Genomic DNA, 121,736 nt, shown 5'->3' with positions numbered 1-121,736 from the left:
TTCCTGGGCGTGCAAAAACCTCCCTGGACATTCACGTGCCGACCAAATAATTGAAGATAGGTTTAATTCATTTAGATATAGGTTCAATTCAATTTGAGATAGGTTCAATTCAATTTGAGATAGGTACAATTCAATTAAAGGTAGGTACAATTCTATTAAAGACATGTTTAAATAAGACTAATTGAACCTATCTTCAATTGATTTGAACCTATCTCTAATTGAATTGAACCTATCTTCAATTGAATTGAACCTATCTCTAATTCAGAATTGTACCTATCTCTAATTGACTTGAACCTATCTCTAATTGAATTGAACCTATCTCTAATTGACTTGAACCTATCTCTAATTGACTTGAACCTATCTTTAATTACGAACAAATAGGGAAAAGGGACCGCTCCCATTGGTCTGCCAATGATTTAAAGATAGGTCCAATTGAATTAAAGATAGGTCCAATTGAATTGAAGATAGGTTTAATTTAATTAAGGATATGTTGTATTTGAAGATAGGTTTATTAAATTAAAGATAGGTTCAATTTAATTGTACCTATCTTTAAATAATGAAAGATAGGTAAAAATAATTGGACCTATCTCCAATTGAATTGAACCTATCTTCAATTAATTCAAGATGTTCAGCCGGAATACAGGGCAACTTCATCGTAACTTTGTAAGATTTAATGGTAAAATTTAGTATTATGTACTCGTCCGATTGAAATGAAATTTTGCATGGTGTTAGATAAATGTATACTCTGTATGTTACAGAAAAAAATAATCATAAAATATAAATCAACGACTTCCTTGGCGTGTAAAATACGCCCGGGACACTCAAATGCACGCTGCACTGCAACTTCAGTAGTGCATTTCCGTATTATAAAATCATTTGATCGAAGTGAAATTTTGCATGGTGTTAGATAATGATGTCATTAATATGTTACAGAAAGAATATCAAAAAATATTCATTAACAAATTTCTGGGCGTGCAAAATGTCCCTCGACACCCGAGTGCACGCTGCACTGCAACTTCAGAGGTGCATTTCCGTATTATACAATAATTCGATCGAAGTGAAATTTTGCATGGTGTTAGATAATGGTCTCATAAGTATGTTACAGAAAAGATTATCAAAAAATCTTCATTAACGAATTCCTGGGCGTGAAAAATGTCCCTGGACACTCCCTGGCAGTCACCGCCACGCCTACAGTACAGTACCCCCTGTGGACTAACCCCCAGTCTCCCCTACGGACATAAGTTTTCCCATAGGAAAGCATTAAGAAATTTCCTTTAATAAATTTGTATGCCTTAAATCCAAAAGTTTTTTCATATGAACATTTAAACTTACTCTAAGAATTGTTCTAATGCAAAGGAATATATACTGTACAGTACAGTAATGATGAAACTAGCGGGCCACATCGGATAGATCTACAAGCAATGTGAAGATGATTAGAGTTACCCCCCTTGTATCGGATTTTTCATTGTCGCTGTCTGCCAAGCAAACGAAAGCAGATTGCCAGTCACTGAGACAGCTATTGTGCTGGCAGTAACCATGTCTTTGAGTCATCAGTAGGATCCATCGTTCATGTGAATGTAAATTCGGATAAAGTGTTCAATTACGGACATCAAATAGCGACAGAATCGGAGAAAAAGGTGAGACCACTTTACACTTTTGAAGGATATTATAAGCATTTGTAGCCCTGATCGTGAGGAACGCAAGCTCGCTGAATCATTCTCAGCATCACACAAGACCCCACAAGAGGTGCTGTCTTTGTGTTAGGGGAATGGTTCGAACAGCTGACTGTGAAATTTCGTTCGTTTAGCAGATTGCATTTGCTGTCTTCGACACTTAACTGTCGAAATGTCAGACAAGATAGATTTGTTTACATTGTCTACTGTGCAATGGTTGTTTACACAACAAGACGTTTTCAGATTCACTTTCAATCGATACCTTATTTGTTTTTGAGTAATTTTAAGACCAATATCCATATGTACAAACACTAATGCAGACAAACGACAATGATTGACTCTAGCTAGAGCTAGGAGACACTGGTAGGCCTGCATTGTTTACTAAACATAAAGAATCTAGGCCTATGAGCCTGAAGGTCCTGACATTGACAACGGATCTATAAATCAGACCGATCTATATATATAATAGGTCTATTGACAGAAAAGTTCACATTTCCTTCCAGTAGATACAACATATTTACTCTTATTAAGATAGTGTTGTAAAGTTTTATTTAAACCAATCTTTATAATTACATGATCAATAATTTTAACAGCAAAATATAACCTATTTCACAATTCTAATATTGTAAACATTTGATTTCTACAATTGAATAGATTATTATACATGTTCCTGAATTAAGCATTCCGTCTTTATAATATAAAGAAAATTAATGTCCATATTGTTGTGTAAGTAAAAAAAGGGCTGTTCTAGAAGTGTAGACAAGCAGTACTGGGTACTATACACAAACACTGACCTATACCTATTAACACATTACAAGCTGGGACATTGATATAATACACCCAAATAATTTTCTGTCTTCCACACGCTAACACTTAAAAATCACTTGACTTTACGTAAATGCTTTGTCATCTAGGCTTACATTATATATTTTGAATTGCCATCAAAACTTATCAAGAATTGTTTTATTTCCTTGTATGTACAGTAATATAAATGCATAGTAAACTGTCCAGGATCAAGGTGTCATTGTGATATGAGTAATTTACAGAAAATTTCATGTGATATCATATTGTTGCAGGATCACTGATGAGCTCTTCTTTTTTCAGGATAGTGATAAAGAACACTTTGAAATGTATTCCTTTTCACTATATATACATGTAGCTAGTTACTACCCCCCCCCCCCCCCCCCCCCCCCCCCCCACCCCACCCCACCCCCCACCCCCTTCCTCTACCTCTAAGGGGTCTTATACTGTTTAGAGTTTTAAAGGTTCATCAATACTTCTGTTAATCAGACCATATGTGATGGTATTGATGCATCGTTTGCTGATTATTTTAATGAAATGTACTACAGCTCATATAGCCATGTGTTTTAAAATATACCACATCTTTTTAGCATGTAATTACAGATGATACACTGAATATAGGTTTGTGATAAAAATAACTAGGAGTAAGAGATGTCAATGTTGTTACCTTAATTGTTAAAGGAACTTATGGATTGTGTTTATTCTAGATCTGTGCTTCATACAGGTAACATACAGGTATATACAACAGACATCCTGATCTTATACCAGTTTAACATACAGGTACATACAGACATCCTGATCTTATACCAGTTTAACATACAGGTACATACAACAGACATCCTGACCATATATCAGTTTATAACATACAGGTACATACAGACATTCTGATCATATATCAGTTGATAACATACAGGTACATACAACAGACATCCTGATCTTATACCAGTTTATAACTTACAGGTACATACAGACATCCTGATCATATATAATATATATCAGTTTAACATACAGGTACATTATAAAAGACATCCTGATCATATATCAGTTTAATATACAGGTACATACAGACATCCTGATCATATACCAGTTTAACATACAGGTACATACAGACATCCTGATCTTATACCAGTTTAACATACAGGTACATACAACAGACATCCTGATCATATACCAGTTTAACATACAGGTACATACAACAGACATCCTGATCATATACCAGTTTAACATACAGGTACATACAGACATCCTGATCATATATCAGTTTAACATACAGGTACATACAACAGACATCCTGATCATATATCAGTTTAACATACAGGTACATACAGACATCCTGATCATATATCAGTTTAACATACAGGTACATACAACAGACATCCTGATCATATATCAGTTTAACATACAGGTACATACAGACATCCTGATCATATATCAGTTTAACATACATGTACATACAACAGACATCCTGATCATATATCAGTTTAACATACAGGTACATACAACAGACATCCTGATCATGATCATATACCAGTTTAACATACAGGTACATACAGACATCCTGATCATATATCAGTTTAACATACAGGTACATACAACAGACATCCTGATCATATACCAGTTTAACATACAGGTACATACAGACATCCTGATCATATATCAGTTTAACATACAGGTACATACAACAGACATCCTGATCATATATCAGTTTAACATACAGGTACATACAGACATCCTGATCATATATCAGTTTAACATACAGGTACATACAACAGACATCCTGATCATATATCAGTTTAACATACAGGTACATACAGACATCCTGATCATATATCAGTTTAACATACATGTACATACAACAGACATCCTGATCATATATCAGTTTAACATACAGGTACATACAACAGACATCCTGATCATGATCATATACCAGTTTAACATACAGGTACATACAATAGACATCCTGATCATATACCAGTTTAACATACAAGTACATACAACAGACATCCTGATCATATATCAGTTTAACATACAGGTACATACAGATATCCTGATATATACCAGTTTAACATACAGGTACATACAGATATCCTGATATATACCAGTTTAACATACAGGTACATACAACAGACATCCTGATTATATACCAGTTTAACATACAGGTACATACAACAAAAATACTGATCATATACCAGTTTAACATACAGGTACATACAACAGACATCCTGATCATATACCAGTTTAACATACAGGTACATACAGATATCCTGATATATACCAGTTTAACATACAGGTACATACATACAGACATCCTGATCATATACCAGTTTAACATACAGGTACATACAACAGACATCCTGATCTTATACCAGTTTAACATACAGGTACATACAGACATCCTGATCATATACCAGTTTAACATACAGGTACATACAACAGACATCCTGATCATATATCTATACCAGTTTAACATACAGGTACATACATACAGACATCCTGATCATATACCAGTTTAACATACAGGTACATACAACAGACATCCTGATCATATATCTATACCAGTTTAACATACAGGTACATACAGATATCCCTTGATCATATAGGGGTTTGAACCTGCACTTGTTGCCTCTAGTAATGCAGCTTAAAAGGAAGTTCTGATATGGTATTTAGCAGTGAAGTATGAATTGAAGATAAAACCGATGTCAAGTGGCTTAGCCTGTATAATTCCCTATACTTGGAAGTTTTAGATGAAATGACAATAGGCCCTATTAGTCATGGGTTTCCGTGATAAAGCCACTTTTATTATATAGAGCACCCAAGAAGGCACTGGTACCAGTATTATAGTAATTAGCTGTAGTATAGAACACCGAGTTGGAATTGTAGACAATATACTGAAAATATGAATTGTGTACATGTATGGGTTTGAAATCTTTACTTGTCTTCTGGAAAAGGAATACTGGGCCTGTATCACAATATGTCATAAGAGATGCTGATTCTATGGCTGTACACATACACTGTATATACATATATATATATGTAATGCACTATACAGGATTGTAAGACTCTTTCATATAGGATAGGGATATTCCACCTGAGGAGTCACAGAATGTGGGGAAACCCAAATCTTGCTGAGGATTTTACAATATTTTGTGGTCCCAAGGGTAAAATATCCCTATCTTTGATGCATACATAATAAAATACTTATTTTAAAAGATCATGCCCATTTTTGGTAAACTCAAAGTTTGCACACTAATTTCATTCCTTTTATTGTTCAATGATGAATTTAAGTATAGCTCGCCGATAAAAATTGCCACAACTTTTGACGTGTCTGTCATAAAATGTCAACATGCGAGAAAAAGAAGTTCTATCAACAATACTTTGTATGTTTGATAATTTCATTTGCACTTCCACATATTTTATCATTTTACAAAATATACCATACTTTTTATTGTTCAGTCACTTTTTATATATATATGTAATAATGTATAACTTAGCAACACAAATGACGAAGGAAGACAACTTTTTGACTCGTGCCCTGACCGGGCCTCAAACTCACAATCTATACGGCACCCAATCGCCTAGCCAGGAATACCCGCAGCTTATACCGATATGTAATAATGGATAGATTAAGTCAAAAGAATTAATAAGCTGTAGTTTTTTCAGAAATGTGAAAAATTTAGATACTTGTTAATTCAATACATGCACATTATATAGATTCTTGAACAAATTCACATTTACACTGGATAGAATGTTGATTGACATTAAATGAAGAATAGATAATAATTCATGTGGTACAGTCCTTTCCCCCCTTGCTGTGTCATTTTCATACCAATTAAGGTTCAATTAAACCTATTTCCTATTTAATAATCATTGATTTATCCTTTTCCTCGTACGTGTTTCTTTTATCCAAGAAAGGAAAACATACAGTTATCATGTTTGTTAAAAACCATCCCTAAGGTCAGAATTAAGGCCACATTTATTAACTTCAGTTATCGTGTACATGTTCACAAGGTCCAACAATAATAGAATTACTAAAAGGGAATAACTAAAAATTACCAGGTACTATGACTAGTATGTTATTTATAACCTGTTAGTCCAGAATTCAAACTCATTGAAGATCTCATTGATACAATTCATATTAACTGAAGTCATTGTGTTCACCAGAATAATAAACAGATGATGCAGCAAGGTCACTTGCACCTATAAAAAATATGAGTTGGCCCCATGGTGACAAGGTCACTCACACCTATAAAAAATATGAGTTGGCCCCATGGTGACAATATCACTCACACCTATAAAAAATATGAGTTGGCCCCATGGTGACAATATCACTCACACCTATAAAAAATATGAGTTGGCCCCATGGTGACAATATCACTCACACCTATAAAAAATATGAGTTGGCCCCATGGTGACAAGGTCACTCACACCTATAAAAAGTATAAATTGGCCCCATGGTGACAATATCACTCACACCTATAAAAAGTATGAGTTGGCCCCATGGTGACAATATCACTCACACCTATAAAAAATATGAGTTGGCCCCATGGTGACAAGGTCACTCACACCTATAAAAAGTATAAATTGGCCCCATGGTGACAATATCACTCACACCTATAAAAAGTATGAGTTGGCCCCATGGTGACAAGGTCACTCACAACTATAAAAAGTATAAATTGGCCCCATGGTGACAAGGTCACTCACACCTATGAAAAGTATTAGTTGATTCCATTGGTCTCAGGTGATCTAAATAGCATGCAAACACACACAATCCCCAGTCAATGATAGGATGTTGAATTTAAGCCATAACTTAATGCTTTTTAACAAAATGTCAAACACCTGAAGCCGTCTTTGCGTTCTGCATGGTCCATCAGTGACAAGTCAGCTCTGCATCTTTACATGCTTTGTTTTTATTCTGTCAGTATTTGTTGTGTAATTATATTCTCTTAGTGTCGACGTCTATTCCAGGAAATGTGATGTCTCATATCTGTCAATATACACATGTACAACAATTAGGATTTAAGCGATGTGTAAGTCATTGTTGTGTAATGGATGACCATTATTGTATTAAACAGCATACAAGATATACATTGTCTACATAAAGAATTTGAATGACTTGTATATAACTTTGAGAGGAAATCACATAATTAACTGGTAACAATGACAGAAAAAATAATTCTTCCCTGACCCAGCCTTGTTGTATTTATATAGTTATGGTATCCATAGGAATTTGATGATGTATATATGGATGTATTAATCCAATGTTGTCATGGTGTAGTGGTGAAACACTGAGGAGTATATGGATGTATTCATCTAGTGTTGTCATGGTGTAGTGGTGAAACATCCAGTGTTGTCATGGTGTAGTGGTGAAACATCCAGTGTTGTTATGGTGTAGTGGTGAAACATCTCGTGTTGTCATGGTGTAGTGGTGAAACACTGAGGAGTATATGGATGAATTTATCCAGTGTTGTCATGGTGTAGTGGTGAAACATCCAGTGTTGTCATGGTGTAGTGGTGAAACATCCAGTGTTGTCATGGTGTAGTGGTGAAACATCCAGTGTTGTCATGGTGTAGTGGTGAAACATCTCGTGTTGTCATGGTGTAGTGGTGAAACACTGAGGAGTATATGGATGAATTTATCCAGTGTTGTCATGGTGTAGTGGTGAAACATCCAGTGTTGTCATGGTGTAGTGGTGAAACATCCAGTGTTGTCATGGTGTAGTGGTGAAACATCCAGTGTTGTCATGGTGTAGTGGTGAAACACTGAGGAGTATATGGATGTATTCATCTAGTGTTGTCATGGTGTAGTGGTGAAACATCCAGTGTTGTCATGGTGTAGTGGTGAAACATCCAGTGTTGTCATGGTGTAGTGGTGAAACATCCAGTGTTGTTATGGTGTAGTGGTGAAACACTGAGGAGTATATGGATGTATTCATCTAGTGTTGTCATGGTGTAGTGGTGAAACATCCAGTGTTGTCATGGTGTAGTGGTGAAACATCCAGTGTTGTCATGGTGTAGTGGTGAAACATCCAGTGTTGTCATGGTGTAGTGGTGAAACACTGAGGAGTATATGGATGTATTCATCTAGTGTTGTCATGGTGTAGTGGTGAAACATCTAGTGTTGTCATGGTGTAGTGGTGAAACATCCAGTGTTGTCATGGTGTAGTGGTGAAACATCTAGTGTTGTCATGGTGTAGTGGTGAAACATCCAGTGTTGTCATGGTGTAGTGGTGAAACATCCAGTGTTGTCATGGTGTAGTGGTGAAACATCCAGTGTTGTCATGGTGTAGTGGTGAAACATCCAGTGTTGTCATGGTGTAGTGGTGAAACACTGAGGAGTATATGAGGCCAGACACATGGCACTACTAAGCCAAATGTCTTCCTTATACATGTATCACTTACAGTGGCTGGGATATAACTGGTTTAAACCTCTAAGGTTGACATATGGGACTCTCTGTGTTATCTACTGGTTGATTGCCTGGCCCACACAGCAAAACTATTATAGGCATCTGTTAGTCAGCCAAAGGCATTCAGGTGTCAAACAAAAACTATTATTTCACAATTTACTGATTTTTTGATATTGTTTATTATTTCCACTAATTAATAATTTTGCCATACATACTATATGCTACTTTCCCATACACTATGAGGTAAACAATTTTTTTTAGTGTTACTTAGTTGATAATGGCATTTATAATTGTAATAAATCCTTATTGAAAAAAAAATATATCAATTCAAGATTCCATCCAAATACATTTCTTATGTAAGTGAATCTTTTTTACCTAGCTGCTCTTGGTAAGGGAAGACTGACATCAATTGACATTCATTCAAATAACAAGAGTTTTCTATGAAAGATGTAATTGTGATATGCATTATAATGATATGTTGGCATGCTCTGCTTCTTTTGAGATTGTATTTTTAGCCAGGGGCTGTTTTGAAAAAAAGAACAATTGTTGCCATAGGAATAAATTTTTTTATCTCCTGATTTAATGAGGCCAGTTGTCTTTGATGCTGTGACAGTGTTATTGGTAACTATTGTAGCGTGACAATCACCATTACATGTAATATTGTTCTCCACAGCCTCACACCACACCACATGGGTATATACAAAGTTTAGTAGATTCTCATAGCTGTATAACAAAATATATGAATCATCAGTTTTTCCCAGATATCATCTCTGCATGTTCACCTCATAGCTGTGGTATTGGTTCACACCAGGGGAACTGCTACGGATTAACAGAGCAAGATCCATGTTGTCATATTTATCAGTGAATCACTCCATAGGAGAGGACAGACACACATAAACACTGTCATGATCAATTAGATTAAGTTCCACATGGTCTCAAGTTTAGTCAAATCCATATCACTCATATTACTTATACAAAGGGGACTGTAACATACAAGGGATCAAATAGTGAGGGAATTCAGAGGTAATGCTAACAGTGACGCTTTGTTAGGATGATGTGAGGGAATTCAGAGGTAATGCTAACAGTGATGCTTTGATTGTTTAGCATTAGGATAATATGAGGAGTTATAATAATGAGGATAATTAATTCAGATGGTGACACTGTGGTTAAATATGAATGTTAACTAGGGGAGATATTAACACAATGAAAGTTCACTAGGGGAGATAAACAATGAAAGTTCACCAGGGGAGATAAACAAACAATGAAAGTTCACTAGGGGAGATAAACAAACAATGAAAGTTCACAAGGGGAGATAAACAAACAATGAAAGTTCACAAGGAGAGATAATAACACCAGGAAAGTTCACTAGGGGAGATAAACAAACAATGAAAGTTCACTAGGGGAGATAAACACATAATGAAAGTTCACTAGGGGAGATAAACACATAATGAAAGTTCACTAGGGGAGATAAACACATAATGAAAGTTCACTAGGGGAGATAAACACATAATGAAAGTTCACTAGGGGAGATAAACAAACAATGAAAGTTTACTAGGGGAGATAAACAAACAATGAAAGTTCACTAGGGGAGATAAACAAACAATGAAAGTTCACTAGGGGAGATAAACAAACAATGAAAGTTCACCAGGGGAGATAATAACACAAGGAAATTTCACAAGGAGAGATAAGCACACAATGAAAGTTCACTAAGGGAGATAAGCACACAATAAAAGTTCACTAAGGGAGATAAGCACACAATGACTGAATTCAAGGTCACAGGGGTCAAGTTTGTTAAAGTCATCCAAGAAGTGAATACCATTTGAGTGATACAGGCCCATTGGGCCTCTTATTTGATATGGTATATATATATATATATATTGGTATATATTTATAATGGGACCAATTATTCTTAAAATTTTGATAGATTCAAACTCTGTTATTATAAACTGTTGATTGTTGATTAAATATTACACATATTCATAGAGAACTCCTCATTGGAGGTAATATAAGATATAAATCACAACGTAAAAAACCTTTTGACTTAAATTAATACTCGAATTATAATATAGACCTGTCTTTAATATTTGTTATAAATCAATTTATAGAGCTATATTTTACCTATCATAAGTTTATAACATACATGTATTAAATTCAATTTCTGATACAATTGAGACAAGTTTAGAATTAAAATCCAATCTGGAAATAAATAGTATACTACAACAGGCTGGCTGTGACCCAGACCATGTAAAAGTTGATGACTTACAGTAAGCCTCACATGATATATATTCCATGATTAATGTCTCATTCTGTAGGGCATAACTAGCATGAAATATTGATGGTCACTGTCCCTTACAGAATTTGTATTTATCACTTGATTTCAACCGAACAATAATTATCTCTGCAGGTAGTGCATCAGAATTGTACATGCGAATCCCATTTGCATGCTTGATAGAGAAGGAAGTAAATTTAGGATCTTCATCTATAAATTTCCCCTTCTAAATCTAATATCTTTTTTGACAATGCCTCACTTTTGACCCTTAAAGCTGAGCAGTGACAATGATCATGATGAAAGTTTTGGGTTCTATCCCCATGGCTGTGACAGTCATATGGCATAGGTAGTTGATGCCCCATGATCGCCCATGACTGATAAACAATGAAATATCAGTGGTCCATCCCAATGTCACTTTATAAATATACAATGTTCCATAATCCTAGTAGAATAGAAGCCATATCGTGGCAATGTGCCTGTGGCATGACATTTCAGTATAATGGACTGAGAGATATTGTGGCATGACATTTCAGTATAATGGACTGAGAGATATTGTGGCAATGCGCCTGTGGCATGACATTTCAGTATAATGGACTGAGAGATATTGTGGCATGACATTTCAGTATAATGGACTGAGAGATATTGTGGCAATGTTCCTGTGGCATGACATTTCAGTATAATGGACTGAGAGATATTGTGGCAATGTGCCTGTGGCATGACATTTCAGTATAATGGACTGAGAGATATTGTGGCAATGTTCCTGTGACATGATATTTCAGTATAATGGACTGAGATATCGTGGCAATGTTCCTGTGGCATGACATTTCAGTATAATGGACTGAGAGATATTGTGGCAATGTTCCTGTGACATGATATTTCAGTATAATGGACTGAGATATCGTGGCAATGTTCCTGTGGCATGACATTTCAGTATAATGGACTGAGAGATATCGTGGCAATGTTCCTGTGACATGATATTTCAGTATAATGGACTGAGAGATATTGTGGCAATGTTCCTGTGGCATGACATTTTGGTAAAATGGACTGAGAGATTCATGGCAATGTGCATATGTACTGAGAGATTTGTGGCAATGTGCCTGTGACATGACATTCCAGTATAATTCTATAAATTTTTCCTTAAATTAAGAAATCTGTATTTCACCTGAATGTGATGAGGGCATTAAACATTAAAAACCCAGCAGCCCAACAATATAGATAGGGAATTTCAGGTATGTTTATTGTGCAAGTTTAAAAGAGCCAGATTAGGCCTTAATTGTTGAAAAAGGAAGTTAAAAATGAACTGCCTATCAGTTTGATTTGTGTCACTGTGTTTACATGATTATGATATCTAGACATGTTAGATATCTAGTGGTGTTTAATGGTGTTAGGTCTGCTGACAGCTTGAATATGAGATAATTCATCGACTGTAAGGAACTTAAAACCATGTTTTATTTATTATTTTCAGAACGGATTAATCATGTGTGAGATATTTGTTTAACACGGTTGGCCTTCAAGGGAGATAACTCTTCATTGGTGGGGAATGACCCACCATGATGACATCATGTCATCCAACAAAGAAAAAGGAAGACAAACAAAGTCCCGTTACTACAACATGACATATCACTGTGAGTATGAACTAGCAGGTTTGGTAATGCTGGTGGATTTACCAGCTGTTGATACAGTGTGATCCATTATAGTACATAATAATATCACTTATCTTTTGATATTATTACTATTTCATATTTCAGTGTAAATCTTGTCTCGGGACTATTGTGTTGCAGGGTATTTAGATTGCTCCATTACAATAAATTTATAGTCATAGCTGGAATATAGTACATTCTAAAAACAGAAAACTTTGTTATAATGATGTCACTCAGCAGAGGCAGTATCTAAGATGTACAGGATGTAAGATTACAGACAGGTAAGTAAGTGTTGACATTATAAATGTATAATGTCATGTATTGTAAATGATTTTATAGATTTCATTATGTATATTGATATACAAAAGTGTAGTATAAGATTTCCATTTGCTGTGTGGGAAATATTGTTGAAGAGGGAGAGTATATGCAACTTCTAGAAAATCAATAAAATGGATAACCAGTTCAATATCAGTTACAAGTCTATTGATGTTCGTGAACATTATGAAAGTATTTATTTTTAAAACATGTGATCTCACCACCTGAATAGATATTAGGGTTGAATTGGAGAGATTTGCTTTTCAACGTCAGGATGCCTTTGGCACCTGCCGTTTTAGTCGTGGTGGGTAAATTTTGTTAGTCACACTTTTGTTTCCGGCTAACAACTTCTGTTTTCTGTAATACAAATGATATACATCCGCAGCCTAATATAGTTCCTATTTTGACAGCAATTATTGACACGATTTAACTGATGGTTCCGTGTTTACTGCAATTATTTAAAATGAAATATGAATGTTTGATGTTGTAGACTATTTTGAATTATAAATATAAACCTTTTCCTCACCAGTATATGCAATTTTGTTGGCGTAGGATTACATGGTTCTGTCTCAATCCTGCGTTGAAAACGAAAGTAAAAAATTTGATCGTCGTGGAAACACTGATGGAAATTTACATGCGTCCACTGAGAAACTATCCACATGTCTTAGACTCATATGTTCATCCTGAGTTCATATGCAGGAATATTTCATATACGCCTAAAACCAACTGTGTTTATATGTATACGTAGTCAAATGTTTACAATTCTATAAATAGCTTTGCAGCCAAACATTCCACGGGATAACTTCAGATCAGCTGTCACGTGACTAATCACGTGATTATCACTAATCGGCCAAAATGGTGATTATGTCTAATGTAACTAAACACCGACTGTTCAGTTTCATATTTATTTATATGTCGCTAGAATACGCAAGAAATATCAACAGGAATTGAAGGCAAGTTTTAACAAACTACATTGCTGTTTTTCGTGAGGATTTTATCAAATAAGATTATTACTTGTTTATTTGAAAAAAATCTAACGATTATGATCCAAGACTGATGTACTTCGGGCGTCTTGTTTGTCAAAACTGTATGCCTATATATGTTTCGTCAGACAGCGTGGCCAACAGTGCGACTGCAGTTTTCTATCAGAGTTAAAATATTTGCATTTTCGATGTTACTAGGGGTCATAAAATAGATGTTTGCTAGGCTTAATTAACATCTTATAAGTATAAATGAAAAGCTTAGGCTGTGTACATCTTGGATTTTTTCTCTGGTTGCAAATGTAACTGTTAATAGACCGAATTGTCCTTCAGTTGATTTTTTTTTTCATAATTTACAAGCAGCTTTACTAATTCAGAAATGTATCAATAATCTTCCACAAGCATTAAAGAAATAGGGAAAAAACTATACTCAGCTATTGGAAAGTTGTCAGCAGATAAATATGTTATATATCTTTTTTTGAATATTTATAGAATAGGAATAACCAGATTAAGACATATTTCATCTGATACAAATGTAGCTGTCTGACTATAAAATCCAATTTTAAATTTATTATTATATGACCTCAGACCCTGACGTTTCTCAGGGCATTTGGCCCTTTGATTTCAAAAATATTATCAACATTGTTTGTGCCATATATGCTTATTAGATCTCCTGAGACAAAGTATGAAGTGACTTATTCTAAACACGTTCTGTCTGCTGTGTTTCCATAAACATTTTACGTATTGGGTTTAATAACCGAGAGGCCCAGACGTGTAATATTCGACCAATAGCTTGTGGCAATGAAGGGCTGTTCATTGTTGTTCAAATGAATGACCTTGATGGATTTTCAAGGTCACAAACATGAGTTGTGTAAAATCTACTATTAAAAGGAAAACATCATCTATCAGTATAGAACTCAAGTGACTGATAAGGCCATGGGTCTATTTTGTTAATCAGATATGTAAAATAATCAAGAATTTAGGGGACTTCAAGTCAAGAAAACTTTTCACTATTAAAATATTAGAATCACTCCATTCATGTTTGTTAAAGTTGACCATATATTTATATATATATTCTGTAGGAATTTTGTCAGGGTTGGCTTTTCTGGACCTTTTCAAAAAGAAATGCATATATTGCATACAAGAGCAGAAATAGGGCAAATGCCTGGTCTGATTGTAGACTACAGATTTTGTAAGTTTGCTGACGGTAAGGCAAGGGAGAACTATTTTTAGCATGGGCAGTCTACAAGGTCAAGGTCAAGCAAACAATGCTAGTCCTAATATCCCAACGAATGGTCAATTTGACACATTAAATAACTAACTAGATAAACACAGCCTTGTCCAGGTAAGACAGGACTGCATGACTCCACGAATGCCCTCATCCTGTCAGTTCAATGTGTGCAGATGTTGGTATGGGGGGAGGGGGCAACTGACAGGGATCAAGGTCATAGGTTGATGTAAGTACAATTAGATATATCTAGGAGGTTAAACATGTAGACAAGATAAAGCATCCGACCTAAATGTGGATATCAACTCAGGATCTTTGTAAAATAATAAACTCAGGATCTTTGTAAAATATCAACTCAGGATCTTTGTAAAATAATAAACTCAGGATCTTTGTAAAATAATAAACTCAGGATCTTTGTAAAATATCAACTCAGGATCTTTGTAAAATAATCAACTCAGGATCTTTGTAAAATATCAACTCAGGATCTTTGTAAAATATCAACTCAGGATCTTTGTAAAATGATAAACTTGGCCAATATAACAGATGAAATGTGGATATCAGCACTGAAAATTATAAAATGATAAACTTGGCCAATATAACAGATGAAATGTAGATATCAACACTGAAAATTATAAAATGATAAACTTGGCCAATATAACAGATGAAATGTGGATATCAACACTGAAAATTATAAAATGATAAACTTGGCCAATATAACAGATGAAATGTGGATATCAGCACTGAAAATTATAAAATGATAAACTTGGCCAATATAACAGATGAAATGTAGATATCAACACTGAAAATTATAAAATGATAAACTTGGCCAATATAACAGATGAAATGTAGATATCAACACTGAAAATTATAAAATGATAAACTTGGCCAATATAACAAATGAAATGTAGATATCAACACAGAAAATTATAAAATGATAAACTTGGCCAATATAACAGATGAAATGTAGATATCAGCACTGAAAATTATAAAATGATAAACTTGGCCAATATAACAGATGAAATATTAATGTGGATATCAACACTGAAAATCATAAAATGATAAACTTGGCCAATATAACAGATGAAATGTGGATATCAACACAGAAAATTATAAAATGATAAACTTGGCCAATATAACAGATGAAATGTGGATATCAACACTGAAAATTATAAAATGATAAACTTGGCCAATATAACAGATGAAATGTAGATATCAGCACTGTGAAAATTATAAAATGATAAACTTGGCCAATATAACAGATGAAATGTAGATATCAGCACTGTGAACATTATATAATAATAAACTTGGCCAATAGAAGTTTTAAAATAGGTTGCAATGTATACATATTTATATACAACTTTTTATCACGACACCACTAGGGAGCAATGTCCAAGGGTAATTGTTGTATCCTACTAGATACACCAACTCTTTACCATGACACCACTAGGGAGCAATGTCCAAGGGTAATTGTTGTATCCTACTAGATACACCAACTCTTTACCATGACACCACTAGGGAGCAATGTCCAAGGGTAATTGTTGTATCCTACTAGATACACCAACTTTTTATCACGACACCACTAGGGAGCAATGTCCAAGGGTAATTGTTGTATCCTATAGCTACTAGATACACCAACTCTTTACCATGACACCACTAGGGAGCAATGTCCAAGGGTAATTGTTGTATCCTACTAGGTACACCAACTCTTTACCATGACACCACTAGGGAGCAATGTCCAAGGGTAATTGTTGTATCCTACTAGGTACACCAACTCTTTACCATGACACCACTAGGGAGCAATGTCCAAGGGTAATTGTTGTATCCTACTAGATACACCAACTCTTTACCATGACACCACTAGGGAGCAATGTCCAAGGGTAATTGTTGTATAGATACACCAACTCTTTACCATGACACCACTAGGGCACAATGTCAAAGGGTAATTGTTGTATCCTACTAGATACACCAACTCTTTACCATGACACCACTAGGGAGCAATGTCCAAGGGTAATTGTTGTATAGCTTTATAGATACACCAACTCTTTACCATGACACCACTAGGGCACAATGTCAAAGGGTAATTGTTGTATCCTACAAGATACACCAACTCTTTACCATGACACCACTAGGGAGCAATGTCCAAGGGTAATTGTTGTATAGCTTTATAGATACACCAACTCTTTACCATGACACCACTAGGGAGCAATGTCCAAGGGTAATTGTTGTATCCTACTAGATACACCAACTCTTTACCATGACACCACTAGGGAGCAATGTCAAAGGGTAATTGTTGTATCCTACTAGATACACCAACTCTTTACCATGACACCACTAGGGAGCAATGTCCAAGGGTAATTGTTGTATAGCTTTATAGATACACCAACTCTTTACCATGACACCACTAGGGCACAATGTCAAAGGGTAATTGTTGTATCCTACTAGATACACCAACTCTTTACCATGACACCACTAGGGAGCAATGTCCAAGGGTAATTGTTGTATAGCTTTATAGATACACCAACTCTTTACCATGACACCACTAGGGAGCAATGTCAAAGGGTAATTGTTGTATCCTACTAGATATACCAACTCTTTACCATGACACCACTAGGGAGAAATGTCCACAGGTAATTATTGTATAGATACACCAACTCTTTACCATGACACCACTAGGGAGCAATGTCCAAGGGTAATTGTTGTATAGATACACCAACTCTTTACCATGACACCACTAGGGAGCAATGTCCAAGGGTAATTGTTTAAGTCTCAGTCAGTTATATTACTCTATCTATAAGATAGGTTTAGTGAGTTTGGAGTTGAACACAAATGTTGACGCCACCAGAAAAGTAACACATATGTCTTGTCTCTGACTACATCACATGGGAGACAGAACCAAGTTCCTTATGTTATAAAATTAGGATTGTCAGTCATGAAAAAAAAAATGTATAACTTAAGCATGTTTGATGAATTGTGAAGTATAGAGAGTGGAATGAGATGGTATGAGATAATAATCAGAGTCAGAGTGTCATAGTTGTGCCGTAACATCAATCATTGATGTGTGATGTGATCTCTCCACATATAGACCCCCCACACAGCACACTAAATCTTGTAACACCATTGACATAACCTTAAACAAGATTTTAGATATGTCAGAAGTTTTGTAGTACAAGTGACCTTGACTTTGAAAGGCTGGACCCCCTGGCAGCTGTGTGTTACTAATATGTTATTGCTTCTGACAGTAGAGCTGCTAATCCAAGGCCAAGCATATGTAACTGTTAGTTACCAGTGCATGCTGACCTACAAATTGTAACTAGTGAAATAAGGCCATGCATAGTAAATTGTCAAGTGTGCTGAGGGGCATGTCTTGAGGATTTGGCCCAGGGGTGTATAACTTATTCTTCTGAGCTTTGACTGAAATTTTGTCAAGTAATTTTATTCTGACTCTTCTCTATGATTAAACCTTAATGGCAGATCTATGATGCTATGGTCCAGGGGGTCATGAGATATTGTGAACACAAGGTTATCACAGAGATGGACACACTCACAGACATTAACTAAATAAGATACACTCCAAGTCAAAAAGCTTAAGGACATGCATGTTGTAATTGTATAAGTGCAGCAGTAAAAAGTGCCCTTAAATGTCTTTAAAAAAAAGACAATTTGTACTGATTGTTTCAGTCTATGTAACAATATAAATTGGTTCAGTCTACGTAGCAATATAAATTGGTTCAGTCTACGTAGCAATATAAATTGGTTCAGTCTACGTAGCAATATAAATTGGTTCAGTCTACGTAGCAATATAAATTGGTTCAGTATATGTAACAATATAAATTGGTTCAGTCTACGTAGCAATATAAATTGGTTCAGTCTACGTAGCAATATAAATTGGTTCAGTCTACGTAGCAATATAAATTGGTTCAGTATACGTAGCAATATAAATTGGTTCAGTCTACGTAGCAATATAAATTGGTTCAGTATACGTAGCAATATAAATTGTTTCAGTCTATGTAACAATATAAATTGGTTCAGTCTATGTAGCAATATAAATTGGTTCAGTCTATGTAGCAATATACATTGGTTCAGTCTAGTCGTAGCAATATAAATTGGTTCAGTCTACGTAGCAATATAAATTGGTTCAGTCTACGTAGCAATATAAATTGGTTCAGTCTACGTAGCAATATAAATGGTTATTAGGTCATCTGACCCATCATGCTTTGTCCGTCGTCATATGCCGTGCGGTGTGCGTCGTGCGTAAACTTTTCACATTTCAAACTTCTTCTCAAATTCCAATAGTGGGATTGAGCTGAAACTTGCCTGAAATGATGCTAGGATGGTCCTGACCAAGTGTTGTTATTTTTTGGGTCAGTCTGAAATCCAAGATGGCCGCCACAGCCGCCATTTTGAAAACACATTTGAAACTTCTTCTCAAGTTCCACTGGTGAGACTGAGCTGAAACTTGCCTGAAATGATCCTGGGATGATCCTGAGGAAGTGTTGTTATTTTTCAGGTCGGTCAGAAATCCAAGATGACCGCCATGGCAGCCATGTTAGAAACACATTTAAAACTTCTTCTCCAGTTCCACTGGTGCCATTGAGCTGAAAATTGGTGAGGATGTTAAAGAAGGAGAGCCAACAAAGTGTTGTTGTTTTTTGGCCTTGTAAAAACTTTGACATGGCAGTCACAGAGGCCATTTTGTAACATGATTGTGCAATCATGGTTTTCCTGAACAACACCTATTTCAAACTTCTCAAATTCTACGAGTGGGATTCAGCTGTAACTTACCAGGAATGATCTTGAGATAGTCGTGATCAAGTGTTGTTATTTTTCGGGTTGGTCTAAATTCCAAGATGGCCACCATGGCAAACACTGCCACTATATTCGCTACAGAGAATGCATACTACAATGGTATAAGGGTCTTTAATTTGGAGTCAGATGACCGTTAAGGCCCTTGGGCCTCTTGTTTATAATTACCAGCTGCATTCTGGGAAGTGACTTGTCCTAGTAACTGTGAAAGGCCAGCTTCTTGTCAGATGGGACAATTACTTTTCAAACCTCCTCAGCTCTTGTTTGAATGCAATAATAGGCTATTACTACAAAATACTTGTTGTTTGGGAAAAATTAATTTCATGAAAAAAAGAATTAACACTCAACAGGTGTTGAAATAGGTGTATATTAATCAAATAGAAAATACATAACTCAAACTGTTTAGTGTTGACTTTGATTTGATTGTTATATAATTTTTACATCACCTGGGAATTGAAGTTGCCTAGATTGGGATTGCCTTTTGTCCATCATGGTGCTGCCCTTGCATCATACCGTATTTGACCTAATAAGGGCACCTGCCCTAATAAGGGCACCCCTACCTTTTTTTCAAGGAAATGAATCTTTGACTGAGTGTCAAAATAGTGTTCAAAAGTAATAATTCATAATAAATATTTTGCTACTTTATGTGTTCAATTTTCTTCAGCAAATTAAGTAACTGAAACACAAGTTTTCGCCACATTTCGTCTATTCCTACAGATGACATGTCAGTGCAAAGAGCACCCGAAACTAAACACACATACAAATAATAACTTACCATCTTTATTTGAAGATAAAGTAAAAGACTTCATTCTTGTTGATAAATAACATTTGTTCAGAACAGAAAGCTAGTAAAAGACATTGTAAATCAATTATTTGGTCAAAGAAAACGATGTCTGATATGATCTGGGAAATCACCTGTGTCTATAAATAGAACACAAAAGAGTTCCATTTGAACATAAATGGTGGAACACACGTTCTCTAAAGATCAGCTGGCATAGTTTACAAGTTTACAGGAATATTCAAGTGATGTTTATAAGCTTAATATATGATAATGAATAGATATCTTCATCTGGAATATTTTTATGACTGAATATTTTACCGTTTCCACAGCCTTGGGTATTCTGCTATAAGGTATAGTCTGTTTCATCAAACTTCAGAATAATTAATCTTAATAAGGGCGCCCCCACTGTCAATTACCCGCACCCTGCGCCCTTATTAGGTCAAATACGGTACATATATCATGATGATTAGTTCATGAACATTTTACAGTTTTGACTTCTCCTTAGAAAAAACCCTGAACCACTTTCAGTAAAATTTTGCACAAACCTTCTATGGCCAATGGTCAACCAGAATTTTGAAATATGTGGTCCCCACCCCTGTAGGCTGAGTGTTGGGCAAAAAGTGTCAAATTGACTGAAATGTCAAATTTTAGATTTTCTTCTCAAGATCCAGATATGATAGAATCAAATACTCTTCAAAGATGAAGGGCCGTAGGGTGCTTCACCAGCATTGGTTAATTTTATGACCTTAAATGGCTCCCCAGGACTAAAAGGGGTCAAATAGACTTAAATATATTAGAACTCTGACAGGTGACCATTATGACCCATGGGCTTGTTATCTATTTATGTCGAAGAGATATCTTAGCTGACTATATATACACTCTTGATGATGTGTGAGTGTATATATATAATGACTGACCTAATTGGCAGGGAATGAGGAAGTGAGCAAATTGGTTTGATAATGTTCCAGTAGTTTAGGAGTGCAGATTCTCACTAAGGTTTGGCTTGTTGAGTAACACAGACCTATTCTGGGGCAGTTGGGGGGTGTGGGGTGACTTTTCAGAAGGTTTCAGGCAGTTAAATGATTGCAGAAAATGTTGAGCATAACCACAGGATGATAAGATATTTCTGATTAATTCTAGAAGTGTTAGGAAAATTAAACAAAAATAGATACTGACACAGTTTGCCAGGAGTTGTCCCCCTTCGTATGTGGGAGTTATACCTGTTGAGGTCCAGATTGAGGTCCAGGCTGCTGGACGCTGACTTATGACTTACTCCTGTTGAGGTCCAGACTGCTGGACGCTGACCTATTCCTGTGAAAGTGCAGACTGCTGGACGCAGACTTATGACTTATTCCTGTGAAAGTCCAGGCTTCTGGACGCTGACTTATTCCTGTGAAAGTCCAGGCTGCTGGACGCAGACTTATGACTTATTCCTGTGAAAGTCCAGGCTGTTTAAGACGCTGACTTATGACTTACTCCTGTTGAGGTCCAGGCTGCTGGACGCTGACTTATGACTTACTCCTGTGGAAGTCAAGGCTGCTGGACGCTGACTTATTCCTGTGAAAGTCCAGGCTGCTGGACGCTGACTTATGACTTATTCCTGTGAAAGTCCAGACTCCTGGAAACTGACTTATTCCTGTGAAAGTCCAGGCTGCTGGACGCTGACTTATGACATAATTACTCCTATTGAGGTCCAGGCTGCTGGACGCTGACTTATTCCTGTGAAAGTCCAGGCTGCTGGACGCTGACTTATTCCTGTGGAAGTCCAGACTGCTGGACGCTGACTTATGACTTATTCTTGTGAAAGTCCAGGCTGCTGGACGCTGACTTATTCCTGTGAAAGTCCAGGCTGCTGGACGCTGACTTATTCCTGTGAAAGTCCAGGCTGCTGGATGCTGACTTATTCCTGTGAAAGTCCAGGCTACTGGACGCTGACTTATGACTTACTCCTGTGGAAGTCCAGGCTGCTGGACGCTGACTTATGACTTATTCCTGTGAAAGTCCAGGCTGCTGGACGCTGACTTATGACTTACTCCTGTGAAAGTCGAGACTCCTGGAAACTGACTTATTCCTGTGAAAGTCCAGACTCCTGGAAGCTGACTTATTTCTGTGGAAGTCCATGCCAGGCTGCTGTTTATGCAGAGAGACTTGGTTTTTCTCCAGTCTCGTTAGATTATAACTGTTACAGAAGCTTGTCATTAGACATTGTTTGTTATTCGAGATGAAGCTTTCTTACAGTGTCACAAATGTCACTGTCAGGATCAACCTACAGATAAAACAGAAGCTGTTTTTTATTATCAGTTTTTACAACACTTTGATAGATTATCCTCAGGCTGGTTGTTATGATCAGTGTAACTGTGTTCTAAGCTAAGCTTATAATTTCATTATAATGTGGATGTTTGGTATATACATATGTTACAAATAATTCATTTCCTTTTAAGCCCATTATCATCAGATGGTGCCATTCAAATCACCTTGCCTTCATGGTCACTAAAATGTCTGTTATCTGTCGGTAAACAATTCTTGTTTTCACTATTTTTGGGGAAGTAGTACTAGTCTGTAAGGATATTTCTCAAACTTCACTTGTATATCTTTATATGTATCCCTATATCTTTACCCATTCCCTTGGACATTACCTGTACACATTGATTTTTGAGTCCGATCTGGAAAAGAAAATGGTTGTCAAACAGAATGTTTTTTAACAGTTTTGCAATTTTGAAATTTACTGTGAATATTTCTCAGAAGGTACAGGGTGTTTCTTAGACTTTATATGTAGGTTCCTCTTGCTTTCAAATGATTATAATGAATTAAGAAAAAGGTGAAAGAAGGGAGAAGTAGAGAATAGATCAGTCATTTGTAGGACTAAGACGATCATTCATTAGAGGTCAGTCATTTGTAGGACTAAAACAATCATTCATTAGAGGTCAGTCATTTGTAGGACTAAGACAATCATTCATTAGAGGTCAATCATTTGTAGGACTAAGACGATCATTCATTAGAGGTCAGTCATTTGTAGGACTAAGACAATCATTCATTAGAGGTCAGTCATTTGTAGGACTAAGACAATCATTCATTAGAGGTCAGTCATTTGTAGGACTAAGACAATCATTCATTAGAGGTCAATCATTTGTAGGACTAAGACAATCATTCATTAGAGGTCAGTCATTTGTAGGACTAAGACAATCATTCATTAGAGGTCAATCATTTGTAGGACTAAGACAATCATTCATTAGAGGTCAGTCATTTGTAGGACTAAAACAATCATTCATTAGAGGTCAATCATTTGTAGGACTAAGGCAATCATTCATTAGAAGGAGCTAAGATCCTACTGTTAATTTCTGCACATTCAATGCCTTAACAGCAAAGCTCAGTTGAATAAACACCATTCTTTCTTGTTAATTCTTGTTAATTAGATTTCTCCCAAACCAGATTATTGTAAGGTGATCAATTCTGTTAAACTGATGGAACATGCTGGTCTGAATGTTTGTCTCTCTTTGAATGAATGAAATTTGTGGAGTTATGGAAATTTGTAAACAGAATGCACATCTCTTATGTCAGATTATAGCTTTGTTAGGGCATCTTTGATCTGATTCTGCTGATTGGAACGTTCCCTTTTATGTATTTTCCCTAGTAACCCAGTGTTTCCTGCAATTATTATAGGGTTAGGGATAGATGTGATTTGAAGATGAAAGTGATTTGTTATTGTTATTCTGTTCAGGCTGGCCATTCTTGTTAGTTTGGCAATACCTGTCAAGTTGGTAAACCATTAATGTGTCCAGTCTCTTATAACAGGTGATGTGTCACCGTTAATGTGTCCAGTCTCCTATAACAGGTGATGTGTCACCATTAATGTGTCAAGTCTCCTCTAACAGGTGATGTGTCACCATTAATGTGTCCAGTCTCCTCTGACAGGTGATGTGTCACCATTAATGTGTCCAGTCAGTGATGTGTCACCATTAATATGTCCAGTCTCCTATAACAGGTGATGTGTCACCATTACTGTGTCCAGCCTCCTATAACAGGTGATGTGTCACCATTAATGTGTCCAATCTCCTATAACAGGTGATGTGTCACCATGAATGTGTCCAGTCTCCTATAACAGGTGATGTGTCACCATTAATGTGTCCAGTCTCCTATAACAGGTGATGTGTCACCATCAATGTGTCCAGTCTCCTATAACAGGTGATGTGTCACCATTAATGTGTCCAGTCAGTGATGTGTCACCATTAATGTGTCCAGTCTCCTATAACAGGTGATGTGTCACCGTCAATGTGTCCAGTCTCCTATAACAGGTGATGTGTCACCATTAATGTGTCCAGTCAGTGATGTGTCACCATTAATGTGTCCAGTCTCCTATAACAGGTGATGTGTCACCATTACTGTGTCCAGCCTCCTATAACAGGTGATGTGTCACCATTAATGTGTCCAGTCTCCTATAACAGGTGATGTGTCACCATGAATGTGTCCAGTCTCCTATAACAGGTGATGTGTCACCATTAATGTGTCCAGTCTCCTATAACAGGTGATGTGTCACCATCAATGTGTCCAGTCTCCTATAACAGGTGATGTGTCACCATTAATGTGTCCAGTCAGTGATGTGTCACCATTAATGTGTCCAGTCTCCTATAACAGGTGATGTGTCACCATCAATGTGTCCAGTCTCCTATAACAGGTGATGTGTCACCATTAATGTGTCCAGTCTCCTATAACAGGTGATGTGTCACCATCAATGTGTCCAGTCAGTGATGTGTCACCATTAATGTGTCCAGTCTCCTATAACAGGTGATGTGTCACCATTACTGTGTCCAGCCTCCTATAACAGGTGATGTGTCACCATTAATGTGTCCAGTCTCCTATAACAGGTGATGTGTCACCATTAATGTGTCCAGTCTCCTATAACAGGTTATGTGTCACCATTAACGTGTCCAGTCTCCTATAACAGGTGATGTGTCACCATTAATGTGTCCAGTCTCCTATAACAGGTGATGTGTCACCATTAATGTGTCCAGTCTCCTATACAGGTGATGTGTCACCATTAATGTGTCCAGTCTCCTATAACAGGTGATGTGTCACCATTAATGTGTCCAGTCTCCTATACAGGTGATGTGTCACCATTAAGGTGTCCAGTCTCCTATAACAGGTGATGTGTCACCGTTAATGTGTCCAGTCTCCTTTACAGGTGATGTGTCACCATTAATGTGTCCAGTCTCCTCTAACAGGTGATGTGTCACCGTTAATGTGTCCAGTCTCCTATAACAGGTGATGTGTCACCATTAATGTGTCCAATCTCCTATAACAGGTGATGTGTCACCATGAATGTGTCCAGTCTCCTATAACAGGTGATGTGTCACCATTAATGTGTCCAGTCTCCTATAACAGGTGATGTGTCACCATCAATGTGTCCAGTCTCCTATAACAGGTGATGTGTCACCATTAATGTGTCCAGTCAGTGATGTGTCACCATGAATGTGTTCAGTCTCCTATAACAGGTGATGTGTCACCATTACTGTGTCCAGTCAGTGATGTGTCACCATTAACGTGTCCAGTCTCCTATAACAGGTGATGTGTCACCATTAATGTGTCCAGTCTCGTTTACAGGTGATGTGTCACCATTAATGTGTCCAATCTCCTATTACAGGTGATGTGTCACCATTAATGTGTCCAATCTCCTATAACAGGTGATGTGTCACCATGAATGTGTCCAGTCTCCTATAACAGGTGATGTGTCACCATTAATGTGTCCAGTCTCCTATAACAGGTGATGTGTCACCATCAATGTGTCCAGTCTCCTATAACAGGTGATGTGTCACCATTAATGTGTCCAGTCAGTGATGTGTCACCATTAATGTGTCCAGTCTCCTATAACAGGTGATGTGTCACCGTCAATGTGTCCAGTCTCCTATAACAGGTGATGTGTCACCATTAATGTGTCCAGTCAGTGATGTGTCACCATTAATGTGTCCAGTCTCCTATAACAGGTGATGTGTCACCATTACTGTGTCCAGCCTCCTATAACAGGTGATGTGTCACCATTAATGTGTCCAATCTCCTATAACAGGTGATGTGTCACCATGAATGTGTCCAGTCTCCTATAACAGGTGATGTGTCACCATTAATGTGTCCAGTCTCCTATAACAGGTGATGTGTCACCATCAATGTGTCCAGTCTCCTATAACAGGTGATGTGTCACCATTAATGTGTCCAGTCAGTGATGTGTCACCATTAATGTGTCCAGTCTCCTATAACAGGTGATGTGTCACCATCAATGTGTCCAGTCTCCTATAACAGGTGATGTGTCACCATCAATGTGTCCAGTCTCCTATAACAGGTGATGTGTCACCATTAATGTGTCCAGTCAGTGATGTGTCACCATTAATGTGTCCAGTCTCCTATAACAGGTGATGTGTCACCATTACTGTGTCCAGCCTCCTATAACAGGTGATGTGTCACCATTAATGTGTCCAGTCTCCTATAACAGGTGATGTGTCACCATTAATGTGTCCAGTCTCCTATAACAGGTTATGTGTCACCATTAATGTGTCCAGTCTCCTATAACAGGTGATGTGTCACCATTAATGTGTCCAGTCTCCTATACAGGTGATGTGTCACCATTAAGGTGTCCAGTCTCCTATAACAGGTGATGTGTCACCGTTAATGTGTCCAGTCTCCTTTACAGGTGATGTGTCACCATTAATGTGTCCAGTCTCCTCTAACAGGTGATGTGTCACCGTTAATGTGTCCAGTCTCCTATAACAGGTGATCATTGTCACCATGAATGTGTTCAGTCTCCTATAACAGGTGATGTGTCACCATTAATGTGTCCAGTCTCGTTTACAGGTGATGTGTCACCATTAATGTGTCCAATCTCCTATAACAGGTGATGTGTCACCATTAATGTGTCCAATCTCCTATAACAGGTGATGTGTCACCATTAATGTGTCCAGTCTCCTATAACAGGTGATGTGTCACCATTAATATGTCCAGTCTCCTATAACAGGTGATGTGTCACCATTAATGTGTCCAGTCTCCTTTACAGGTGATGTGTCACCGTTAATGTGTCCAGTCTCCTATAACAGGTGATGTGTCACCATTAATGTGTCCAGTCTCCTCTAACAGGTGATGTGTCACCATTAATGTGTCCAGTCTCCTCTGACAGGTGATGTGTCACCATTAATGTGTCCAGTCTCCTATAACAGGTGATGTGTCACCATTAATGTGTCCAGTCTCCTATAACAGGTGATGTGTCACCATGAATGTGTCCAGTCTCCTATAACAGGTGATGTGTCACCATTAATGTGTCCAGTCTCCTATAACAGGTGATGTGTCACCATCAATGTGTCCAGTGTCCTATAGCAGGTGATGTGTCACCATTAATGTGTCCAGTCTCCTATACAGGTGATGTGTCACCATTAAGGTGTCCAGTCTCCTATAACAGGTGATGTGTCACCGTTAATGTGTCCAGTCTCCTATAACAGGTGATGTGTCACCATTAATGTGTCCAGTCTCCTATTATAACAGGTGATGTGTCACCATTAATGTGTCCAGTCTCCTTTACAGGTGATGTGTCACCATTAATGTGTCCAGTCTCCTCTTACAGGTGATGTGTCACCGTTAATGTGTCCAGTCTCCTATAACAGGTGATGTGTCACCATTAATGTGTCCAGTCTCCTATAACAGGTGATGTGTCACCATTAATGTGTCCAGTCTCCTATACAGGTGATGTGTCACCATTAATGTGTCCAGTCTCCTATAACAGGTGATGTGTCACCATTTATGTGTCCAGTCTCCTATAACAGGTGATGTGTCACCATTAATGTGTCCAGTCTCCTATAACAGGTGATGTGTCACCATTAATGTGTCCAGTCTCCTATAACAGGTGATGTGTCACCATCAATGTGTCCAGTCTCCTATAACAGGTGATGTGTCACCATTAATGTGTCCAGTCTCGTTTACAGGTGATGTGTCACCAATAATGTGTCCAGTCTCCTATAACAGGTGATGTGTCACCATTAATATGTCCAGTCTCCTATAACAGGTGATGTGTCACCATTAATGTGTCCAGTCTCCTTTACAGGTGATGTGTCACCATTAATGTGTCCAGTCTCCTATAACAGGTGATGTGTCACCAATGTGTCCAGTCTCCTATAACAGGTGATGTGTCACCATTAATGTGTCCAGTCTCCTATAATAGGTAATGTGTCACCATGAATGTGTCCAGTCTCCTATAGCAGGTGATGTGTCACCATTAATGTGTCCAGTCTCCTATAACAGGTGATGTGTCACCATTAATGTGTCCAGTCTCCTATAACAGGTGATGTGTCACCATTAATGTGTCCAGTCTCCTATAACAGGTGATGTGTCACCATTAATGTGTCCAGTCTCCTCTGACAGGTGATGTGTCACCATGAATGTGTCCAGTCTCCTATAACAGGTGATGTGTCACCATTAATGTGTCCAGTCTCCTCTGACAGGTGATGTGTCACCATTAATGTGTCCAGTCTCCTATAACAGGTGATGTGTCACCATCAATGTGTCCAGTCTCCTATAACAGGTGATGTGTCACCATTAATGTGTCCAGTCTCCTCTGACAGGTGATGTGTCACCATTAATGTGTCCAGTCTCCTATAACAGGTAATGTGTCACCATTAATATGTCCAGTCAGTGATGTGTCACCATTAATGTGTCCAGTCTCCTATACAGGTGATGTGTCACCATTAAGGTGTCCAGTCTCCTATAACAGGTGATGTGTCACCATTAATGTGTCCAGTCAGTGATGTGTCACCATTAATGTGTCCAGTCTCCTATAACAGGTGATGTGTCACCATCAATGTGTCCAGTGTCCTATAGCAGGTGATGTGTCACCATGAATGTGTCCAGTCTCCTATACAGTTGATGTGTCACCATTAATGTGTCCAGTCTCCTATAACAGGTGATGTGTCACCATTAATGTGTCCAGTCTCCTATAACAGGTGATGTGTCACCATTAGTGTGTCCAGTCTCCTATAACAGGTGATGTGTCACCATGAATGCGTCCAGTCAATGATGTGTCACCATTAATGTGTCCAGTCTCCTATAACAGGTGATGTGTCACCATTAATGTGTCCAGTCTCCTATAACAGGTGATGTGTCACCATTAATGTGTCCAGTCTCCTATACAGGTGATGTGTCACCATTAATGTGTCCAGTCTCCTATAACAGGTGATGTGTCACCATTAATGTGTCCAGTCTCCTATAACAGGTGATGTGTCACCATTAATGTGTCCAGTCTCCTATAACAGGCGATGTGTCACCATTAATGTGTCCAGTCTCCTATAACAGATGATGTGTCACCATTAATGTGTCCAGTCTCCTATAACAGGTGATGTGTCACCATGAATGTGTCCAGTCTCCTATAACAGGTGATGTGTCACCATTAATGTGTCCAGTCAGTGATGTGTCACCATTAATGTGTCCATTCTCCTATAACAGGTGATGTGTCACCATCAATGTGTCCAGTGTCCTATAGCAGGTGATGTGTCACCATTAATGTGTCCAGTCTCCTATACAGGTGATGTGTCACCATTAATGTGTCCAGTCTCCTCTAACAGGTGATGTGTCACCATTAATGTGTCCAGTCTCCTATAACAGGTGATGTGTCACCATTAATATGTCCAGTCAGTGATGTGTCACCATTAATGTGTCCAGTCTTCTATAACAGGTGATGTGTCACCATGAATGTGTCCAGTCTCCTATAACAGGTGATGTGTCACCATTAATGTGTCCAGTCAGTGATGTGTCACCATTAATGTGTCCATTCTCCTATAACAGGTGATGTGTCACCATCAATGTGTCCAGTGTCCTATAGCAGGTGATGTGTCACCATTAATGTGTCCAGTCTCCTATACAGGTGATGTGTCACCATTAATGTGTCCAGTCTCCTCTAACAGGTGATGTGTCACCGTTAATGTGTCCAGTCTCCTATAACAGGTGATGTGTCACGATGAATGTGTCCAGTCTCCTATTATAACAGGTGATGTGTCACCATTAATGTGTCCAGTCTCCTTTACAGGTGATGTGTCACCATTAATGTGTCCAGTCTCGTTTACAGGTGATGTGTCACCATTAATGTGTCCAGTCTCCTATAACAGGTGATGTGTCACCATTAATATGTCCAGTCTCCTATAACAGGTGATGTGTCACCATTAATGTGTCCAGTCTCCTTTACAGGTGATGTGTCACCGTTAATGTGTCCAGTCTCCTATAACAGGTGATGTGTCACCATTAATGTGTCCAGTCTCCTATAACAGGTGATGTGTCACCATTAATGTGTCCAGTCTCCTCTGACAGGTGATGTGTCACCATTAATGTGTCCAGTCTCCTATAACAGGTGATGTGTCACCATTAATGTGTCCAGTCTCCTATAACAGGTGATGTGTCACCATGAATGTGTCCAGTCTCCTATAACAGGTGATGTGTCACCATTAATGTGTCCAGTCTCCTCTGACAGGTGATGTGTCACCATTAATGTGTCCAGTCTCCTATAACAGGTGATGTGTCACCATCAATGTGTCCAGTCTCCTATTACAGGTGATGTGTCACCATTAATGTGTCCAGTCTCCTCTGACAGGTGATGTGTCACCATTAATGTGTCCAGTCTCCTATAACAGGTGATGTGTCACCATTAATATGTCCAGTCAGTGATGTGTCACCATTAATGTGTCCAGTCTCCTATACAGGTGATGTGTCACCATCAATGTGTCCAGTGTCCTATAACAGGTGATCATTGTCACCATTAAGGTGTCCAGTCTCCTATAACAGGTGATGTGTCACCATTAATGTGTCCAGTCAGTGATGTGTCACCATTAATGTGTCCAGTCTCCTATAACAGGTGATGTGTCACCATCAATGTGTCCAGTGTCCTATAGCAGGTGATGTGTCACCATGAATGTGTCCAGTCTCCTATACAGGTGATGTGTCACCAGTAATGTGTCCAGTCTCCTATAACAGGTGATGTGTCACCATTAATGTGTCCAGTCTCCTATAACAGGTGATGTGTCACCATTAGTGTGTCCAGTCTCCTATAACAGGTGATGTGTCACCATGAATGCGTCCAGTCAATGATGTGTCACCATTAATGTGTCCAGTCTCCTATAACAGGTGATGTGTCACCATTAATGTGTCCAGTCTCCTATAACAGGTGATGTGTCACCATTAATGTGTCCAGTCTCCTATACAGGTGATGTGTCACCATTAATGTGTCCAGTCTCCTATAACAGGTGATGTGTCACCATTAATGTGTCCAGTCTCCTATAACAGGTGATGTGTCACCATTAATGTGTCCAGTCTCCTCTAACAGGTGATGTGTCACCGTTAATGTGTCCAGTCTCCTATAACAGGTGATGTGTCACGATGAATGTGTCCAGTCTCCTATTATAACAGGTGATGTGTCACCATTAATGTGTCCAGTCTCCTTTACAGGTGATGTGTCACCATTAATGTGTCCAGTCTCGTTTACAGGTGATGTGTCACCATTAATGTGTCCAGTCTCCTATAACAGGTGATGTGTCACCATTAATATGTCCAGTCTCCTATAACAGGTGATGTGTCACCATTAATGTGTCCAGTCTCCTTTACAGGTGATGTGTCACCGTTAATGTGTCCAGTCTCCTATAACAGGTGATGTGTCACCATTAATGTGTCCAGTCTCCTATAACAGGTGATGTGTCACCATTAATGTGTCCAGTCTCCTCTGACAGGTGATGTGTCACCATTAATGTGTCCAGTCTCCTATAACAGGTGATGTGTCACCATTAATGTGTCCAGTCTCCTATAACAGGTGATGTGTCACCATGAATGTGTCCAGTCTCCTATAACAGGTGATGTGTCACCATTAATGTGTCCAGTCTCCTCTGACAGGTGATGTGTCACCATTAATGTGTCCAGTCTCCTATAACAGGTGATGTGTCACCATCAATGTGTCCAGTCTCCTATTACAGGTGATGTGTCACCATTAATGTGTCCAGTCTCCTCTGACAGGTGATGTGTCACCATTAATGTGTCCAGTCTCCTATAACAGGTGATGTGTCACCATTAATATGTCCAGTCAGTGATGTGTCACCATTAATGTGTCCAGTCTCCTATACAGGTGATGTGTCACCATCAATGTGTCCAGTGTCCTATAACAGGTGATCATTGTCACCATTAAGGTGTCCAGTCTCCTATAACAGGTGATGTGTCACCATTAATGTGTCCAGTCAGTGATGTGTCACCATTAATGTGTCCAGTCTCCTATAACAGGTGATGTGTCACCATCAATGTGTCCAGTGTCCTATAGCAGGTGATGTGTCACCATGAATGTGTCCAGTCTCCTATACAGGTGATGTGTCACCAGTAATGTGTCCAGTCTCCTATAACAGGTGATGTGTCACCATTAATGTGTCCAGTCTCCTATAACAGGTGATGTGTCACCATTAGTGTGTCCAGTCTCCTATAACAGGTGATGTGTCACCATGAATGCGTCCAGTCAATGATGTGTCACCATTAATGTGTCCAGTCTCCTATAACAGGTGATGTGTCACCATTAATGTGTCCAGTCTCCTATAACAGGTGATGTGTCACCATTAATGTGTCCAGTCTCCTATAACAGGTGATGTGTCACCATTAATGTGTCCAGTCTCCTATACAGGTGATGTGTCACCATTAATGTGTCCAGTCTCCTATAACAGGTGATGTGTCACCATTAATGTGTCCAGTCTCCTATAACAGGTGATGTGTCACCATTAATGTGTCCAGTCTCCTATAACAGGCGATGTGTCACCATTAATGTGTCCAGTCTCCTATAACAGATGATGTGTCACCATTAATGTGTCCAGTCTCCTATAACAGGTGATGTGTCACCGTTAATGTGTCCAGTCTCCTATAACAGGTGATGTGTCACCATTAATGTGTCCAGTCTCCTATAACAGGTGATGTGTCACCATTAATGTGTCCAGTCTCCTATAACAGGTGATGTGTCACCATTATTACTGTGTTAGTACCACTATACTTCTACAGAGTTATGTATACTACAAAAGTATGAGTCTGTTAAAGTCAGCTGGCCGTTGGAAGTCCATGAGTCTCTTGGTTTTCTTTTTCACTCCATCTTGCTCAGATAATTAGAGTGATACGGCCAACTCCAGCATACATAGTCTACAAATGGCATCGAGTCAAGTGTTAAACTTTTACCAATGTAAAGCGAGGGTCTTATCGGTTGGATTAGAACAATCGATAATGGAGTAAATGAGTGTTTTTGGGTAAATAAATATCTCATTTGTCCATATATTTCATATAGTAGTTCACTCTGGCCCTTCATGTACACAGACATCTACGTAACTGTCAGAATGTCCAAGTCTGGTATCATGGCAGAGGAAACTTGGACAAGGTAAAACACTAATAAATCAAAATGTTTGGGATTGGTGACGTACCTGTCTTAGTAAACTTGATGCTATTGGCTATTTAGTGAAATTGTTTGGAATTACTCAACATGATTTAAGGTGTCACATACAGTATATCTCTGAATATAAACCATTTGTCAGAATTTACCATTGATAATCCTTATACAGTTACAGTAATTTAATTGTGGTGATGAGCTGTTGATGTTTGTTGGCCTTTGTTACAGCATGTCAGCCTGGGAACCAGATCAGATCCACTAGAGGTAAAGTTCTATTATAGCTATCACATAATTTAACTAACTAATGCTTATACAATGCTAACAACATACTCACTCGACTGTCCATAGACACACAGTATTCTTCACTGTAGTCATAGCCCTTCTATAGTATAGAATATAGTCTATAGACACACAGCATTCTCCACTGTAGTCATAGCCCTTCTATAGTATAGAATATAGTCTATAGACACACAGTATTCTTCACTGTAGTCATATAGCCCTTCTATAGTATAGAATATAGTCTATAGACACACAGCATTCTTCACTGTAGTCATAGCCCTTCTATAGTATAGAATATAGTCTATATAGACACACAGCATTCTTCACTGTAGTCATAGCCCTTCTATAGTATAGAATATAGTCTATATAGACACACAGCATTCTCCACTGTAGTCATAGCCCTTCTATAGTATAGAATATAGTCTATATAGACACACAGCATTCTTCACTGTAGTCATAGCCCTTCTATAGTATAGAATATAGTCTATAGACACACAGCATTCTCCACTGTAGTCATAGCCCTTCTATAGTATAGAATATAGTCTATAGACACACAGTATTCTTCACTGTAGTCATATAGCCCTTCTATAGTATAGAATATAGTCTATAGACACACAGCATTCTTCACTGTAGTCATAGCCCTTCTATAGTATAGAATATAGTCTATATAGACACACAGCATTCTTCACTGTAGTCATAGCCCTTCTATAGTATAGAATATAGTCTATATAGACACACAGCATTCTTCACTGTAGTCATAGCCCTTCTATAGTATAGAATATAGTCTATAGACACACAGCATTCTTCACTGTAGTCATAGCCCTTCCATAGTATAGAATATAGTCTATATAGACACACAGCATTCTTCACTGTAGTCATAGCCCTTCTATAGTATAGAATATAGTCTATAGACACACAGCATTCTCCACTGTAGTCATAGCCCTTCTATAGTATAGAATATATTCTCTCATATCTCGCCATGTTGGATAGAGTTTGCCCATGTAAGATAGCTATGTAAGATAAATCTATCTTACATAGCATTTCACGCGCGCGGATTAATCTGCTATCAAGGGGGACAACTCTCACAACGTCGTCTGCTTGTGTTTACATCCGACAGTCCTTATCGTCGGTGTCGGTTTTGAAACGTTGGACTTAACTATAAAAATACATACATTCTTAGATAAATATATATCATATCAGCAGTAAATCAATAGAGCTACACGGTTAAACGATTAGACATTTCATCTGAGCGAACATATAACTCCGTTACTGTAACAAACAGTTAGACTACGCCTACAGGCCTGTTGTAACAGTTACAGTACAATACAGACTTGCCTACCCGACAGATTTGTCATTTGTCATTAAAAACATGTAAACACACACAATCACCTGGCAATGACAGGAAGTAAAATAAAAGTCATACATAAAAAATATAAAAAAGAAAATGTCAAACGTCACAACCTATGAAATGGTTCCGTTTGCGTCAGCAGGGGGCCCTGGAATTTGTTTACTCTACTGTACTGTCAGTAACTGTTAGGCCTACTCAGTAACATGTGTATTTGGAAGTTGGGAATTGGCTCTTAAATGAACGAACATTCGGTAAAAATGACACCCCTCGATGTTCATATAAAATATTTATTTTAATTGTAACTCAGAGTCTATATTTGTGTAGAGTAACCATGAAAACTAACTGCCATCCTAGCCTTTCAATATGATCATCGTTAGCCTATCGACTGACCTACCTTCGTCATTCCATCAAGACAACCGGTTAAACACATATAATCCTATGTCACAGAAAAGATCGAATACTCGTATAGAGTCACTGTTTGCTGGTTCACACACGAAGTTGCCAAAATCACAGTGAATTTAAAATTACCAGCCACGAAACATCGCCGCGTCATGGCGATCGAGATCGCCATCACTCTCAATATCCTTGAACTATGAATGGAATTCCAATGACAGTCGTGACGTCATGCAGTGACGTAGTATTTTATAAAAAAAAAAATTGACTTGACATTTAAAAGTACAGTGTGTTCTGTGAAATGATTAAATATGTCGAGGTGCGAATCAAATTATATGTGAAGTTGGAAAACTCATTTCAGCGTTGGCTTTCAGTATTGTTGATAGAACTTCTTTTTCTCGGATGTTGACAATTTGATCACGGCCACGCAAAAGTCGGTCAAGTTACGGTTATTTTTATCGGCGAATTGTTCATTCGTTAATCACTTAACCACAAAATGAATGAAATTTGTGTGCAAACGTAGTTTGGCAAAATAGGGTATGATCTTTCAGAATATCACAAGTACATTTTGTATATTTAGTAAAAACGTCAAATAAAGAAATTAAAAAATTGAAGAAAATAGATGGCTGAGGGACACTTTCGCCAGAAATTCGGTAATGATATGAGAGAAAAAGACTCTTTCATTATGTGTGTATGTAGGATAGGGATATTCCACCCTCGGGATCACAAAATGTGGTAAAACCCTCGGCAAGCCTCGGGTTTCACCACATTTTGTGACCCCTCGGGTGGAATATCCCTATCCTACATATACACATATGAAAGAGTCTTATAGTCTATATAGACACACAGCATTCTCCACTGTAGTCATAGCCCTTCTATAGTATAGAATATAGTCTATAGACACACAGCATTCTCCACTGTAGTCATAGCCCTTCTATAGTATAGAATATAGTCTATAGACACACAGCATTCTTCACTGTAGTCATAGCCCTTCTATAGTATAGAATATAGTCTATAGACACACAGCATTCTCCACTGTAGTCATAGCCCTTCTATAGTATAGAATATAGTCTATAGACACACAGCATTCTCCACTGTAGTCATAGCCCTTCTATAGTATAGAATATAGTCTATAGACACACAGCATTCTCCACTGTAGTCATAGCCCTTCTATAGTATAGAATATAGTCTATAGACACACAGCATTCTCCACTGTAGTCATAGCCCTTCTATAGTATAGAATATAGTCTATATAGACACACAGCATTCTTCACTGTAGTCATAGCCCTTCTATAGTATAGAATATAGTCTATATAGACACACAGCATTCTTCACTGTAGTCATAGCCCTTCTATAGTATAGAATATAGTCTATAGACACACAGCATTCTCCACTGTAGTCATAGCCCTTCTATAGTATAGAATATAGTCTATATAGACACACAGCATTCTTCACTGTAGTCATAGCCCTTCTATAGTATAGAATATAGTCTATATAGACACACAGCATTCTTCACTGTAGTCATAGCCCTTCTATAGTATAGAATATAGTCTATATAGACACACAGCATTCTTCACTGTAGTCATAGCCCTTCTATAGTATAGAATATAGTCTATAGACACACAGCATTCTCCACTGTAGTCATAGCCCTTCTATAGTATAGAATATAGTCTATAGACACACAGCATTCTTCACTGTAGTCATAGCCCTTCTATAGTATAGAATATAGTCCATAGACACACAGCATTCTTCACTGTAGTCATAGCCCTTCTATAGTATAGAATATAGTCTATAGACACACAGCATTCTCCACTGTAGTCATAGCCCTTCTATAGTATAGAATATAGTCTATAGACACACAGCATTCTCCACTGTAGTCATAGCCCTTCTATAGTATAGAATATAGTCTATAGACACACAGCATTCTTCACTGTAGTCATAGCCCTTCTATAGTATAGAATATAGTCTATATAGACACACAGCATTCTTCACTGTAGTCATAGCCCTTCTATAGTATAGAATATAGTCTATATAGACACACAGCATTTTCCACTGTAGTCATAGCCCTTCTATAGTATAGAATATAGTCTATATAGACACACAGTATTCTCAACTGTAGTCATAGCCCTTCTATAGTATAGAATATAGTCTATAGACACACAGTATTCTCCACTGTAGTCATAGCCCTTCTATAGTATAGAATATAGTCTATAGACACACAGCATTCTCCACTGTAGTCATAGCCCTTCTATAGTATAGAATATAGTCTATAGACACACAGTATTCTCCACTGTAGTCATAGCCCTTCTATAGTATAGAATATAGTCTATAGACACACAGCATTCTCCACTGTAGTCATAGCCCTTCTAGAGTATAGAATATAGTCTATAGACACACAGCATTCTTCACTGTAGTCATAGCCCTTCTATAGTATAGAATATAGTCTATCGACACACAGCATTCTCCACTGTAGTCAAAGCCCTTCTAGAGTATAGAATATAGTCTATAGACACACAGCATTCTTCACTGTAGTCATAGCCCTTCTATAGTATAGAATATAGTCTATCGACACACAGCATTCTCCACTGTAGTCAAAGCCCTTCTATAGTATAGAATATAGTCTATAGACACACAGCATTCTTCACTGTAGTCATAGCCCTTCTATAGTATAGAATATAGTCTATCGACACACAGCATTCTCCACTGTAGTCAAAGCCCTTCTATAGTATAGAATATAGTCTATAGACACACAGCATTCTCCACTGTAGTCATAGCCCTTCTATAGTATAGAATATAGTCTATAGACACACAGCATTCTCCACTGTAGTCATAGCCCTTCTATAGTATAGAATATAGTCTATAGACACACAGCATTCTCCACTGTAGTCATAGCCCTTCTATAGTATAGAATATAGTCTATATAGACACACAGTATTCTTCACTGTAGTCATAGCCCTTCTATAGTATAGAATATAGTCTATATAGACACACAGTATTCTCCACTGTAGTCATAGCCCTTCTATAGTATAGAATATAGTCTATATAGACACACAGTATTCTTCACTGTAGTCATAGCCCTTCTATAGTATAGAATATAGTCTATAGACACACAGCATTCTCCACTGTAGTCATAGCCCTTCTATAGTATAGAATATAGTCTATAGACACACAGCATTCTCCACTGTAGTCATAGCCCTTCTATAGTATAGAATATAGTCTATATAGACACACAGCATTCTTCACTGTAGTCAAAGCCCTTCTATAGTATAGAATATAGTCTATATAGACACACAGTATTCTCCACTGTAGTCATAGCCCTTCTATAGTATAGAATATAGTCTATAGACACACAGCATTCTTCACTGTAGTCATAGCCCTTCTATAGTATAGAATATAGTCTATAGACACACAGCATTCTTCACTGTAGTCATAGCCCTTCTATAGTATAGAATATAGTCTATATAGACACACAGCATTCTTCACTGTAGTCATAGCCCTTCTATAGTATAGAATATAGTCTATAGACACACAGCATTCTCCACTGTAGTCATAGCCCTTCTATAGTATAGAATATAGTCTATAGACACACAGCATTCTCCACTGTAGTCATAGCCCTTCTATAGTATAGAATATAGTCTATATAGACACACAGCATTCTTCACTGTAGTCATAGCCCTTCTATAGTATAGAATATAGTCTATAGACACACAGCATTCTTCACTGTAGTCATAGCCCTTCTATAGTATAGAATATAGTCTATAGACACACAGCATTCTCCACTGTAGTCATAGCCCTTCTAGTTACACACTGGTAGACAAACTTTACCATTTCCTGGTTGTTTTAGTCAGTTATCATTCTTCATATGTCTGATGATACCATATGTATTGTAAACACGTTCCATAAAATATATGTTATCTAGCTGTGGTACATTGCCAACACATAAATGTTGACATATTGGAGCTTGAGGTGTCATTACTTTTGTAAGAGACAATGTAGAAATGAAAAAAGTATTATCTTTTTTACACAATATCAGGATCTTTTGAACCTTTTTCAAATAATCTCATTTTGGTTAGCTCACCATCATTATAGGTATTCAAATGGCCCTTTGTCATTGTAGGTCCATTGTCTGTCTGTAAACAATCCTCCCTATCACTATAGGTTCCCCTTGGTCCCTAATTATTTTGATTTGAAAAAAGATCAGTCTTATTTAGAACCAAGAAATGTTGACACAAAGAGGAGATCTCTTGTGGAAAATGATTCCTTTTTGTGGTTTCAATGTCTGTAGGAATGGCATTATGTCATTTTTGATTGTTTGTATCATAACAACAGTGACACCCAAAAGTACTGAATGACTTTACTTTTACCATGAGGTACACAAATTATAATAATATGGTGGTTTGTATATATGTCCTTCATGGACAAATATCACATATAATTCCCGGGTACTAAGTGTTTGTGATAATTATATATAAGGAAATTCAATGACAAGATAATGTTATCTAACACTTGGTTACGGTGTAGGTCTGAAAGTATGACATGTTTACTATGTATGAACCATGACCTGTTTAATATGTATGAACCATGACATGTTTACTATGTATGAACCATGACCTGTTTAATATGTATGAACCATGACATGTTTACTGTGTATGAACCATGACATGTTTACTATGTATGAACCATGACATGTTTACTATGTATGAACCATGACATGTTTACTATGTATGAACCATGACATGTTTACTGTGTATGAACCATGACATGTTTACTATGTATGAACCATGACATGTTTACTATGTATGAACCTTGACATGTTTACTATGTATGAACCATGACATGTTTACTATGTATGAACCATGACATGTTTACTATGTATGAACCATGACATGTTTACTATGTATGAACCATGACATGTTTACTGTGTATGAACCATGACATGTTTACTATGTATGAACCATGACATGTTTACTATGTATGAACCATGACATGTTTACCATGTATGAACCATGACATGTTTACTATGTATGAACCATGACATGTTTACTGTGTATGAACCATGACATGTTTACTGTGTATGAACCATGACATGTTTACTATGTATAAACCATGACATGTTTATGATGTATGAACCGTGACATGTGTTTACTGTGTATGAACCATGACATGTTTACTGTGTATGAACCATGACATGTTTACTATGTATGAACCATGACATGTTTACTGTGTATGAACCATGACATGTTTACTGTGTATGAACCATGACATGTTTACTATGTATGAACCATGACATGTTTACTATGTATGAACCATGACATGTTTACCATGTATGAACCATGACATGTTTACTATGTATGAACGATGACATGTTTACTATGTATGAACCATGACATATTTACTGTGTATGAACCATGACATGTTTACTATGTATGAACCATGACATGTTTACTATGTATGAACCATGACATGTTTACCATGTATGAACCATGACATGCTTACTGTGTATGAACCATGACATGTTTACTGTGTATGAACCATGACATGTTTACTGTGTATGAACCATGACATGTTTACTGTGTATGAACCATGACATGTTTACTATGTATGAACCATGACATGTGTTTACTATGTATGAACCATGACATGTTTACTGTGTATGAACCATGACATGTTTACTGTGTATGAACCATGACATGTTTACTATGTATGAACCATGACATGTTTACTATGTATGAACCATGACATGTTTACTGTGTATGAACCATGACATGTTTACTGTGTATGAACCATGACATGTTTACTGTGTATGAACCATGACATGTTTACTGTGTATGAACCATGACATGTTTACTGTGTATGAACCATGACATGTGTTTACTGTGTATGAACCATGGCATGTGTTTACTGTGTATGAACCATGACATGTTTACTATGTATGAACCATGACATGTTTACCGTGTATGAACCATGACATGTTTACTATGTATGAACCATGACATGTTTACTATGTATGAACCATGACATGTTTACTGTGTATGAACCATGACATGTTTACTATGTATGAACCATGACATATTTACTATGTATGAACCATGACATGTTTACTGTGTATGAACCATGACATGTTTACGATGTATGAACCATGACATGTGTTTACTGTGTATGAACCATGACATGTTTACTATGTATGAACCATGACATGTTTACTATGTATGAACCATGACATGTTTACTATGTATGAACCATGACATGTTTACTGTGTATGAACCATGACATGTTTACTGTGTATGAACCATGACATGTTTACTGTGTATGAACCATGACATGTTTATTGTGTATGAACCATGACATGTTTACTGTGTATGAACCATTAATCTATTAACCTATTTAACCAACCATTAATATATGCCTTAATCAGTATAAGGTCATATCATTGATATTTATAGATTATACTGGGTTATCAAAATGTACTGAATGACTTAAAAAGATGTAATACATTTAGCCACCTTAATTAGAATAGTTACAGATAGCTACAAACAGACACAAGGTAAGGAGTTCATCATTTCATTGTCGACATTGAGTTAGGTGATAGTCGACTTCCTGTATAACCACAAAAATGTCAGTCATATATATGTACACAGTATCTACCAGACATCAAGGTCAACTTATAGGCTCAAATATCTGTAGTGTACATGCGAGTACCACTGATAATTAACAAGGGAAATCCTACAGTACCACTGATAACAAGGGGAATCCTACAGTACCACTGATAACAAGGGGGAATCCTACAGTACCACTGATAACAAGGGGGAATCCTACAGTACCACTGATAACAAGGGGGAATCCCACAGTACCACTGATAACAAGGGGGAATCCCACAGTACCACTGATAACAAGGGGGAATCCTACAGTACCACTGATAACAAGGGGGAATCCTACAGTACCACTGATAACAAGGGGGAATCCTACAGTACCACTGATAACAAGGGGGAATCCTACAGTACCACTGATAACAAGGGGGAATCCTAACACAGATAACAAGGGGGAATCCTACTGTACCACTGATAACAAGGGGGAATCCTACAGTACCACTGATAACAAGGGGGAATCCTACAGTACCACTGATAACAATGGGGACTCCTACAGTACCACTGATAACAAGGGGGAATCCTACAGTACCACTGATAACAAGGGGGAATCCTACAGTACCACTGATAACAAGGGGGAATCCTACAGTACCACTGATAACAAGGGAGAATCCTACAGTACCACTGATAACAAGGGGGAATCCTACAGTACCACTGATAACAAGGGGGAATCCCACAGTACCACTGATAACAAGGGGGAATCCCACAGTACCACTGATAACAAGGGGGAATCCTACAGTACCACTGATAACAAGGGGGAATCCTACAGTACCACTGATAACAAGGGGAATCCTACAGTACCACTGATAACAAGGGGGAATCCCACAGTACCACTGATAACAAGGGGGAATCCTACAGTACCACTGATAACAAGGGGGAATCCTACAGTACCACAGATAACAAGGGGGAATCCTACAGTACCACAGATAACAAGGGGAATCCTACTGTACCACTGATAACAAGGGGGAATCCTACAGTACCACTGATAACAAGGGGGAATCCTACAGTACCACTGATAACAAGAGGAATCCTACAGTACCACTGATAACAAGGGGAATCCTACAGTACCACTGATAACAAGAGGGAATCCTACAGTACCACAGATAACAAGGGGGAATCCTACAGTACCACTGATAACAAGGGGGAATCCTACAGTACCACTGATAACAAGGGGGAATCCTACAGTACCACTGATAACAAGGGGGAATCCTACAGTACCACTGATAACAAGGGAAATCCTACAGTACCACTGATAACAAGTGGGAATCCTACAGTACCACTGATAACAAGGGGGAATCCTACAGTACCACTGATAACAAGGGGGAATCCTACAGTACCACTGATAACAAGTGGGAATCCTACAGTACCACTGATAACAAGTGGGAATCCTACAGTACCACTGATAACAAGGGGGAATCCTACAGTACCACTGATAACAAGTGGGAATCCTACAGTACCACTGATAACAAGGGGGAATCCTACAGTACCACTGATAACAAGGGGGAATCCTACAGTACCACTGATAACAAGGGGGAATCCTACAGTACCACTGATAACAAGGGGAATCCTACAGTACCATTGATAACAAGGGGGGGGGGGGGTCCTACAGTACCACTTATAACAAGGGGGAGTCCTAAAGTACCACTGATAACAAGGGGGAATCCTACAGTACCACTGATAACAAGGGGAATCCTACAGTACCACTGATAACAAGGGGAATCTTACAGTACCACTGATAACAAGGGGAATCCTACAGTACCACTGATAACAAGGGGAATCCTACAGTACCACTGATAACAAGGGGGAGTCCTACAGTACCACTGATAACAAGGGGAATCCTACAGTACCACTGATAACTTATTTAGGGGGAATCCCACAGTACCACTGATAACAAGGGGGAGTCCTACAGTACCACTGATAACAAGGGGAATCCTACAGTACCACTGATAACAAGGGAGAATCCTACAGTACCACTGATAACAAGGGGAATCCCACAGTACCACTGATAACAAGGGGGAATCCTACAGTACCACTGATAACAAGAGGGAATCCTACAGTACCACTGATAACAAGGGGAATCCTACAGTACCACTGATAACAAGGGGAATCCTACAGTACCACTGATAACAAGGGAAATCCTACAGTACCACTGATAACAAGGGGGAGTCCTACAGCCTATCGCTTTACACTGTGCATAGTCATAGCGACCGCTGCCAGGTCATAGCCCCGGGTGTTCACCTGTGTTACAAAGTAGCTCTGCTTTTATAACGGTACATTGCTTTTCTCTGCGAACTAATTGCTACAGTATTAAAGGATTTGATAGTATATAGACTGGTCTTGCTTTTATCAACTTGACGTACATTATCTATGATAGTTATTTTACATACGGCAACTTTTATAGGAACACATATTGCTATTTCGTTGTTAGCAAGAATTCATGCCGTAACATACAGTACGTTATACGATAATTAATCAATCTCAAATACATGTAATAAATTTATGATCTGTAATTAACATCATTAACACTTGTATTGGGTAAACACGGATATCGGCTTGTAACACTGTTACGTGAAACGACGACTCATTGAAAGATGCATGCAGTTATGAATTACATACACATTTACGTATTAAGCAGTGATCACAAGAACTGGGTTGATTACACACAAATTAGTTAATAGTCGTCTGATACCTCTGATCTACTTAATTAAGCGTCACATTGTTAAGTGAATACGGGTTAAATAATTATCGGACAACTTGCGCAGTTCTCGCTGATGTTGCGTACTTTTAAATAGGTAACTTGGGGTTTCTGGTACAGCAAAGTGAGTTACGATTCACCACATAAATTAATTATTTCAGATTTTTAACTTACGTAAAAATCATAAAAAAAACATGGACTGATGGTAAGTTGTACAGACCGCGGGTCTTTCATTTCAGGTTTCTAATTTACGTAAAAAAACGTACATTGCACATAGCGGGTCTTTCATTTTAGGGTTTTAACTTACGGTAAAAAAAACGCAAAAGCATGGACTGTTGGTAAGTTGTAAAATCCAGGTCTTTTATTTAAGGTATTTAACGTTTGTAATTTCTACTTGTTTGTGAACCTCCGGGACGTGACACATGTGTGTTGTTTGTAGGTCACATATGCCCGCTATAAATAAAACAACTTTCACTTTACATGTTCTTTTAAAAACATGGTTTATTTTTTAGTTTCTACAAAATAAAACAAAACAAGAATCATATCAGAAACATAAGTATATTTATTTTTTAAAAAGACTGGCAAATAGACGTGTTTATTTTTTGACCTGGTAGACAAAATTAGGCAGTCCGGAAAACTTGTAATCCGGACGGTTTGGGCTGGGAACGAAGGTGTTCGGATTACCGAGGGTCCATTGTATTCACCTCACTTGAAACAAGGTTTGGTCACAGGCACCATTTTCTCCTCTCCTGTTACATATATGTATTAATGAAAAGATGTTTACAAATTGTAATTAGAAAAACTCTACTGCTAAAGAAATGACCAACTGTCTATATAAAGAACAATTTATGATGAAGAGATAAACATGAGAATGGCTGAGGATACTGTTGTGTTGTATTGTGACCTGATAGGACCTATGTATACACCTGTACTGGTACACCTGATGATTACACACCTGTACTGGTATACCTGATAATTACCTGGTATCGCTACTGTCACTGTCATGACCTGGTCTCTCTATCATTCTGTCTGCACATCTTGATCTGTGTTGGTCAGAGCCCCTAAGGCTTGGTGGACGGTAATTTACCTAGACTCTGTCAGGTGATAAAGGTCAGACTTATCAAATCACTCAGTAGCTATATATATAGGTTACTTGTAGTTGATTATATAATCATTGAGTCAAGTCCATGGAATTTTTCACTTTACCAGAGCCTACCATGACTTTTTCACCTGTGGGCTGAGTAGCAAAACACCTGGAAAAACTGTTTAAATTTGATCCTAAATTGTCTTTATTTAAAAGATCAATCTACCAACTAGATTGTTTATATTACATATGTTTCACGCATGTATTATCCTCGTTACCGGAAACACCTACAGATGTAAAGTGTATACAAAACTTTAATCTCTCTCTCAGGTACGTGTCCGTACCCTGTAACTGGGCTAGTATAAATACTTGACTTTCTCAACAGGAAGAGGAAGTTGACACATGGACAACAGTCCACAGGGAGTTCTTATAGTGGTGTCTCCTTCCCTGGATCGTGTCTAGATGTTTGTCTAGGTTATATATTACACCATCTTGTCTGGAAGTGTGTTCAAGTAGACCTGTAGTTCATCCAAATCTGCATCAGTTCAGCTTGTCCGGACATAAATTCCTGACATTCTAAAGTGTGATTCAGAGGAATTTGGTTTTCTGTGACCCAGAAGATTGATAGGAATTGTATCTGGTGAAAGCTTGTAACAGTTTGATCTTTATGAAGCTTTGTTTATGAAAAGTGTCTGTGTTACTTCTACCATATATATCACCTGGTCAGGGATATGCACCACATAATTCAGGTCAAGTTTTGTTGTCACCAGCACTGTATAACTTATGTTCACTGAAGCACGTCAAAGGGTAGTAACTGGCTAATCAGTGTTGTGTGTGTTACAAGTGTACCATCATTGTGTGAGGGAAGTGTCACATCGGGACCTCAGGGTCAGTTGTGTAGTCAGTAGACCATATCCTGATCCAGACTTATCTCACTGTTATTGTCTGATAAAGACAACATTGAGGAATAAGTCATAAGGAAGTACTGTTACCACCATTATGAGATCGTGACTTGTTCTGAAAAGAAAGAAATTTGTTTTTATTGCACAAGAATCAGAATCGTGGAGGCGTGTGTGGATGATGTGTTTATATGTACAGGAATGATATAAACTTAGTGAACTTTGTATCTGTTTTCTCAGATCTAAACCCAAACTAATGTAAGCGTTGTCTCGGAAGTGACATAAGGAGGACTGTGGATGTCATGTTCCCACCAACAGATTATACTTGTAGCAGCTGAATGAATACCTGATGTACTTTATTTTCTGTTTGCTTCCCACTCAGAAATAATTTCAAATACTTTCCCCCTCACAACGTTTTGGAAGTTGTGTTGCTGAGGTTATCAAAGTTGTGTTGCTGAGGTTATCAACAGCATGTTTCGTGTGGTAGCACCAGCTGATGACAGTCTACTGGATTCTAAACATGATTATATCACTGTGCTTTCAGATGGTGGGGACAGCCAGCCACTACCTACATGGAAAACCTACTGTAAGTATTGATTTGTCTTTACTTTCACTTTATAATCACATTGTATAGTTGTGGGTTCTATTTTCACTTTGTTTAAACTTTATATTGTGGTAGAGTCAGTTGATTTGACTTTTGTGTGTAAGCTGTTTATACAAAAGTTACCAAACTGATCATACTTGGGAAATTAATTAATCCATTTTAAGAAGAACATGCATGAATGGTTAATATATACAGTGGAACTTCGTTAACTCGAAGTCGACGGGACCACGAAAAAACTTCGAGTTATCCGAGTGTTCGAATTAAGCGAGTTATCATTTTTGGTGAAAAGTTTGGTCAATATTTGTCAACATTATATAATCATAATAACTTCGCTCTGTCGCTCATCAGTTTAGTGTGAAGACTGGTCAATACATGTAAATATATATGTAATGTTTCGTTATGTCACTTGTAATTTGGTGTAGTTTTGCCGATATACAGTCACGATAAAGTTTCTTTCACTTAGTCACTTCAAGAACGATCTGATGTGCAAGTCATGTTTGCAAAATGTACACGATAAAACGGAATTCGACAAAATAACAAGTTATTAATGTCAAAACAAATAACCGTTTAAGTTTAACACAGATTGCATACAAAACGTAACAGAACCATTACCTTTTATTGGACATATATAAAATACTGTTTGATCGGCCTACTTACTTTTTATTGATAACCACGCCATTTCCATGTGTATTAGCACCGGAAGTTGGGCTGCGCATGTGCGTATAAAATGTTACTGTAACTGAGTTGGCGTTTTATCCGTTTTAATAGACAGCACTGACCGTTATAGTTGTACTCTGAACACCTCGGCAGTAATTACGCCATTGTTTCAGCAGTTTAAAGATTTAATAGGCGCCGGTGACTGTGTCATTTCTACACCTGTAAAAACATCAGCCGGGTAGATCTACCGGTGTGTCAGAGATTAGTTCCGCTTGAGCGAACGGGTAGATGAGTTGTTGACTATCGTGTGTACTGATATCGGCGACCGCCTTGGGAAATTACCTGATGTAAGTAAAGCAGTACTTTTTATCACCAAGACTTGTTGTTATAAGATTCAACCGACAATTTCTTTTATGAATTTATGAAACACTTATAATAGCATGTAGGTTAGTAGTGCCGATATGTTCAGTATTACAAACGGAATTTAGCTCTTAAAAAATGTCGGCGTTTGCCACCGATCGACGAAAATTATACTTCGAGTTATTCGAACATTTCAAGTAGGATTTTTATTGTTGGGACCAAATTTTTACTTCGTATTATCCGAGTTTTTCGAGTTATCCGAATTCGAATTATCCGAGTTTTTTTTTACTAAGATAAAGAGAGAATTCGGCCGGGACCGGCGAGGTACTTCGAGTTAAGCAGGGTATTCGAGTTATCCGAGTTCGAGTTAACGAAGTTCCACTGTATATATATATATGGCTAAACAAATATGCGGACCTTATCTTGTTGGTCGCTATTAGAATACTGAAACAGCCAAACACTTTCAGGATTTCTATACAGGATAAAGTTGTTGCTATACAATATATATATACATTTAAAGTGTCCATGTGATGGTAAATAATAATAAAAAGTCAAACACAGATCTAGCTGTCTCTGTATCTCTGCTGGGAGACTTCAGATCTACATATGTATATATAGCTTGTACCTTATAATTATTGAGCATTAAACTTATATTAACCAAAAATTAAGCATTTTGTGCACTTGTCCTGGTAGAGATTGACCTAACTAAGCTGAAGATGTCAATCAAACGATGACCTCACTCCAACTGACTCACAGATATCTCCCTCATTGATTTATTGGAGATCCCAGCCATGAACTTTCTTAAAGTTTCAAGTTCAACTTGCTTATGGCCATCTGAAATTAAAAAAAAACATGCATGTTTGCTGATGAGAAATTGGATAGATTTTAACAGAAAAACGTGATTGATTAAAATGTTACATTAGATTTTAGGATGTTTAGGGTATTGGTTATGATAATCAATGTGAGTGTAGAGAGAAATATCACTGTTGAAGCCCTTACAGATGTAAACATTTTAATCCTATCATGATATTAGGAAGAATCTTATCATTAGCAGGTCTTTACTCATCTAACAATGTCTTAACATCTAATCCTTTAATCTTAGCTGTTGTGTTCCTTAAATCATACTCAACATTCACATCCAAATTATTCTCATCTTAGTCACATTCATATAGAGCTTTATCGGAAGTAGTTTTAATTCACCCAATAAGATGTAATATGAAGGACATACTACTGTCTGGCTACCATCAGGGATCTTCTCTCTGTACATATTACACTACATGCAGGCTATCATGTCAAATTGAATTCTTCCTGGGATATTTATAGACCTAGGATGTTTTTATATCTTATCTAACCTTGATCAACATCAGATATTTATAGACCTAGGATGTTATCATATCTTATCTGACCTTGATCAACATCATATATTTATAGACCTATGATGTTATTATATCTTATCTAACCTTGATCAACATCAGATATTTATAGACCTAGGATGTTATCATATCTTATCTGACCTTGATCAACATCATATATTTATAGACCTAGGATGTTATTATATCTTATCTAACCTTGATCAACATCAGATATTTATAGACCTAGGATATTATCATATCTTATCTGACCTTGATCAACATCATATATTTATAGACCTAGGATGTTATTATATCTTATCTAACCTTGATCAACATCAGATATTTATAGACCTAGGATGTTCTTATATCTTATCTAACCTTGATCAACATCAGATATTTATAGACCTAGGATGTTCTTATATCTTATCTAACCTTGATCAACATCAGATATCTGTAGACCTAGGATGTTATTATATCTTATCTGACCTTGATCAACATCAGATATCTGTAGACCTAGGATGTTATTATATCTTATCTAACCTTGATCAACATCAGATATTTATAGACCTAGGATGTTATCATATCTTATCTGACCTTGATCAACATCATATATTTATAGACCTAGGATGTCATTATATCTTATCTAACCTTGATCAACATCAGATATTTATAGACCTAGGATGTTCTAATATCTTATCTAACCTTGATCAACATCAGATATTTATAGACCTAGGATGTTATCATATCTTATCTAACCTTGATCAACATCAGATATTTATAGACCTAGGATGTTCTAATATCTTATCTAACCTTGATCAACATCAGATATTTATAGACCTAGGATGTTCTAATATCTTATCTAACCTTGATCAACATCAGATATTTATAGACCTAGGATGTTATCATATCTTATCTAACCTTGATCAACATCAGATATTTATAGACCTAGGATGTTATCATATCTTATCTAACCTTGATCAACATCAGATATTTATAGACCTAGGATGTTCTAATATCTTATCTAACCTTGATCAACATCAGATATCTGTAGACCTAGGATGTTCTAATGTCCTTGAACTGACCTTGATCAACATCAGATATAACAGATAATTATGAGAGGAAATTAATATTACTTAAGTCTCTAATACTTTAAACAATAGCAGATGAGCAGATACAATCTAGTCTAAGCTAATTATTGTTAAAGGTTTTATAATCATATTTTATATATCTGCACTTAGTGTTTATCAGCTGACGATTTCCTTTCTGGTTGATTCACAATTTATTACAACCTGTGTTCAGTTACATGATTATATGTTTTTTTTACTGAAAGGATAAGAAATCAATGATATTGATGGTAAATGTAGTGTCCATTTCTTGGTGACAATATAGGTATATAACAATACTAGACCTTCAGTCGTGTAATTATCAGTATCAGGAAGTCTATAAAATGTTTATACATGTAATATGTACATACATAGCTCATTGTCAAGTAGCCTGACCACCAGTGTGCAAGGTCAAATGTTTGTAGCCATGATATAGAAGTGTTTACTTTTTAATGAATTCAGATTAAAAACTATTTTTCCAGCTCGAATATATATTGTAGATGTACATGTATATACAATTGGACACATATACATTTGTATATACTTAGTCTATGTACCAAGGTATTATATATCAAGTACATGATAAATTGATTTGAAGGAAATTAACAGTTTACATACAAATCTTGGTACTAAATTTATTTTTGTTCCTTTCAATTTTTTTGCTTGATCATGGTTGTAGTTTTGTTATGTTGTTGCATAAGACAAAGTCACAAATGGAGACTATGTTACAGATGTTATATATACTTTTCCGAAGGCAACGATGTCAATATTTCACAGCTTTGTGTTTATAGACTCATGCTCAAATAGTACAAGTCCATCTTTTACCAAACTTGTAGAGGCATATAACTCAACAAAGTTATAATATTGTTCATAAATGCTCACTCTAATAGATTTTTAATACTTCTATATACAAAATGGTTTAAGTGGAGAAAGCAAAACAATTTTTATCCATAATACTGGTATTGAAATAAGTTACTATGATTGAAATCTTCTATAGATATTTTTGTTTTAACAATTGACATTATAATGTTAGATAAAGATGGGCAAAGAACTGTCAGAGATATTTCTGTGAATGCTCCATGTAACCTTGTGGTTCAGTCTATGTTTGACTTCAATAGTATGGTCTTCCCATCTTCTGAAGCAATACTTTTATGTTGGAACAGACAGGGGCTTGTTTAAGTTGTGTATTATTAGGTTGTAACAAGGCAATTATAGGCTGTCTGTATGCTACTGCATCTGGTTAGTGTAAACATGTCTAGAAGTTGGACAGTATTGAATTCCTACAATCTGCTCCTTTAGTTGCTGGAAATTTTTCAATCTCGTTCTCCAAAATCTATAGGAAACTTTCACAGTGTGAACTTTAACTGAGGGAATTTAATTAGGTAAATGGATTATCTGAACCTGTTAGAGATTGAAAACATATAGAAAAGTAACAGCTCAGTATTTTTTTGGTATTGTCAATTTTCAATCTATCAGGGACTCTCACCTCAGTCACTTGCTCTAAATAATGCAGTGGTACTGTCATTTAACAGGTTTATGTAAAGTTCTTTTATCTGAATTAGCTTTTCGATGAAAATCAGATTCCAAAACTCTTTTCTCCCTATGCCTTAATTCATTTTTATTCAGAGATGTTCACCATTAAATTCGGCAGGTAACTTGGTTCTAAATTATCAAATACAAGCATGTTCGACACAAGTGAGTTTTACTGTATGTACAATGCAAATAAGAAATTATTCTGAAGGCAGAAAATCATGTGTTCTCAACGACTCAAACAGGCAGTGAAAATATATACAATGTATATGCAAATTTATTGTATAGTTCCTTTTTAGAAATGTTTAGTGTACAATTAATCTACTATTCAAAGGTACTGATATTTCTGAGTCGTATGTTAGCATGTCAACAGTCTATGCATTCTCTTTCTGATTAGTTATGTTATGATGCAATGTGCTTAGGGCACTGATTAAGTTGTAAGGCTAGGTGCCATAAAACTATTTCCTTATTTAGGAATTATGCCTTAATTTGAGAAATTATTTGAGAATATTACAATAACTGTTATTAGGTGAGAAAGCTCTTCCTCATAATGTCAATTAAAGGGGAGACAACTTCAATAAAGTTTACTTAATATGGAAATCAATTTTTCTGATTTAAAACTTATTAGGGAAATAAATAATGAGAAAATGATTATTCAAAATACTTCAACAAATCAATATATTATATATAGTCGATTAATTTTGTTATTCTAACTTTACAGTAGATTGTCTGTTCTAATTAAGCGTTTGGTCCCCAAGTACGTTTATCTGCAGACATATCAGTATCATATTATATCAAGAATAAATTATTCTTGAATACATACAATTAATTAATTGAATATATCAGTATATTGTGTTTGGTTGTAGGATTGAAAATAAAAAATCCGCATCACAAATGACTGCATCTTCACATTTGTAAATTTTATTTCAAAAGTTTGCTAAAAAAAATGATATCCTTTGATAATCATAACTTATGCTGCATTGATTCTGTTTTATCATGTACAATTATGAAACTTTTTTAGGAATTATCAAGTTGTCTCTGGCTATGAACTTTATAGGCATTAACACTTGTTTAGCAAAAGGAGATTGCTTAATAGAAACAGACATTTAAAAAAAAGTTGAAAAATGATTATGCTTATTGGAATATTAATAATAATATAAACATCAAAAGGTTGCACTGCTGAACATAGACTTATCAATGTTTAACTCTCAAATTTGAATGTTAATCAACAAAATGAAAGAGGAAAACTTTGACATATAAGGGGCGTAAAAATTTTACAAAAATTACCCCAGGGCAGGTATTGTTGCTTCTTCATGACTAATAAAGCTCAAAATCCACCTCAAAAGTGATATTCTTCCTTGGGATTTAGCTGAAACATTGGTAGCCATAAATATACCTTCAATATTGTAATGATAGAACACCATTTCCTCTTATAATCATTTCAAGATAACATATACGGTATGATGTATAGTGATGCTAAATATTAATGATAACTTTAAATGACTTGGTCACCATTGTTAAATCCTGTGGTTTAGATATTGAGCAGTGTAAATACCTGGTAGGCCTAGTGACATTGATCAGCTGATTAATGCCCGAGGCTTTTAACACAGACATTTAATCCACTTAGTCACTGCCCATCTGTTACATGGTTCAGACAGAAACAGACGATTCTCAAATCCAAAACACAATGCCACCAAATTAATCTTGTTTAATTTCTAATTATTGTTTATGGGCTACACTTTCAATTGATATTGTCCATAATGCAGAGTTAATTTCCTGAGATCCAACTTGTTATTTGCCAACCTACAACTCTGTAATTCTTCACTGGAATGGTACTACAGTTCACCATTTTTTCCCCAGAAAGAGTAATTCTTTTAAATTGTAGTATTTTGACAGTTTCTAGCTTTTGAATAGTATTTTAATGACTAATTGGTAAAATGAAAATATGAATAGAAAATAATCTGACATAAAATGATAACAACAGATAATAATTATACAGGCGCCCTTCCTAAACTAGACACATTCCTTGTTAGACTCTGTCTGAGATCAGTACATTTGGTTTTTGGTGACTTGTGTCTGAGATCAGTACATTTGGTATTTTTGTGACAGATGCAGGGATTCCTGAGTTGCAGGATCTTTTAAAGATTTCAGCCAGACAGCTGTCTAGTTAATATTTAAAAAAAAGAAAATCATTAAAATTTCATTTAATTAGGATACGGATCGGTTGGAAAGTGGCGAATGGAGAGCTGGTAAATGTAAATTCTCCTCTGAAACTAAGCAATGGATATCGCTCATATTCACCTGGTAGCATCCTCTTAGGTAGGGATTAAAAATTGTACAAATGTTGGGGCTGACCCTCCTGGGGGCTGAGGGGCGGGGCTAAAAGGGGCCAGTTTGGCTAAATTGATATAAACAACTTCTCCTCTGAAACTAAGCAATGGATATCGCTCATATTCGCCTGGTAGCATCCCCTTGGGGTAGGGATTTAAAATTGTACAAATGTTGGGACTGACCCCCCAGGGGGGCTGAGGGGTGGGGCCAAACAGTAAATTTGGGTAAATTGATATAAACAACTTCTTCTCTGGAACTAAGCAATGGATATCGCTCATATTCGCCTGGTAGCATCCCCTTGGGGTAGGGATTCAAAATTGTACAAATGTTGGGGCTGACCCCCCGGGGGGCTGAGGGGCGGGGCCAAACGGGGTCAATTTGGCTAAATTGATATAAACAACTTCTTCTCTGAAACTAAGCAATGGATATCACTCATATTCGCTTGGTAGCATTTCCTTGGGGTAGGGATTCAAAATAGTACAAATGTTGGGGCTGACCCCCCCCCGGGGCGCTGAGAGGCGGGGCCAAACGGGGTCAATTTGGCTAAATTGATATAAACAACTTCTTCTCTGAAACTAAGCAATGCATACATATATCGCTCATATTCGCCTGGTAGCATCCCCTTGGGGTAGGGATTCAAAATTGTACAAATGTTGGGGCTGACCCCCCGGGGCGCTGAGGGGCGGGGCCAAACGGGGTCAATTTGGCTAAATTGATATAAACAACTTCTTCTCTGAAACTAAGCAATGGATATCGCTCATATTCGCTTGGTAGCATCCCCTTGGGGTAGGATTCAAAATAGTACAAATGTTTGGGCTGACCCCCCCGGGGCGCTGAGGGGCGGGGCCAAACGGGGTCAATTTGGCTAAATTGACATTTTTAGAATTTCAATAAAAGCAATGTTCATGTACACATATAAAATGCTTATGATATATTGACATAGCAATACCAGTGACAAATATACTTAAGCATCATTCTTGTTTCATATTTCATGAAACCAGGTGAGCGATACAGGCCCTCTGGGCCTCTTTTTTTTTTTTTTTTTTTCTTATTGTGAAAAAATACAGTCAAAAATAACACTGCTGTATACTTATGCTATGATTGATATAAGCAATATTGTAATTTCTCACCAAGCCTGATTTCAGACTACCAAAACCCTTCATATCTTAATCCTAAATATCAATAGTATCAATAGTTAAAGCTATATATATAGGTACCATTTATAGAGAAGTGGCCGCGGTGGCCGAGTGGTTAAGGTGTCCCGACACTTTAACGCTAGCCTTCCACCTCTGGGTTGCGAGTTCGAAACCTACGTGGGGCAGTTGCCAGGTCGGTGGTTTTTCTCAGGGACCTGTAGTACTCCGGCTTTCCTTCACCACCAAACCTGGCACGTCCTTAAATGACCCTGGCTGTTAATAGGACGTTAAACAAAAACAAACCAAACCATTTATACAGTTGTGTGATATGGTTTGGTTTGTTTGGTTTATTTTGTTTAATGTCCTATTATATATCTGTGCCTGGTTTTGGAGGTGGAGGAAAGTCGGAGTACCGGAGAAAAACCACCGGCCTACATTCAGTATAGTACCTGGCAACTGCCACACATGGGTTTCGAGCTCACAACCCAGAGGTGGAGGAGATAGTGATAAAGTGTCAGGACACCTTAACCACTTGGCCACCGCGGCCGCTGGCCCTTCATGAATTACAGCACAGTGATATACTACTTGAACTTAATAATATAACTGTTTTATGTTGACAGCAAAAAGTGAATATAACGTCTTCAGATCAAGTTTAAAATCAGTAGGGGAACAGGATGATTGTGGAATGTTCTGAATACATAATTCCAGATGTGTGGTACTCTGGGAAACATCCGAAACTTGGACATAAACTGCACCTGTGTGAGAGTGTCATGTGATAATTAGGCATGTGCATCTCCTCAGACGTTGTCAAGTGTAGAGTTGTGCGAGGTGTAAGTCACCTGGGATAAAAACTTTTACTCCTATTGATGTTCCTGTCCCTATAGTTGTTATGATGATGGATGAAAACAGCAAGGGTTCCACAAATTCCTCGCTTTAGTACTCTCTTACTATACATCATCTACACAGCCTTATATTGTTTTAGCTTGCAAGCCTATAATAGCCTGTGGGCCCTTAATATACAATACAATCTTTACCCCAGTCTCTCCATCCTTATCATTGTCCTGACAATCTTTATCCCAATCTCTCTCTCCATCCTTATCATTGTCCTGACAATCTTTATCCCATTCTCTCCATCCTTATCATTGTCCTGACAATCTTTATCCCATTCTCTCTCTCCATCCTTATCATTGTCCTGACAATCTTTATCCCAGTCTCTCCATCCTTATCATTGTCCTGACAATCTTTATCCCAGTCTCTCCATCCTTATCATTGTCCTGACAATCTTTATCCCAGTCTCTCCATCCTTATCATTGTCCTGACAATCTTTATCCCAGTCTCTCCATCCTTATCATTGTCCTGACAATCTTTATCCCAATCTCTCTCTCCATCCTTATCATTGTCCTGACAATCTTTATCCAATCTCTCTCTCCATCCTTATCATTATCCTGACCAATACTACCTTTTAAATTTATAATATTCTGCCCTGTATTTCATATTGACCCTTGTTGTATATGTCCATGTATCTCTCCACCCTTCCCTCTCTATAAAACCCTCTCTTCCCTTTGTCTCCACCCATTCATTGTTAAAGCTTTGTGATCCCCTATCGTGGTAGTTTTGTGATTATTTCCACTGACAGTTTACCACCATTAGTCACCTCCCTGGTGTGACTATAACACAACTTTTATATTCCTCATTAAGGTCAGATTTGCAACACAATTAGAACAATTATTCACATTCCCCCCAATAAAGCTTTCGGCTACCTGCTGAATTTGTCTCTGTAGTCTGTACAGGGGATCAATATTCCAATTCAATATTGATATGGAAATAAGTTTTCAGAAAAAGATTGGTTCACTAATCTACCAGAATGAAATCTGCTAAATGGGTGATAAAAGCTGTGACAACCATATCAGTAGTCTCAGTTGCTCCATTAACATTGCCACAAATAATTTCACTTAATGAGCAATTTTCTGGTTACCAGGAGACTGACTGAGTACATGTTTGTGTATAACGAGAGGTTTGATAAAATGTGTGTGAAACAGTATAGGGAGTTGTGTTTCTGTCAAACAAGTTACTAGGTGTGTGTGTGTGGGGGGGGGGGGGGGGGGGGGGGGGGGGGGGGGGGGGGGGCTAGTCTTTTAGTCATTTAGTCATTTACTTGTAAAAGAGGTTACAAGGGACCCAGCTAGTCATTTATTAGTTCATCTGGCCCGAAGAATGGCGTCGTCCACCTAAATACACTGTGCATAAACTTTTACTTTCATATCACTTCTCCTCCTTAACACCAAAGCGGATTTCAACCAAATTTGGTGTAAAACATCATTTGGGGAGGGCAATCGTAATTTACATAAAAATGAGGCTGGTTTGACTCATGGGGACAGAGGGATGGGTCCCAAAAAGGGGAACTTGGCTGAAATTTTCCTTTAAAACTCTACTCCTTAATGCCTTAATGGATCCATTTGTTTTGAAACATCATTAGGAAAGGGCAAATTATAATTTGTATAAATGGGGCTAATTTGACCCCTTTAGTTTGAGGGGCTATGGTCCCAAAATAAGAATTTAGCTGAAATTTCCCTTTATAACGCAACTCCTCCTTAATGCTTCCATGGATTATAACCAGATTTGGTCTAAAACATCATAGTTTATTTAAATGTTGCTGGTTTGACACCTTGGGATGGAGGGGGAATGTCCCTGCTGTAAGTCTTTGTCTGATGACTGTTTAAGCCCATGGGCCTCATGTTCATTTACTCCTCACACAAGTCACTAATGACCCAGTTCATTTACTCCTCACACAAGTCACTAATGACCCAGTTCATTTACTCCTCACACAAGTCACTAATGACCCAGTTCATTTACTCCTCACACAAGTCACTAATGACCCAGTTCATTTACTCCTCACACAAGTCACTAATGACCCAGTTCATTTACTCCTTACACAAGTCACTAATGACCAAGTTCATTTACTCCTCACACAAGTCACTAATGACCCAGTTCATTTACTCCTCACACAAGTCACTAATGACCCAGTTCATTTACTCCTCACACAAGTCACTAATGACCCAGTTCATTTACTCCTCAATCAAGTCACTAATGACCCAGTTCATTTACTCCTCACACAGGTCACTAATGACCCAGTTCATTTACTCCTCACACAGGTCACTAATGACCCAGTTCATTTACTCCTCACACAAGTCACTAATGACCCAGTTCATTTACTCCTCACACAAGTCACTAATGACCCAGTTCATTTACTCCTCACACAAGTCACTAATGACCCAGTTCATTTACTCCTCACACAGGTCACTAATGACCCAGTTCATTTACTCCTCACACAAGTCACTAATGACCCAGTTTGTCATTTAGTCATTAAACTGCCATAAATGTTACTAGGGACCTAACTTGTCTTTTAGCCATCTCACACTGACCCCAACAACAAACCTCTACCATCTCACACTGACCCCAACAACAAACCTCTACCACCTCACACTGACCCCAACAACAAACCTCTACCATCTCACACTGACCCCAACAACAAACCTCTACCACCTCACACTGACCCCAACAACAAACCTCTACCATCTCACACTGACCCCAACAACAAACCTCTACCACCTCACACTGACCCCAACAACAAACCTCTACCATCTCACACTGACCCCAACAACAAACCTCTACCATCTCACACTGACCCCAACAACAAACCTCTATCATCTCACACTGACCCCAACAACAAACCTCTACCATCTCACACTGACCCCAACAACAAACCTCTACCACCTCACACTGACCCCAGCAACAAACCTCTACCACCTCACACTGATCCCAACAACAAACCTCTACCACCTCACACTGACCCCAGCAACAAACCTCTACCATCTCACACTGACCCCAACAACAAACCTCTACCATCTCACACTGACCCCAACAACAAACCTCTACCATCTCACACTGACCCCAACAACAAACCTCTACCATCTCACACTGATCCCAACAACAAACCTCTATCATCTCACACTGACCCCAACAACAAACCTCTATCATCTCACACTGACCCCAACAACAAACCTCTACCATCTCACACTGACCCCAACAACAAATCTCTACCATCTCACACTGACCCCAACAACAAACCTCTACCATCTCACATTGACCCCAACAACAAACCTCTACCATCTCACACTGACCCCAACAACAAACCTCTACCATCTCACACAGATCCCAACAACAAACCTCTACCACCTCACACTGACCCCAACAACAAACCTCTATCATATCACACTGACCCCAACAACAAACCTCTACCATCTCACACTGACCCCAACAACAAATCTCTACCATCTCACACTGACCCCAGCAACAAACCTCTACCATCTCACACTGACCCCAACAACAAACCTCTACCATCTCACACTGACCCCAACAACAAACCTCTACCATCTCACACTGACCCCAACAACAAACCTCTACCATCTCACACTGACCCCAACAACAAACCTCTACCATCTCACACTGACCCCAACAACAAACCTCTACCACCTCACACTGACCCCAACAACAAACCTCTTTCATCTCACACTGACCCCAACAACAAACCTCTACCACCTCACACTGACCCCAGCAACAAACCTCTACCACCTCACACTGATCCCAGCAGCAAACCTCTACCATCTCACACTGACCCCAGCGGCAATCTTCTTTCATCTGGCACACTGATCCCTGCAGTAAACTGCTACAATGTTCTTAAAATGTCGCGCAAGCAAGTGAGAAACATGTGTAAAAATGTCTCCATTTTTTACAACATTTTTTTTGATAAATCCAGTTGAAAAATTGAATTTAGTGGAAAAGGTCTGTAAAACTTTGAGCAAAGGTTTTTTATGTCAAAACTATTAAGACTTATTTTAAAGAAAACATAGAACAAAGGTTTTTATGTCAAACAATTCAGACTTAAATATTTAAAAGAAAACAGCTTGAATAACAAATGTTCTTTTAGAAATGTATAGCTAATGCAATGTGATCATGTGATTGTGAATTAATTCCATTATCCAAACCTAGAAGTTAACATTTGAGTCATGATTTTGATAAAGAAATGCCAGCTCACCATCGTTGTGTGAGAGTGTGGGAGAATAGGTCCAATGTGGACTTAATATAATTGAAGGAGAACTGGTGATCATGTAACCTAATGTTGAGTTCACCAGTCCACATCTGTTCCCCTCCATAACCTAGGAGGGCTACAGGAAATCCCCTTGTAGTAAACACAATGAGATCTCAAGGAGCTGTGGAATGGATTTTGGTGTGGTAACCATTCTACATGTTTGATGGAACAATAGACTGATGGAACAATAGACTGATGGAACAATATACTTAGAGCCTGTAATTCCTTGGGTAACTCTGCTTAGTGAGCAACAAAACACTGACATGGAGACTGAGATTACTTATCTATTAATTAGTTTATAGTACAAAACAATTAATTCTAGCTCGTTACTATCAGGTGTAGTGTTAACTGAACCCATCCAACCTACATCTCTCCATGGGTTACAGTATAACAGGTATAACAGGCTATAATCACTGATCAGGCTACCCTCACATCTCTACCAATAACCAAGTCTGAGTGGAGGCCAGGAATACCACTTTTGTTTCCAGAAACACCATAAAGAGATCTCTCCACCAGGATTTCTGATTATTTACCACATGCACATTACTGCACTATGATGGGGGAGTGAGGTGATAATTGAGAGTCGTCATTCCTTAATTATTGGGAACCTAGCTCATTCTTCCTGTAACCAATTTCCAAGTATCTTAACAGAGCACACACGAGACATTAGAGGGAAGATTTAGACAAACTAAATATCAAAGAGCACTGTTTTACTTGTTAGGACATTAAAGAAATGTGTTGAAACACTGTACATAGTGTAGTTTGGAAACTACAATGTCAGAAGCAGAGTTCAATTAAGACTTTGTCTTTAAGGTGTTAAAAAGAAGTTGTTTTTGTTTTGAACTTGTGACAATTGCATTAACAGCTTTAAAAGCTACATTCAAGGTCAAAATTGATGCAATTTGTTTTCAATGCTTTAAAGTACTTCAGATCAATAAAAGTGTTTTCAGAAAAACAAAGGAACAAGTAAACAATTGATAATTTTTTTTCTATCTTTTTGATATGATGATATTGCTTCATTCATTTAGATAATCTGAGTCACTTCAGTGAGAATGCCTTTTAAATTCACTGTCTTGGTGAAAAAGGCATCACCAGGTATTCAATTCATTACTTAAGTGTACTTGTGCTTCTGTGAGATTAAAAAGATAAATTGCATGTATATTTTCCTTATACATACCAGTCAGTAAAAATATATTTCAACCACACCTGTTTCCAATTTTCAAATTATATGAAAAGCTTTTTCATGTCATTTCAGCACTTTCCAATTACTTGTTTTAATAGAATTTCCCTGAACTACATGTAGCTAGAGCCAGATTCTTGGCCCCTGTATGTTTAACACTTATCATCCAACATAAACTGGCTTTCACTGATGACTCGGAATTGTTCAATATGAAAAGTAAACAGGATACAGTTCAAAATTATGGCCAGGCTGTATACTTTCAAAATGATGAGGAATAACAGCAAAAATATGAAGGTGTTTTCTTAAGCCTTATTAATATTAGATGGTTGGTTATTCAAACTGCTCTACATCCATGGTCCGTCGTCGGTCTATAAACAATCTTAGTTATCGCAAATTCTAGTGAAGTACTTCAATAAAGCTTAAAGGATATCCTTAAACTTTGAATTAAGGTTTCCCTTGATTCCCTTAAGTTTTAAAAGAAAATTTGGAGACTGACAACAGTAAAAGTAATAAAAAAAACTAAGAGCAGTATGTAAACTGTATATATATATATAATTAGCTGTAATGTTAAATTTCCTCATCTTTAACTTGTAGTGAAAAGATAATAGGAAAATAACATCTGTTGGGCTCCAAGTAATTCAGACTCAGAAACCAGAGCAATATAGATGTGTATAGCTTACCACTAAGCCACTTTTTATTGAGCTAGCTGTGCAAATGGTTAAATGGAAGACATAGCTAACATGGAAAACATTATCTATTGAACTTTGAGAAATGTAAACACCACCTGTATGGTGTACAGTGTGGTAATTAATATCTGAAATTTGATGAAAGTTTACTCATCTATAAATTCGGGATAAGATTTATTTTGGTGCGTGATAATAACCTCTCCAAATATCTACTTAAAATTGGAACCATGTCAAATCATACTTATATATGATAATTTATCTTGAAGAAGAACACTGCACCATCTGACTTCAAATCCTCCCAAGTTTTTTTAACATTTATTGAAGTTCATACTGCACACCCAACTGATAATTAACTGATAACAAGTTTTACAACTGTACTCAGCAGTGATATACAAAATATGTTTGAAAGATGAGAACTAAACATTCTAGACTTTATAAATTAAATTATCCATTTCTTATTCTGTCTGATAGCTATAGCCTCCTGATTACATACAGATCTATACAAAAGTATTCCTGTATAATATCAATGTGGATCATTACTCATTATCTGACAAACGTTTGGGAACTGCTGTGAATTTTGTTTCTATTGATTTTCAAATTTGCTTTTAAGAATATGACTTCCTTGATATCTGTCCAAAATAAAACTCTGGACTGATTATAAGCATTAATTCTGGTTGTCAAGGATTCATCTGGAAAATTTACTAACTGATCTTTAATTCTTCTGAGGAACCTTCTCCCTGCCAAGGCTACTGCATACACACCCCCACTATCCCCCACCCTCCCTACACCCTCACCCACTATCCTCCACCCTCCCCTACACTCCCACCCTCACCCACCATTCCCTACCCTCCCCTACACCCCCACCCTCACCATCATTTCCCTACCCTCCCCTACACTCCCACCCTCACCCATCATTCCCTACCCTCCCCTGCACCCCACCCTCACCCATCATTCCCTACCCTCCCCTACACCCCCACCCTCACCATCATTTCCCTACCCTCCCCTACACTCCCACCCTCACCCATCATTCCCTACCCTCCCCTGCACCCCACCCTCACCCATCATTCCCTAACCTCCCCTACACCCCCACCCTCACCATCATTCCCTACCCTCCCCTACACCCCCACCCTCACCATCATTCCCTACCCTCCCCTGCACCCCACCCTCACCATCATTCCCTACCCTCCCCTACACCCCCACCCTCACCATCATTCCCTACCCTCCCCTACACTCCCACCCTCACCATCATTCCCTACCCTCCCCTGCACCCAACCCTCACCATCATTCCCTACCTTCCCCTGCACCCCACCCTCACCCATCATTCCCTACCCTCCCCTACACCCCCACCCTCACCATCATTCCCTACCCTCCCCTGCACCCCACCCTCACCCATCATTCCCTACCCTCCCCTACACCCCCACCCTCACCATCATTCCCTACCTTCCCCTGCACCCCACCCTCACCCATCATTCCCTACCCTCCCCTACACCCCCACCCTCACCATCATTCCCTCCCCTCCCCTGCACCCCACCCTCACCCATCATTCCCTACCCTCCCCTACACCCCCACCCTCACCATCATTCCCTCCCCTCCCCTGCACCCCACCCTCACCCATCATTCCCTACCCTCCCCTACACCCCCACCCTCACCATCATTCCCTCCCCTCCCCTGCACCCCACCCTCACCCATCATTCCCTACCCTCCCCTACACCCCCACCCTCACCATCATTCCCTACCTTCCCCTGCACCCCACCCTCACCCATCATTCCCTACCCTCCCCTACACCCCCACCCTCACCATCATTCCCTCCCCTCCCCTGCACCCCACCCTCACCCATCATTCCCTACCCTCCCCTACACTCCCACCCTCACCATCATTCCCTACCCTCCCCTGCACCCCACCCTCACCATCATTCCCTACCCTCCCCTGCACCCCACCCTCCCCCACTATCTGCCCACTATCCCCCACCCTCCCCTACACAGGGTTAGGGTTAGGGTACATAATATAACCCTGTGACATTTTTCAGTGATGAGGTTGTGTTTGGCATTCATGTCTTTGACATTTTAATGTGGTTGCACTCTAATGTTAGTGTAACTTTCACTTTTATAATATAATCTAGAATTATAACCAATTAAATTTTATTGCTGTGTTTTTGTCACAATAAAAAAAAATCAGTGATTGTTACTAAACAATAATTTGTTTTTGTCTTCCACAGTATACACACTCCAGTTACAAGCACCCAAACCAAGACGGATTATTTGTCAGTACGAGGTGAGTTGTCATTATGATGTAAGTTGTCAGTATGAGATGATTTTTCAATATTAGGTGAGTTGGTAGTTTGAGGTGAGTTGTCATTATACTGGAAGTTGTCAGTTTGAGGTGAGTTGTCAGTATGAGGTGTTGTCAGTATGAGGTGAGTTGTCAGTATGAGGTGAGTTGTCAGTTTGAGGTGAGCTGTCAGTATGAGGTGAGCTGTCAGTATGAGGTGAGTTGTCAGTTTGAGGTGAGTTGTCAGTATGAGGTGAGCTGTCAGTATGAGGTGAGTTGTCAGTTTGAGGTGAGTTGTCAGTATGAGGTGAGTTGTCAGTTTGAGGTGAGCTGTCAGTATGAGGTGAGCTGTCAGTATGAGGTGAGCTGTCAGTATGAGGTGAGTTGTCAGTATGACGTTAGTTGTCAGTATGAGGTGAGCTGTCAGTATGAGGTGAGTTGTCAGTATGAGGTGAGTTGTCAGTATGAGGTGAGCTGTCAGTATGAGGTGAGCTGTCAGTTTGAGGTGAGTTGTCAGTATGAGGTGAGTTGTCAGTTTGAGGTGAGCTGTCAGGTGAGTTGTCAGTATGAGGTGAGCTGTCAGTTTGAGGTGAGTTGTCAGTATGAGGTGAGTTGTCAGTATGAGGAGAGTTGTCAGTATGAGGTGAGCTGTCAGTTTGAGGTGAGTTGTCAGTATGAGGTGAGTTGTCAGTTTGAGGTGAGTTGTCAGTATGAGGTGAGTTGTCAGTATGAAGTGAGTTGTCAGTTTGAGGTGAGTTGTCAGTATGAAGTGAGTTGTCAGTATGAGGTGAGTTGTCAGTATGAGGTGAGTTGTCAGTATGAGGTGAGTTGTCAGTTTGAGGTGAGCTGTCAGTATGAGGTGAGCTGTCAGTATGAGGTGAGTTGTCAGTATGAGGTGAGTTGTCAGTATGAGGTGAGTTGTCAGTATGAGGTGAGTTGTCAGTTTGAGGTGAGCTGTCAGTATGAGGTGAGCTGTCAGTATGAGGTGAGTTGTCAGTATGAGGTGAGTTGTCAGTATGAGGTGAGTTGTCAGTATGAGGTGAGCTGTCAGTATGAGGTGAGTTGTCAGTATGAGGTGAGTTGTCAGTATGAGATGAGTTGTCAGTACAATGTAAATAGTACAGTCATTTAATGAAGGAAATATATCACTTTTTACCTGGGTTTATAGGGATCAATCACAACATATGATGAGGCCAGATTCATAATTAAGTCGACCAGCTTGTCCTGTTTTATGGTTTCTGGACTAATAAACTGATGAACCGTATCACCTGTTCCCTATAGTTATCTGGACCAGAGGGCTTAGTGACTTATCTGTTCCCTCAAGGTATCTGGACCAGAGGGCTTAGTGACTTATCTGTTCCCTATAGGTGTCTGGACCAGAGGGCTTAGTGACCTATCTGTTCCCTATAGGTATCTGGACCAGAGGGCTTAGTGACCTATCTGTTCCCTATAGCTTTCTGGACCAGAGGGCTTAGTGACCTATCTGTTTCCTATAGGTATCTGGACCAGAGGGCTTAGTGACCTATCTGATCCCTATAGGTATCTGGACCAGAGGGCTTAGTGACCTATCTGTTCCCTATATGTATCTGGACCAGAGGGCTTAGTGACCTATCTGTTCCCTATAGCTTTCTGGACCAGAGGGCTTAGTGACCCATCTGTTCCCTCAAGGTATCTGGACCAGAGGGCTTAGTGACCTATCTGTTCCCTATAGCTTTCTGGACCAGAGGGCTTAGTGACCTATCTGTTCCCTATAGGTATCTGGACCAGAGGGCTTAGTGACCTATTTGTTCCCTCAAGGTATCTGGACCAGAGGGCTTAGTGACCTATCTGTTCCCTCTAGGTGTCTGGACCAGAGGGCTTAGTGACCTATCTGTTCCCTATAGTTATCTGGACCAGAGGGCCTAGTGACTTATCTGTTCCCTCAAGGTATCTGGACCAGAGGGCTTAGTGACCCATCTGTTCCCTATAGGTATCTGGACCAGAGGGCTTAGTGACCTATCTGTTCCCTATAGGTATCTGGACCAGAGGGCTTAGTGACCCATCTGTTCCCTATAGGTATCTGGACCAGAGGGCTAGTGACCTAACCACCACTGATGGCATTGGCTCTATATCTTCTTACTTAATATTTATGATATTAAAACCAACACATTTTATTTCAAACCAATTTATTCAAAAACTTGGTCAAATTTTAGAAAGTTATCTTTCAGATCTATAGTTTCAGAAGTTCATTGAGTTATCCTAAAATTTTTGCTGTCATATCTATCATATTTGAACAAAAAGGAATCTATTTCAAATGTTTTCACGTCTATTTTGAATTCTTTCCTGTTGACATTTAACAAAAAGTCAGTGTGTCCTTGTAGTTAATGAGGTGACATTTGGGAAATCCAAGTGTCAGGTTTTGTCAGGAAATACAGGATTCGGGTAGAATTAATTTAATGCAATTTCCTTGCGTGTAACACTGAGTAGAAAAAAATATTTTTTTGTAAACATTGTGGTCTTGTCATCTTTAAAGCACACAAATACGGGTCTAAGAAATTCAGAAGGAGATTTATATATTGATTAAAATGATGTGGTTTCCAATGGCTTCTGTCTTCTTAAGATTACTGTAATCAATACAGCAGGTTTTGTGAAAAGATCTAAGCCTAAGTAATGTACCCAACTCATATCAGGAAGGATATTTATTACATGTTTTGGTGAAGGTGCTACAAAGTTATTCAAATGAATGACCTTGACCTACATTCAAGTTTACAGGGGTCCAATGTGCTGAAATCTTGAAACAACTTCTTCTCAATAACCAAGAGGCCCAGAAACCTGATATTGGGGCAATAGTATGCTTGAATGATTAACTTTAAGAGCTAAACTGTTGATTCAATCCGAAAACCCTAGGCTTTTCTTATATTTGAAAATAGTGGTAATGCGGTCTATTGCATGTTGTATAGAAGGGCTGTCGAGTTTGTTCAAATGAATGACCTTGACATTCATTTATTGTCGCAGGAGTCAACTACCGGTATGCTAATTCTTAATAAGAGACCCAGAAACATGATATTTTGCCTGTGGTATGCTTGGGTGAAAGGCTAACAAGTTTGCTCAAATGAATGACCTTGATCTTTTTCAAGGTCACTGGGGTTGAAAGTGCTAAAATCTATAAACACAGACTGCTCAAGAACCAAAAGACCCAGAGACCTGATATTGAGTGTGTAGTATGCTAGGATAAAACTTTAAGGTTTAAAATTTATTTAAATCAGTTACCTAATTAGGCTATGCTTATATTTGAATATAGTTTTAATCATCTTAGCATCTGCATAAATGACCTAGATCAATTTCAAAGATGCATTAGAAGCAGATGAGTCATACAGGTCCATTAAGCCTCTTATTGGAACAGCTTGAATTACAGTGGAGAATCAATACTTATATTTACATAATTAAACTTTTGTCTGAATGTTTTATGGATCACTGCTTATCATCAATTTCAGGTACCAAACAAACCACAGTTTTATGGAAAAGAGTAAGTATAAAATATCCTGTTTTTATCAATTCAAGACAAAATTGCTTAAAGACATTATTCATAATTATAAATGTTGGTATGGCCTTAATCATACCCTGGGCCACACATCAGGGAGGCATTTATTGTGTCTCATATACAAATATATAGTTGTGCTTTACCGAAAATGTTGAAATATATTCAGTAAATGTTTTCATAATTAATGCATGCGATTTGAGGAATGCATAACACTAGTGTGAAGACTAAATGAACCTGAGCTTTGCGAATCGTGAAGACTAAATGAACCTGAGCTTTGCGAATCGTGAAGACCTGAGCTTTGCGAATCAACTCCAGGTAAATTTACATCAGTAAACAAAAATTGTGCAGGTGATTCGTCGTCGGATGTTTTGGTATTTTTGCCCTTAATTTGCTCTTCATTCCAAAATGGCTGGCATCATAACATAGGTCTACAAATATGTCCACGATTTTACTTAAATGTGTAAAATACATTTACTAGAATGTTACATCATTATCAACAAGGTGTGTATTTCTGTAATGTAGAGAAAACAAATCTATCATAAACGGCATTCGAGATGATACATTGTATCATGGCGGATGCTGAGGAACTACATAGGCTACGTGTTTGGGAGATAGTACTGTGTACAGGCTTACAATTAGGTGGTATTTGTGGTCAGGTTGACTAGTCATAGCGTTAATGTTGCTACCAATTTCCAAATACCAAATTCCTTTGACGAAAACGGCCCATAAATCAAACACAAATGATAATTTCTTGTTGTTTTCAGCACGGGGTTGCTTATTGTAGCCGATACTTAGAATGTATTACTGTTGTAAGGAAGATAACTGCAAGATTAAGGAAATCAAAAGTTGTACCAATTTGATTGGCCGATTCTTACATGACTTTAGCATGAGGTTTACAATGGAAGTGACAGATAACTACGGCAATATTAAGATGATATCAGCATTTATGGATATGTGTGGTTGACAGTTGTCGTGTTCAAAATGCTTACTATATATGTAACAAATGAACAATATACAAACAGATGAGCGGTTGGGGTATTTACCGAAACGTACTTGGAAACACCAAAACGGAGAAAAATGGGGCTTAAATTGGCATTATTACTTAAAAAAGAACAGGATTACAATTTAAAGATTAGGAGTAGGACATACTAAATTGACTATATTGATGTTGCTGCATTCTTTATAGATATAAATTTATAGTGCTAATTGCTGATTTAGGATTCCTTTAGTAAGTATGAATGGAGGTTTATTGTTTAATATCCTTCTGACAATGTATGTGATATGAAGAGAATAAAAACAAAGGATGTGTAAGAGGTAAGATATTTCTTGAGTATGTGCAGCCTGACGGCTTGATCTCCGTGAATAGAAGATTCCGCTAACCCCCCCCCCCAGGGGAGATCACTCCAGACATGTATTGATTTGGAAGGTGAGGCTTTCTGATTACATTTGGATATCAGTGATAATGTTGTTACTTTTGTTATTCAGTTTGGCCCTGTCTAATTTTATCTTCTAAACCAGTTTGGCTGCGTCTGTTTTTCTCTCCTAAACCAGTTAATTGGCTGTCTCTTAAACCAGTTTGGCTGTCAGATTAAGATTGTCCTGAGTTTTGTTTAAGAATGTCCTGAGTTCAGTTTAAGATTGTCATGGGTTCAGTTTAAGATTGTCATGGGATCAGATTAAGATTGTCCTGAGTTCAGTTTAAGATTGTCATGGGTTCAGTTTAAGATTGTCCTGTGTTCAGTTTAAGATTGTCATGAGTTCCGTTTAAGATTGTCCTGAGTTCAGATTAAGATTGTCATGAGTTCAGTCTAAGATTGTCCTGAGTTCAGTTTAAGATTGTCCTGAGTTCAGATTAAGATTGTCCTGAGTTCAGTTTAAGATTGTCCTGAGTTCAGTTTAAGATTGTCCTGAGTTCAGATTAAGATTGTCCTGAGTTCAGTTTAAGATTGTCATGAGTTCAGTTTAAGATTGTCCTGAGTTCAGTTTAAGATTGTCATGGGTTCAGTTTAAGATTGTCATGAGTTCAGTTTAAGATTGTCATGGGTTCAGATTAAGATTGTCCTGATTTCAGTTCCAGATTGTCATGAGTTCAGTTTAAGATTGTCATGGGTTCAGTTTAAGATTGTCATGAGTTCAGTTTAAGATTGTCATGAGTTCAGTTTAAGATTGTCATGGGTTCAGATTAAGATTGTCCTGATTTCAGTTCCAGATTGTCCTGATTTCAGTTTAAGATTGTCATGAGTTCAGATTAAGATTGTCCTGAGTTCAGATTAAGATTGTCCTGAGTTCAGTTTAAGATTGTCATGAGTTCAGTTTAAGATTGTCCTGAGTTCAGTTTAAGATTGTCATGGGTTCAGTTTAAGATTGTCATGAGTTCAGTTTAAGATTGTCCTGAGTTCAGTTTAAGATTGTCATGGGTTCAGTTTAAGATTGTCATGAGTTCAGTTTAAGATTGAGTTCAGATTAAGATTGTCCTGAGTTCAGATTAAGATTGTCATGAGTTCAGTCTAAGATTGTCCTGAGTTCAGTTAAAGATTGTCATGAGTTCAGTCTAAGATTGTCCTGAGTTTCAGTTTAAGATTGTCATGAGTTCAGTCTAAGATTGTCCTGAGTTCAGTTTAAGATTGTCCTGAGTTCAGATTAAGATTGTCCTGAGTTCAGTTTAAGATTGTCATGAGTTCAGTTTAAGATTGTCCTGAGTTCAGTTTAAGATTGTCATGGGTTCAGTTTAAGATTGTCATGAGTTCAGTTTAAGATTGTCATGGGTTCAGATTAAGATTGTCCTGATTTCAGTTCCAGATTGTCCTGATTTCAGTTTAAGATTGTCATGAGTTCAGTTTAAGATTGTCATGAGTTCAGTTTAAGATTGTCATGAGTTCAGTTTAAGATTGTCATGAGTTCAGTTTAAGATTGTCATGGGTTCAGATTAAGATTGTCCTGATTTCAGTTCCAGATTGTCCTGATTTCAGTTTAAGATTGTCATGAGTTCAGATTAAGATTGTCCTGAGTTCAGATTAAGATTGTCCTGAGTTCAGTTTAAGATTGTCATGAGTTCAGTTTAAGATTGTCCTGAGTTCAGTTTAAGATTGTCATGGGTTCAGTTTAAGATTGTCATGAGTTCAGTTTAAGATTGTCCTGAGTTCAGTTTAAGATTGTCATGGGTTCAGTTTAAGATTGTCATGAGTTCAGTTTAAGATTGAGTTCAGATTAAGATTGTCCTGAGTTCAGATTAAGATTGTCATGAGTTCAGTCTAAGATTGTCCTGAGTTCAGTTAAAGATTGTCATGAGTTCAGTCTAAGATTGTCCTGAGTTTCAGTTTAAGATTGTCATGAGTTCAGTCTAAGATTGTCCTGAGTTCAGTTTAAGATTGTCCTGAGTTCAGATTAAGATTGTCCTGAGTTCAGTTTAAGATTGTCATGAGTTCAGTTTAAGATTGTCCTGAGTTCAGTTTAAGATTGTCATGGGTTCAGTTTAAGATTGTCATGAGTTCAGTTTAAGATTGCCATGGGTTCAGATTAAGATTGTCCTGATTTCAGTTCCAGATTGTCCTGATTTCAGTTTAAGATTGTCATGAGTTCAGTTTAAGATTGTCATGAGTTCAGTTTAAGATTGTCATGGGTTCAGTTTAAGATTGTCATGAGTTCAGTTTAAGATTGAGTTCAGATTAAGATTGTCCTGAGTTCAGATTAAGATTGTCATGAGTTCAGTCTAAGATTGTCCTGAGTTCAGTTAAAGATTGTCATGAGTTCAGTCTAAGATTGTCCTGAGTTCAGATTAAGATTGTCATCAGTTTTGGTTAAGATTTTCCTGAGTTCAGATTAAGATTGTCCTGAGTTCAATTAAAGATTGTCGTGTTTTGACAATGTCCCTGTATCTTAACCTATGTCTGCTATCACTTGTACCTAATTCCTAATTGGAGAATCCAGCTTAAGGTCTTTGTTTCAATTCGTTTCCAGAAGAGCTAATTACTGGCTACTGATCACAATAAATTGGTGTTTAGGTATCTGGAGCAGCATGATAATGTCATATGTTTAGGTACATTTTAAAGGTCAAAACAGAAGTTTAACTGTTAATCAATGTACCTACTAATGTACTGTACAGTGTTGTAAGCAACTACAGGAGATAACCACAGTAATGTGTAAGGTCAGAGCTCTAATAGTGTCACAACACACTAATGCTGTGATAATTACTGGGTAAGACTAAATTAAACCTTAATTAACGATTCTTGGTAATATTGGATAAACATTGAATGAAGCATTGGTCGACATAGGCCAGTTTTATTTGAAACAAAACTAATTTACTTGTGCTCATCTGTCCCAATTGAATGAGGCTATGCCATTATGCAACATCTGTCGTTCCTCCATTGTCAGTTTTTCCCACTTTTAAAACAACGTCTTCACAAGAACCAAGAGGCCAAGGTCATGGTATTGTGTCAGTAGTATGCTGAAGAACCAAGAGGTCATGGTCATATGGTATTGTGTAGTATGTTGGGATAAAGGATTACATAGTTAAAATGAATAAACTCTCCTACTGAAATCATACAGAAGAGGTATGCTGCTTAGCTACGATATCAAGATGCTGTTTAAAGGTTTAAAAACCCCTTTGACCTTGAATGAAGGTCAATAAATGTCATCCATTGTAGCATACTTTGTATCACTTCATCTTAGTAAGTGACAGCTTGACCAAATGAAAGGTGTCTAGACTTCTTGGTTATTGCAAAGATGTCATTTAAATGTTTGACCCTTTGACCTTAAATGAAGGTCAAGGTTATCCATCATAACATACTTTGTAGAGCTTCATCCCAGCAGGTGATGAAACAAATAACAATTGTCTAGGCTCTTGGTTCTTGAGAAGATGTTGATTAAAGATTTTAACATATAATTTTATAAACTTTATAGGTACCACGGAAACATGATCATTGTATATTTTACAGGTACCATGGTAACGTGACCCGAGACGAAGCTGAGCGTCTGTTGTGTGAGGGAGATGGATGTTATCTAGTACGGAAAAGTGACCGAGCACCAGATGCATTCACACTTGCAATAAGGTACCAAATATGTGAAATAAAGTACAGTCGAACCTGTCTATAAAGGACACCTAAGGGACAAGACAAAATTGTCCTTTATAGAGAGGTGTCCTTTATATAGAGGTTCAACGAGTTATGTCCCTTATAAACGAAGAAACAAACCAAAGTCTGTTTATAGTACACTATATGTCTCCTGATTTATTAGCTCACCTGCCCGAAGGGCAAGTGAGCTTATGCCATGGTGCGGCGTCCGTCGTCCGTCCGTCTGTCCGGCCGTCCGGCCGTCCGTCCGGCCGGCCGTCCGGCGTCAACTTTTTCATTTAAACAACTTCTTCTCAATAACCAAGAGGCCCAGGAACTTCATATTGGGCCTGTAGTATGCTTGGGTGAAGGGCTACCAAGTTTGTTAAAATAAATTACTTTGACCTTCATTCAAGGTCACAGGGGTCAAATACGCTATAATCTTCAAACGACTTCTTCTCAATAACCAAAAGCCCAAGGGACCTGATATTGGGCCTGTAGCATGCTGGGGTGAAGGGCTACCAAGTTTGTTAAAATAAATGACCTTGACTTTCATTCAAGGTCACACGGGTCAAATAGACTATAATCTTCAAACGACTTCTTCTCAATAACCAAGAGGCCCAGGGACTTGATATTGGGCCTGTAGCATGCTAAAGTGAAGGGCTACCAAGTTTGTTAAAATAAATTACTTTGACCTTCATTCAAGGTCACAGGGGTCAAATACACTATAATCTTCAAACAACTTCTTCTCAATAACCAGAAGACCCAGGGACCTGATATTGGGCCTGTAGCATGCTTGGGTGAAGGGCTACCAAGTTTGTTAAAATAAATTACTTTGACCTTCATTCAAGGTCACAGGGGTCAAATACGCTATAATCTTCAAACGACTTCTTCTCAATAACCAAAAGCCCCAGGGACCTGATATTGGGCCTGTAGCATGCTGGGGTGAAGGGCTACCAAGTTTGTTAAAATAAATGACCTTGACTTTCATTCAAGGTCACATGGGTCAAATAGACTATAATCTTCAAACGACTTCTTCTCAATAACCAAGAGGCCCAGGGACTTGATATTGAGACTGTAGCATGCTAGGATGAAGGGCTACCAAGTTTGTTAAAATAAATGACCTTGACCTTCATTCAAGGTCACATTTGTCAAATAGGTTATAATCTTCAAACGACTTCTTCTGAATAACCAAGAGGCCCAGGGACTTGATATTGGGCCTGTAGCATGCTAAAGTGAAGGGCTACCAAGTTTGTTAAAATAAATTACTTTGACCTTCATTCAAGGTCACAGGGGTCAAATACACTATAATCTTCAAACAACTTCTTCTCAATAACCAGAAGACCCAGGGACCTGATATTGGGCCTGTAGCATGCTTGGGTGAAGGGCTACAAAGTTTGTTCAAATAAATGACCTTGACCTTCATTCAAGGTCACATTTGTCAAATAGGTTATAATCTTCAAACGACTTCTTCTGAATAACCAAGAGGCCCAGGGACTTGATATTGGGCCTGTAGCATGCTAAAGTGAAGGGCTACCAAGTTTGTTAAAATAAATTACTTTGACCTTCATTCAAGGTCACAGGGGTCAAATACACTATAATCTTCAAACAACTTCTTCTCAATAACCAGAAGACCCAGGGACCTGATATTGGGCCTGTAGCATGCTGGGGTGAAGGGCTACAAAGTTTGTTAAAATAAATGACCTTGACCTTCATTCAAGGTCACAGGGGTCAAATAGGCTATAATCTTCAAAAGACTTCTTCTCAATAACCAAGAGGCACAGGGACTTGATATTTGGCCTGTATCATGCTGGGGTGAAGGGCTACCAAGTTTGTTAAAATAAATGACCTTGACTATCATTCAAGGTCACATGGGTCAAATACACTATAATCTTCAAACGACTTCTTCTCAATAACCAAGAGGCCCAGGGACTTGATATTGGGCCTGTAGCATGCTGGGGTGAAAGGCTACCAAGTTTGTTAAAATAAATGACCTTGACCTTCATTCAAGGTCACATGGGTCAAAAAGGTTATAATCTTCAAATGACTTCTTCTCAATAACCAAGAGGTCCAGGGACTTGATATTTAGCCTGTAGCATGCTGGGGTGAAGGGCTACAAAGTTTGTTAAAATAAATGACCTGGACCTTCATTCAAGGTCACATGGGTCAAATAGGCTATAATCTTCAAAAGACTTCTTCTCAATAACCAAGAGGCACAGGGACTTGATATTGGGCCTGTAGCATGCTGGGGTGAAAGGCTACCAAGTTTGTTAAAATAAATGACCTTGACCTTCATTCAAGGTCACATTTGTCAAATAGGTTTTAATATTCAAACGGCTTCTTCTCAATAACCAAGAGGCCCAGGGAATTGATATTGGGCCTGTAGCATGCTTGGGTGAAGGGCTACCAAGTTTGTTCAAATAGATGACCTTGACCTTCATTCAAGGTCACATGGGTCAATTAGGTTAAAATCTTTAAACGACTTCTTCTCAATAACCAAGAGGCCCAGGGACTTGATATTGGGCCTGTCTGTAGCATGCTTAGAGCAAAGAGCCAAGACCCGATCTTAGGCCAATAGTATGCTGGAATGAGGGACTAAAAAATATATTGACATGAATAAACTTAGCTTACTCTGATATTTGAATAAAGTTGTTATCAGCATAGTATCTGTAGAAATGACCTCAATCAACTGCAAATTTGCTCTAGAGCCAGGTGAGCGATACAGGCCCATTGGGCCTCTTGTTATATTTAAACACTTAAACAAATGAATAAAAGACAAATAATTAAAGATAAATGCTTAATTAATTAATTTTCAATCATTCATCTGACACAAAAATTGAAGTTGATATTTTTGATAATTTATATTAAGCCTATATGTTCAAAAAAAATCTTCACAATATCATACTATACTGAATATCTATTCAGACAAATACTCAACATAGTCAAAAATGTAAAGGTAATTCTTATCATAGTAAAACAATTTTCATTAATCCTCAATATTTTGAAAAATAAATATGTTTGAAATATCTTTTCTATTACAACATTAACTCTTTATAAATGAAAGTGCATTTTCCTCTGATAATTATAATCCCTAAGCATTTATTTTGAGACATATTTTCTGAAATCCATGTAGGGATTTAATTTTTATAAATACCGTTTTCTGGTTCAGTCAATTAGTATAGTGTATACAAAGACACTCGGAACTCTTCAGCTGTTCTTAATATGTTACGTAGTCACATATTCCGAGGAGTTCCAAGTGTGATAAAAAAATGGCTGATGACAACCATGTGCCTGCCCTGTCAGATTTTGCATACGGTTGATTTTGTAAGTAAAACAATTATGACAGACATAACTATTGCTTTGTCCCTTTTTTATTGGTCTTGATAATGATTTAATTACCCCCTGACCATTCTTGTTGTCTAGGCTATGGTTGAATGGCTAAGCTTAGCTGTCACCAGTGGGGTTGAGTAAACAAACACCTCTGCTGATGGTGATCGGTCACTCTCTTGTAATTACTGCCCATTGTTACAGCAACTTACAGGTAACAGGACAGTTAGTGACTGATGAAGTGGCTTCCTAAGTTAGCATTGCTGCCAGGGGAGTTGAGTAATTAAGGCTTTGCTTGTTATTTAGAAACGTTTTACACACAAATATCAACACAGCTATGGTTTCGCGTGTCCGTTATACGGAATTTTTAACAACTTTACAGACAAAAATAAGTGTCCGCTGTCCGCATTAGGAAGGTGTCCGCTATATACATGATATTTATATAGTGATTTTCATTGGGGATTCCTGGAAGTGTCCGTTATGGACAGGTGTCCGTTATATAAGGGTGTCCGCTATTACAAGTTTGACTGTAGCATAAAATTACAGATAAAGAGTAGTAAACATTAATTACTGATAAAGTGTGGAGTGGACATTAATTACTGATAAAGTGTGGAGTGGACATTAATTACTGATAAAGTGTGGAGTGGACATTAATTACTGATAAAGAGTGGAGTGAACATTGATAACTGATAAAGTGTGGAGTGAACATTAATTACTGATAAAGTGTGGTAAACATTAATTACTGATAAAGTGTGGAGTGAACATTAATTACTGATAAAGTGTGGAGTGGACATTAATTACTGATAAAGTGTGGAGTGGACATTAATTACTGATAAAGTGTGGAGTGGACATTAATTACTGATAAAGTGTGGAGTGAATATTAATTACTGATAAAGAGTGATGAACATTAATTACTGATAAAGAGTGGTAAACATTAATTACTGATAAAGTGTGGAGTGGACATTAATTACTGATAAAGTGTGGAGTGGACATTAATTACTGATAAAGTGTGGAGTGAATATTAATTACTGATAAAGTGTGGAGTGGACATTAATTACTGATAAAGTGTGGAGTGAACATTGATTACTGATAAAGTGTGGAGTGGACATTAATTACTGATAAAGTGTGGAGTGAACATTGAATACTGATAAAGTGTGGAGTAAACATTGATTACTGATCAAGTGTGGAGTGGACATTAATTACTGATAAAGTGTGGAGTGGACATTGAATACTGATAAAGTGTGGAGTAAACATTAATTACTGATAAAGTGTGGTAAACATTAATTACTGATAAAGAGTGGTAAACATTAATTACTGATAAAGTGTGGAGTAAACATTGATTACTGATAAAGTGTGGAGTGAACATTAATTACTGATAAAGAGTGGAGTAAACATTGATTACTGATAAAGTGTGGAGTGGACATTAATTACTGATAAAGTGTGGAGTGGACATTAATTACTGATAAAGTGTGGAGTGGACATTAATTACTGATAAAGAGTGGAGTGAACATTGATAACTGATAAAGTGTGGAGTGAACATTAATTACTGATAAAGTGTGGTAAACATTAATTACTGATAAAGTGTGGAGTGAACATTAATTACTGATAAAGTGTGGAGTGGACATTAATTACTGATAAAGTGTGGAGTGGACATTAATTACTGATAAAGTGTGGAGTGGACATTAATTACTGATAAAGTGTGGAGTGAATATTAATTACTGATAAAGAGTGATGAACATTAATTACTGATAAAGAGTGGTAAACATTAATTACTGATAAAGTGTGGAGTGGACATTAATTACTGATAAAGTGTGGAGTGGACATTAATTACTGATAAAGTGTGGAGTGAATATTAATTACTGATAAAGTGTGGAGTGGACATTAATTACTGATAAAGTGTGGAGTGAACATTGATTACTGATAAAGTGTGGAGTGGACATTAATTACTGATAAAGTGTGGAGTGAACATTGAATACTGATAAAGTGTGGAGTAAACATTGATTACTGATAAAGTGTGGAGTGGACATTAATTACTGATAAAGTGTGGAGTGGACATTGAATACTGATAAAGTGTGGAGTAAACATTAATTACTGATAAAGTGTGGTAAACATTAATTACTGATAAAGAGTGGTAAACATTAATTACTGATAAAGTGTGGAGTAAACATTGATTACTGATAAAGTGTGGAGTGAACATTAATTACTGATAAAGAGTGGAGTAAACATTGATTACTGATAAAGTGTGGAGTGAACATTAATTACTGATAAAGAGTGGAGTAAACATTGATTACTGATAAAGTGTGGAGTGAACATTAATTACTGATAAAGTGTGGAGTGAACATTAATTACTGATAAAGTGTGGAGTGAGCATTAATTACTGATAAAGTGTGGAGTGAACATTGATTACTGATAAAGTGTGGAGTGAACATTGATTACTGATAAAATGTGGAGTGAACATTAATTACTGATAAAGAGTGGTAAACATTGATTACTGATAAAGTGTGGAGTAAACATTGATAACTGATAAAGTGTGGAGTGAACATTGATTACTGATAAAGAGTGGGAAACATTAATTACTGATAAAATGTGGTGAACATTAATTACTGATAAAGAGTAATAAACATTAATTACTGATAAAGAGTAATAAACATTGATTACTGATAAAGTGTGGAGTAAACATTGATAACTGATAAAGTGTGGAGTGAACATTGATTACTGATAAAGAGTGGTAAACATTAATTACTGATAAAATGTGGTGAACATTAATTACTGATAAAGAGTAATAAACATTGATTACTGATAAAGTGTGATGAACATTGATTACTGATAAAGTGTGGAGTGGACATTGATTACTGATAAAGTGTGGTAAACATCAATTACTGATAAAGTGTGGAATAAACATTGATAACTGATAAAGTGTGGAGTGAGCATTAATTACTGATAAAGAGTGGTAAACATTAATTACTGATAAAGTGTGATGAACATTAATTACTGATAAAGAGTGGAGTGAACATTAATTACTGATAAAGAGTAATAAACATTAATTACTGATAAAGAGTAATAAACATTGATTACTGATCAAGTGTGGAGTGAACATTAATTACTGATAAAGAGTGGAGTGAACATTAATTACTGATAAAGTGTGGAGTGAATATTAATTACTGATTAAGTGTGGAGTGAACATTAATTACTGATAAAATGTGGAGTGAACATTAATTACTGATAAAGTGTGGAGTAAACATTGATAACTGATAAAGTGTGGAGTGAACATTGATTAATGATAAAGTGTGGAGTGAGCATTAATTACTGATAAAGTGTGGAGTAAACATTGATTACTGATAAAGTGTGGAGTAAACATTGTTAACTGATAAAGTGTGGAGTGGACATTGATTACTGATAAAGAGTGGTAAACATTAATTACTGATAAAATGTGGTGAACATTAATTACTGAAAAAGTGTGGAGTGGACATTGATTACTGATAAAGTGTGGTAAACATTGATTACTGATAAAGAGTGGTAAACATTGATTACTGATAAAGTGTGATGAACATTGATTACTGATAAAGTGTGGAGTGGACATTGATTACTGATAAAGTGTGGTAAACATCAATTACTGATAAAGAGTGGTAAACATTAATTACTGATAAAGTGTGGAGTAAACATTAATTACTGATAAAGTGTGGAATAAACATTGATAACTGATAAAGTGTGGAGTGAGCATTAATTACTGATAAAGAGTGGTAAACATTAATTACTGATAAAGTGTGGAGTAAACATTAATTACTGATAAAGTGTGGAATAAACATTGATAACTGATAAAGTGTGGAGTGAGCATTAATTACTGATAAAGAGTGGTAAACATCAATTACTGATAAAGTGTGATGAACATTGATTACTGATAAAGTGTGGAGTGAACATTGATTACTGATAAAGTGTGGATTGAACATTGATTACTGATAAAGTGTGGAGTGAACATTAATTACTGATAAAGTGTGGAGTGAACATTGATTACTGATAAAGAGTGGTAAACATTGATTACTGATAAAGTGTGGAGTGAACATTTATTACTGATAAAGTGTGGAGTGGACATTAATTACTGATAAAGTGTGGAGTGAACATTGATTACTGATAAAGTGTGGAGTGAACATTGATTACTGATAAAGTGTGGAGTGAACATTAATTACTGATAAAGTGTGGAGTGAACATTGATTACTGATAAAGAGTGGAGTGAACATTGATTACTGATAAAGAGTGGAGTGAACATTAATTACTGATAAAGTGTGGAGTGGACATTAATTACTGATAAAGTGTGGAGTGAACATTAATTACTGATAAAGTGTGGAGTGAACATTGATTACTGATAAAGTGTGGAGTGGACATTAATTACTGATAAAGTGTGGAGTGGACATTAATTACTGATAAAGTGTGGAGTGGACATTGATTACTGATAAAGTGTGGAGTGAACATTAATTACTGATAAAGAGTGGTAAACATTGATTACTGATAAAGTGTGGAGTGAACATTAATTACTGATAAAGTGTGGAGTGAACATTAATTACTGATAAAGTGTGGAGTGGACATTAATTACTGATAAAGTGTGGAGTGGACATTGATTACTGATAAAGTGTGGAGTGAACATTAATTACTGATAAAGAGTGGTAAACATTGATTACTGATAAAGTGTGGAGTGAACATTAATTACTGATAAAGTGTGGAGTGAACATTAATTACTGATAAAGTGTGGAGTAAACATTAATTACTGATAAAGTGTGGAGTGAATATTAATTACTGATAAAGTGTGGAGTGAACATTGATTACTGATAAAGTGTGGAGTGAACATTAATTACTGATAAAGTGTGGAGTGAACATTGATTACTGATAAAGAGTGGTAAACATTGATTACTGATAAAGAGTAATACACATTGATTACTGATAAAGAGTAATAAACATTAATTACTGATAAAGTGTGGAGTGGACATTGATTACTGATAAAGAGTGGTAAACATTAATTACTGATAAAGTGTGGAGTAAACATTGATTACTGATAAAGAGTGGTAAACATCAATTACTGATAAAGTGTGGAGTGAACATTGATTACTGATAAAGAGTGGAGTGGACATTGATTACTGATAAAGAGTGGTAAACATTAATTACTGATAAAGTGTGGAGTAAACATTGATTACTGATAAAGAGTAATAAACATTAATTACTGATAAAGTGTGGAGTGGACATTGATTACTGATAAAGAGTGGTAAACATTAATTACTGATAAAGTGTGGAGTAAACATTGATTACTGATAAAGAGTAATAAACATCAATTACTGATAAAGTGTGGAGTGAACATTGATTACTGATAAAGAGTGGTAAACATTAATTACTGATAAAGAGTGGTAAACATTGATTACTGATAAAGAGTGGAGTGAACATTAATTACTGATAAAGAGTGGTAAACATTAATTACTGATAAAGAGTGGTAAACATTGATTACTGATAAAGAGTAATAAACATTAATTACTGATAAAATGTAATGAACATATAATTAGTGATTAAGCGTGGAGTGGTGAACACTTATTCTCCTAACTGACTAGCTAGTTGCAACATTTTAGCAAAGCAGAAGTTGTTTACAAACTTGACTCATTAATAATGCATAGATTGTTTTCCTTGATATACTAACAATGTGTAAAACCTGTTAAGCTAACAGAGTTGTGTGTTTAAGAGAATGTTGTAAATCAGTGATGAGGCTATGCTATGTGGAGGACTGCAGTCTAAGGGAGGTAACTCTTAGTCGGACCTGTGATATTGAACATTAAATAAATGAAACACTTGTCTTTTCCAGATTTGAAGGTCAGACCAAGAACTTTAAGTTGTACTATGATGGAATGCACTATGTGGGTGAGAAAAGATTTGATACTGTACATGACTTAGTGGCAGATGGACTGATCCACTTTTATGTGGAAGCAAAAGCTGCCGATTATATTGCATCACTGTCAAACGAGTCAAACTATGCAGAATCACCATATTTAGCGTACAGTGCAAAAAAGAAACGACTGCAGCGCTCCCAGAAATCAGTGGTTACCAGAAAAATAGAACATACAGATTCAGGAAATGCAAATGTTGATGGACCAAATCGGCTTAGTAATGGGTCTAATGGGACATCCGTTCAAGCTCAAGGGGTGAGTATGTAGGAAAGTTTGGTGGGATATTGTCAGGTTTGTAGTTCATCTGGCCCCAAGGGTCGAGTATGTAGGGAAGTTTGATGATATATTATACTTCATCGATCTTACCTATTGTTCTGCTTTTTGTGTCTAATGACTTCTTTTACCAATGAATCAGCATTTTTGATATTAACAAATATGAATTTGTTAAAATAGAATATGTTTAAAACATTATTCATGTATATATAGAATAGCAAATATTCCATTGAGATCATGTTATGTTCAAACTTCATGTTGAGTCTAAATTAGAATAAGATGATTCCAGTTTTCACTACATCATCATGTTGAATATTTACATATAAGATCAGGGGATCAGGCCAGTTTAGCAGTGATCTGAAGGTGATACCATTTAACATGATATTGACATATCAGGTTACTGCAGCCTGTACATATGTTTTCCACAGAGTTCCTTACTAGGGGACTATCTAACTCGTGGAATTGAAAAGTGATAAAGGATGTGCTTAAAAGGTCATGGCTACAATCATTACTATGGTAACATAAAGTCATACGAGTGTACGTTTATTGTCAGAATATTGTGGTTAGGTGAAGATGTCTACTACTTAATACACCAATGAGATAGTGAAACATGGATATCATTTGATGCTGCATGGTTATTGTGAAAACTAAAATGCCCGATATATATGTAACTTTGATTTGTTTTTACAGCAAGTTTTAGAAGATGATGATGATGATATACTGGCCAATGTCCATGAATTTGAAAAGGCACATAATTTCAAGGTGAGTCTGATGAATGATTGATTGATGGCCTTGACACACACAAGGTAGTGACAGACCGTTACATGTAACTGGTATTTGTATGTGATTGTGTAACCCGCCAGTTCCATAACAAAGCTCAACACAGAGTATTAGTCAGTTACAATAATTTATTTTGTGGTACACAAACCTGTAATAAAAGGCATGAAACTATCACTATCTTACTCTATCTAGTTTTACTTTTAATTCAATGACAACGTATGTATCGAGCAGGAATGTGTTATCCATCACACTCTATATACTGTAAACATGGAAATTTGCGCGAAGGGGAAATTTACGCTAATTCCACGGAGTCCTCTTGATTGCGAAAATTTCCTACACGCGTATTATTTTGATATCAATTTGCAGAAGATCGAACTACAAATGAAGGTTATTCGATTGCGAAAATTACCCAAACGCATATACAGTGGAACTTCGTTAACTCGAAGTCGACGGGACCACGAAAAAACTTCGAGTTATCCGAGTGTTCGAATTAAGCGAGTTATCGTTTTTGGTGAAAAGTTTGGTCAATATTTGTCAACATTATATAATCATTATAACTTCGCTCTGTCGCTCATCAGTTTAGTGTGAAGACTGGTCAATACATGTAAATATATATGTAATGTTTCGTTATGTCACTTGTAATTTGGTGTAGTTTTGCCGATATACAGTCACGATAAAGTTTCTTTCACTTAGTCACTTCAATAACGATCTGATGTGCAAGTCATGTTTGCAAAAGGTAAACGATAAAACGGAATTCGACAAAATAACAAGTTATTAATGTCAAAACAAATAACCGTTTAAGTTTAACACAGATTGCATACAAAACGAAACAGAACCATTACCTTTTATTGGACATATATAAAATACTGTTTGATCGGCCTACTTACTTTTTATTGATAACCACGCCATTTCCATGTGTATTAGCACCGGAAGTTGGGCTGCGCATGTGCGTATAAAATGTTACTGTAACTGAGCTGGCGTTTTATCCGATTTAATAGACAGCACTGACCGTTACAGTTGTACTCTGAACACCTCGGCAGTAATTACGCTATTGTTTCAGCAGTTTAAAGATTTAATAGGCGCCGGTGACTGTGTCATTTCTACACCTGTAAAAACATCAGCCGGGTAGATCTACCGGTGTGTCAGAGATTAGTTCCGCTTGAGCGAACGGGTAGATGAGTTGTTGACTATCGTGTGTACTGATATCGGCGACCGCCTTGGGAAATTACCTGATGTAAGTAAAGCAGTACTTTTTATCACCAAGACTTGTTGTTATAAGATTCAACCGACAATTTCTTTGATGAATTTATGAAACACTTATAATAGCATATAGGTTAGTAGTGCCGAGATGTTCAGTATTACAAACGGAATTTAGCTCTTAAAAAATGTCGGCGTTTGCCACCGATCGACGAAAATTTTTTACTTCGAGTTATTCGAACATTTTAAGTAGGATTTTTATTGTTGGGACCAAATTTTTACTTCGTATTATCCGAGTTTTTCGAGTTATCCGAATTCGAATTATCCGAGTTTATTTTACTAAGATAAAGAGAGAATTCGGCCGGGACCGGCGAGGTACTTCGAGTTAAGCGGGGTATTCGAGTTATCCGAGTTCGAGTTAACGAAGTTCCACTGTAGTTACACATCAAAATCGCAAAATTAACCCCCCGCGAAAATAACCACTTTTACAGCTAGTACAGTGTATACATGAAATTAAATTCGGTTGTTTCCGTAAGTATTCGTGTGTATAGCGCACCTGGGTGGACATCGGGGTGGATGTCACGTGGTGTAAGGCTATATAAGGCACGCAAGTATGGATAGTGTGCTCTTTCGAGTTCGTTGCTCATCACCTATACACGTACATTGACTTATTGTTATTCAGATATTTTCTTAAAAGATAATCTCACATTTTTGCTTTAAAAATAAAGTAATTATAGCCGTAGGTAATATGCCGGTTAGCAGGGTTATAGGTTTGTTTTTGTTATGTACATGTATAAGAGGGTGTTGACATTGTTGTTTTATGTGAATAAATGAGCAACGAGCTGTTATATCCCTTTTATGTGTTTGTTATTCATTTGAATTTAATTATTTTATGTTCGGAGGAATTTAATGAGGGAGAACATAATGTCATATTATATAGTTTATCAATGCATACATTGTATGATGACTTTCCAGTGACCTATATATAGGAGAGCTCCATCCTGTGTTCATTGACCGACAACACAAACATTATGTGTATGACTTAGTGAGTCCACCGTGTTCCATATGTTTTTACTGTTATCTTTTGTCATTTCAGACCCAAAACTTCATGGGACTACATTGGTGTGACTACTGTGCTAACTTCATGTGGGGTCTCATAGCTCAAGGGGTCAAATGTCAAGGTGAGTGAATTATCTGGTAACAAAAGAGGACATAAATATCTGAGGTCAAATGTAAATCAGAGGTCATATGTGAAAGTCATATTAAAAACAAAAACATGTTTTTCATGCTTATCTGATTTTGATTTTCTTGTAATAACATTAAAAACTGATGTAAATATCTGGGGTCAAATGTAAATCAGAGGTCATATGTCAAGTCATATAATAAATAAAAACATGTTTTTCATGCTGATCTGATTTTGATTTTCTTGTGATATCATTAAAAAAGTTTTCAGAGATAATGTCTATTGTCTCATGTTTGTCTTGTTTGTCAGATTGTGGGTTTGAAGCTCACAAAAAGTGTTCGGAGAAGGTCCCCAATGACTGCATGCCAGACATTAAGTTTGTGAAGAACCTATACGGAGCTGATCTGACCACTGTGGTCAAGGCAAGAAACACTCCCATCCCTGTGGTCGTGGAGAAATGTATCAAAGAGATTGAGTCAAGAGGTATTTTGTGACATCCACTTTCTACATAACTCTAAATGTGCTTAATGAGCTTTTCTCATTTTTTGGGCCAAACTTTACATGCTGAAATTTGGTTTAAATTTTGTGATTATATTTTAGGTGCATTTTCATCAAAGCAGACATTTGAATTGAAAAGGGGAGTTAAATATGTATAATTATCTTATAAACATGCCTGTATTGACTGATAATGATTGACATTAATCCTTGATATCTATAGGACTGGATTCAGAGGGACTGTACAGGATCGCTGGCTTACATGACGAGGTTGAAGGCATAAGAATGGCATTTGATAAAGGTATCTTTATATATTATTATATATATAAACCGCCACCTTTTTCTTGTGTTGACAATATAAAAGAGGTGGTGCCACATGATCCATTGATGTCAAATTGACATCAAGGGGACCCGAACTTGTTTCTCAGTAGGACTGTACTATATAAGTAGTAGATATCTGGTTAACTTTACAATTCATCAAGAAATTAAATATGAATATGCACAGAAAAAAGAAGAAGGAAATTATATTGTATTGGAATGCAAAAGGAAAATTTAGCAATGTTAAGAGAACCCCAAATATTTGTCAAATATGTTCAATGTCAACAAAAATACTTCTTTGAAACAAAACAAATGTAAATCTCCTGTGCTGCTAGTTGTTGTACAAATAGAGGCAGTAAGTTAGAAATGTTGTGTTTTGTAGATGGAGAGAATACAGACATCAGTGTAAATAAGTATGATGACATCAACAGTATCACCAGCGTCCTGAAACTCTACTTCAGGCTGCTTCCTATACCACTTCTCACGTTCGACGCTTATAAATTTATTATTGACGTCATCAGTAAGTGTATGACTAGATCTGATATCAATTTATTATTGGCGTCATCAGTAAGTGTATCACTAGATCTACTATAAATTTATTATTGACGTCATCAGTAAGTGTATCTCTAGATCTATTATAAATTTATTATGGACGTCATCAGTAAGTGTATCACTAGATCTACTATAAATTTATTATTGACGTCATCAGTAAGTGTATCACTAGATCTACTATAAATTTATTATTGACGTCATCAGTAAGTGTATCACAAGATCTACTATAAATTTATTATTGACGTCATCAGTAAGTGTATCTCTAGATCTTCTATAAATTTATTATTGACGTCATCAGTAAGTGTATCTCTAGATCTGCTATAAATTTATTATTGACGTCATCAGTAAGTGTATCTCTATTGACGTCATCAGTAAGTGTATCACTAGATCTACTATAAATTTATTATTGACGTCATCAGTAAGTGTATCACAAGATCTACTATAAATTTATTATGACGTCATCAGTAAGTGTATGACTAGATCTACTATAAATTTATTATTGACGTCATCAGTAAGTGTATCACTAGATCTACTATAAATTTATTATTGACGTCATCAGTAAGTGTATCACAAGATCTACTATAAATTCATTATTGACGTTATCAGTAAGTGTATCACTAGATCTACTATAAATTTATTATTGACGTTATCAGTAAGTGTATCACTAGATCTGCTATAAATTTATTATTGACGTTATCAGTAAGTGTATCACTAGATCTACTATAAATTTATTATTGACGTCATCAGAAAGTGTGTGTTCCTTGAGAAAATCATTTTGCATCCTCATTGTAACTCCTAAGATTAGATTTAATTTGATTTAAGGAAGATTTTTATTTGTTTTCCAGAGCGAGATGACGTTCGATCACGGGAGTTAATCATCAAACTGAAGGAGGGACTGTCCATACTACCGCCTGCCCACTACCAGACACTTAAATACCTCTTAGCACATCTTATCCGGTGAGTGACAGGTCCACTGGGCCCCCTTTACCCCCTTTACTCACAACCAGACACTTAAATACCTCTGATCACATCTTGTCCGGTGAGTGACAGGTCCACTGGGCCCCCTTTACCCCCTTTACCCACTACCAGACACTTAAATACCTCTGATCACATCTTGTCCGGTGAGTGACAGGTCCACTGGGCCCCCTTTACCCCCTTCCCACTACCAGACACTTAAATACCTCTGATCACATCTTGTTCAGTGAGTGACAGGTCCACTGGGCCCCCTTTACCCCCTTTACCCACTACCAGACACTTAAATACCTCTGATCACATCTTGTCCGATGAGTGACAGGTCCACTGGGCCCCTTTACCCCCTTTACTCACAACCAGACACTTAAATACCTCTGATCACATCTTGTTCAGTGAGTGACAGGTCCACTGGGCCCCTTTTCTGTCCTTAGCCGACGGAAGATGACGGTAAATAGAAGTATGACTGCCTGGTTCTTTAGACAAGCCTTTATTTTCCTATTAATGACCGTAAAAACCTGTAACATAGGTTAAATACCAACATCTTACATACATAACTACATGACATCATTTACATATAATATTACATGAAGTTATTTACAACAATATGTTTTACCATATATTAACTAACGCATTATTCTGCATGACAATGAAATATTAATTGTTTGATAGCTTATATTTACACAAGTAAACAGACAAGTGCATAGAAAACAGTAAAACAGTTTATATAAAGGTTAACTACTTACAAATTGTATAGTGAGTTTAACAGAAATTACAGTAATAATATATGACGCGGCGATAGAGTTATTTTATACAATACTTTGGTTCACTAAGGAATAACGATTATAATTAACAATGCTAAACTTACTGAAAGGTGTGTCGAGGGTTGACCACATATCACTTGACAAATTCACATATTTCTAACCTAAAACAATAATAAACCTTAATGAGTATTGTAACACATGTATGGTAATGTTTACAAACAACACTTATATCTATTTATAGACAGTAACACGTGTTTGTGTTTACATTCAACTTATGAATAAACAATATCAATGGCATTATACTGGAAACATAACATCAAATTTAAGGACAGTATAGATGATAAAATTATGGACTTACTTAAATATCTCTGCAAGATTTCCTCGTGTCTGTCCCGGAGGCCGCGAGCTTTCAAAACAGACACAAACAAACTCGATGACGTCATCAATAAACAAACTAAGGGCGATAACTCGCCGCGGTGCTCCAACTGGCGCACAAATTATAAAACACCGGAAGTATCCGGTACAGCCCCCTTTACCCCCTGCCCACAACCAGACACTTAAATACCTCTGATGACATCTTGTCCATGAGTGACAGGTCCACTGGGCCCCTTTACCCCCTTTACTCACAACCAGACACTTAAATACCTCTGATCACATCTTGTCCGGTGAGTGACAGGTCCACTGGGCCCCTTTACCCCCTTTACTCACAACCAGACACTTAAATACCTCTGATGACATCTTGTCCGTGAGTGACAGGTCCACTGGGCCCCTTTACCCCCTTTACTCACAACCAGACACTTAAATACCTCTGATGACATCTTGTCCGTGAGTGACAGGTCCACTGGGCCCCCTTTACCCCCTGCCCACTACCAGACACTTAAATACCTCTGATCACATCTTGTCCGGTGAGTGACAGGTCCACCGGGCCCCCTTTACCCCCTGCCCACAACCAGACACTTAAATACCTCTGATGACATCTTGTCCATGAGTGACAGGTCCACTGGGCCCCTTTACCCCCTTTACTCACAACCAGACACTTAAATACCTCTGATCACATCTTGTCCGGTGAGTGACAGGTCCACTGGGCCCCTTTACCCCCTTTACTCACAACCAGACACTTAAATACCTCTGATGACATCTTGTCCTGGAGTGACAGGTCCACTGGGCCCCTTTACCTCCTTTACTCACAACCAGACACTTAAATACCTCTGATGACATCTTGTCCGTGAGTGACAGGTCCACTGGGCCCCCTTTACCCCCTGCCCACTACCAGACACTTAAATACCTCTGATGACATCTTGTCCGGTGAGTGACAGGTCCACTGGGCCCCCTTTACCCCCTGCCCACTACCAGACACTTAAATACCTCTGATCACATCTTGTCCGGTGAGTGACAGGTCCACCGGGCCCCCTTTACCCCCTGCCCACTACCAGACACTTAAATACCTCTGATCACATCTTGTCCGATGAGTGACAGGTCCACTGGGCCCCTTTACCCCCTTTACTCACAACCAGACACTTAAATACCTCTGATGACATCTTGTCCGATGAGTGGCAGGTCCACTGGGCCCCTTTACCCCCTTTACTCACAACCAGACACTTAAATACCTCTGATCACATCTTGTCCGATGAGTGACAGGTCCACTGGGCCCCCTTTACCCCCTTTACTCACAACCAGACACTTAAATACCTCTGATCACATCTTGTTCAGTGAGTGACAGGTCCACTGGGCCCCTTTTCTGTCCTTAGCCGACGGAAGATGACGGTAAATAGAAGTATGACTGCCTGGTTCTTTAGACAAGCCTTTATTTTCCTATTAATGACCGTAAAAACCTGTAACATAGGTTAAATACCAACATCTTACATACATAACTACATGACATCATTTACATATAATATTACATGAAGTTATTTACAACAATATGTTTTACCATATATTAACTAACGCATTATTCTGCATGACAATGAAATATTAATTGTTTGATAGCTTATATTTACACAAGTAAACAGACAAGTGCATAGAAAACAGTAAAACAGTTTATATAAAGGTTAACTACTTACAAATTGTATAGTGAGTTTAACAGAAATTACAGTAATAATATATGACGCGGCGATAGAGTTATTTTATACAATACTTTGGTTCACTAAGGAATAACGATTATAATTAACAATGCTAAACTTACTGAAAGGTGTGTCGAGGGTTGACCACATATCACTTGACAAATTCACATATTTCTAACCTAAAACAATAATAAACCTTAATGAGTATTGTAACACATGTATGGTAATGTTTACAAACAACACTTATATCTATTTATAGACAGTAACACGTGTTTGTGTTTACATTCAACTTATGAATAAACAATATCAATGGCATTATACTGGAAACATAACATCAAATTTAAGGACAGTATAGATGATAAAATTATGGACTTACTTAAATATCTCTGCAAGATTTCCTCGTGTCTGTCCCGGAGGCCGCGAGCTTTCAAAACAGACACAAACAAACTCGATGACGTCATCAATAAACAAACTAAGGGCGATAACTCGCCGCGGTGCTCCAACTGGCGCACAAATTATAAAACACCGGAAGTATCCGGTACAGCCCCCTTTACCCCCTGCCCACAACCAGACACTTAAATACCTCTGATGACATCTTGTCCATGAGTGACAGGTCCACTGGGCCCCTTTACCCCCTTTACTCACAACCAGACACTTAAATACCTCTGATGACATCTTGTCCGTGAGTGACAGGTCCACTGGGCCCCTTTACCCCCTTTACTCACAACCAGACACTTAAATACCTCTGATGACATCTTGTCCGTGAGTGACAGGTCCACTGGGCCCCCTTTACCCCCTGCCCACTACCAGACACTTAAATACCTCTGATCACATCTTGTCCGGTGAGTGACAGGTCCACCGGGCCCCCTTTACCCCCTGCCCACTACCAGACACTTAAATACCTCTGATCACATCTTGTCCGATGAGTGACAGGTCCACTGGGCCCCTTTACCCCCTTTACTCACAACCAGACACTTAAATACCTCTGATGACATCTTGTCCGATGAGTGGCAGGTCCACTGGGCCCCTTTACCCCCTTTACTCACAACCAGACACTTAAATACCTCTGATCACATCTTGTCCGGTGAGTGACAGGTCCACCGGGCCCCCTTTACCCCCTGCCCACTACCAGACACTTAAATACCTCTGATCACATCTTGTCCGATGAGTGACAGGTCCACTGGGCCCCCTTTACCCCCTTTACTCACAACCAGACACTTAAATACCTCTGATCACATCTTGTCCGGTGAGTGACAGGTCCACTGGGCCCCCTTTACCCTCTGCCCACTACCAGACACTTAAATACCTCTGATCACATCTTGTCCGATGAGTGACAGGTCCACTGGGCCCCTTTACCCCCTTTACTCACAACCAGACACTTAAATACCTCTGATCACATCTTGTCCGGTGAGTGACAGGTCCACTGGGCCCCCTTTACCCCCTTTACTCACAACCAGACACTTAAATACCTCTGATCACATCTTGTCCGATGAGTGACAGGTCCACTGGGCCCCCTTTACCCCCTTTACTCACAACCAGACACTTAAATACCTCTGATCACATCTTGTCCGGTGAGTGACAGGTCCACTGGGCCCCTTTACCCCCTTTACTCACAACCAGACACTTAAATACCTCTGATCACATCTTGTCCGGTGAGTGACAGGTCCACTGGGCCCCTTTACCCCCTTTACTCACAACCAGACACTTAAATACCTCTGATCACATCTTGTCCGGTGAGTGACAGGTCCACTGGGCCCCTTTACCCCCTTTACTCACAACCAGACACTTAAATACCTCTGATCACATCTTGTCCGGTGAGTGACAGGTCCACTGGGCCCCTTTACCCCCTTTACTCACAACCAGACACTTAAATACCTCTGATCACATCTTGTCCGGTGAGTGACAGGTCCACTGGGCCCCCTTTACCCCCTTTACCCACTACCAGACACTTAAATACCTCTGATCACATCTTGTCCGGTGAGTGACAGGTCCACTGGGCCCCCTTTACCCCCTTTACTCACAACCAGACACTTAAATACCTCTGATCACATCTTGTCCGGTGAGTGACAGGTCCACTGGGCCCCCTTTACCCCCTGCCCACTACCAGACACTTAAATACCTCTGATCACATCTTGTCCGGTGAGTGACAGGTCCACTGGGCCCCTTTACCCCCTTTACTCACAACCAGACACTTAAATACCTCTGATCACATCTTGTCCGGTGAGTGACAGGTCCACTGGGCCCCCTTTACCCCCTGCCCACTACCAGACACTTAAATACCTCTGATCACATCTTGTCCGGTGAGTGACAGGTCCACTGGGCCCCCTTTACCCCCTTTACTCACAACCAGACACTTAAATACCTCTGATCACATCTTGTCCGGTGAGTGACAGGTCCACTGGGCCCCCTTTACCCCCTGCCCACTACCAGACACTTAAATACCTCTGATCACATCTTATCCGGTGAGTGACAGGTCCACTGGGCCCCCTTTACCCCCTTCCCACTACCAGACTCTTAAATATATCTGAGCACATCTGATATGGTGAGTGATGGTTTGACTGGGGCCCCTCCCCCTTTAGTTAGTTATAGACATTGACCTTTTATTTATAGTTCTCATGTTTTTCTTTATGTTAGATACTTTTAAATTGATATTTTAGATGACATAATTTGTATGTTCTTACAGCTTTGATAGAAATGAATAAAAAAAATAAGGATATTCAGAAAATTTCAATCACTTTATTACACAATGTGTTTAGAATTCTTTCAGAATCGCTATTTTACTCCATCACATGACATGTAATTGTCCTGATTTCAGAGTAACGGAGAAGAAATCCAAGAACATGATGGGATCGGACAACTTGGCTATAGTGTTTGCTCCAACCTTGATGCGTAGTCCCGACACCAACCCCATGATAAGTCTTATGGCTGCCCAATTTGAACAAAAATGTGTGGAACTGTTGCTGGTTCATTATCGGGAACTATTTTCCAGGATGAGCACACAAATCAGTGTGGACATACCAAGAGTTGACCCTTCACGTTTGGTAGACCATGTGTGATGAACAGCACTCAAAGAGCTTGAAATTGTTTATTATTGCAAAACGTTTATATGACTCAGAAGATTTTTTTTTTAACAGAGCAAAAGTTTATGTGATGCAGATGATTTTTTCTTTGAATGTGAAGGTATGATCATACTACCTACCTGGTATATGGTGAAAGTCTATTTATTATAGTCAATGTTTATCAGTCTTTTTCAGAATTACCTACATTACATACATATTTGATTAGAAGTGGTAGTTTATACATAGTATGACCTCATTAGTAATTTTACAGTTAATGTAAGTGTACAGTAATTATTATCTGTAGTAATTCTCCTGTGATTAAACAGCTTAACGTGTTTGCTTTCTCAGCTGCTTGAATGTATGGCTGTATTATGATGAAAGCCAAACAATTCCACGAATAAAAGTTTCTGCATTATTTCCGGAATACTCATGTATCATTCACTTAACATGTTCCTGTATGGAGTACCATCGGCATTTTTGATTGGCACTTTCAATAATGAAAGTAGCTCTGATATTCTAAAACTTTTCCTTAATTAGCATTCAGTTTTACACATTTTAGGTGACTGGTATCATGTTTGCCCAAGTGAACTGGGACACCAGAGGGGAAATAAACCTTCATATTAATGGCAGCATCCAGGACCATAAATTGTTTATTATACTGAAAAATGATAATAAATAATGATACTCAAAGACAGATATTAATATCATTTTTATCACAACACCTGTCACATGATCAATTCCCTCGATTGATAAGACCAGGTATTTTTTCCAGTTTCCTTTAGCTGGTACATTTGTTTATGTTTTCATGTTGTGGGCATTCTTGTTTACAGAATTTTATCTGCTTCTTTGACTGCATGAAAACGTTTGTGTTTCTCTTCGTCTGCCATTTGTAAACAACCGAATGGGAGACAACTCCATATAGCAAAATTTAAGATGGGGATTACCATGGGGGCATGCACCCCAATGATACAGATATAAGAAGTATTAATCATTTTTATTGGCTGGGGAAAATTGGGCACAGATCGAAAAAGTGGACCGTCTAGTGAAAGCCCATCTGATGTGACAACTGGACCGTCTATAGTGAAAGCCCATCTGATGTGACAACTGGACCGTCTATAGTGAAAGCCCATCTGATGTGACAACTGGACCTTCTAGTGAAAGCCCATCTGATTTGACAAACCCTCACTATAATGGTTGAAATACACTACAAACATGATTTCGTTCATGCACTAATCAGTCAAATTTTGTAATATTAAAATGTTTAGCTCGTCTAAATATATTTTTACCCACAGGCAAAGTTGAATCAAAGACATATATATATATAATGTATTGTAACCTGTTCAAACCAAACTGTATGATAAGAAAACCAATTTAAATCTGTATCTGTATTTGATCAAATCAGAAGGAATTCCTGTATAAGGTTTTACATGTGTTTAATGTGTAAACTGAATATCAGCTTTTATAAAGGATATTTAAGATATTATTGTATGGAACAAAGTTTTTCAGGATTGAGAGTGCTGTTTGTGTGTGCCTCCCCATTTAATTGTCACTCTATAGTTTTGATGACTGTTATTGAATGTAACAAATCATTGTATAGACAGAAAAATCATACATGGCTTGTATTTTTGTGGATTTTCAAAAAACTCAAACCAGTGAGAAAATGACAGCTCTATATAGATAGAGTGAATTTTTTGCATGTTAACATAGCATACAATATATTAAGATATTATCAACTTTCTCCTTTGACGGATGATTATTCAATAGTTTACATGTGTATGAGGTACAAGTCTCGCAACAGACTCAAAAGTTGTACAACTGTTGTGGTGTGTTGATAGGCTTGAAACAATCACAAGATTCAATCCAATCCTTTGGCTAGGATGCAAGCATGTGTGGTATTAAAAGGTATTCTTTTTGTTAAGCTTAACTACTTTACTTAAGATTTTATTGAATGTTGACATTGTCTATAAATGTATCAGTCAGAATTAGAAGTGTACATGTTTCTAAAGGCTCATGTTTCTAAAGGCTCATGTTTCTAAAGGTGTTTCTAAAGGCTCATGTTTCTAAAGGCACATGTTTCTAAAGGCTCATGTTTCTAAAGGTGTTTCTAAAGGCTCATGTTTCTAAAGGCTCATGTTTCTAAAGGTGTTTCTAAAGGCTCATGTTTCTAAAGGCACGTGTTTCTAAAGGCTCATGTTTCTAAAGGCTCATGTTTCTAAAGGCTCAAAGGCTCATGTTTCTAAAGGCTCATGTTTCTAAAGGCTCAGGCTCATGTTTCTAAAGGCTCATGTTTCTAAAGGCTCAAAGGCTCATGTTTCTAAAGGCTCATGTTTTTCACTATTTTTTAACCTCACTGCTCTCTGCAAGTGTTCTTGTTGTTATTCATGTGAACTGCTGAGGTCAAAACATACACGCATATATACAACATAGAATTGGACCAACAAAGATTTAATTGGTTATTGCAAACAGTACAATGGATTTTGTTTATACCAGTGTTTTGCAGACATGCTGTAAATCCTGAGTACAAGCATGAATTACAGTACCAATGATTATTGGTATGGTGATGGAAATAGGTTTTATCTTTACAGTTCTGTCAAAACAAACACTTAAATATGCAATAAAACTTTAAACTTCAATGACAATTTCAAATTGAGTCTGTACATGATTAGTTTATCATTAAATGAGTAGGTTGTTTAAATTGTGTACATGTATGTAGTGTTTAGTGAGCATGACAGTAAGGAAAGTCCATTTTTATAATTTGATAAATCATAAATTTAGTCTTTTAATATTTTAGGTTTTCTGTTTTTTATCTCAAATAACTATTTTGTATGCAATGTTTAGATTTGTACATTTACGCCTGACAAATCAACATCAAGATCATTTACGCCTGACAAATCAACATCAAGATCATTTTCCATAAATGGCAGTATTTACAAAACAATTGTATATTTTTTTTAAGTATTTCTGTGATTTACAGATCCGAGGCTGTACACAAACATAGGGTTGTACTAATCATGTCAATTAATCAAAATAAGAATCTGGGGGAGTATACCCACCACAGAAATGAATCTGTATACATTATTATATATATGTACCTAGTGACCTAGTGAGATGTTATTGTACATATGGTGAAATACAGGTGATAGGCTGGGGGCTCACAAATACTACCGGGAAATTAACTCAGAAAAGACAAAAAATGGTACAACATTTGACCTATCTGCTCAAGTAAGAATAAGCTAGACTGTGGACGTTCACCACTGACTTGCTGTGGACATATACCACTGACTTGCTGTGGACGTATACCACTGACCTGCTGTGGACGTTCATTACTGACCTGCCCTGGACATATACCGCTGACCTGCTGTGGACGTATACCACTGACTTGCTGTGGACGTTCACCACTGACCTGCTGTGGACGTTCACCACTGACCTGCTGTGAACGTTCACTACTGACCTGCCCTGGACGTATACCGCTGACCTGCTGTTGACGTTCATCGCTGACCTGCTGTGGACGTATACCACTGACCTGCTGTGGACGTATACCACTGACCTGCTGTTGACGTTCATCGCTGACCTGCTGTGGACGTATTCCACTGACCTGCTGTGGACGTTCACCACTGACCTGCTGTGGACGTATACCACTGACCTGCTGTGGACGTATACCACTGACCTGCTGTGGACGTATACCACTGTCCTGCTGTGGACGTATTCCACTGACCTGCTGTGGACGTATACCACTGACCTGCTGTGGACGTATACCACTGTCCTGCTGTGGACGTATACCACTGACCTGCTGTGGACGTATACCACTGACCTGCTGTGGACGTATACCACTGTCCTGCTGTGGACGTATACCACTGACCTGCTGTGGACGTATACCACTGACTTGCTGTGGACGTTCACCACTGACCTGCTGTGGACGTTCATTGCTGACCTGCCCTGGACGTATACCGCTGACCTGCTGTGGACGTATACCACTGACCTGCCCTGGACGTATACCACTGACCTGCTGTGGACGTTCACCACTGACCTGCTGTGGACGTATAGCACTGACCTGCTGTGGACGTATACTATACTGACCTGCTGTGGACATTCACCACTGACCTGCTGTGGACGTTCACTACTGACCTGCTGTGGACGTATACCACTGACCTGCTGTGGACGTTCACCACTGACCTGCTGTGGACGTATAGCACTGACCTGCTGTGGAAGTATACCACTGACCTGCTGTGGACGTATACCACTGACCTGCTGTGGAAGTATACCACTGACCTGCTGTGGACGTATAGCACTGACCTGCTGTGGACGTTCACCACTGACCTGCTGTGGACGTATAGCACTGACCTGCTGTGGAAATATACCACTGACCTGATGTGGACGTATTCCACTGACTTGCTGTGGACGTATACCGCTGACCTGCTGTGGACGTATACAGCTGACCTGCTGTGGACATATATACCACTGACCTGCTGTGGACGTTCACTACTGACCTGCTGTGGACGTATACCACTGACCTGCTGTGGACGTATACCACTGACCTGCTGTGGACATATACTAAACTGACCTGCTGTGGACGTATACCACTGACCTGCTGTGGACGTATACCACTGACCTGCTGTGGACGTATACCACTGACCTGCTGTGGAAGTATACCACTGACCTGCTGTGGACATATACTAAACTGACCTGCTGTGGACGTATACCACTGACCTGCTGTGGACGTATACCACTGACCTGCTGTGGACGTATACCACTGACCTGCTGTGGACGTATTCCACTGACCTGCTGTGGACGTATACCACTGACCTGTGGACGTTCACCACTGACCTGCTGTGGACGTATACTATACTGACCTGCTGTGGACGTATACCACTGACCTGTGGACGTCCACCACTGACCTGCTGTGGACGTATACTATACTGTTCTGCTGTGGACGTATACCACTGACCTGCTGTGGATGTTCACTACTGACCTGCTGTGGACGTTCACCACTGACCTGCTGTGGACGTATACTATACTGACCTGCTGTGGAAGTATACCACTGACCTGTGGACGTTCACCACTGACCTGCTGTGGACGTATACTATACTGACCTGCTATGGACGTATACTATACTGACCTGCTGTGGACGTATACCACTGACCTGCTGTGGATGTTCACTACTGACCTGCTGTGGACATTCACCACTGACCTGCTGTGGACGTTCAATACTGACCTGCGTTGGCTTGCTTTGAGTGGTGGTGCATGTATATATTGTATTACTGTGATGACCAAGTATTTAGTTATATATCCCAGTTGTCATATTAGCTTTTCAGCTTGATAGGTTTTTTTCAGAAATAAAACAGTAGATTTGTTTTGAATATGTTGAATACTTGGTTAATATTTTAAAAGAATATTAGACAGATCTGTAAGAACTAAGTATATATATGTAACCAGACAAACAAGTATTTCTGATCTTAGTTCTATTTTATGTATTATTATGTCTGTAACTAAGAATTTCAATGGTGGACAAATCTACAGTTTTTTTTCCTGTATAGCTTTGTAATACATTATTACCATTATAACTATCAAATTGAAACCTAAGGAATTTTCGCTAAATAAATTTTGTTTTACATAAATACGTTAAGGTGCTCTGGAGAGCTGAACATGTGATATTAGATGTGTTTAACATTTCATTACATATTTACATGAATTAAGGCTGGAGTTTAAATATATCTTTTATTTGCTTTCTCATTTTTAATTGCTAACTTGGAATATTTGCATGTTTCCTGCAAATAAATTTAAAGCTATTTACTTTTGCCTTTAAAAAAAATATAATGGAGGCGTTATAAACATAAACTTTTTTTGTAATCATTTACATCACTTCATGTTCATCTCATTCATAATTTAAAGACAATTGTAAAGAATTCACAGGTGTATCCTTTTTGTTGCATTACAGTGTTTCAATACAAAATGATGGTATTGTGGAGAAATTTATAATTTATGATATACCATTTAGCAATAACATATTGTATTAATTGATATGTGTTAGTGTTATGTGTAAAACATTGTGGTGCCCTGCCTGTGACAAGTCAAGGTTTGGTATCAATCCCCTATTATATCCCTAGGTCTACACTAGAGAGATGAGAGTAAGCCCCCTCCCTCCCTTACACCCCCTAGGTCTACACTAGATTGATGATAGTAAGCCCCCTCCCTCCCTTACACCCCCTAGGTCTACACTAGATTGATGATAGTAAGCCCCCTCCCTCCCTTAAACCCCTAGGTCTACACTAGAGTGATGAGAGTAAGCCCCCTCCCTCCCTTACACCGCCTAGGTCTACACTAGAGAGATGAGAGTAAGCCCCCTCCCTCCCTTACACCCCCTAGGTCTACACTAGAGTGATGAGAGTAAGCCCCCTCCCTCCCTTACACCCCCTAGGTCTACACTAGAGAGATGAGAGTAAGCCCCCCCCCCCCCCCCCCCCCCCCCCCCCCCCCCCCCCCCCCCTTATTTACGCCCCTATATCTACATCAGTGTGATGATATAGGGCCTGTATTAATTTTTCTGTAGGATTATCACAGGTAAGGGCACACATCCGTTGTGGAAGCTACTTATTATTGTTTATGTGAGGATGTAATCAAAGTATTGTGGATGTTGATATTGTTCTCAGATCTGTCAATAAAATATATGTTCTTCAAAGACCACAACTTGGTTTGTCATTTTTATAACTAGATTAATGCACAATGTCTGTCCATCTGGCATCACCTTTACCCTTCAAACAGCATGCTGGGTTAAAGGGCTACAAAATGTGCTCAAATGAATGACCTTGAAAATGACCGTGAACATAGATCAAGGTCACAAGAGTTATGTGTTAAATTTTTAAATGATTTCTCATGAATCGGAGGTCCACCAGTACTATGCTTGGATTAATGGCTATCACGTTTGTTCAACTGAATATCTTCAAGTTCACAGGAGTAAAATGGGTTAAAATCCTTTATACGACTTCTTTCCGGATCCTGGTGTTTGACCATTGATATGTTAGGATGAATGGCTTCCAAATCTGTAATTATGAAGTGTGTAAATCATTTCAACGACTCCTCATTAACCAGCAGGAGGCCAAGGTTTTTTTTCCATTTTGGACCAGTTGTATGTTGGGATTAATGGCTAATTTAAGTGTTGAAAAGAATGTCCTTGACCTACTTTAAATGTCACCAAGGTCAAATGTATTCTATATTTCTTCTTTTTAATAACGATGTTGAAGTATATTATGGATGACTGAGGGAGATTAGGAATGATTTGGGACCAGTAGTATCCTGGCATAGAATGATAAAACTTTGTTTTAATGTAAATGAAAAGGTTATCGTCTTAGTATCCACATAAATGAAATAGAGTACCTAAATCAACTTCAAAGCTTCATTCGCTGCTGGTGGGGTCGCAGGTGCAATTGGTCTTGTATTTATATCTTACAAAATATTTCAGATCCAAATGGGTGACCAGTAGGCTTGTCATACATGACCATTGTTCTAAAATAAGGTAAGATTTTAGAGATCAAAATTTAACATCAAATAGTCTGTTTGATGTACTGAATGTTTTGTATTATAACATGTCTCTGTATAATTGTCAAGGTAAACGAGATAAACAGTCGCTTCCTCTGTACGAACATCCCCTAACGCCATCTCCATCTAAATACCAGGGTATCCAGGACATGGACTGTCGTGTTTGGTGCTTCCTACCACACCAAACAAACATGGAATGACTGAGTTAGTCATGCAGCTAATCTGTACGTCTGTTCACTGTCAGAGATGTATATAGATTGATCAGTGTGTCTGTTCACTGTCAGAGACGTATATAGATTGACCAGTGTGTCTGTTCACTGTCAGAGACGTATATAGATTGATCAGTGTGTCTGTTCACTGTCAGAGACGTATAAAGATTGACCAGCACGTCTGTTCACTGTCAGAGACGTATATAGATTGACCAGTGTGTCTGTTCACTGTCAGAGACGTATATAGATTGATCAGTGTGTCTGTTCACTGTCAGAGACGTATATAGATTGACCAGTGTGTCTGTTCACTGTCAGAGACGTATATAGATTGATCAGTGTGTCTGTTCACTGTCAGAGACGTATATAGATTGACCAGTGTGTCTGTTCACTGTTAGAGACGTATATAGATTGATCAGCACGTCTGTTCACTGTCAGAGATGTATATAGATTGACCAGTGTGTCTGTTCACTGTCAGAGACGTATATAGATTGATCAGTGTGTCTGTTCACTGTCAGAGACGTATATAGATTGATCAGTGTGTCTGTTCACTGTCAGAGACGTATATAGATTGATCAGTGTGTCTGTTCACTGTCAGAGACGTATATAGATTGACCAGTGTGTCTGTTCACTGTCAGAGACGTATATAGATTGATCAGTGTGTCTGTTCACTGTCAGAGACGTATATAGATTGACCAGTGTGTCTGTTCACTGTTAGAGACGTATATAGATTGATCAGCACGTCTGTTCACTGTCAGAGATGTATATAGATTGACCAGTGTGTCTGTTCACTGTCAGAGACGTATATAGATTGACCAGCGTGTCTGTTCACTGTCAGAGACGTATATAGATTGATCAGTGTGTCTGTTCACTGTCAGAGATGTATATTGATTGATCAGTGTGTCTGTTCACTGTCAGAGACGTATATAGATTGATCAGTGTGTCTGTTCACTGTCAGAGATGTATATAGATTGATCAGCGTGTCTGTTCACTGTCAGAGACGTATATAGATTGATCAGTGTGTCTGTTCACTGTCAGAGACGTATATAGATTGACCAGCGTGTCTGTTCACTGTCAGAGACGTATATATATTGATCAGTGTGTCTGTTCACTGTCAGAGACGTATATAGATTGACCAGCGTGGCTGTTCACTGTCAGAGACGTATATAGATTGACCAGCGTGTCTGTTCACTGTCAGAGACGTATATAGATTGACCAGCGTGTCTGTTCACTGTCAGAGACGTATATAGATTGACCAGCGTGTCTGTTCACTGTCAGAGACGTATATAGATTGACAAGCGTGTCTGTTCACTGTCAGAGACGTATATAGATTGACCAGTGTGTCTGTTCACTGTCAGAGACGTATATAGATTGATCAGTGTGTCTGTTCACTGTCAGAGACGTATATATATTGATCAGTGTGTCTGTTCACTGTCAGAGACGTATATATATTGACCAGTGTGTCTGTTCACTGTCAGAGACGTATATAGATTGACCAGTGTGTCTGTTCACTGTCAGAGACGTATATAGATTGATCAGTGTGTCTGTTCACTGTCAGAGACGTATATAGATTGACCAGCACGTCTGTTCACTGTCAGAGACGTATATAGATTGACCAGTGTGTCTGTTCACTGTCAGAGACGTATATAGATTGACCAGTGTGTCTGTTCACTGTCAGAGACGTATATAGATTGACAAGTGTGTCTGTTCACTGTCAGAGACGTATATAGATTGACCAGTGTGTCTGTTCACTGTTAGAGACGTATATAGATTGATCAGCACGTCTGTTCACTGTCAGAGACGTATATAGATTGACCAGCGTGTCTGTTCACTGTCAGAGACGTATATAGATTGACCAGCGTGTCTGTTCACTGTCAGAGACGTATATAGATTGACCAGTGTGTCTGTTCACTGTCAGAGACGTATATAGATTGATCAGTGTGTCTGTTCACTGTCAGAGACGTATATAGATTGATCAGTGTGTCTGTTCACTGTCAGAGACGTATATAGATTGATCAGCGTGTCTGTTCACTGTCAGAGACGTATATAGATTAACCAGTGCGTCTGTTCACTGTCAGAGATGTATATAGATTGACCAGTGCGTCTGTTCACTGTCAGAGACGTATATAGATTGACCAGCACGTCTGTTCACTGTCAGAGACGTATATAGATTGATCAGCGTGTCTGTTCACTGTCAGAGATGTATATAGATTGACCAGCGTGTCTGTTCACTGTCAGAGACGTATATAGATTGATCAGTGTGTCTGTTCACTGTCAGAGACGTACACTTTGTATATAGATTTAGGTATTGTTTACCTGATGTTTTTGCTATCGTACCCGTAACGTACATACACAGTACAACATCCTAATTACTGCAGGAACCGTACACATGATAATAGTGTGGAGATGAACATGAAAGAGTGAAATAAGTATAAGAGAACTCCAAGGGTAGGCGAGATGTTTTATGATGGAAGAAGGGGTGAACCCAGGATCTGAACCCTGGCATCCCTCAAACGAGAGCTTCCATGATGGAAGAGGGGTGATCCCAGGATCTGAACCCTGGCATCCCTCAAACGAGAGGTTCCATGATGGAAGGGGGGTGAACCCAGGATCTGAACCCTGGCATCCCTCAAACGAGAGGTTCCATGATGAAAGAGGGGTGTACCCAGGATCTGAACCCTGGCATCCCTCAAACGAGAGGTTCCATGATGAAAGAGGGGTGTACCCAGGATCTGAACCCTGGCATCCCTCAAACGAGAGGTTCCATGATGAAAAAGGGGCGAACCAAAGGTCCCAACCCCGGTATACAATTTGTATATATAATTTTCCTGGGAAAAGAAGTCAAGTTTAAATTTCAGAAAGAGTGTTGAGAGCTATTACTATACATCTTGCTGGTCAGAACAAGACAGAGACAAGAGTCTCGCAAGTTATTATCTACATACAAACAAAGAACAACCCCAAACTTAGAAATGATAAAATAGACAAGTCTGGCGGCATGATCGTAATTGGAAAGTTAATATCTACATACAAACAAAGAACACAATTAACTTACGTCAGCTACACTCAATGAGTCCATATATTGTTGACGCGTCCTTACCGGTGACATAACCAGATTCTACCCCTCAATATTGACAGAAAATAATACCCCGTGCTATTAAGTTGACGTATTTGAATAAAAATGATTTTAAAACGATATTTTATAAACAATATGACCATTATTTAATTTTGGTTTATTAGCCTTTATTCTGATGAGTGGTCCTGATTCCTTATCTGGCATTAGTGTTATCTCCACAGGTCGATAGGCGAGTTTATAGAGGAGAAGGAATGTCCGGGTGTCGCCAACCTTATAGTGCTCCCACTATCTCACCCCCACTTTCCGGTATTACGGGCGCATGGTCAGTACTTACTGGGAACTTACGCATGTATCTGATATGCGCTAAGATATCTTGATCCCGCTTTACACAACAGCGGAAGACTAATATTCCAGAAATATTTCAAGTGTTATTCCAGTTACGTAGCTGCCAGTTCTGATGTTTAACATGAGACCTATATGACATTGTGATGTTGGTTCTATGACCATGTCTCTTTAAACCTCGTCACCCGACTTGTGTACGGAGTCGGTAAAAATATCTAACGACTTGTTAATTTCCGTTTAAAATCAAAATGGATCGTCGCACATGCGGATGGATACTAATATTGCTAGGGATCTGTGTGACGTACGGCCAAGGTAAAGTTATAAAGTCCAGTCCTTTAAGTCCTACAGTAGCTCAGATTTAGTTAAACTGTATTATCATTATTATTATTTTGTAATATATATTAATATTCGGACTCCCTCCTACTTGGTTAATGTACACAAAATAACCTTTTATACCGTCTTATTTCGACATACATCTACTTTGGCTGAATTATGTTTTAACCGCTGACCCCCACGACTGATTCGCCCATGTGAAAAGTCATCATATTAACATATACAATATACAATAAACACGTACCTATACTGTCCACGGACATCGACCCGTCTGCCAATGAAAGGTTAACACGACAGGTCACTCAGGTGCGATTATAACGTAATTTTCGTCATTAGATGGGTTTATTTTATACCGTGGGTTCAACTTTCTACATTTTTGTGACAGGTATAGTCGGGTGGCTCAGTGCCGTGTTAGCTTGGGTACCCAGAACAGACGTGTGACTCAACCAGAACGATTAACATATCAGGTTTTCATTAGGCTAATTTCTGATGTTACAATGTTAAACATGTTATATAACTCGTCTTCAACTTTGTAAAGCAAAACGTATAATTTCATATATATTCGGTCGATTTTCATATTAATAATTACAAAATGTTTTTTTAACGGAAATGTCTAAAGCCAGTGTTAATTAATCACATTATGGACATTGGACAGGTCGGTTATGCTACATCTGTGGGTACAACAAGCCGACGGACGGCCGGATAGGAATCCAGTGTACGAACGATACAGCCAAACTCCCTGGTCCTCCTACAAACTGTTCCAACGATCGGGTTTGTACCTTCGACGTCCAGTTTCTCCGAGGTCAGTCACATGGTGATTCTAGATCTATTACAATGTTGGTAATTCTATTACGATGTTGGTAATTTTATGACGATGTTGGTAATTATATTATTATGTTGGTAATTTTATTATGATACTGGTAATTCTATTATGCTGTTGGTAATTCTATTACGATGTTGGTAATTCTATTACAATGTTGGTAATTATATTACGATGTTGGTAAATATATTACGATGTTGGTAAATATATTACGATGTTGGTAAATATATTACGATGTTGGTAATTCTATTATGATGTTGGTAATTCTATTATGCTGTTGGTAATTCTATTACAATGTTGGTAATTATATTACGATATTGGTAATTATATTATGATACTGGTAATTCTATTATGCTGTTGGTAATTCTATTACAATGTTGGTAATATCCTCATGTAGGACTACGCCCCTTTTCATATAGAACTACATCCCTGTTCGTGTAGAACTACATCCATGTTCGTGTAGAACTACAAACTACGCCCAATTATGTGAACTTTGCCCCTTTCATGTAGGACTACGCCCCTTTCATGTAGAACTATGCCCTTGTCATGTAGAACTATGCCCTTTCATGTAGAATTACGCCCCTTTGAGTTAGAACTACGCCCTACTGGTCTGTAAGATAGATTAGCATAGCCTCATGTTGAATACAAATATCTCATCTGATCCAAGAAATTTTTATCTATTTTCGTTGCAGTAGGAATATAATACCAATATTTCCTTAAACAAACAACCCCCCAAAAAACCAACAAATTTCGACGAAATTCTTATCAATTTATTTTATTGACCATATAATATTATATGAAGTATGAAGTTTGCAAATCTAAGTAGTTGTTTGTCCATTAATTTGTGGGGTGCAACACACAAACACATATGCATGGAGAGGTCTGATGCTTTAATTGTGGAAAAGCATTCTTAAAGTACATGTAACATTCATTTCTTATAAAGTTGACGACAAAATTATTTTGACAGGATGAATCGTGAATTCACCCGACAAATGTATTGAGTGTCCACGGCGTAAACTCTCTCGGAAATCTACCACAGAATGGGATATTCCTTCATGTTTAAAACATTAGAAAATACAAATTCCTTACAAATATTTAAGAAGATGACATACACATTAACTCTTACGACATGTATATATATATTTAGAATATAATAATATAAATATAATGTAAACGGAGCCATACAGTACAGACACAGTAATGATATCTCTCACTGTTCCAAACGTTCTACTGTTCAGATGGTCAATCACATCCCGTGCTAAATGGCTTCTCCTTTCCATTCCTTCCTTTCTTGAATAATCCGTTTCCACTGCCCCGACTATTACTGAAAGACACTCTACTTGACTACTTTACATTTTACTAACGGCAGAACCATGTATAACGTTCGAACACCCCTACACACACAATCAACCGTTATCACCAATACATTTGCGTCCACACTTACACACATTCGCAAGTTTGTCATTTTTACCGAGGATACTTGATTTAAATCTCTTCAGAGAAAATGCATACCGGCCGATTAAATATTTTATTTAAAATAATCCCTGTTGTTGATTGGAATGTGCATTTGCAAAAATTTAGGGAAAATACCATTTGATAAGAATATAATAAAAAATTAATACAAATCCACCAAGTATAACTAATAGCATCATTGACCCACCGTTTCCCCGTCGCTTTCTTGGCTTCTATTACCCACGTAGGGATTGGTCTTTAATTATAAAGTAGAAATGGCGGTAAATAGACACTTTCCATTTTTTAAATAATTATTTCAATCATGATATTGGGCTTAATCCTACTTAAGGATCTTGTTTATCTAAAAATGGTTGAAAAATGTTTTTATCAACAAAATTAAAGAAGTTAGATGGGTGTGCGCAATTACGTTCCCGATCGTCTTCAAACCCAGAAATAAACACAACTTTACAACAGTTCCCATGCGCAGAGATACACGAGCGCACATCTGGTTACATACTTGTTTGTGACGAAGCATTTGTACATCTAACAATGTAATGTTTGATTTTAAATGAATTTGATTGAACTGTATTTAAATAATGAAAGTGTGTGAACGTACCCAACTCTATATTTCTGCGTTGGTAGGCAGTACTTTGTTGTAGAATTTCTTCTTGTTACACTCGTTTGACGCAAAGATCTTAACTGATTGGCTAGCCTCTGGCCTTTGAACACGGACTGCTTTTATCATCGCTCATAATTTTTGTTGTCGTCTGTCAATCAAAAACCGATAGCCGGCAGGTTAGGTCGGTGTCATTTGGTTCGAATATTGTCGCCAACAGATCAAAACAACACTTTTTTATCATTCCACTTACCTTTATTGCGTGTTTCAAACACACCAATGCAAAATTCCATTTTGGAACATTTGTCTCCTGTCAGTAAACTGATAGGCCTAAAAAGATTTCACGTAAACACACACATTCATCAGCAGTCCAGCTTAGTGTATTTCTGTGATTGGTGTGTGTGTCCAATAGTGTATTTCTGTGATTGGTGTGTGTGTCCAATAGTGTATTTCTGTGATTGGTGTGTGTCCAATAGTGTATTTCTGTGATTGGTGTGTGTCCAATGGTGTATTTCTGTGATTGGTGTGTGTGTCCAATAGTGTATTTCTGTGATTGGTGTGTGTGTCCAATAGTGTATTTCTGTGATTGGTGTGTGTGTCCAATAGTGTATTTCTGTGATTCGTGTGTGTCCAATAGTGTATTTCTGTGATTGGTGTGTGTCCAATAGTGTATTTCTGTGATTGGTGTGTGTCCAATGGTGTATTTCTGTGATTGGTGTGTGTGTCCAATAGTGTATTTCTGTGATTGGTGTGTGTGTCCAATAGTGTATTTCTGTGATTGGTGTGTGTGTCCAATAGTGTATTTCTGTGATTCGTGTGTGTCCAATAGTGTATTTCTGTGATTGGTGTGTGTCCAATAGTGTATTTCTGTGATTGGTGTGTGTGTCCAATAGTGTATTTCTGTGATTGGTGTGTGTGTCCAATAGTGTATTTCTGTGATTGGTGTGTGTGTCCAATAGTGTATTTCTGTGATTGGTGTGTGTGTCCAATAGTGTATTTCTGTGATTCGTGTGTGTCCAATAGTGTATTTCTGTGATTGGTGTGTGTCCAATAGTGTATTTCTGTGATTGGTGTGTGTGTCCAATAGTGTATTTCTGTGATTGGTGTGTGTCCAATAGTGTATTTCTGTGATTCGTGTGTGTCCAATAGTGTATTTCTGTGATTCGTGTGTGTCCAATAGTGTATTTCTGTGATTGGTGTGTGTGTCCAATAGTGTATTTCTGTGATTGGTGTGTGTCCAATAGTGTATTTCTGTGATTGGTGTGTGACCAATAGTGTATTTCTGTGATTGGTGTGTGTGTCCAATAGTGTATTTCTGTGATTGGTGTGTGTCCAATAGTGTATTTCTGTGATTGGTGTGTGTCCAATAGTGTATTTCTGTGATTGGTGTGTGTGTCCAATAGTGTATTTCTGTGATTGGTGTGTGTCCAATAGTGTATTTCTGTGATTCGTGTGTGTCCAATAGTGTATTTCTGTGATTCGTGTGTGTCCAATAATGTATTTCTGTAATTGGTGTGTGTCCAATATTGTATTTCTGTGATTGGTGTGTATCCAATAGTGTATTTCTGTGATTGGCGTGTGTCTAATAATGTTTTCTGTGATTGGTTTGTGACCAATAGTGTATTTATGTGATTGTTGCGCATCCAATAGTGTATTTCTGTGATTGGTGTGTGACCAATAGTGTATTTCTCTGATTGGTGTGTGTCCAATAGTGTATTCCTGTGATTGGTGTGTATCCAATAGTGTATTTCTGTGATTAGTGTTTGTCCAATAGTGTATTTCTGTGATTGGTGTGTATCCAATGGTGTATCTCTGTGATTGGTGTGTGTCCAATAGTGTATTTCTGTGATTGGTGTGTGTCCAATAGTGTATTTCTGTGATTGGTGTGTGTCCAATAGTGTATTTCTGTGATTGGTGTGTGTGTCCAATAGTGTATTTCTGTGATTGGTGTGTGTGTCCAATAGTGTATTTCTGTGATTGGTGTGTGTCCAATAGTGTATTTCTGTGATTGGTGTGTGTCCAATGGTGTATTTCTGTGATTGGTGTGTGTGTCCAATAGTGTATTTCTGTGATTGGTGTGTGTGTCCAATAGTGTATTTCTGTGATTGGTGTGTGTGTCCAATAGTGTATTTCTGTGATTCGTGTGTGTCCAATAGTGTATTTCTGTGATTGGTGTGTGTCCAATAGTGTATTTCTGTGATTGGTGTGTGTGTCCAATAGTGTATTTCTGTGATTGGTGTGTGTGTCCAATAGTGTATTTCTGTGATTGGTGTGTGTGTCCAATAGTGTATTTCTGTGATTGGTGTGTGTGTCCAATAGTGTATTTCTGTGATTGGTGTGTGTGTCCAATAGTGTATTTCTGTGATTCGTGTGTGTCCAATAATGTATTTCTGTGATTGGTGTGTGTCCAATAGTGTATTTCTGTGATTGGTGTGTGTGTCCAATAGTGTATTTCTGTGATTGGTGTGTGTCCAATAGTGTATTTCTGTGATTCGTGTGTGTCCAATAGTGTATTTCTGTGATTCGTGTGTGTCCAATAGTGTATTTCTTTTCTGTGATTGGTGTGTGTGTCCAATAGTGTATTTCTGTGATTCGTGTGTGTCCAATAGTGTATTTCTGTGATTCGTGTGTGACCAATAGTGTATTTCTGTGATTGGTGTGTGTGTCCAATAGTGTATTTCTGTGATTGGTGTGTGTCCAATAGTGTATTTCTGTTATTGGTGTGTGTCCAATAGTGTATTTCTGTGATTGGTGTGTGTGTCCAATAGTGTATTTCTGTGATTGGTGTGTGTCCAATAGTGTATTTCTGTGATTCGTGTGTGTCCAATAGTGTATTTCTGTGATTCGTGTGTGTCCAATAATGTATTTCTGTAATTGGTGTGTGTCAAATATTGTATTTCTGTGATTGGTGTGTATCCAATAGTGTATTTCTGTGATTGGCGTGTGTCTAATAATGTTTTCTGTGATTGGTTTTTGACCAATAGTGTATTTATGTGATTGTTGCGCATCCAATAGTGTATTTCTGTGATTGGTGTGTGACCAATAGTGTATTTCTGTGATTGGTGTGTGTCCAATAGTGTATTCCTGTGATTGGTGTGTATCCAATAGTGTATTTCTGTGATTGGTGTGTGTCCAATAGTGTATTTCTGTGATTGGTGTGTGTCCAATAGTGTATTTCTGTGATTGGTGTGTGTGTCCAATAGTGTATTTCTGTGATTGGTGTGTGTGTCCAATAGTGTATTTCTGTGATTGGTGTGTGTCCAATAGTGTATTTCTGTGATTGGTGTGTGTCCAATGGTGTATTTCTGTGATTGGTGTGTGTGTCCAATAGTGTATTTCTGTGATTGGTGTGTGTGTCCAATAGTGTATTTCTGTGATTGGTGTGTGTGTCCAATAGTGTATTTCTGTGATTCGTGTGTGTCCAATAGTGTATTTCTGTGATTGGTGTGTGTCCAATAGTGTATTTCTGTGATTGGTGTGTGTGTCCAATAGTGTATTTCTGTGATTGGTGTGTGTGTCCAATAGTGTATTTCTGTGATTGGTGTGTGTGTCCAATAGTGTATTTCTGTGATTGGTGTGTGTGTCCAATAGTGTATTTCTGTGATTGGTGTGTGTGTCCAATAGTGTATTTCTGTGATTGGTGTGTGTCCAATAGTGTATTTCTGTGATTCGTGTGTGTCCAATAATGTATTTCTGTGATTGGTGTGTGTCCAATAGTGTATTTCTGTGATTGGTGTGTGTGTCCAATAGTGTATTTCTGTGATTGGTGTGTGTCCAATAGTGTATTTCTGTGATTCGTGTGTGTCCAATAGTGTATTTCTGTGATTCGTGTGTGTCCAATAGTGTATTTCTGTGATTGGTGTGTGTGTCCAATAGTGTATTTCTGTGATTCGTGTGTGTCCAATAGTGTATTTCTGTGATTCGTGTGTGACCAATAGTGTATTTCTGTGATTGGTGTGTGTGTCCAATAGTGTATTTCTGTGATTGGTGTGTGTCCAATAGTGTATTTCTGTTATTGGTGTGTGTCCAATAGTGTATTTCTGTGATTGGTGTGTGTGTCCAATAGTGTATTTCTGTGATTGGTGTGTGTCCAATAGTGTATTTCTGTGATTCGTGTGTGTCCAATAGTGTATTTCTGTGATTCGTGTGTGTCCAATAATGTATTTCTGTAATTGGTGTGTGTCAAATATTGTATTTCTGTGATTGGTGTGTATCCAATAGTGTATTTCTGTGATTGGCGTGTGTCTAATAATGTTTTCTGTGATTGGTTTTTGACCAATAGTGTATTTATGTGATTGTTGCGCATCCAATAGTGTATTTCTGTGATTGGTGTGTGACCAATAGTGTATTTCTGTGATTGGTGTGTGTCCAATAGTGTATTCCTGTGATTGGTGTGTATCCAATAGTGTATTTCTGTGATTAGTGTTTGTCCAATAGTGTATTTCTGTGATTGTTGTGTATCCAATGGTGTATCTCTGTGATTGGTGTGTATCCAATAGTGTATTTCTGTGATTGGTGTGTATCCAGTAGTGTATTTCTGTGATTGGTGTGTATCCCATAGTGTATTTCTGTGATTGGTGTGTATCCCATAGTGTATTATTGTGATTGATGTGTATCTAATAGTGTATTTCTGTGATTGGTGTGTATCCAATAGTGTATTTCTGTGATTGGTGTGTATCCAGTAGTGTATTTCTGTGATTGGTGTGTATCCCATAGTGTATTATTGTGATTGATGTGTATCCAATAGTGTATTTCTGTGATTGGTGTGTATCCCATAGTGTATTTCTGTGATTGGTGTGTGTCCAATAGTGTATTTCTGTGATTGGTGTGTATCCAGTAGTGTATTTCTGTGATTGGTGTGTATCCAGTAGTGTATTTCTGTGATTGGTGTGTATCCCATAGTGTATTATTGTGATTGATGTGTATCTAATAGTGTATTTCTGTGATTGGTGTGTATCCAGTAGTGTATTTCTGTGATTGGTGTGTATCCAATAGTGTATTTCTGTGATTGGTGTGTATCCCATAGTGTATTTCTGTGATTGGTGTGTGTCCAATAGTGTATTTCTGTGATTGGTGTGTGTCCAATAGTGTATTTCTGTGATTGGTGTGTTTCCAATAGTGTATTTCTGTGATTGGTGTGTGTCCAATAGTGTATGTGATTGGTGTGTATCCAATAATGTATTTCTGTAATTGGTGTGTGTCCAATAATGTATTTCTGTGATTGGTGTGTGTCCAATGGTGTATTTCTGTTATTGATGTGTATCCAATAGTGTATTTCTGTTGTTGGTGTGTGTCCAATAGTGTATTCCTGTGATTGGTGTGTATCCAATAGTGTATTTCTGTGATTAGTGTTTGTCCAATAGTGTATTTCTGTGATTGGTGTGTATCCAATGGTGTATCTCTGTGATTGGTGTGTATCCAATAGTGTATTTCTGTGATTGGTGTGTATCCAGTAGTGTATTTCTGTGATTGGTGTGTATCCCATAGTGTATTTCTGTGATTGGTGTGTATCCCATAGTGTATTTCTGTGATTGGTGTGTGTCCAATAGTGTATTTCTGTGATTGGTGTGTATCCAGTAGTGTATTTCTGTGATTGGTGTGTATCCAGTAGTGTATTTCTGTGATTGGTGTGTATCCCATAGTGTATTATTGTGATTGATGTGTATCTAATAGTGTATTTCTGTGATTGGTGTGTATCCAATAGTGTATTTCTGTGATTGGTGTGTATCCCATAGTGTATTTCTGTGATTGGTGTGTGTCCAATAGTGTATTTCTGTGATTGGTGTGTGTCCAATAGTGTATTTCTGTGATTGGTGTGTTTCCAATAGTGTATTTCTGTGATTGGTGTTTGTCCAATAGTGTATGTGATTGGTGTGTATCCAATAATGTATTTCTGTAATTGGTGTGTGTCCAATAATGTATTTCTGTGATTGGTGTGTGTCCAATGGTGTATTTCTGTTATTGATGTGTATCCAATAGTGTATTTCTGTTGTTGATGTGTATCCAATAGTGTATTTCTGTTGTTGGTGTGTCCAATAGTGTATTTCTGTGATTGGTGTGTGTCCAATAGTGTATTTCTGTGATTGTCGTGTGTCCAATAGTGTATTTATGTGATTGGTGTGTATCCAATAGTGTATTTATGTGATTGTTGTGCATCCAATAGTGTATTTCTGTGATTGGTGTGTGTCCAATAGTGTATTTCTGTGATTGTTGTGTGTCCAATAGTGTATTTCTGTGATTGTTGTGCATCCAATAGTGTATTTCTGTGATTGGCATGTGTCTAATAATGTATTTCTGTGATTGGTGTGTATCCAATAGTGTATTTATGTGATTGTTGTGCATCCAATAGTGTATTTCTGTGATGGTTGTGTGTCCAATATTGTATTTCTGTGATTGTTGTGCAACCAATAGTGTATTTCTGTGATTGGCATGTGTCTAATAATGTATTTCTGTGATTGGTGTGTGTCCAATAGTGTATTTCTGTGATTGGTGTGTGTGTCCAATAGTATATTTCTGTGATTGGTGTATCCAATAGTGTATTTCTGTGATTGGTGGTTTTGTCCAATTGTGTATTTCTGTGATTGTTGTGTATCCAATAGTATATTTCTATGATTGGTGTGTATCCAATAGTGTATTTCTGTGATTGGTGTATCCAATGGTGTATTTCTGTGATTGGTGTGTATCCAATAATATATTTCTATGATTGGTGTGTGTCCAATAGTGTATTTCTGTGATTGGTGTGTGACCAATAGTGTATTACTGTGATTGGTGTGTATCTAATAGTGTATTTCTGTGATTGTTGTGTATCCCATAGTGTATTTCTGTGATTGGTGTGTCCAATAGTGTATTTCTGTGATTGGTGTGTATCTAATAGTGTATTTCTGTGATTGGTGTGTGTGTCCAATAGTGTATTTCTGTGATTGGTGTGTGTCCAATAGTGTATTTCTGTGATTGGTGTGTCCAATAGTGTATTTCTGTGGTTGGTGTATCCAATAGTATATTTCTGTGATTGGTGTGTGTGTCCAATAGTGTCTTTCTGTGATTAGTGTGTATCCAATAGTGTATTTCTGTGATTGGTGTGTGACCAATAGTGTATTTCTTTTATTGATGTGTGACCAATAGTGTATTTCTGTGATTGGTGTGTGACCAATAGTGTATTTCTGTGATTGGTGTGTGACCAATAGTGTATTTCTGTGATTGGTGTGTATCCCATAGTGTATTTCTGTGATTGGTGTGTATCCAATAGTGTATTTCTGTGATTGGTGTGTGACCAATAGTGTATTTCTTTTATTGATGTGTGACCAATAGTGTATTTCTGTGATTGGTGTGTGACCAATAGTGTATTTCTGTGATTGGTGTGTATCCCATAGTGTATTTCTGTGATTGGTGTGTATCCAATAGTGTATTTCTGTGATTGGTGTGTGACCAATAGTGTATTTCTGTGATTGGTGTGTATCCCATAGTGTATTTCTGTGATTGGTGTGTGACCAATAGTGTATTTCTGTGATTGGTGTGTGACCAATAGTGTATTTCTGTGATTGGTGTGTGACCAATAGTGTATTTCTGTGATTGGTGTGTATCCCATAGTGTATTTCTGTGATTGGTGTGTGACCAATAGTGTATTTCTGTGATTGTTGTGTGACCAATAGTGTATTTCTGTGATTGGTGTGTGACCAATAGTGTATTTCTGTGATTGGTGTGTATCCCATAGTGTATTTCTGTGATTGGTGTGTGACCAATAGTGTATTTCTGTGATTGTTGTGTGACCAATAGTGTATTTCTGTGATTGGTGTGTGACCAATAGTGTATTTCTGTGATTGTTGTGTGACCAATAGTGTATTTCTGTGATTGGTGTGTGTCCAATTGTGTATTTCTGTGATTAGTGTGTGACCAATAGTGTATTTCTTCAATAGTGTATTTCTTTTATTGATGTGTGACCAATAGTGTATTTCTGTGATTGGTGTGTGACCAATAGTGTATTTCTGTGATTGGTGTGTGACCAATAGTGTATTTCTGTGATTGGTGTGTATCCCATAGTGTATTTCTGTGATTGGTGTGTATCCAATAGTGTATTTCTGTGATTGGTGTGTATCTAATAGTGTATTACTGTGAATGGTGTGTATCCAATAGTGTATTTCTGTGATTGGTGTGTGTCCAATAGTGTATTTCTGTGATTGGTGTGTATCTAATAGTGTATTACTGTGAATGGTGTGTATCTAATAGTGTATTACTGTGAATGGTGTGTATCCCATAGTGTATTTCTGTGATTGGTGTGTGTCCAATTGTGTATTTCTGTGATTGTTGTGTCCAATAGTGTATTTCTGTGATTGGTGTGTATCCAATAGTGTATTTCTGTGATTGGTGTGTGTGTGTATCCAATAGTGTATTTCTGTGATTGGTGTGTATCCAATAGTGTATTTCTGTGATTCCTGTGTGTCCCTTTTTGTGATTTATTTCTGTCTAGTTGACGAAGATAAAAATAGAAGTCATCATTTTCAGTGTGTTACATACAATACTTCTTTTTCTCCAGCATCCAATGAGGTAGTGTCTGTGAGTCGGAACTGCCTGCCGTCTTCTGCCCCTCGTTCCAACATGTGCCTCGACGATTGGACACACCGGCAGTGTACCTACTCGTGTGGTACAGACTTGTGTAACAACATAACGGTACAGGAACTTTACCGCCGATACGGGGACACGGATGCCAACTCTGCACAATCATTCACCAGAATTGTCTCCCCTGCGTATATTATTCTGGCTGTCTGTATTGTCTGGGTCGTTAAGAGACGGACCAGTCCCTAATTGCTAAAAGGTTAACGAGTGAGCTTTGTGTCATTTCATAATCCGGAAGTCTAGAATATCATTCTTTGGGCGTCGATATTGAATTATTAAATAGTGGAAGTTTTTTTTATATATATAACCAAGATGTATGTTTATATTTCGGTGTTTTGCTGTATTGTCTCATTGTCAAGATATTGTCCTAAATGGGCCTCATTGTCATAGTTTAAAGCTCAGTATCATTTTTGCAAGGGTTAGGGTTAGTAATACCTGACTACCCTGGTGTTGATACATCAATAACCACTTCTGATACCAAATGCTGTTCAAGCGACACCACAACCATGAAAGATATCTAAAGATGTTATTTTATTATATGATTCCAATTGATATTATACGTTATTCTTTAAACAATTTTCCAATTTTAATTCGTTTTTACAACAATAAATGAATATATATATATATCTATAACATGTTTAAAAACATTTTAAATTGTAATGAATGATAATTATTAATGTTATATAAACATTTTGTTTGTGTGTAACTGCACGTTTTGCAGTGGACTATTGGTAAATAGACCAGTAAATGATATATTTGATATCGTTGTGACACTAGCCAAAACGTTATTGGCTGAACACCTGTGTGAGGTGTAGAATTTTTTAATGTGATATTAGTAAAGATGTTCGACCTTAGACTTGCCTGTAATAGCTTTGGTCGGCATGCATTTTGTTTTCCATGCCTTTTAGAGCTTTACTTCGATATTAAAACCATTCTAAAGTTTTGACAGTGTTTTCTTGTAATTTTGAAACATTAAGGGTAAACAAGTTTATATATGCCGTCGCGAAACTCCGTGTTCATTTCCCATCATAACCAATTTCTTCCTTTTGTTCTCTTCATCAGAAACCTTACATCATTCCTTGAATATTTTGTCCACTCCATCAGAAACCTTACATCATTCCGTGTATACTTTGTCCTCTCAGTCAGAAACCTTACATCATTCCGTGTATACTTTGTCCTCTCCATCAGAAACCTTACATCATTCTGTGTTGACTTTGTCCTCTCTATCAGAAACCTTACATCATTCCGTGTATACTTTGTCCACTCCACCAGAAACCTACCATCATTCCGTGTTGACTTTGTCCTCTCCATCAGAAACCTTACATCATTCCGTGTATACTTTGTCCTCTCCATCAGAAACCTTACATCATTCCGTGTATACTTTGTCCTCTCCATCACAAACCTTACATCATTCCGTGTATACTTTGTCCTCTCAGTCAGAAACCTTACATCATTCCGTGTATACTTTGTCCACTCCATCAGAAACCTTACATCATTCCGTGTATACTTTGTCCTCTCCATCACAAACCTTACATCATTCCGTGTATACTTTGTCCTCTCAGTCAGAAACCTTACATCATTCCGTGTATACTTTGTCCACTCCATCACAAACCTTACATCATTCCGTGTATACTTTGTCCTCTCAGTCAGAAACCTTACATCATTCCGTGTATACTTTGTCTACTCCATCACAAACCTTACATCATTTCGTGTTGACTTTGTCCACTCCACCAGAAACCTTACATCATTCCGTGTATACTTTGTCCTCTCCATCAGAAACCTTACATCATTCCGTGTATACTTTGTCATCTCCATCAGAAACCTTACATCATTCCGTGTTGGTTTGTCCACTCCATCAGAAACCTTACATCATTCCGTGTATACTTTGTCATCTCCATCAGAAACCTTACATTATTCCGTGTATACTTTGTCCTCTCCATCAGAAACCTTACATCATTCCGTGTATACTTTGTCCTCTCCATCAGAAACCTTACATCATTCCGTGTATACTTTGTCCACTCCATCAGAAACCTTACATCATTCCGTGTATACTTTGTCCTCTCCATCAGAAACCTTACATCATTCCGTGTATACTTTGTTCTCTCCATCAGAAACCTTACATCATTCCGTGTATACTTTGTCCTCTCCATCAGAAACCTTACATCATTTCGTGTTGACTTTGTCCACTCCATCACAAACCTTACATCATTTCGTGTTGACTTTGTCCACTCCACCAGAAACCTTACATCATTCCGTGTATACTTTGTCCTCTCCATCAGAAACCTTACATCATTCCGTGTATACTTTGTTCTCTCCATCAGAAACCTTACATCATTCCGTGTATACTTTGTCATCTCCATCAGAAACCTTACATCATTCCGTGTATACTTTGTCCACTCCATCAGAAACCTTACATCATTCCGTGTATACTTTGTCCTCTCAGTCAGAAACCTTACATCATTCCGTGTATACTTTGTCCACTCCATCAGAAACCTTACATCATTCCGTGTTGACTTTGTCCTCTCCATCAGAAACCTTACATCATTCTGTGAATACTTTGTCCACTCCATCAGAAACCTTACATCATTCCGTGTATACTTTGTCCTCTCCAAACCTTACATCATTCCGTGTATACTTTGTCCTCTCCATCAGAAACCTTACATCATTCCGTGTATACTTTGTCCTCTCAGTCAGAAACCTTACATCATTCCGTGTATACTTTGTCCTCTCCATCAGAAACCTTACATCATTCCGTGTATACTTTGTCCTCTCCATCAGAAACCTTACATCATTCCGTGTATACTTTGTCCTCTCCATCAGAAACCTTACATCATTCCGTGTATACTTTGTCCTCTCAGTCAGAAACCTTACATCATTCCGTGTATACTTTGTCATCTCCATCAGAAACCTTACATCATTCTGTGTTGACTTTGTCCTCTCCATCAGAAACCTTACATCATTCCGTGTATACTTTGTCCACTCCATCAGAAACCTTACATCATTCCGTGTATACTTTCTCCTCTCCATCAGAAACCTTACATCATTCCGTGTATACTTTGTCCTCTCCATCAGAAACCTTACATCATTCCGTGTATACTTTGTCCACTCCATCAGAAACCTTACATCATTCTGTGAATACTCTCTTCCCGACCTTGATCACCTCGACAGATACGACTCTGATAACAATCAAAACCACCATATTTTCCCAACAAGACATAGAAGTAGTAATTTATTTGATCACGGTAGAGATGTGTATATATCTGATATACACGTCTCTGATCACGGTGG

General features: G+C 37.9%; 4 protein-coding genes and 1 long non-coding RNA gene across 26 annotated transcripts; 2 read left to right on the top strand and 3 right to left on the bottom strand.

Annotated features, from left to right (window-relative positions):
- The first annotated feature begins 1,483 nt into the window (after positions 1-1,483).
- On the top strand, positions 1,484-95,878 carry LOC117322537 (N-chimaerin-like). Of its 2 annotated transcripts, XM_033877508.1 has the most exons (15): positions 1,484-1,637; positions 12,613-12,772; positions 34,531-34,566; positions 48,189-48,230; positions 65,948-66,003; positions 69,474-69,505; positions 74,455-74,568; positions 83,732-84,068; positions 84,777-84,848; positions 87,160-87,244; positions 87,556-87,729; positions 87,965-88,042; positions 88,442-88,579; positions 89,457-89,568; positions 95,220-95,878. In XM_033877508.1, the coding sequence occupies exons 2-15, from the start codon at positions 12,688-12,690 to the stop codon at positions 95,458-95,460; spliced, it is 1,602 nt and encodes a 533-aa protein (XP_033733399.1). In that variant the 5' UTR covers positions 1,484-1,637; positions 12,613-12,687; the 3' UTR covers positions 95,461-95,878. The 2 variants fall into 2 exon arrangements, with proteins under 2 accessions (XP_033733399.1, XP_033733400.1); XM_033877509.1 differs by lacking the exon at positions 34,531-34,566.
- On the bottom strand, positions 46,204-47,768 carry LOC117322542. The gene is made up of 2 exons (XR_004531568.1): positions 46,642-47,768; positions 46,204-46,410 (listed from the first exon to the last, which is right to left on the bottom strand). It is a non-coding gene; the product is annotated as an uncharacterized LOC117322542 (long non-coding RNA).
- Positions 59,992-61,364, bottom strand: LOC117322541 (tenascin-like). Its single transcript, XM_033877532.1, has 2 exons — positions 61,341-61,364; positions 59,992-61,274 (listed from the first exon to the last, which is right to left on the bottom strand). Exon 2 carries the CDS (start codon positions 61,215-61,217, stop codon positions 60,081-60,083), a length of 1,137 nt encoding a protein of 378 aa, XP_033733423.1. The 5' UTR covers positions 61,218-61,274; positions 61,341-61,364; the 3' UTR covers positions 59,992-60,080.
- A 2,384-nt stretch (positions 95,879-98,262) lies between the features above and the next one.
- LOC117322538 (hepatocyte growth factor-regulated tyrosine kinase substrate-like) lies at positions 98,263-101,910 on the bottom strand. 21 transcript variants are annotated; one of them, XM_033877531.1, is made up of 6 exons: positions 100,580-101,910; positions 99,927-100,337; positions 99,589-99,876; positions 99,059-99,466; positions 98,963-99,010; positions 98,263-98,770 (listed from the first exon to the last, which is right to left on the bottom strand). In XM_033877531.1, exons 2-6 carry the CDS (start codon positions 100,131-100,133, stop codon positions 98,636-98,638), a joined length of 1,086 nt encoding a protein of 361 aa, XP_033733422.1. In that variant the 5' UTR covers positions 100,134-100,337; positions 100,580-101,910; the 3' UTR covers positions 98,263-98,635. The 21 variants fall into 21 exon arrangements, with proteins under 21 accessions (XP_033733422.1, XP_033733419.1, XP_033733413.1 ...); XM_033877528.1 differs by having other exon boundaries at positions 98,963-99,466; XM_033877522.1 differs by having other exon boundaries at positions 98,263-98,986; positions 99,035-99,466.
- Positions 101,911-106,584: 4,674 nt separating this feature from the next.
- LOC117322536 lies at positions 106,585-119,391 on the top strand. The gene is made up of 3 exons (XM_033877507.1): positions 106,585-106,929; positions 107,606-107,752; positions 118,369-119,391. The coding sequence occupies exons 1-3, from the start codon at positions 106,866-106,868 to the stop codon at positions 118,635-118,637; spliced, it is 480 nt and encodes a 159-aa protein (XP_033733398.1). The 5' UTR covers positions 106,585-106,865; the 3' UTR covers positions 118,638-119,391.
- The last annotated feature ends 2,345 nt before the right edge of the window (positions 119,392-121,736 follow it).

The sequence above is a fragment of the Pecten maximus genome, chromosome 2, assembly GCF_902652985.1.
Source record: "Pecten maximus chromosome 2, xPecMax1.1, whole genome shotgun sequence".
In the NCBI taxonomy this organism is placed as follows: Eukaryota; Metazoa; Mollusca; class Bivalvia; order Pectinida; family Pectinidae; genus Pecten; species Pecten maximus.
Note: the sequence above shows the minus strand (reverse complement) of the source record. Positions and strands in the feature narration are given on the sequence as shown.

Bases quoted from the DNA above. Each gene is read 5' to 3' on its own strand.
- LOC117322536 (XM_033877507.1), top strand. From the start codon at position 106,866: ATGGATCGTCGCACATGCGGATGGATACTAATATTGCTAGGGATCTGT. The intron at 106,930-107,605 runs GTAAAGTTATAA...GACATTGGACAG, and splicing joins CTGTGTGACGTACGGCCAAG to GTCGGTTATGCTACATCTGT. The intron at 107,753-118,368 runs GTCAGTCACATG...CTTTTTCTCCAG, and splicing joins CGACGTCCAGTTTCTCCGAG to CATCCAATGAGGTAGTGTCT.
- LOC117322537 (XM_033877508.1), top strand. From the start codon at position 12,688: ATGACCCACCATGATGACATCATGTCATCCAACAAAGAAAAAGGAAGA. The intron at 87,730-87,964 runs GTATTTTGTGAC...TGATATCTATAG, and splicing joins CAAAGAGATTGAGTCAAGAG to GACTGGATTCAGAGGGACTG. The intron at 88,043-88,441 runs GTATCTTTATAT...TGTGTTTTGTAG, and splicing joins AAGAATGGCATTTGATAAAG to ATGGAGAGAATACAGACATC.
- LOC117322541 (XM_033877532.1), bottom strand. From the start codon at position 61,217: ATGGTAGAGGTTTGTTGTTGGGGTCAGTGTGAGATGGTAGAGGTTTGT.
- LOC117322538 (XM_033877510.1), bottom strand. From the start codon at position 100,133: ATGTCCACAGCAGGTCAGTGGTATACTTCCACAGCAGGTCAGTGGTAT. The intron at 99,877-99,926 runs GTCAGTGGTATA...CGTCCACAGCAG, and splicing joins GTAGTGAACGTCCACAGCAG to GTCAGCGGTATACGTCCACA. The intron at 99,541-99,588 runs GTCAGTAGTGAA...TGTCCACAGCAG, and splicing joins GTGGTATACGTCCACAGCAG to GTCAGTATAGTATACGTCCA.